Here is a 144,179-nt window from a genome sequence, read left to right as displayed (position 1 = left end):
CAGGCGAAAGCTGGTATTTCCATTCTGCGAGGAGCGACATGTCGAATGAGTCACACACTCTGCATCTGGACAAGATGAAGTTCCTGCTTAAACAGTGCTATTCTTAAAACACTACAGAATCATTTGTGTTTGTGTGGCAAGATAGTATGGAAACAACATGCTTTAAAAAATGAAATGGACACTTAAAACAAAACCATGCTTCAGTGTCAAACATGGATGTGTGTGATTAATTAAGTTCCTTCCGTCATGAGGAAGATCTTTGTTGGCTCAGACTGTTGACTTTTGCTTGATAAAATTTTCTGGCTGGGAGCTAAATAAAAAAAAAAGTGATAATTCATTTTATCTTTTTACACATTAATTCAGTTTAAATCTGTTAAACTCTTGACCCGCCATGAAGATATTATGATAAGATGGCTCATGCTGCAGAATTTAGTTCAGGGACAGTAACTACATGTAAGAATTAAAGGAGCTAAGCACAGGTTTGGTGAGAAGTCAAGAGATGGCTGTCAAACAGTTTCTCAAGTCTTAATTATACCAAGACCAAACTGGTGTGTTCATGTTCACAAGTTCTACAGCGAAAAACAGCTTCAGCCAGCTCCAGCTGATGCATTTCTGCTGACAACTGGAGGCCTTTAGGGGTTGAAGACTGACCAGAGTGACAGCACTGCGCATCTACAACACCCTTGTTTTCCAGGCAGGTGACCTCTTGTGGTCATGTCAACAATTACTTTTTTTTTCTAGGAGAAAAGACAGAAGTAGTGTGACATTCATATGTGGCCACAACAAGCTTCAGGGTGAAGGTTAGGGTGGATGGCTGGGCAGACAGGGGCAGGTTGGGCAGCTGGTTGTCCTGCGTCGTACCAGCTGTTAACATTTACATTTACATTACATTTAGTCATTTAGCAGACGCTTTTTTCCAAAGCGACTTACAGAAAGGGGAACAATCAAGGTTAAGTGCGATAAGAAGTGTTAGCGCAGCAATAAGTGCTAGTGACGATTCTTGTGTGGATTTGCTATGTAGTGCTAGGAGAGAAGGTGCTCTCTGAAGAGCTGGGTCTTCAGGAGTCTTTTAAAGGTAGAGAGGGACGCCCCTGCTCTGGTAGGAAGTAGTAGTGCGTTCCACCAATGGGGGACAACGTGAGAGAAGAGTTTGGATTGCCTTGGACGGATGGGTGGCAGAGCCAGGCGTCGTTCGTTAGAGGATCGCAACGGTCATGAGGTAGCATATGCCTGTACCAGGGCGTTCAGGTAGGTAGGTGCAGTACCAGAGAAAACTTTGTAGGCCAGCATTAGAGATTTGAACTTAATGCGGGCTGCAACAGGTAGCCAGTGGAGCTCGATGAGCAGCGGGGTGACATGTGACCTTTTGGGTTGGTTGTAGACCAGGCGCGCCGCCGCGTTCTGGATCATCCGAAGTGGTTGCACTGAGCGGGCTGGGAGGCCCGTCAGGAGGGCACGCTGTTAACGCTGCTTTTTCTTTCTTGAAATAGGTCAAAGTATTAGTTCAGGTACAGCAGTGAAATCATGTTTGCATCAGCTAATTGCCATCAGCTAGAAAGCATCTAGCATCTTTTTTCACTTAAATGGTTAATTATCTGATATATGTTATAAACAGGGCAATAATGGTGAAATAAAGGAGGGGCTAACTCTACCTTACCTCAGCTAATCAGTCGTGGCCACACTAAGGATGGTGAGGTGAACCTATACCAGTATCTGTCTCAAATTATAACAGGCCCTCTGAGCAGCTGCTTCTTCAGCTATACTGACTCACTGTCAGAAAGTGATGAGACAGGGCTAGCTGGTTAGCATGCTAACAGCAGGATAACAAAAGTAACAGTGATAGAATTAGAAGCAAAACAAAATGGTTTCCTTCCACTGCTGGTGACAGCTCTTGGTGAGTAAAGGAATGAAATTTAATGTTGTCCCCACAACGTTTCTTCTAGACTAGTGAGTAAACAGCTGTTCTAAACACTGGCTACATAGTAAAAGCACAAACTTGCGTATAGCTCCTTTAAATCTTGAATCAATTGCACCTTCTTAACTTTCTCCAAGTTCACCTTACAACTGCTCCAGTTCCTAGTTGCTACTTCTCTCTTCTCCTCCCTTTATTTAGTCTGAAATTTTTTTTTTTTAATCTGACATCAAACTCCTGTAGCAGTAATTACAGTAGTTGCTGATTAACAACTTAATGTCTGGAAATACAGGTAATAAGCTGTGATTTACTGAAGCAGGACAAAGCTGATACTTTGAGAGGTTAAAACAACACTATGTGAAATCTAGAGATCAGGCCGACCTGATAACCGGGTGGTTGGGGTTTCCTTCAGGTCATTGCCCCTCTCTCTGCCCCTTTCCTCTCACTGTCCACTGTTCTATCAAATAAAAGCAAAAATGCTATTAAATATCTTAAAAAAACAAACAAAAAGAAAAACTAGAGACCATCTTAACAAAGGTTGCAAAAGGCTTCATTTTGATCTCAACTACACACAAAGTTTCATGACTGTATCTTGCAGGTTGTGATGACAAAATCTGTCCAGAGACAGACAGACAGACAGACAGACGCCTGTCGAAGGTGGTGGGTCCTGCTGCTGTCGGTGTCTGCACGACCACGTTTTACCATGATGACAAACAGACGCTGCTGGTAATCACATCACTGTTGAGTTTATGGGATCGAGAGCTCAACAGTACGTTCTGGATTTTCTCAGCTAAATTCAACATGAAAATACATTTGTGTTTGTTTTTCTGAGTGATGACACTGAACACAAGCCACGTTGTGTTTATCCGTTTAATAGCAGCCACACAAAGTAGAGTCGCCCCAGCAGTCAATTCATATTTCTACACTGAGAAGAATAAAAGTAAGACGCCAGCGGGGGGGTGATCCGAAAGAGTATTAAGTGCTCATGAATAACTGTCAGTGCCAACGGGCAGAGATTACCAGATAATGTTTTCATGTACCAGCAGGGAGATGCCGACTTTTGCTGAGAGCACGGCTCTGCATCGACACAGTGTCGAAGTGCTGCTGCAGCTTTGCTGTAGCTCTGAGGCAAAATCTTACCCAGCTCTGCCGAAACACTTTTTAGCTATTCTACTGAGACGTGACAAGTAACCCTCCTGTTTTTTTGTTTTTTTTTTGATATTTATATCAGTTTCTGCTGCGGAGGAACAAACTAACTAGAGAGGGTGATAAACCAAGATGCAGCGGAAAACAGTCTCCAACACAATGATGTAATAATAGCAACTTCAAAACAGGGAAATAAAAACATGAAAATAAGGCGTCTTTAGTGTATTGAATTAGACCTTCAGATCAGCGTTAATGTCTTTAATGCATTCACCGGATTTTTAATTGCAAATTTTGGGACTTTCCATTTAGGTGAATGACAAAAACATCTGATGATCAAACGCAGGGTATGTTGACACCATAACAAAGGACAGCGTTGAGCCCCTTACTGATCATCTTCCCTGTGATGTTGTTGATTTATTGCAGAAATGGTGACTTCGTCTTCACATCTAAGTCATAGGCTGTTGAATCTCTCCCTTTGACATGACCCTAATGCAAATAATTATGTAGATAAAATGATAATACATTTTTTTAAATTTCTTTTTCGGCTTTTTCCATCGAATCTGGCAAGATTTGTGCTGTATGGTATATGTGTTTGTTTATTATTGGAAAATTAATGAAATATTATTGAAAAAAAAAAGTTGAAAGTCTTCTCCTGGTCTGGATCCTACAGTGTCAGTGGTTCAGGAGGTTTTTACCTGGAGCTGAATTCTCCACAGAGTCTCCTCCTCTCCACAACAAACAGAGCAGCTGATTAGAACCAGTAGAAACACTGAATAAAACAGTTTCAGTCTCAAAATCAGTGATTTATTGTTGCTCTTCGGCAGAAACCGGACTTATCTGAGCTTGTTTCTCTAATAATTTAAGATCCAGACGTCCAGTGACCAAAATCCCTCATCAGTTAAAGTATATAGCTGAAAACCACCAGGGTGTAAAAATTGGATCTTAAAAATGTTTATGAAAAATGTTAATGCTTAAAACTGGATAAAAGTCTCCAGTTTCTCTTTGCTCCTTTTGTTTCCACTTTGATAGTTTTCAATTGTTTGTGCGTGAATGTGTGTGACCTGGTTTCCTGTCACTCGCTGACTCCTCATTCCACGCACCTGCAGGTCATCACCAGTCAAGTGTATATAAACCGCTGCTCCTCACAGGTTGTTGCCTCAGCTATGTTGGTGATATTTCAACTTGGCTCCTCAGAGGAGGGCTCTGGTGTTTTGGTTTCTGCTTGTGATTAGTACCTGTTGTAATCCAATTCTGACTCACCCACTTGGGCTTCTTTGCTCATGTCTTGCCTCCCTTGGACGTCACCGGGACGTCCAGGTGGACCTTCAGACTTCCTCGCTCCTTTCCGGATCAGCGTGGATCAGGACTCACCCTCAGCAACATTTCTTTGCACCATCTGACTGTTGACAATAAAACTCTGTTAATCTTATTCCATGAGTCTCTGTGTGTTTCTGCATTTGGTTCCAGCGATGACATCATGACATCATTGACAGGTGACCAACAGACTGAGATTTACAATCAGGTGTTTCTCTAGGTTTGAGAATTGCTGGAAACATTTGGGATAAAGTCAGTACACAATTTAACAAAATATAACATAGGTCTAGTCGATTTTTAATCATTTCTGTGTGGAAAGGTTAAATATTATAACTTCAAAGCAAAGTTTAAAAACACGCTGAAATGAAAATAAGAAAAGAGTCAAGACGAAGGGGAACAGCAGGGACGTGGACAGACAGACCAGTGTTGGAGGAGTATTGCTCTGAGATTTCCCTGTTGTCTCAGGGTTTTCACTCACATTAGAAGCTGTTGCTCCCATGAAACACAAGTGTATGTAAAAGCTGCCAGTTTGGCTCGCTGCAGGAAACTCAAATCACAGCAGTTTCCCTTCAGCACAGACTCTGGTAACAACTCCAGGCACCTATAAATGAAGTAGTGCTGTTGTAAGCGTGAAAGTTTATTCTTGACCTTGAAGTGGTAGTTTGCCAAAAAAGTATCTCAAAGGACAGTTCTGTCTTAATACAGTACTCACATCTTCACTGACTGCAAGAAACTGTTCAAAGATACTGAAAAAAGCTTTGAAAATTGGCCTTTGAGTTAGAATGTCTTTGTTCAATGCCCTTTAACCTTTTTCAAAATTGTAAAAGTTGCATGAGAGCATCATTAGAAAGATCCATAAGAGACTGCAGTGCATTATGAATCCATTATAATGGAATTACGAGGCTTTTCAAAGTAAAGTGAGTACTGTGAATAAAATATCTCAAGAGCTGCTTCTTGCTGTACTCTGATGTGAAAGTGGTCGTGTCTTTACATCTCTATGGGTGAATGGAGTGAAAACACTCTTCAGGCTGTCACCTTTCCTTCAGCTTCATCACCCCTTCATCGCTGAAGTGGTTCATGTCAAAAGAGAATCGCAGCTTTTTCTGTTTCACTTGGATCAACACACAAAGCTCACTTTATTTAAAATAGCAGGTCATCTCTGTGTTAAGCCATGTATTTTTCTTTACCGGTATTATAAATGTTATAAATGTTAAACTTCTGCATCATTTGCACAAAAAGCATGCAAGCACTCAGTCAGGAAGTTTATTAATTTTGGTAGAAAAGAAACTGACAATGAGCAAAATGTTAATGTAACCATAACAAAAAAAATATTTTAACATTTTTAAATTAAAATAATTCATTCATTCATTAAAATTTCAAATTTAAATTAACCTTTACCATGCTGAGGTATGATGACATTAATTGGACAAAGATATGCACACTGGGATCAGCTCCACTCCCATGTGGCCAGCATGAAATTTAAAATGTCATGAAAAGATGACACGTTTTTCATGTCAGCACAATTAATGGCGTCAGATGTGTGTGATGGAATTTACTGGTTTATCAGAGTCTTATAGGACATTTAGGTTATCATCCGCATTTCTGAAAATTAGTATTATTCTCAATGTTTCTAATCTGACATTACATGAAGGCTAAAGGCTAAACCAGTCCAGATACCTGCTCCATCACCATCTGGTACGCTGTTGCCACGGAGAGGGACAATAACAGACTGCAGCGTATCATCCACTCTGCTGAGAAGGTGATTGGCTGCAATCTTCCGTCCCTCCAGGACCTGTACACCTCAAGGACTCTGAGGCGTGCAGGGAAGATTGTAGCTGACTCCTCCCACCCTGGACACAAACTCTTTGAGACACTCCCCTCTGGCAGGAGGCTGCGGTCCTTCAGGACCAAAACCTCTCGCCACAAAAATAGCTTCTTCCCATCTGCTATTAGCCTCATCAACAAGGCTAGAGAGCCCCACTGTTGCTGATCAATTGCACCAATCACCAGAAAAAATTCCTTGTATGTGAAAACATACTTGGCAATAAAACTGATTCTGATTCTGATTCTGATTCTGATAACGACAATGATCATGACCAGTCTGCTCATGTTCATTCACCATCACCTTCATCAGTGTTTTGTCAGACGCCTAAGCTGCACAGTTTGGCTGCTCGGTAATCACACTCTCAGAGCTGCTCTCCAGGCTCTGGGGATTAACACTGACACCTCACCAGGAAGTGGAGTAGATAAAGCAGCGTGGTCTGCCTCACACAGCGGCTGCAGTGACATACAGGAGTTGTGCTGTAATTAATCATGTGGGTAATAGAAATTCTGTCAGTATTTTTTTCATTATCCTTTTTTTTTTTTTTTCAGGTTTGTCAGTCCAATATAGATCTACAATACCAGACATGTTTCCACATCATCAGGTTGTGAGATTCTTTACTTCTTAATAACTTTATATTATTGTTAATTTTAACTTCTATGGTTCTCATATAAATTTTAAAAAATGAGACACAGAATGATGCAACCAGGCCTCCAACCTGAACCACACAGTTCATTTTTATCAACCCTCTGATACAACACACGGGAGTGTCTCCTGAAATCAGCAGGCGTACCGGACCTTGGTTGTCGTGGTTACAATAATAAACTCTCAGACTTACCGAGAGCAGTGAACCTTCCTTCGTAGCCATGGTTACTATCATAACAGTCATGGCTCGGTTAGGTTTAGGAAAAAGATGGTGATTTGGTTAAAATAAGTACTTCCTCAAAATTAGACGATCTTTGTTGTCATGGTTACAATAATAACAATGAACGGTCATGGATAACAGAAACAACATCAACTGCTACTGGCACATGGGAATCGAACACCGCTCTCCTGTGTCATATTCATCCATCCACCCCAACCTCCTCCTGACGTGGACTCTGTCGCTCTATAAACTACGTCACCGCACTTTTCCCTTTGCTCCTGTCATCATTACTATGACCACTAGATGTTGCCTAGCAACAAAAATGTAACAATGGGTCATAACAACCTGCTGACAGACGACCTGTGGGCTCGTTTCTAACAGTAGGAGAGTCACAGATAACGATGCCCACATCCACAGGGCATAAGGCGTCACTGAATGGTTTGAGTATGAAAATGACGTGATGCCTTCAGTCACCAGATCTCAGCCCAGTCCAACACCGATGGGGATTTTTGAGCAACATATTAGACAGCACTCTCCACCACCACCAGCAAAACAACAAGTCAGGGAATATCTTACTTGGGGAGTTAATGCCAAGGAGCAACACCTCACTGAGACACTTCTTTAGGTCTTTAATTTATCTCCTGTCCTTTCCTGCACTGATATCTGGCCATCTAGATGGTTTTAGTTTTATTTGCGTCCAAACAGCAGAACACTTTAATTTGAGCGTTGAGCAGCACAAACAAAATTCTACTCACCGCAGTTGTATCAGTATGTAGGCGAACAGTGTCAGAGACGGATAACTCCACACCTGCCCAAAGAAAAGCACAACAGATGGGAGGCAAGTTCACACACTTCACATGAAATGCAAGGACTAAAAACACGTTAAAGGAGAAGGAAAAAGTAAGAAGTTAGAGTCACAAATCTTCAGAGTAACCTTTTCAATGATTTTCTGACCCATTATTCAGAATAACCCTCTCATTGTGGAAAAGTGATGGATTTGTAAATCATACACACAGAGGTCTGTCCTCGCAGCACATTTCAGACAGACTCTTTGTGTAGGAGATACATGTGGTGGAGAGTGTGCAGCAAACAGTGGACGAATGTTACCCACTTAAAACTCACATAGCCTCGTGTTTCAGTGAGAAGCTGTGACACAAAAGACCAGTTACACTGCAGATCCAGAACTCATGCAGCCGAAGAAAACTTTTTAACCACAAATAACTGGTGAAGAAAAAATTCCATATCACATTTTAGAAGTTAACATTCAGTGTGTCCCCTTTCTTCGGCTACATCAGTGACTCAGCTCTTTATCTGCTAACAGATCTTTTATCTGCAGTGGAGCCAAAAATACCCCAAAAACTCAGCTTTTTTTTTTTTTTTTCAATATGTCGTCCTTTACTTTCTGTGTGTTTTTGCTGATAACACCACTGTGCTGTGTTCACCATGACTTTTAATCAGATGTACCTTCCAGCGAATGCAGCTCCCTCATTAGCATTCACTGTGTTCACCTCGGTGCACTGCCGGCCGCTCTCGTTCCCACTCGCAGCGCTGTCTTCTTCACTGTAGGATATGATACATAATGCATGTGCTCCAATGATTCCCTTACCCCTCCCCCGCCCCCCCGATTTATTCCTATTCCATCTCCCCATCCTGTGGTCCAATGGGAATAATGGAGTGAAGGACGCAACATGAACAGAAAGAGATTCATTCCTTGCTAATTCAGACTACTGAACCAACCTGTGTGGACGGCAACAGATCAGCACATTTTGTTAATGTCATCCTAACTTAATCTTGGATAAACTGCAGAGGATCAAGTGATAAAACACAATGATGGGGAAAACACCAGTTTTGTGCAAGAACGACAACATTTTTACTGCAAAACAAACTATGAGTCCAGACAAATAGAAGCATTGAAGGGAATAAAATAACATGTTGCTGTTGAAGCTACATTCAATCTGACTTTGGGTTATTTTGCTAATTGATTTATTAGATTGTCATTTTTCACCTTTGACCTATTGTGTTTTTTAACCAAACGTATCTGGAGTAGAAACAAAGATGAACAGTAAATTTGGGCAGATGCTATTTGCACCAAGGTGACCATAGTCTAGTGCTATTACGACTCAGGGTGGAGAGCCAATGTGGCTATTCACACCTGGGTGTATGTAGCATGGCAGAGAAAAGCACACAGGTGTCTGTAGCCTACAATGCAATTCACACCCTGGTGGCTATAACCAGCATTGCTATTTACACACAGGTGTCTGAAGCCAACAATGCTATTTGCACCCAGGGTGGATATCCAATGTGGCTATTTACACCTGGATTTTAGGCTTTCCTGAACCACTTCTGTGAGTCACATGAGACTAGTTCTGGCAGAAAGGCTTCTAACACATGTTAACATTGTAAAAGGGGCTAGTTTAACCCGAATCATGATCTTTTTTTCTACACCTAATCAAATAATTTTGTTGCCTCAGTCAACTAAGTCTAAAAATAGGTGTCAACTTCTGAGAAACTATGAAAACAGCTCAATCTGTCTGTTGATTTGCTGTGAACACTGAACATTTTTTACATCAAGTGGCTGTGAGTGTTTCTTCTGAAACAGACACTGACTGTTTGATTTGAACGAGTGATTGACAGTAGCTCATGTTATTAGATTAGTTTCCTCACAGAAATACAGTTTCTTCCTTTGCAGGAGTCTCCTGTTAAAGGCAGAGTGGTGCTCATCTCTTTTCATGTTCCCTCTTGTTCTCCTCGTCATTCCACACTGGACATCTTGTATGTTGCAATAATTCCCTTCAGATTGGAAAATCCATTACCACTGTTTACTTCTTCTCCTCCTTTCTCTGTCTCAGCGTTTCTCTCTGTGTTGCCCAGCCGTCACAGTGCTTCTCTCTAAATAAACCTCATCAATCTGCTGCAACAACAAAAGGCTCCACAGTCTTCAGAGATGGACCACATCATGCTCTGCTGCACCTCAGACACCACGCAGCCAAGGCCTAGACGTGAGGATCCAGAGATTGTTCCGGCCGGGCGAAACAATTCTCTGACAGATGACGGAGAGTGTGTTTCAGGCCAAGAAACCTCAATTCAAGGCTGTAATCTGAACAGTCTAAAAACTAATCTGCCAGAGGAGGTTACAGAGGGTGACAATACGTTTCTCATAAGGGGCTTTGTACTGAAGCAACACCAGAAAAACAAAAGCATCGGTTGTTTCAAGCTGTTTTACTGTTATCCTGCTCATACATGTGACAACAGTCATACTGAAGCCACAGGCCTGTTTTGTTGTTTAAGTATGAGCCAAGCAGGGAACAGTGAAATCAGCATGAGTGAACTTTTGAATTGAATGGAAGTTTTTGGTCGAGCAGAGTGAGGCAAATGCACGTCCATGTGGATTAAAAAGGTTTCAGTTCAACTTCAGATTCGCATCACTCCCGAGGCTGCATGACTCCACTTCATAAACAGACTGAGACAAAAGGAAAAATGGGAGAAACTGGTGAAAAATACAAAGAACTGCAGTTCTCTCTGTCTGTTAAAAACACTGGTCCTGCATTCAAATTCAAACTGAGCTGAAAATACAGAAGTAGCACCAGCAAAATAGACATGAAGCATCAAAGGTAAAAGTACTTGTTCTGGTCTGTGGAGTGTGTATTATTAGTCCATTGGTTCCCTTTTTAAGGGATTGGGCCCCCAAAACTGGCTCTCAACATAATTCTGGAGGGTTGTGAGATGATTAAAGGAAGAAGAAAGGGGGAAAAAAATCATTTGATCTTTAAAGATTTATTTAAACGACACAATCTGATAATTTCAGGGGGAAATATTTCTGCTGGAAAACAAGCCACAACTAGACACTGTTTTTTTGTGAGGAGTCACAAGGTTGGGAGCCACTGTTAAACTATTTACAATACATAATAACTTATGAGCTTATCATATGTTTTTATATAAACTCTCTGTCTGAAAACAGCTCTCCCCCCAGACAAATGTAATGGAGTGAAAAGTACAAGTACTTCAAAAGTGAGTAAAAATACCATAGTTACTGTCCACCGCTGCTGAAACTATATTCATTCAAATTATCAGAAAAGGCATCTGACTTTTTTTTTTATCTGTGTCATTGTCCACAAAGTATGACAGGGTAACAGGATAACAGTGAGGCAGGGTTCAGCCTCTACAAACGGCTCTGTAGTTCAGTCATTTTGAGACAAAACTTGTGTGAACAGAGAAGGTTGATGGAAAAGGTTGTCGAGCCCACCCTTGCTTCTGTAACGTGCCTGACCTGCAGCCTCTGACTGCTCCAGCACTGTCAGCTCCACTGCTGCAGACAAATACGATTCAACTTCAGTGCTTGTGAACCAGACATTGGTTCTGCTTCCTTTGTCCCAACAAGTCTCCAACTTGAACAACCACATGTGTGTTGATGAGGCTAATATGACCAAACACAAAACAATGATCTCAAACCACTTCATCTCAGGGCGCAAATACTTTCACTTAGTATCGTCCTCTTTGTTTTTTAACGCTGTTGTTTCTTTGTATCTTGAAGGAGACATCTCAAAGATCTTTAAGCCTTAAATAAATAAACAAATGAAAGAAATTAGAAACTCCCCAACACTTTCTCCCAAGATAAACACACAGACTGTGTTTGACATCAGGCATCAACCTCATGTCCGTGACATGGAGAACTTTTTCTTCATAACGGTTTCCAGTTGTTCTTTTTCAGATGCTCAGCAGTTGTCAGCAGGAGCAGCAGCTTCATTATGACTTAACCAGATATTTCATCCTCGCACAAATGTTGTCATGTTTCAAGATGATAATTTTAGGCTCAAGGCAGCTTAAAGTGAACAAATTCTTCTGAAGAAGAATTTAACAGTTTCATAATCATTCAGTTTAATAGAAGAACAATGAATGGCTAAACTTCAGAGAGGTTGCACAACAATCAAAATAAACCTTGAAATTCCCATATCTGGTTTTTAGTGACAGAATTGATTTGATGGCTTGCAGCCATTAGCTAAGTGATTATCAGGCCACAAAGATTTATCTTTATGCTCAACATCTAAAAATATCCAAAACACAGACATTTTTCTTCTATATGTTTCTTACCCCGGGACATATCAGAGTCAGCAGGATGCAGCCGATATGAAAACAGCAGGGGAAGAGAAGATCAAGAGTAAAAAAATCAATCAGGAAAAGATGATTTGGGTTAAAATCAGCACTTCCTCAACAGTAGACTATCTTTGTAACCATGATAACAATAATAACAGCAAATGGTCACGAAGAATAGAAACAACAAACTGTTACTTTCACATGGGAATCGAACACCACTCTCCTGGGTCATATTCATCCATCCACCCCAACCTCCTCCTGACGTGGACTTTGTCGCTCTATGAACTACGTCACCGCACTTTTCCCTTTGCTCCTGTCATCATAACTACAACCACTTAATACGTGGGCTGTTGCAGCGGTTTAGTGTGTGCTGGCTGCTCTGCAGGGTCAACACCAAGAATAATGTGTAACAGAAAGAAAAAGCAGGAAACAGAAGTACACAACAACACAAAGTAAAAAAAAAAAAAAAGCTCTTTCATGTGGTGACTTCATGACTCTGAACTCTTGTTTACAGTTGTACACTCGGGATGCTCTGAAAACCAAACGTCGACTTCCTCTAATAACTGAGAGGCAATTATTCTGTAAAATAAAATCGTCTTTATTTTGTTAACGGTAGAGTCAGTGCAAAAGCCACTAATGGAAGCTGTGCTGCCCACTCATGGACACTTACTATTTGAAAATGGCTTTAGTAATACTCATTAGCATTCATTTCATGCAGGAAGGAAAGAGAGATAAAGAGGGAGGGGGAGATTCAGGTTCAGACAGTTTTATTGATCCCAGCAAGGGCAATTCATATCCAGCTTCCCCCGCCCATACACACAGCTTCAACACACAGGCAGAGGCAACAGATCAGCATACATTTGTCAGTACAGGGGAAGAATGAGCACAAAACACTTTGTTATAGTTACTAAATAAATAACCAATATAAAGAAATAAATAACCAAGTTTAAACAGAATGTAATTCAGTCATTTAAAATGAAAACGCTCTGTGTTCAGTAGCCTGGCGGCGGGGGAATGGAGGAGCTGTGGTTTGTTCTCCTAAGGGAACCGTTATAACGTCGGCCTCAGGGCATCACAGTGAATTCACTGGACAGAAAATGGTCAGACTGGCTGATCATTCTTTTTGCCCTCTGGGCCGTGTGTTTCTCCCGAAGTTAGCGCAAGTCTCTCTCTGCTGGAGTCCAATTATTCTGGAGTAAACCTTCACACCATTTAGGCTCCTCTTGCCCTTCACAGATCCATTAACCCCATTAAACCAGCAAATAAATGAGGAAGCTTGTACCTCTGGCTGAAATCAGCGATTAAGTCCTTAGTTTTTGAACCGTGAAGTTGGAGAAAATTATCATCACGCCTTTTAACAAAGGCAGGTAGGGCACAACCATGAGACAACAAAGGGCTTTCATCACAGAAATTCATAAGAGAGCTGCCCTCTCCAGAGGTTCTGCAGCTGCCTGCGTACATGAGGGGGGGCAGGACACAACCCTGGGTGGAGCCCGTCTTGGTGTGTGTGATGAGATTTGGGTTTCTCGAGTTGCTTACAGTCCACACTCGATCAAGGGGGAAGATTTTTGCATCCTCCGCACTTTTACCAGCACCAGCTTAGTTGGAAAACTGTGAGGGGTCTCAAGACGACCACATGTTTTAAATCTTCTCTGAATTCTTCATGATGAGATGGTGTTAGGCTGACAGGTTTACTTTCATAAAAGCCAGTGTTAGATAAAGACACAGCCTGTGATTTGGAGTGTGGAGCCCAGGTTCAGTCTGTGTGTAAAGACTGGTTTCAGACCAACAGTCTCTGTTTGCACTCTTGATTCCAGGTAAACCAAGATTTGGTAGAAAGACAAAGAACCAAGCATCCTTTTTTTTCATATTTTAGAAAAAATACATTTGTAAAAATGCAAACATCACAGTTGACAGACCACCCAGTTAAGTGGGCTATTAGGAGTAAAAGGCAGAAGTTGTTTTCCATATTTCTCACTCTTTCCATTACTACAATCATTTCCAGACCTCAACCAAGCATTTTAATTTTCCTCAATTTAACCACACCATAACCAGAAACCATAGTATGACCGGAATAATAAGAGAAAAAAAGTTTTTAAAGTCATTAAATGTTAAATTATGATTGAGTGCCACCTGTTTCTGGAATTTTCTACTATCACCATGCACAGTTTGCAGTGTAGACGGCCCAGACAGTCACACGTGTGGTAGATAAGGCACTAAAGTGAGGGGCTGGTCCTAATTTCACTGGAGTCGACGGAGCATCTTCTGAGGTTAAAATGTCGACTACTCTGGGCGACTTCAATCTGCCACGGTGCCACTGGAGCACAAGAAGCCTCGCCTCTGCCCAATCTAATCTTCACTGTAATCCACAGCCCAACTGCTTTCCCAGCACCACCATCTGCAACCACCACCCTGGATATTTGGCAGCAGGAAAAAAAAAAAAAAAAAAAGCACAGACGTGGTCAAAGAGGCCAGATCTTGTCACTTAGTGTCCAGTGGAGCAGCACTTTAAACTTAAATGGATTAGTCTTGAAATCTCACCGCTGAGGGAGGCTACAAAATTGTGTTTGTGGAGAGAAGGGGTTAACAAACCAAACAAAACTGTGCTGGGAAGGAGCAGTAACTGGTGCTGAAACACAAAGGTTGTCATCATCTAAAAAAAGACAATAATTTCAAATGAAGATTGATTAATAAAGAATGAAGTGACTGTGTGTATTGTGAAAGGCATTGCTAATAGTCGCAGTTTGATTTTCAGGTATGGTTCAGTCTCCGGTTAGTTAGCAACTAGCTGCTGAAGAGAGTGAAGCATGAGGCAGCTAATGAGCCAGATATTTTTCTTAGGGGATGATGGAGCGTTATAGGTGACATTTTTTTTTTACATTTTCGGTGCAAATCTTTTCATTAGTAGTGTTTCTGGACACTGAGGAAGCAGCTGCCCGTACATGCCTGGTTCCAACACAGGTATTACATCTTGGCTTTCAGTACATGCTTGAACATGCAGCTGACATGTTTACTGTCCAAAAAGCTGAAATCTTTTTGGCTGAGGTATGCTAACACACCACTATGGTCCTTAAAGCTACAATATGCAAGTTCTGAAAATCAAGCTGCAGTGCTCCCAGCCCACCCAGCCCTTCACCGACATCATCGTTCGCTGTGGTGATGACATCCACCAGCTAATGTTTGCTTGATGTCTCAGGCTTTAACCCAAACAACCACACAGGTCATTTCTTTTCAACCCTCTGACACAACCCATAGCGGTGTATCCTGAGAGCCCCAGGTGTTCTGGGGCTCTGCTACTGTTACATGGGAATCGAACACCGCTCTCCTGGGTCATATTCCTCCATCCACCCCAACCTCCTCCTGACATGGACTTTGTTGCTCTATAAACTACGTCAACGCACTTTTCCCTTTGCTCCTGTCGTCATTACAACAACCACTAGATGTCGCCTAGCAACAAAACCTAAGTATGGGTCATAAGTTTCCCCTGCAGTGATGAATCGGGTTTAGTGGCTTTTTCTATACATTTCCATTTCTTCCACATAAAAAACGACCTACAGGCTCGTTTTTTACAGGACAGTCTCGACTGTGAGCAGTATTCAACCAAAAGCTCCCACTTTGGCTCCGTCTGATTGGTGAGAAGCAAAAGGCTCACTCAGAAACTTTAGAGGGGAATATCTCTGCACTGCTGCCAGACTGTTTGAGTCTTGGCCACTTGAGCCTTTGACAGCAAAAAATATTAGTTACATAGTGTAGCTTTAACCTGTAAACTCTGCTGGACCAAGTGGCGTTATCTCTACAAACTAACAAGCGGCTACACAGACAGCTGTGTCTCACTGGGGTCAGATGAATTTGCACTGGATGTGAGAAGGAAAACAGCTGATGCTAAAACAAAACTCAGAGACAAGGTGAACTATTAACAGCAAATTCAGTCGTGTACTCTACGGAGGACATTAGATTAGTATGGTGATTTTACCGCTCACTTTGGAGAGGGGTTATTATGACCTTACAAGAACAATATTCACATTTGGAAAACAGCTCAAGGTTTATCAGTGAGGTTTTTAAACTGATACATCCTGAAACTTTAATGGATTAGTCTCACTCATTACACTGTCTGCCTGCTCGTCTTACCAAGATACATGTTTATCTTTGAGAAGGAGAAAAGGTTATCAAGCTCAGGGAAAATTATTTTACCTGTGGCTCTGGAGCTTTATGGCAATACTCAAGGTGAGGGAAAATTGAAATTTTAATGAATTAGTTTTACATGCTGTATTATGGTGGTTTATGCACATAGATGGGTGAGGCGGGGGTTATGAAGATAAGGATAAATCACATGGTATGGAGACACTCAAGGTGAAGGCAGAACTGTTGTCATCTCGGAAGAAATGCAAGAGAGAAACTTTGCTTTTTAAAACCTCACACGGATCAATCAGCTGTGAACACACCAATGCCTGCATTCCCAGAGAGACAGAAGTGATTGAATAAATGGATGAAACAACGAAAGAGAAGAGACAGTCGGCGTTGGTCAAAGTTGAGCGCTTGGTGTCGGTGAAGCCGCTGCTCTTCCGTCTGCAACGTGAGAACTGAGCAACAAATGCAATCTGGGAGAAGATGAGACGGCTACAAAAACCCAACACGGTTTCGCAATGCAACACAACACAGCACAGCAAGGCAGCTACAGCTCCTCAGGGAGGGGGGGTAAACAGCAGTGAGTTGTATCTGTCAGGCAGCTGAAGGTCAGCATGTGTCCATCACTTAAATGCACATTTTTACACATCAGTTAATGTCACAGAGGAAATACTGTGCAGTCAATTCTCAGATCAGGTGACTTCAATGTTCATTCCATTAAAGCTGTGAGAGGAAGTGATCTATATGTCTTTATACAGCAGGAAACTGTTTTACAGACTAGATTTGCTAAATGTTGATTAATCTGAAGCTGCTTTGATCAAGTTTGGCTCCAAAGTTCAAACCTGGATGCACATCTACCACAGAACAATGAATAGAATATAATATAATAGAGTATCTTTATTGTCACTCCAGCACAATTGTCATTGTAAGTAGGTAAAGTATATTTATATAGCACCTTCCACAGATATAAAAATCACAAAGTGCATTACATCGTAAAAAAGTACAAAAGTTTGAGATAAAGAAATAGAACAATAAAGAGCAATACAAGAAATGAAAAGCAATAAAATAAAATGCAGCAGGTTTTCAGACGGACTCACCAAAAGCCTGTCTGAATAAAAATGATTCAGCTGCTTCATGAAGATGTCAAAGGAGTGTGTGGATCACAAGGACAGGGGGAGAGACTTCAATAGTTGCAGCTCGAAAAGCACAGTCACCTCTAGTTTTAAAGCAGGTTCAAGCGACCGCCAGCGGGAGGTCAGCAATATGAGTTTGACTATGCAAGGCTCTGAAGGTGAGCACCGGTAAATGGATACAAAATTTGATTAGGAGCTGGTGCAGGAAGGATAAAGTAAGCAGGATGTGTGATCTCTTATTATTTCCCTTAAAAACCAGACAGCTGCATTTTGGACAGTTTGGAGATGGTTCAAAGAAGTTTGATTTAAAGGGCGTTAACAATAATCTGAACAAGAAGAAATAAAAGCACGAATAATCATGTCCATCTCAGCCTTCCCCTCAAAAGACAGGGATTGGTCGAAGATGACACCTTCATTTCTCAGGTATGCTGAACACAAGCACTCAGCGACCCCGTATACTGCTTGATATTTAATAATAAGAGTCTGTCTTATTTATATTTAAGCAAAGGCAGCTATCAACCATCCAAGTCTTAAAGGCATCCAAACATTTATTTAAAATGAACAATTGGTTACTTTCATCAGGTTTCATAGAGCAGTACAAGTGGATGTCATCAGCATGATGACGGTGTATATAATGAGAACAGCAAAGGACCCAGAACAGAGCCTTGTGGGACACCACATGTCAGAGGTGCTGTGTCTGACATTGACCAGGCACAGATACAAGTACCAGATCAAGTCTGTGACCTCAATCAATCAACCCTAAAAAAAACTATAAATAAATAAATAAAGTAAAATAGGCTGTAGAGACATAAAATGGTAAAAACAGAACTACAGTTGGTAGCAACAGTGCCAGCAGCTTGGATGTGCAATGTAGAAACACAGCCAGTACAGCACAGAGAAGCAGCAAAGTAGTAACTGTAGTATTACAGTTTACACGGTATAACAATAATGTTTCTACTGATGTGTTAGCAAACCTTTGCTTACTTATACATTCAGCAGACCCAGAGCAACATTAGCATTCATTATTGGTGTCCATCTGATGATTGTAAGTACAATATTTGCTCTTCTTTGAGCTCTGGTTTGGTCTCCACCAGCTCCTGAGTTTCTGAATGCTCCACCATGTTCACAAGCTACTTCTAACTTAGTGAACACAGCTTCCTGCTGCTGCTTGAAATGCTCATTTGATGGGACTGAGCACCACAGTAAATGTATTGTAAAACCAAAACTATGAGCTAAACTCAAAGAGCTCCTAAATTGTTGATAATCCTCTGATTTTGGCCGAATGACCAACTCCTCTTACAGAAATGATATCAAGAATTTCCTTTAGCAGCTCTCAATGAATAAGATTCTGCAGAACTGCATCACAGGTGATGATCTTTTTGTCCATGTTCAGGCACACTGAGAGAGAAACCTGTTTAGATTCTCTGTGATACCAAGAAAAAAGTCTTCTGTGGGGGAGAGATTAAAAATAAATGCATGACTGGGAGGATCTCAACAAGGGATATCTTTGTACGCAGTGGTACTGCAGGTTAGACGGACAATAAAAGCGCCGGAGCATGAAAATGTGATATCAACAAAAGGTGGTACTGTATACACACAATGCTGGGATGGTTTGTGCATCAGGATAAACAACATAAAAAGGCTTTAGGAGAGAGGCTGTGCAGCAGTGTACTTCTGGCTGTGCAGACAAAATGTAAATTATGGATGTGAATCAGGTTATGTTATAAAAATGTAAAAATGACCTTGTAGATGAAGGTAACAGTATTTTACGCAACCTGCACGGTAGCCTTTGACTCCAGGGACGACTGCTGGATGCTGACTCAAAAAGAAAAATTACACTAACAAATCTGTCAGCATCTCTTTAATAATGCAAAGTCAAATTAAAGTTGATTTGAAAGTTATGGTTTGATTAAGATATTATTAATCTTGAAAAAAAAAAGAGCATGGCTTTGAAAAACAGTCTTCTTTCCTACAGATGCTAATTGATATTCAAAAGAGAAAAAGACCATTTCTCAGTGCCCCCCCCCCCCCCCCCGAAGTGTAGCTGCAGATAAACATGGGAGGAGGGGGAGGGGTATGATATAAAATATATTTAGGCTTATATAATAAATTAGGAAATGGATTCACAATCACCAGAGCACATTATCGTCACTAACCCTTGATTAAGTCAAGTTCTGTCAAGCAGAGGTCCACAAATCAAAGCAAGGGGGAGGGTACTTTAATGATCTTTATCCATCATTCAGCTGCTGCTGCCAGCGAGCTGCAGGTGGTACCATCAGTGGAACACTTTTTTCCATTCAAGCATCACTTTAAACTAAACTGATTAAGACTGAGGTAAACCCAGCTGAGTCTAAACTACAGCTGCTGAACAGAAGTTGTGTATAAGAGCTACTTGTAAGTGTTGCTACTGCTACATAGTCAATGTTAGCATTAACAGCTGTTTACTAACCGGTCCTGCAGAGAGCTTCATCCATTGTTGAGTTTACAAGACTAGAGGTTATGATAGTGTGTCTGCAGTGTTTCAGTGCCCAACCACAAACAACAGAAACCTTCTTCTTCCCAACACTCAGACTGTTAATCCCTGGAGATCCGTGCAGCTCTCCACCTCCACTCCTCTTCATATTTTTATTCGCTTTCTGTTCCTTTTTTCACTCCCTCTCTCTGGGTGTCTCTGCAGTTACAGTGGCTTGTGACTGGTCTCTCAGCTCTCAGAGCCCCCTCTGGCTTTCAGTTATCACTCATTTATTCTGTAATCTCTCCATCCAGGAGCAGCCTTGGTCTGGCTCCATATGGCCGAGAGCTGAGGTGGCAGCAGGGCCTTTATCAAAGCACAGACCAGCCAGGTTCCACACCAACAGACATACAGTGACCAATCAACATGCAGGAGGGCGAACAAAGAGTGAGACATGTTAATAGATGTACACACAACAAAGTCTGACAGTTGAAACTTTTACCACCAAAAAAGTCTCCAAGGCCTTAATACCAATAAACATCTCTTCAGTGTGAAATATGTACGAGCAGGATGGTTGAGTCTTCTGAGGACGTGTGAACCCAGGGAGGGCTGCTTGGATGTTAATGATGTTCCAAAGTCCAATCTGTCCTCTGTACATTTAGACTGTCCCCCTGTAAAAAACAAGCCCACAGGTCGTCTGTGCAGCAGGTTACTAAGACCCATAGGTTTTGTTGCTAGGCGACTTCTCATAGCTGTAGTAATTATGTATCTATAACGACAAAGTCCATGTCAGGCAGGAGGTTGGGGTGGATGGATGGGTCAACAAAACACAGGAATATGACACAGGACAGCGGTGTTCGATTCCCACGTGAAAGTAGCAGTTTGTGTTGTTGTGTTGTATCCAAGACCATCCGTTGTTGTTATTGTAACCAAGACAACAAAGATCCTCTTATGTTGAGGAAATACTTACGTTAACCAAATCACCATCTTTTCCTAAACCTAACCAAGTAGTTTTGACATTACCAAGGTCCAGAACACCTGCTGCTGTATGGGCGCTGTTTCAGGAGACACTGCTCTGGGTCGTATCAGAGGGTTGAAAAAAACCACAGGTGTGGTTGTTCAGGTTGGAGAACTGGTTGGAAAAATTTCGACCCATCTTCTCTTCCTCTGCTGTTTTCATCTGCGCTGCATCCGGCTGACTCTGGGGTAAGAAACATATAGAAGAAAAATGTCTGTGTTTTGGATATTTTAAGATGTTGAGCATAAAGATAAATCTTTGTAGCCTGATAATCACTTAGCTAATGGCTGTAAGCCATCAAATCAATTCTGTCACTAAAAACCAGATATGGGAATTTCAAGGTTTATTTTGATTGTTGTACAACCTCTCTGAAGTTTAGCCATTCATTGCTTTTCTATTAAACTGATCTGTTAAATTCTTCTTCAGTTTCAATGAAGAATTTGTTCACTTTAAGCTGCCTTGAGCCTAAAATTATCATCTTGAAACATGACAACATTTGTGCGAGGATGAAATATCTGGTTAAGTCATAATGAAGCTGCTGCTCCTGCTGACAACTGCTGAGCATCTGAAAAAGAACAACTGGAAACCGTTATGAAGAAAAAGTTCTCCATGTCACGGACATGAGGTTGATGCCTGATGTCAAACACAGTCTGTGTGTTTATCTGTCTGATGTTAAAACCTAAATTCATGATGCCTTTTACACTGAACTTTTTTCAACAGCCTTCTACCTGCAACAAAGCTTTGGCTTGAACTCAATTCATGAAAAATATGCACTTTTTCATATGAAGTAAAAAAAAAAAGAACTTAAATGAACACACACTGTCGACAGGGAGACACCCACACAGCCCCATTTATTCCCTTAAATGCTGAAATAACTTTATTTTGTGAAGCTGATAGAGAAAAGATCAGTCTTTTGTCAGCGAGGATGAACACTGACAATGAAAATTATTTTATTGCTTTAGATTTTCAAATTGTTCAGGAGAAAATTACAGGTTTGATACAGATACAACATTTGTATTAGTCATTTTGAGTCAATATGGTCACACACACACACACACACACACTCCTTCTCCAGACTACCCACCAAGCTCCATTGTGTAGTCAAATCCCTTCTAGTCAAGCATCAGCAGCCATTGTGTTTGAGTCCCATTGTCAGAATCGACGAGTGATTAAATGAGTATTACAGCAGTGAAAGGGAGAGAGAGACCCTGGTGGCAATAACCACTGCTGCTGTATGATAATAATGGAGGATCATGGACAGTCAGGCTCATCCAGCCCGCTGAGTTCAGGCCTGACCGGCAGCTGTGAGGGACAAAGACCAAAAACCACCATGGAAAACACAGAGTCCTTAATAACTGCTAATGACTGTCAGTGCACAGCAGCTGAACAGCCTGAGCTGACCCAGGATGTTCCAGCATGTGACTGTCGCAATGGAAGTCACAGACGAGGAACAAACTGCCGCACTGAAGAGGCAGAGCTGTGATGCTGCAGGAGATCAACAACAGTCACACACTAGTTTATCATTTAATAAAAATGTGCATCAGTGGCAGGTACAACCTCCCAGGGCCTCATGCTTCTCACAGTAAACCTCTCTTTCCTCTTTTGGGAGGGGCTTATTCATACGAGTGCTCCGAACTCCATCTTTATTGGATACTGCGTGCCTCAACTTGATCACTGCCATCTGTGCATGAGTAGTTTGTGAGGTTTCATCATTAGCATAATCAACAGTCCTGAACTGCTTGTAAGGATACTTGTTCTGCTCCATTTATGGGTCACTTCCTGTCAACCAAGAGTAAAAAAAGCTGTGTTTCACAGTGTGGAGCTTGATGTCCTGCAGTGTCATCACAGAGACCTGTACTGTTACAGAGGAAGAGCATAAAGGTGGTGTTGTTTTATGTGAATTTATATGCACAAAAAAACATAGCCATCATCAGTATTTTTATAATAGCAATGTATCAAATGATGCATTTAAAAAAATAAATAAATAAAAATAACTTAGCTTATTATGATCCATAGTTAAATTTTACTGTTGGATGACCTCTATAGACACTGTTTGTTCCACAACCTTAACCATGTGATTATTATTGGAACCACAAATTGAAACCAGAATATTAATTAGTCCATAACTTGATATGTGCAGTGGTCAAGGACACATGACAGCCAGGGATGGATGAGAGAATATATTCACTCAGGTGATGTTACACTGTTTAATCATCCATGGTGCATGTCACAGAAATACAGTGAGCAGAATTTCATTTTTGATCATTTTTATTCTGTGCATTAATGTTTACACACTAGAAAAAAATTGTGAACGCAGCAAGTTTATTTAATTTGTTGAGCCACTTAATAATGACTGTATGAGTAGGTAATACAGGGGCTATGTGTACGTTTTCTCTGCCGTCGAACATGATTTATTGCCGGAGGCAGGTGGTGGCGATCATAAAACACGCTCTGTTTTAAGGACAGATTGGAGGCTAGTGACTCGCTATCAGAAAGTGACAGGACAGGCCAGGGCTAGCTGGTTAGCATGCTAACTTCAGTAGAAGAAAAGACATGAAGACGGGAGTCAACACTGGCGTTGCTTTCCACCTCTGGAGACAACTCTTAGTGAGTAAAGGAAAGAGGTTTGACGCTGAACTCACAACATTTCTTCAAGACGGGGAAGTAAACAGCTGTTAATGCTAACGTTACTTATGTAGCAAGAGCAAAAACTTACAAACAGCTCCTTTAAACAACTGGCAGATTAAGTTTTGACAAAAATGTAAGGAACCATACCTGTAGAACCAACACTAGAACAAAGTGAAGGTAAATGTGTCCATAAGTTCCTGTAAAGGTTCAACTGTTTCTTGAAAAGTTTCAGAGGTAGAAAGGGGCTAATAAAGTGTTGTTATGTTTTTCTATCTCCTTATCAAACATGTGCAACAACAGAAACAAAGTTTCCCTACATTTGAAGGTAACGGTGCACCATTTCTCACTTTGAATCTCAAGCTCGAGGCACAGATAAGCACGGTTACGAATAACTGAGGGGTTTCAACATTAAACACTGCACTTCAATTTAGGTGGAAACAGGCTGCTCAAGACTCAATAGTTCAGCACAGCTGAGGATTACATCTTTGAAAATGTTACTATTTTGTGACTAAAGCATAACACTTTGAAAATGGGACGCCTGTTCCAACAAAATGATTGTTGGCATGAAAATGGAACTCGCTGAGGCAGGGGTATTGAAGTGATTTTCAAACGGTGAATATCTGGCTGTGAAATGAAGCTTTTCAGAGGAAGAATTCACCATTTGCTGTGATTACACTTGAATGTCAAACAGTTGCAGCAGCTACTGTATGATTACTGCCTCCCAATAACCAGGCTGGAGACGAAGCTTGCCCTCAGCTCTTCACACCTGGGTACCACAATAGTAGCAAAGAGGGGAAAAAAAGACTTTTTCCTGAACTTATTTTGTTTATGTCAAACTCTCTGATAGTCCATGTGTCTGTTTAATACATGTTTTCGTGCAAATGGGAGTCATAAGTGAAGATAAAAAGCAGTAAACAGAGCCACATGGTTAAAATTCAAGAAAGTTAGAAATAAGACTTCAAGGCTTCTGTTTGCTGCTTTAAGAGAAACAGCAGAGTCATTAACTCTTAAACGCTCAGACTCAGGCAGAAATTAGGTTATTCAATATTTTGTCTTTTGTACTTTTAACACATTTCTTCATTTTATTTTATCTTAAAAAGTTTATTCTGTCTTTATAAATAGGTAAAAGCCATTCATGCAAATAAAAGAGAAAATTACATATCATGTGAAAAAACAGAAAAAGACCATATCTAGAATGAATCAGTATGAAAAGTCAGACAGAAATTTGTCTGTGCAGACATTTATTCCACTATTACACACATTTCACCACTGCAACACATTTGTTTCATTTTCTGCTTCAAGCATAACACACTTGAATTACTATCAATAATGAAACAAAAAAGATGTATACATACAAAGAAAATATATTTTTAACAGTTTCCTGACATCAACTCAACTGATTTGCCCTCAAATATTGTTTTACACAGATAAAAATATCACATCACAGTTTCATCATCTGAATGTGCAGTAGAAATACCAGAATCTAACAGCTGTTTGGACTCTACCACTGTTTGTAGCCTGCAAACACGCAGAAAGAATAATCATACAGGAGCGTCGTTTGTGTATGTGTATGTTTGTGTGTGTGGGTGTGTGCACTCGCGTCAGTGAGTCTCAGGGCCGCACTGTCACACAGCATTAGTGAACATGCATCCAAAACACGGGGTTCAGCATTCAGCTGCTGTTTGATGTTGCAATCAGAGCTGAGGACGTAATCAGCTTGTTACCTGTGTGGACTGTGGTGTCAGTGTGTGTCTGGTGAATGATCCTGCACCAGCTGATCAGACCTGGAATTAGCACAAGGACTCTCAAATCCCCTGTTAAATTTAGCATCTTAACCTTCTACCTTCCTCTGATGAATAAAAGATGGAGCCTTACTATTGAACTATGAAACAAACACTAGTTTTTGCTCGTTGAGAAGACGAGCAGGTGCAGCTGAGAGGGCGAGGACGTGCTCAAGTCTCATCTTCTCCTCACTCTCCATCTGCTCTCAAACACTTTCTTCGTATCCCAGTAAACTCCTCTCTCCTTTTTGCTGCTTTTTCTCTCATCACATCTTTCTGTGTGTGTCTCTGCAGCAGGCATAATTAATCGCCCACAGACTGCTGTTTACACAGTCTGATGGTTTGAACAGAGGGAGGTGTCTCTGAGGCAAAAATCGAACTCCCTGCCTCAGCAGAAACAGAAAAGACTGATAAGAGGAGATGAGAGAGAAGCGTTTTGACTCCTGGTGAGTCCTAGAGGGGGAAAGTTTAGTCGCACATTTTTTTGCATTGGCACAGACTTTTAATGTGCATTATTTTTCATGAAATTCACGTGAATAATTAGTAGCTTTTCATGTTTTTGCTTTATAGAAGAGTTCATTTTATAATATCCAATTAAGCAAAGGCTTTGGGAGTTTTGAAGAACAGATGGTTTTATGTATTCTCTGCTTCTCTTTTAAAAGTAGTTTTACTGTGTTTCACATTTACTGGATCATTGACAGTAGAGAGGAGGGAGATGTAGAGGAGGAGGATAACATGTAATTAGGTTTCCAACTGTGCACATTACAGTTAAAGGGATTATTGGCCCATCAGGTCTTACTGATTTTGTGTTCTGAACACCGAACACCCCACATCAGATCACTTCCTTAAACACTTATTGAACTTCTGAGGACTTACAGTCATACCCAGAATGGGTTCATCAAAAACTGACATGAATCTATCACATATGAAACCTTATAACTGAGACACTTATGCATCCACCATAGTCATTTTTTTTTTTTATCAGGATGGGGGACAAATATTTCAATGCTTAATACACCTACCACATGACCTTCCATCACCATGGACGCCATGAACGCAGCATTTTGATTGCCGGCTACCTTACGAAGGGAGGAGGAGCCTCCTGGAGCTCTGTAGAAAACAGCAACTGTCTCTTTGGTGCTAACTAACAGCTAACTGTTAGCATGCAGGTTCTGTGAGGAAGATCTGCCAGTGTCATAGCCTGTGCTGCTAGCAAGAGCCTCAACAACAACACATTCAAACCAATTAGTGTTGAATTCAGATGCATGGTGCGTTGGGTAATTAATGTTGAAAACAGGGACATTTTACTGATACTTGTCAGGACTGAGGACACCCAGCTTGAAACCAGTCCTGGACAAACCAGGATGTGTGGTCACCGTACTTGTGGAGCAGTATTTTACATGTGACTTTGCATGTTGCATATTATCTCATATTTCATAGATTAAGTGTGAAGTTTCGGTTTAGTTTCAGTTTCTATCAGTGTATCAGTGAGTGGTTTCTGTGGTGTGATTTGTTCATTTAGCTTTTTAACCATGGTAACACTTATACTGGTGTTAACCGTCTGAAGCTGTGTCAGTCTGTGCCGCCCCGGGAGAGTTCAAACCTAACTGCATTTTTTTTAATTCACTTTGCCTAAACTCTCCTCTAGCTCATTTTTAAATTATCTTTGTGTTCTGTCTGAACAGACACTAAGTAACTTCATTTACTGTTGGGCTAGCTGTTGATGTTGTGTGTTTAACTCTTTACTTTTACTCCTGTGGACTCTACGTTTGTTATAGATATAGATTTAATTACTGTGTTGTTGTAATACCTTAGGGCTGGCCCAAAATGACTAAACTACTACCTCCAGGAAATAGCTATATCCTTATGCTTTAAAGTCAACACTGACAAAAGCTTTCACCGTCTCCCACCTGCTTTTATAGCTGAGCAAAGCCACATCAGTGAGAGCACATGCAACTTTAAAGAGTGCCACAATTTTACTTGAGTACTGCGTGACAAAGTTAAGATAGGAGCAGTGCAAGTAGTGACTGACTTTTCACCTGTTTTCTCCTCAGGACTCACTGTAACTGTGTGGACTCACTGCTGAGTACTACCACAGTACTACAAACCACATATACTCGACGCTGCTGACACTTCCTGTACATGCTGAACTGCAGCCTGTCCACCAACGAACACTGAGGAGATTACCTGGGAGATTTGGGGCTGGCCAGATTAATTTATGTCAGTGGTTCTCAAACTTTTTCATTTCGAGGACCCCTTAACTGATCAAATTAGACCAAAGACCCCCATTTGAAAATATTTTGTCCCAGGGTCCCCATCTGATAAGATTTTTTTTCTTGGATGTTTTATTACATCACATGTTTGAAAGCCAAGCCATAATTATGGTAAAAATATTATTTGGGGTTTTTTGAGAGCCACTGACTGGACAGACAGACAGGAGATTCAGCTGTTGTTGGCCTGTGGGTATTACTCCTGATCCCTGTTGCCTACGACTTTAAAGAGACTCACTGCTACATACAACTTTTAGTGCCTGTGAGGGTTAATGATTGTGTTGCATTTTGATTTAAATACATGTCTTATTTCTGTGGTGGATCACTTTGTAGCGCACGTACCATTACGGCTTAGTCCTAACCGCAGCGGCCTGGGGTTCAAATCCGACCCATGGCCCTTTGCGTGTCCTCAGCTCTCTCTCTCCCCAGCTTTCCTGTCTCTCTCTCTCACTGTACTTATAAATAAAAGCATAAAAAGCCAGAAAAAATGATAACAAATACATGTCTTATTTCTACTGCTGGTATACATGCAAGTTGGAAGTGTTTTGTTTGTTTATTTCCTAATTCATCTGCTTTATGTAGCCTGCAGCTTCATATTTGGAAGAAAAATTAAGTATATTGTTTTATTTCCACTTGATACCAACAAATCATGTTTTTGTACCCTGCATTCTTGTAATATTTAAAATATTTGATATACAAGAGGGAAGGACACACACTGCACCCTGGCATTGCTCCCTGCATGCGCTGAATGTTGTTTTTTTGTTGGTAATAATTAGTTTATTCTTCAAATAAAGCACAATACAAATAATTCCAGTATCTTTTTCTGATTTATGGTTACTAGCAATGACTTTGTGCTCAGTTATGTATTCTGCAAAGTTTATTTTCCCATGCAAAAGTCTGAATGATGTTTCAAAGTCTGTCCGACCAAACCATGAATAAAATTCTGATGGCAAATAAATCTTTATTTTGTTTCTGATATTCAGTCCAAAGAAACTGCATCAATCATAAAACATCTCACAACATGAAATAATCAAAAAATGCCACGGTGTTCTCACAGTGCTGTGAGCCCTGCAGATGTTTTGCAACTTAAAAAAAAAAAAAACCTTTCAGTGAAGACCAGGTATATATTAAATTATATTGAGAAATTATGAATAAATGTTCAATCTATCTGGTATTTGAAATGTAAAAAACATTTTCCTCATTACAAATATTCCTCATGCAGAGGACATATGAAACCTTTAAAAACGCTGAAATTCTACCTTTAATCTCTGCTTGTGGCTTCTCTCTGCAGTGCAGCGATTATTCATACGTGTTTTCTCTCATGCAGTTTCCCTATTACTCAGTCCCAACCACGGTATTAATATGCTAAGTGTTTATATGTTTGTGCTCTCTCGCTGACTTGGTCTTGAAATCTCGCTGCATGAGAGGGAATTATTAATCAGACGCCAGTTTCTCCGACTCTTTTCCACTGTTACACATTAACTGTTGCATCACAATCTGTTTGTGCAGCTTATGAGAGGAGGACGCCGTCTCCTCTGTGTGTTGCTGCTACAAAACATCTCGCTGGAGGAGGAGAAAAGACTGTCCATGCACTCCAAAAAGAATGACCTTTACTTCTCTTTTCAGTATTTCCTAAACAACAAGAAGTTTTTGCCAATGAATAACGAATAACGTTCAAAAATATTAACAGCTAGAATGTAGCCTCTGCATTTCTGGTCCATTTTTAGTGGTGTTTATTTTATTTTAATGAATAATTACCATGTGATGTGACATCATGTTCGGATATATTAAATCCAGCTGTTCCGGATATAACAGTGATTGCTGACATAAATATATACAAAAGTAGAATTTTTCTATAAGGGTGCTTTCACAAATTACCTGTTTGATGCAGTTTAAAGGTCCCATATTGTATAAAATAAGTCTTCCATGTTTTGTTTTGTTTTTGTTTTGTTTTTTTTTTTGCTCGTGTCTTAAAAGCTGCGAACACAAGAGGCACTCACACAAACAGTAAGTGAACGACTTTAAGAAAATTACTAAATATTATATGACAATGAAATATATTTAATGTGTCCACGATGACTTCGATTAAACTGTCCAGGTGGGATGATGATGATAATGACGATGAGGACGCTGAGGGCTTTAACATCCTGATTATTGCATATGCAGTCTGCTGTCAGGCTTTTTTCTTCCTGCCTCAGCAGCTTTGTGGCATCTGACAAAGCCCCAGCTTTAAAGTCTGGAGTCAGGCATTGTTTCCATCGACACAAAACTCATCGATTCCACATCAGATCGGCCCCGCTCCCGTGGATCTGCTCCGACTATTCTCAGGTGGGTCACATCGTCCTGCGCTGGTTTCAGCAGTGAGGTCACTTCCTCCTCTGGTGGACAGTACACGCAGCCGCTCATCTGTTTCTGTATGAGTGAACTCTGCAGTAAGCAGAGTTTCTGAAGCCGCCCACAGCAGCTCTCCCAGCTCAGCTACATGCAGGAGGGACAAACCATGCATAAGCTTCTCTTTGTGACAGAATCAGGCAGTCATTTTCTCATTAAATAATGAGATTAGGAATAATACAATATCAAATATTGCTCTCTCATAATAAATGTATTTTAGCTAACAAACAAATAATAAGTCAGTTACTTCAGGATTTCATAGAGATTTTTTGTGCTTATTGGAGCCCAATATGATTTATGATGATGAGGCTCAAATATGTTACATTTTTGCTCTGTGTCCTTCTGTGATAAATTACCTTTATATTTATGACTTGCAAACCAGCTAAAGCTGTTGAGATGGACGTAGCGTCCGTGAGCGGAGAGGTGGGGCGTGTGTGGAGCCGAGACTTCGGTGCATGCTGGTTTGTGGCAAGCATACGCTCAACACCTGTCACTCAAAGTGGCCACGCCCTCAATTATGTATAACTTCAAGCCTTTATAAAATTTGTATGGGTGAGTTATATATAAATTCAGCCCATACAGTTGTCATGAAGGAGGAAATTAGCTCTAGAGACAAAAACAGTTTTTGTACCAGGCTGTAAAGTAACATGTGAGTCTATGTGGACTGACTCACTGCTGGAGCCAGACTCTAGTGATCATTAGAGGAACTGCTTTTCTATGTTGGCTTCATTTTTTAGCCCGAGATTATGCAATACAGCCTGCCCTCTAGTGGGCAGAAATATGAAACAGCTGTTAAAGAACACTAGACGGAAAATCTGCTACTTAAAGTTGTAGTTGAAATTGTTTATAAAAGGTGTGTAGCAGGACAACAGCAGGTCCAGTGGAAAGAAAACCCTCAGAATGACCTTAGACACGTCACAGATTCTCCTGCAGTACAGTCCACCATGTCGTCTTTATGCCCACTATGTTCTCAACACGTCGGACCACCCTTCACACCAAACATAACACTGTCTCTCCACACAGACACACATTACTTCTGCACTCCCACCTCGTCCTGCAGTCCTGCCCTGTCTTTACAAATAACCAGCGAAATGATGAATGTTGTTGTCACTTCTCCACAGCACTGCAGTTCTGGCAGGTGGGGAATCAATGTGAAACCCCCAGAGATCCACACCGGCCTGTACATCGCTGCCACAGCACACACACAATGACCACTGCATGTGAATCCCAACTACACCTCATTCATCATTCACTCTTTCCTTCTAAGGACTTTGAAAGACACTGAGAGGAAAGAATTTTTTTTCTCACCTTGATTTACACAGAGGAAAGAGTCAGGGACGTCATTGAGTTGTCTGTTTATCCTGCGTTACATGATATCTGGGTGCTGAGATTGAAATACCACCGTTCTTAATGGTTTAGCACCACATTTATAATTCAGGAACATGCTAATGAACCAGATCAAAGTTCTTCTGCTCAGGCAGTTTCTCAGGCCTGGAGCAAAGCTTCACATTTCCCATGCTCACATGAGAGGGGTACCAACTGCTCATCTAACTCAAGAAAGAAAGACTGTGAGAGAATTTCCCAAAATGTCAATCTCAGCTACACAGCTACTGCTGAATTATATGTCTCTGTGCTATCTCTAAGCTCATGAACTATATTCTGTCTTTACGGGTGCAACAAGACAAACAGGAGTGTGAGGGAGATTTCAGTCAGTCACAGTCTATACACACACACACACGCAGTCCTGATCAGAGGTGTGATCAGGGAATAACAGAAAACACCTGTGAGCGTGGGCTGTGGGTTTGTTCCGGCTTTGAACGTCTGCTGTTCAAATGTCCAACTTTACAGCAGAAATAAACATGTTTACAGCCTGGTACAGAAACTGTTCTGGTCTCTAGAGCTAATTTCCTCCCTCATGGCAACTGTACGGGATGAATATTATAACTATAACTGACTCTATAACTCACCTGTTTACATTTTACTGAGGCTTGAAGTTATGTATAATCGAGGGTGTGGTCTCTTTGAGTGGCAGGTGGGTGTTCTCACAGTTTACCGGGCCACTTGTTGCCTGTTCAGCATCACTGCAGCTAATTCGAGTCACTGACCGTGACCCCTCTGCCTTGTTTGTGGTGTTGGTGCCTTCTGTAGGATTTTTCATGCACGGATCGGACAGATAATGTGGCAGATACGTCTGTACTCCTGAGTTTTGAGGTGACTGAAATTCTAGTATTATTTTATTTATTTTTTAGCGCTAATTAGCAGTTATTGTGGCTGTGCTCACCATATTTGGCTGTTTAGCTTAGCCTGTTAACCTTCAAGCAAGTCATCCAGTTGTGCTAACAATGCTAACAGGAGTTTATAGATGTCACAGTAAGCCTCAAAGCCTCAGCTCCACACATGCCCCACTTCTTTTCGGATTAGCCAGGAATCACTGCTAAGATAGCGATGGCGGAGAAGCTCACTCTGTTACTGCTCTTCAGTAACATCACAGCGGCTGCGTCCATCTTTATAAACAGTCTATGGCTGCAGCTTGACCTTTTGTTTTTAATGACTCCTCATCCAGTGCATTCAGCGCAGCTGCCCAGGCTCGTGAGAAGTCATATTGTAGACACCTGAGTTAGCGCTTTTTCACAATCTTTGTTTGTTTTTTTTGAATTATATAACTGAATGTAAAATATTCGAGCCCTTATATGTTGTTGCTTTAAGTGGCAAATGTTTGAAGAACTTGCCTGTTCCTCTGAAGACCTGGAAGTCTGGACATGGTTGTGAAGTGTGTGACTAAATGTACGATTTTGCTCCTTTTTTTTTTATTCAGAAGTCTCCCGTCTTTCATATTGGATGATCTTCCTCTCCTCGTCTGTATGTCTCGCTCAGGCTTCCTGCCGATTCATAAAAGAACTGACACACTGACAGGAGCAGACTGCTGACTCCTCTGATGCATAAAAGAAAACAATGGTCCCAGGCTCACAGCAGCTCGAGCTTATTGTGGCTGACAGAAGTCGGTGTGATATCAGGGAACAAAACACATGATTTATCTTTTATCTTAACAGTAATGGTGTATAATATGTGAAACCTGCAGTTTAGTTCCTACCTCAGTTCTCATTAAAAGATGATTCTCCTTTGATGGTGCTGTTTTTATTTTCTCCCACACTGAGCGAGGTGTGGTCTGGGATTTATTGACATCTGGCTCTGCAGCCTGTTTGTTTTAGAATCAGGGTGAGTAGGCGGTCTGTTCTGCCTCTGACTGAACCTGTATTATCCTTCACTGACCAAAGACTAAGATAACAAGACTCAGAAGACGGAGGAGTCACCTGGCCAGCGGCCTGCAGACACACACACACACACACACACACACACACACACACACATACAAAGAGAAACTGGGGGAAAAAGCAGAAAGAAAACACACTCCAGCTGGAGACTCCTCATTTGAGTTGCTCCACATATTTGCACTTCCAAACGGCACTGAAAGGATTTATGCTGGAAAATCTTCAACCTTAATTCTCAGATATCCTGCAGTGTCTCATCAGTAAACTGCACACAACACACTTATGTTTACCCACCGAGCTGCCCTGCGCTGCTTTTCACTGAAGAGACGCAGAATGGAGAAAATCTAAAAAAAGATCTGAGATGTTCTGATAAAAGATGTTTTCTGCAGCGGGGCGTTCGCTTGCCGCTGATTGTGAGGCAGTTTAGATTTTGCTGCTGTCAGTGGACAGAAAAGTGTTCAGAACAAACACCACAGTTACTGCTGATTTCAAATGTTTTGTCATGGGAGGTTGAATACAGGGTCTTCACTTGGTAAACCCTTGTGGAGGGATGTAGCTAGCCTGCAGTAACTGTGTCAAAGCCCCAGTTTGGGCTCGATAAAGTTTGATCTGTGTATTATCATTTGTTTATTGCAGTCAGTTGACAACTATTCTGATGATCTACTAACGACTTAAGCCTTTTATCAGGAAAAAAAAGTCACGTTCTCCAATTCACTTTGGGTTCTGTGCTGTTAATTAGAAAAAAACTACCAATTTGAAATGATCACTTTGGGCTCTGGGAAACTGTGACGAGCATTTTTTTCAATATTCTCTGACATTTTATGGATGAATTGATTAATTGAAAAAGATGATTGCAAAACTAACCAATAACAAAAGTGCTCATTAGTCAGAGCCTAAACGATTCTGCAACACCACGTTACTGCCCAAACCATGTTTTTCCTACATCAACCCAACCAGACCGGGACCGTTCCACAGCCTTAACCTCGTGTTTACTGTTGTTGTCCCGGCTATCGAAGGTCCGGTCCGTCTGCTGCTGGACCAAATGACCTATATGGTCATCAGGAATAAACATCTGGGGTTTTTTTTACCAGCAGTTGACCTTCATTTATTCATATCTTAAAGTTGTAGATGGACAGAGCAACGTTCCCATCATGAGCAAAAAGTGTAAAATTCTTATCAGGCCTTAGAGATTTCAGTTGCAAATTAGATATTTTAACAGCAATTTTGTGTTTTATGTACATTCAGGTCTTTCACCTGAATAAATAAAGGTATAAGAAGAGTCCTTGGCTCTTTTACTGCCGAGCTCAAAGTCAAAAAAAAAAAAAAAAAAGATCTAAATCTCTTTGGTATTTTTTGCAGCTTATATCCTTGAGGACACATGTCCAGGCTCCAGAAATATGACGGCCCCTTAATATATACATGGTCCTTCTCCTGCTTTCACATTTAGTATGACAAGTTGAGCATTACATGACATCCCATGAGTCTCAGGGAAATGGGCCACGCTGCAAAAGCAATACCACTCAGAATGCCGAGGGAAATGATTATGGGATTAACATCTAGAGAAAGTGTGTTTTAGAGACGTCATTGTGGGAGACGATTAAAGTAATATAAAATCTACAACAAGGAGTGACAAGGGAGGGAATATTAGAAAGCTGTGGGCAGCAAACATTCCCAGAGAACTTATTTAAAGACAACGATCGTGTCAGGAGTGATGGACGGGAGCGGGAGGAAACACATTAAAAGAGGATAACAGAAGACTGTGTGGTACAGGAAACAAGATCAAACTTCATTCAGCTTTCCAGACTTTATCACACGTTTCTTCAGAAGTTTTTTCATTTATTTGTATCAAAACGCTGCAAGATCTTCAGAGAGAGGAAAGACAGCTCTTCACACTTAAGCCCAGAGCAAGTATTTAATGATGATGATGATGAATTTAATAATAATAATATCAAACAGTGCTTTTTCATTCAAGACTCATAGAAAATTCAGTTCACAATTAAGCTCAACAAAGAATATTTCACACAAACTGGGGGTATTAAAGAAAATAAATCAAGAAATCAATATGATAAAAATACATATCTGCAGTCATATTTTGATGAAAAGAAGTGAGAAATATGATCAAATCCATGACATCAGCTAAAGTAGTGTTCCCGAGCACATTTCACACCATGTAAGCTGTAATTTCCAACATGACGTAATTTCCTCTTGCACCAACTTTAAAACATTTCACCAAAAAGTCACACTCACAGCGAGAGCCGTGCGTGAAACGTGAAGCACATGTGTGATCTGGCTTTACAGAAAGTAGAACCACTAAACTGGGTCCAGGTTCTGATCTCTGGTCTAAATAAGCAGGTTAATTTACTCTAGAAATATAGACAGGGAAAGTGTTAGTGGTAAATTAAGTCAACACAAAGCACTATTGTAGGTGGGATTAAAATCCATATTTTTATTCAGACTTTTCTTATTTGACATTAATTGTATTTTAAAGTTTCTCTTTAAGGCTCTTTTCTCCTTATTGTCAGTTTTGAAGTAAATATATAAAGAGATAATATTCACAACATGTACAATCTCCAACATCATGTGTGAGTTCCATCGTTGTAAATAATAAATGAATAAATTAGTCAAGTCAATTTAATTGCCAAGCAGCCAAAATGTGGAATAAGATGTGACGCTTTCTCTTCATAGATCCTTGACTTGCATAAGGAAAATTTTCACAGAACATTTTGAATTAAATGAAAATGATGTCAAATGAAAACCTGGAGCCAATAACAAAGCCATTTTGAATCTGGTTTTCACAGAGAAATGTGTTTTGCTCAAGTGAAAAAGATATAAACATTAATGAAAAATGAGACTGTCTTCCTGTAAAAAGCGAGCCAGCAGGTTGATTGCGCAGCAGGTTATTATGACTCATAGTTGCATTTTGTTTGTTAGTTGACATCCAGTAGCTGTAGTGATTCTGACAGGGACAAGGGACACATGAGTGGTAACCTTATAGATGACTTCAAGACTCAGTCAATGGTGATGATTTTGTTTAGTATTTTGTTATCTCACCACCACATAGATAGTGGCAAAGGATAATATATTGACATGACAGTATAAAGTCTGTGGATTTTAAATAGTATACATAATCTGCAGCCTTGTATCAATGTAAAGCTGCAGAGAATTATGGCAGCTTCCTAATGGAAGGTCTGACGTGCAGTTCTCAGTCTGGCTTCAAATGTTGCAAATATTGTTTATTTTCTTTATCAAAATTTCTCAACTTTTCTCATTTCCCTATCAACATGGAGGATCAACAGGAAGGGGCGAAAAACAAGGCGATAAGGTATTTTGCCTGTTGTTTTCCACAGTTACACACACATTAAAATATACATCTCACTTCATATTATTTTCATTATTTTTTACAAATCCCTGTTATGTGATCAAACATTGTGGGAGATCACAAAGTTTCCACAGACTCCTGTCTCTCAGCATCTTATCACTTACTGTGGTACATTTCAGGTTCTTTATATCTTTGTTCTCGTGACCTTCACTGAGTTGTATTGATATAAAATGTGAGTTTGGTGCATGGACCAGTAAAAAAAAAGTCACTGCCACTTCCACAGAAAAGCAAAGTGAGGAGGAAGTGACGTCCTCGCTGATGACCTGCCTCGACGAGAGGTCTGACAGAGTGTATTCACATTTCGACTCCTAAAGAGCGCAGTGACATGGAAATGTTGATGAATGGACTGAGGGCGCTGTTTTCTGAATGTTTCTGAATGTTGTCACTGTCGAGCAGGTGAAGATAAAAGATGAAATGTCAAACAGCTTTTCAATTTTTATTTTAATATTGTCATAGAACGTCCACCTGAGTGTGTGAAAATGAAAATGCTAAATGGATTACTGCATTTTCTTCACACAGATGCCTTGAGTTTTCTTTCTTCTGTGTCCTCAACTCTCCCTCTGTTTGTCCTTCAGTCGAGCTGCTTCCCTCCAACATTTCACCTTTGTTCCTGAGTGTTATTCTCATGTGATGTTATTATATATTTAAAGTCAGAATGTATTGATGAACTGATTTTCATTTAGAATTGCTTGTTGCTTTATTCTTTGTGTAAGCTTTCCATCATCTGTAGAAATGTGACCACTCGCACCTGACTGATGAAATCAAAAGATTAAATACCTTCAAATGGAACCTGTTGAGTGCTTCTCCTGCTTTGCTCATATTCATTAAGTCAAGTTCAGTATAATCCATAGAACTCATTCATGAGTGAAAAATTATTTTCAAAATTATATTCAAATTTATGTGATCATTTGAATAAAGTATATGCTTCTATAAGGACTTCAACATTTATAATTTTAGTCTGATATTTTTCTGCAGCAGAGGCTTTGAGGATGAAACACTATATTATAATCATGGATTGTGCATTTAAAGGAGACTCCAGCACTTTTTTCAAAATCCACATCTCTTTTTTCTGTGTCCCAGAACAGTTTGGTCAGTATTTGTGAACATGCAGCTCTCTCCTCTAAAGGTAGAAACCAGAGGAGGAACCTTTAAAATGTCATAAAATGTTGTGTAATTTCTTACACCAAAATGGGTGTTTAAAATCTTTAACTTTATATCCAGTTTAAAATCTGGATGAGAGCTGTCAGGAGGTACATGACACAGCTACTGTAGATTACAGGGTTAACGAGGTGAGGTCATTTTCCCCAGAGGCTCAGAGTCACTTCAGCGATATCACTTCAGCAGCCCGGCTGAGGAGAGCAAGCCTTTGATGTTTTTCAGACTATGACATTTACAAGCAAGTCTATGCTTAGGTAAGTTTTTCTGCTGTAGCAGTTCATTATTTGCCCTCCTCTTAATGTGGAGGATTCAATTAAAAAAGTGATGGAGTTCCTGCATTCCACACTTTCATTTATACATATGACATTTAATGGATATTAGTTGTTGTCTGTGGAGTATCCTGACCTCAGGACAGATCATACAGACTTAGCTGTCTTTGGGCACAGGAAAAACATGTGACATTAAGCTTTATATTCAGTCGAACTTGCTTTCAAATGAATGAACTGTATTTATGAGTGTTGTGATTTTATTGATTAGTAACTGGTGCACAGCTGCTGTTGGTCTTTTACCTTAACTAACACTGCAGTTTATGCTACAGCTTCTGAACTTTGAACAATCCGTCACTCGCAGCTGAAGTTTAAGGATTTTGTGTCACTTGCAGGTGTTTTTTTTCTTCTTTTTTTTCTGGACTTCATGTTTGCTAGTTTCCTCTTTCCTATGTGTCCAAAGCTTGGGGGAAGTCCTTGTCTCAGTCTTTATCGTTTCAAAGGATCCGGGGGCTTGTGCAGGGTTTACCTTGGGTACTGTAGGGGCAGCGTAACCCTTGGTATTTCTAAGAAAGGCCCAAAAAGTGGACAAGCCCTCGCACAGTCACAATTACATTCTATTCAGCTTCATCCACTAGGCCAGGGGTCGGCAACACGCGGCTCCGGACCCACATGTGGCTCTTTCATCCCTCTGCTGCGGCTTCCTGTGGTTTTGGAAAATAAATCATGAGTATTTAATTTAAATGTATTTTATCTAAGTTCTTTAGTATTTAAAATGTTATTCTAAATTTGATGACGATGGTGATCTTGTAACATTAAAATAAAACGTGTTTAATTTTTTTTTTCTCAAAATATGCGTCACAACCGCCGATGTGTGACACCCGCTGACACACGCTTTATCGAGCTTTTCAACCCCCAGTAGGTCAACCATGGATAAATCCAAGAAAAGAAAAGTTTTTGAAGAAAAAATAACATTTAATGCTACGTGGGCAGATTCATTTGCTTTCACTGCTGACGAGGAGATCTCAAATAGACACTGAGTATTTTATTTGAAAGTAACCTTCAACCAAGCGTCTTTTTTTCATGGTTCAAAATGTTTTTGTTGCATGAAGAAATAAAATTTTGTTTTCTCTGCAGCAGTTCATTGATTTCATAAAAGCAACACACTACAGTTTTTTTATACATAGCATAAAGGTAAAAAATGATATATGCAGTGTTCTCTTCATTTTAGATGTCAAAAGGGTTTTGTGGCTCCCGGTGTTTTCTTTTCTGTGGGAAACGGGTCCAAATGGCTCTTTGAGTGTTTAAGGTTACCGACCACATTGTTTATCAGATTTTCATTTCTAAAATGGATATTGTGGTAGAAATCTACTGTTTGTTAGAGTAAATGAATATCTATGAATATATTTATTCAGCTGTAAACAGATGGGGACAAGGTTCTGCTGCGGCAGAAAATGAAGATATAGATAAAATAGATCAGACAATTTTTATTCATCTATGATTATTACCTCAGATTCTGACCCAGGAACAGTTTCATGATCTTGGTCATTATCAGTTATAAAAGCATTGTGGTTAAAGCTGAGTGTACATTTTTAGAGGTCTACTTTATGTTTGAAAATCTTGCATCAACGACTGTTTCAACATCTTGTAGATTTATATACAGTGACTGAAATGCTGTAAAACAGTTTCTGCAGCCTGTATTCAAACCCTTACTTTTAATACATTTAGTCCTGTTTTGAAATATTAAAGCATTTTCAGGTGCACTATCATACTCATTCAGAAATATCACATCATCTACAATATGATATGACAGCTGTGATCGGACTCTTCATCAGTGAGACCAATCAGAATATGAGGAATGATTATTGGTAGATCGGAGTCTGTGTCTAAAATGTCACAGATTTTTTTTATTTACAGTGATGGATGTATAGTAAATGTCTCAAGCAGAGGAACTGATCAACAGTCTGACAGGTGTCTTAATGTCCACAGGCTCAGTGTTATGAAGACAGACAGTGCAGATTCTAATTTGATCTGAGGAAGACGCCTCGATTTGAATGTCAGGGATCTGTGTCTGTCCTCACACTGACTGATCCATCAGAAAAGAGGAATGTTGATGTTCATAAAGACAGGTTTCAGAAACAATCTAATGTCTAATCAGGATTTTAATCTTCTCCCGCCAAAATTTCTAAAAGAGAATACGCTGCAATCTGCAATTTTTGGTGTAGACAGTATGAATGAGGAAGTGACGCGCTGTCAGAAGCTTCTTAAACAGTGGCAGAGGGGCCTTCTCTGCTCGGACCCCTAACTATATATGAATATGTTTTTCCATCACAGCCTGACAGCACAGAGCTGCACTGCTGTGGTCCTGCTCGGTAGCACATGAAACACATTTTATTTACTGCACATATATTTTTGTTTTATTTTGCATTGTCCCAAACATACTTAACCACAGCCATAGCCATTATATCACACACACACACACACACACACACACACACTTCTCTGTTCTATAGGCTACTGAAATAACACTCTCTCTCCAGGTTTCAGACAGGAGTGTGATGAAAATACCCTACCTGTGAATTCTGAGGTCTGATCTTTAGTGAAAAGAAAAGAGCACGGCGCTAATTGACTCTCAGAGGTCACGCCCCCGGCAGGATTCTATCGATCACCATGACAACTTCACTGACGAGAAGATAAGGACCTGCCACTCCACCATCTCAGCCTCACAGCTTCACTCTCCTCCCAACACGCCAGTCGTGCGTCCTTGATGTGTTTGTGCCGTTCGCTCTCGGCAGAGAAGTCAAACACACACATGCACATACACAGCGGCTCACTCCCGACTCTGTCCAGCTGTAAACATCAAATATGAATCAAGGCTGTGTAGCAACCACAGCACACAACATAACTGAATTTCATTATATTCCCTTAAATAAATTCCAATAATAACCTGAAAGTTGTTTTCTTTTGGAGAAACAAAGTCGTAAAACTTAAAGGTCCCACATTTTACAGTTTTTAATGTGTTTTATTTTGAAGTGTTGATCTCCATAAGAAGATATATTTGTGGTTTTTAGAACCAAAAACCATCTCAGTGTAGTTTTATATCTCCTCTCTCAGGCTTTCTGAAGCTCTAGTAACATCAGGTCAGTGACTGTTACTGTAACTTTATGATGTCACAACAAAGCAGTCAATGCCCTCAACCACGCCCCAAGCCCCGTCCTCCTGAACCCACCATCAAACCTTGCAGGATTTGGTTTCTCTGAGTGATTAACTGAAATCTTCTTTGTTTTTATTTAATCACACAGAAAACAGTCAACCAATCAAAGGGGGCCCTCAGATCCTCTCTTCTTATTGGCTCACTGACCTGTTGTTACTAGAGCTCCAGAGAGAAGTCTGAGAGAGGAGATGTAAAACTACACTGAGATGGTTTTCAGTTCTTAAAACCACAGATATATCTTCTGATGGATATCAACAATTCCAAATAAATCTCAAGTGTAAAATATGGGACGTTAACTATGTCATTCACGTCAGGTCCGTCACGTCAGATTTTCACTACATGATACTCATGGTCAAAATAATTCACAATAACAATATTATTATTATTATTAACTTTGTATGTAAGTATGTATAAATAGACACAGAACATAGAGCATCAGTATTATGTCTAGAAACTGCCTGGATGCACATACTCAACCCAAAAGGATGTGCATTAAAATGTCATCAGGGAGCCAAAGTGCACCCAGTACACAGGGTGTTAAATCAGAATCAGCTCAGCCTCTGACAGGAAACAGCAAATGGCTGTGTTTGCATTTCATGTAAGATCAATTTGTATTTGTTTAAGTGTCTGCTCATTCTACTTCCATACAGTCACTGATGATATAATGTTTCTCCGTCTGTCTCCGGGGCAATCATTCTCTGTTTTGAAGCATCGCCCTCTGGTTTCGCTTTCCATTAGGAAGACAGCTTGAAAACCAACACTGTTGATAATGATGCACAATAAGCACCACCCTTATCCTCCCTTCTGAAACCCATTTAGATTCAGCTTCTATTCAGAGCAGCTTCTTTTTTGAACTGTTTACTTAAAGCTCTGCTAACTGACAAATTTTAAGTACACGAGTTTCATAATGTGAACGAGGTCCCTTCACAAATGAATCTCAGCAACGTTAAGGAGACAAATCTAATGAAATCTTCTCTATAGCTGTCACTGCTTGAGAATAGGTCATTTTCACTCCTTTACACACTAAACATACATTTCTGAAGAACAGACTCATACTGGGGTATGAGTATTACTGTGAGTATTTATAGATTGATGTCTTTGGAAATATTTAATGCATTTTATATATCATTGGGTTATGATGTTGCTGTTGTTTCAATGAAAGGTCAATTTTGTTATTTTTACCATTGTTATTTTTTTTCATTGTTTGCTCTTTAGCTTAAATATATCAATAAAATTTCAATTTCACGGGAAGAGATTTAAAAATGCTTGGGCAAATCTAACATGGCCCAAATACAACTCTCACACAGGGTTCATATGATGCATCCACCCAGTGGTTTTCTGGGTGATGGCAGCGGGAAGCTCAGCGGAGCCACGTCAGCCTCAGTCTGCAGGATCCTCTGTAAGTATGCAGTTACATAATCTATGTAAAGTTTACAGGTAAGAGGTTGCTGATGGGTAAATCTAGCAAAACTGCTTTAAATTGAAAATTATAGCAGCACAAAATCATCTTGACAGTGGTGTGAAATATGAAATATTTTTGTCTGGCATTAAATCCAGAAATAATTGATAAGATGAATATCAGTTCATCACTGAAACAACAACTCCAAAGCCGCGTCTGTACTTGAAGAGCAGGATCTGTTTTGATCTCCTCATCTGACTCAAAATGTTAAAATATCTGAATTTCTGTTTGAGTAAACTTCTGCCTCTCGTCTCAATAAATCAGCAGAACTTAAAATGATGAAATTTGGAAGGATTAATGTTTGAGGCTGTGTTCATAAACTCACCAAGCGCTCGCCCACCTGAAAACCCCAACACAGTTTACATCAAATCAAGCCATCAAATAACAGGTAGCCCAGATGCCGCCAGTAAATCTGAATTGCCAACTTGAGTGGTGACTGCTGTGTTACATGCCAAGCCAGCCATATGGAGCAGATGTTCCAATCTAATCAGGAGCTTCTACTGTGGCCTTTTTTATTGCATCAATATCTAGCAGATTATATGGGCTTAATGGACAGGTGGCCACAGGGTAGAACATGTGGGAGGTTTAAAGCACTGGAGCGAAGGCTGCAGGCGTCAGCTGTGTGTGATGGATGAACAAACTGTCTTTGAACATCAAGTCATTATCTCCTATGACTTAATACTTTCACAGCTTCTTTTATATTATTCATATTATATCTATATATTATTTTCTTTATATTTCACTGATGACACATGATTTAACACATCCACAAATCAGAGACACTTTTTCAGATTGATCCCCTTTTCTTCCAGGCTGTTAATTGACTGCAGTTCGCCCGTGCACTGTAAAAACATAAGTGCAGGAACAGGAAACGTGCAAGTATGATGATGATTGAAGTAGATTATTTAAAACAAGCTGCAAGCAGTTGACTTTCTCAGATGTTGGGCCTTTCTACGAGCATCTGAGCACAGCCTGATAGCAGCGCAGTGTCCCGAGGAATGTCTAGGTTTACTGTCCTGTAAAAAACGAGCCCATAGATCATCTGTCAGCAGGTTGTTATGACCCATAGTTAGGCTTTGTTGCTAGGCGACATCTAGTGGTCGTAGTAATGATGACAGGAGCAAAGGGAAAAGTGCGGTGACGTAGTTTATAGAGCGACAAAGTCCACGTCAGGAGGAGGTTGGGGTGGATGGATGAATCTGACACAGGAGAGCGGTGTTCGATTCCCATGTGAAAGTAGCAGTTTATGTTGTTTCTATTATCTATGACTGCTCACTGGTATTATTGTAACCATGACAACAAAGTTTGTCTAATGTTGAGGAAGAACTTATTTTAACCCAAATCACCGGCTTTTCTGATACCTGACCAAGCCTTGACCATTTAATTATCTAACAATGATGACTAAGGTCCAGTACACCTGCCTACAGTGCTGTTTCTGTTTCTAAGCATCTTCCTCTGGTTTTGTATTAATCATCTTTACTTATCCCTCATCAAGTGTTTGGTTGCCTGACCCAAACCTTACCTCCACCATAGTTTATTTACCATAACCCTGATCTTTCCCTGAACTTAATTCTACCCTAGTTGCTATGTCAGGAAACTGAAGTCTCATTTAACATGTTCAGGGCTTTTCCAAAATCAGACAATATCCATGTTCTTGTCTGGTAATAGAGTAGAGCAAAACATTATGGCTTAAACATGACAGTGTCTATTGGTGGAGATCCCAGATCCAGATTTAGCCACATGATCCTTGATCCCAGATTAAACTTGATGTTTTACCAAATAAGAATTGATATCAACACACATCAGAAGTTCAATAGAAATATAGTGAACATTAGACATTTCCAAACCAGTTTAATCATTCAGCTGTTGTGGTTGTTGCCTTACAGCCAGGAACATGCTTGACATGCTCTGTCCGTACCGCACGTTACATTTTTACTGCAGTGCAGCTGTCGATCATGGAGCTATCATTGATTGGTTTCATGGCAGAAGAGACCAAGAGTCCTCGCCTCCTCACCGGGGATCTAAGTGAAACATGTAGCACATGTTCAGTCACTCATACCGAGCAGAACCTCCATTAGACTGACGTTTCATGTGCATCAGTCTTTATAGGATCATATGGGCTTAACAGGAAGGTGAACACTGGGTACAGCATCTGGGAGTCTGGGTAATGAGGGTTCATGCACACCCACACACCCACACCCTGTCTTTACACACACCAAGTACAAGCCTTCAGGGATAGCTGTAGGAGTGTAATGGGATTATGAGCAGATGTTGAGGCCTGTTAATGTCACATGAAAACTGGAAAGCTGATTGAAGGTCAAGAACTTAATTAAATCATCTTTCCAGAAAATGGAAATATTCATTTTAATTTATTTTAGAGAAGAAATTATATATGAGGAAAATTCATTTTTACTATTTACATAAATATGTTTATGGGTCATTATTTTTTGCATTTCCTCCCCATTTTGCTCATCTGCTTCTGTCAGCAGAGGAATAATCTGAGCAGTTTCCACAAGACAAACTGGAGGAGCAGCATTTTATGATACACAGCACGTGCATTGTGGTGTGCATTTTACACATGTGGCCCCTGGTATTTTGAGCTTCAAAGATTCTGGAAACTTTTTAATAAACAACCTACAAGTAGCACATATTCCATCCTAACCAAATAATCGGTGGTGATTCCAGAATCAGGTGGGGCCCTAGGCAAAAAATTGGCAGGGGGGCATTCATTACCATAATGTAATAAATAATCTGACACCACCAAAAATGTATGAAATCGAAACTTTTTTTATTCCAGATGTTCAAGTTAGTAGAATTTTCAAAATATAAAAAAAACATGGAAAATCTTGTACTTTTAGAAATATAGACATAAAGACCAATAAAAACCTAAAGAAATAACTAAATAACTTAAATGCTGTCACACTGAAAATAACTCACATCATAAGACCAAAGCTTATCAACACATAAAGCCCCTATAAGGAGGTTTTACTTCAGAGATGTCATTGCAAATCATTGTTCTAGTGGGAGGGAGCTGCATTTTGAGACGCGGCCCCTCAGGGGCCCCATAATAGCCAGGGGCCCCAAGCAGTTGCCTGTTCAGAAGCTGCACTCCTGCAAATAATATAAGTTTTTCTATTTGTTTACTTTTTTTCTTGAACTGTTTAATTCATTATCTCACTAAATTGTCATCGTCTCCATTCCTAATCTTTGTATCATAAACCAGACAGTTGTAGCTCTTGGCCACGTTCGACACGCAGACGCACAACAGGTTGATGTGGGCGAAGATTTACCACATTAAGCGACTGGACTGTGATGGAATTACTCTCGGTGCTAATCCTGCTCTTTCTATTCCTGCTCAGGATGTTCAGGTAGAGAGAGAGAGGGAGGGAGCATCTCATTCCTCCCTCGCTCTCCTCGTCTGTACCAGCCTAAGTTGTGACAATTCAATCTGTTCGGCTTCGTCTTCCAACATGAATTATGGATGAACCCTGCAACCTCTGAATATGGTGGGGATTTATGTTGATCGAGCAGCCCTTCGCTTTATAACTCCTACTTATGTCACAGGCTCAGTGTGGATTTGAAAGAGGACGGTGGGAGAAAAAAAAAATGGAGGTAATTTGCAGAGCTTCAAAGCAAAGCATCCAGTTAGCATGCCTTTATTCCCCTGGTGGCAGACCCACTGATGGACTGTTGTGTGCTGAAACCCATTAGCTGCATTTATCCTGGCACTGAGTCCGTTCTGATTAACAATTAGTAAGTGTCAGTCCACTTCAGCAGACAATGCACTGAAGGTGCAGCTGGGTCAGGTAAATAAAGCCATTGATTTGTGGGAAGATTTTTTTTTATCTATAATCTAGTTTAGTGCAATTCCAAAAACATTTCCAGGTGGAGACAGAGGTCACAGTGTCACTAAAAGGGATCAAAACAAAACCAAATGTAATGTTGGTTCCCTCAGCTTGTTTTCCATTACCAGACCTGAACAATTACTTTCCTCCTTGTCTTTTTTTAACCATCTTGGCTCCAGGCCCTATTTCTAGGACCATGGATTTGTCTTGTGTAAGAATTGCATATTGCGCAATTTGTGTGATTGGCATAATTAGGTAATTATCAGGTAAAATAAAGATTCCTCCCACAATACAAAGACATGCACATTAGGTTAATTGGAGATTCTAAATTGCTTGTATGTGTGAATGTGAGCGTGACTGGTTGTTTGTCTCTGTATGTCAGCCCTGTGAGAGGCTGGCCCAGGGTGTACCCCGCCCTCGCACAGTGTCAGGGATTGGCTCCAGCCCCCCTTACTCTATAAGGATAAGTGGTATAGATAATGGATGGATCTTTATCTTTGACAGTGACAGCTGACATTTATTTTTTTCAATTCCTCATATTCATCATGTTGAATGAATGAAGGTTTGTGCATGTGCTTAAAAAAAATAGTATTAACACAACCAATGTTACAATAGTAATAATATTATTATGATTTATATTGTGTAAAATAAAATATGATGAAATAATGTTTAGATAAATGAAGACAGGCAGCAGTTAGTTATATGCTCTGTTATATGTCTTTAGTTTAGAAACTGTCCAGTGAGTCAACAAGTCTGATATTTAATGGCAGAGTTTCCCATAGTTTTGAGGCGTACTGGCTAAAAGTAACAGCCTCAAAGGTTTTGTGGCGGTCCTGGAGAATCTGTGATATAAGAGAGAGTGAGGTCATTCAGTTCAGCCAGTGTAGGCTGCCTAAAACAGGAGTAATATGTTCTCTCTTTTTAGTTTTTGTAGCAAGAAGTGTTTTGTTTTGTTGGTAAACTTGAACTTTAGGTTTACAAAAAGCATCTGGCTTGATAGGCTGCTGTTCACCTGCTCTGTGCAGTGAACTGCTGCACACTGAGCGACAGAGCAGGAGGAGGAGGAGGAGGAGCAGGAGGAGGAGGATGGACAGATGAAGCAGCTGCAGCCATTCACACACAGAATAATCATCATGTTTTAAACAAGACATAAATATCACAAATGCTTTATTTTCAGGAGTTGGACAGAGAACAATAAAAGTACTATTCTTTCAGCGATAGCCTCCCTCAGTCTGGTTCATGCACAGTATGCAACTTAAGTTCACGTCCAAGGGTAGCGAGTTCGAGTCACTGATGGTCATAAAGAATTCTGTGCATGTCCTTTCATTTAGCTTTGTCCAGATCCTCTACCCAAAGTGATTTAATCTTCATGACCTAACATTTCCATATGCAAACAGGGAGGATAAATTGTCCAGTTCATACTATTCTCACATAATCCAGCTGTGCCAGCTGTGGTGCAGAAATGTATTCTTCACATCATATGAAACATACATACATACTAGCTTTCCACCATGCTCTCTGATGACCTAAAAACTGCTCTGATTTTCTTTTTTTTCACATTTTCATTTCTGCTGAATGCATTTGAAGCCCTCTGTTGTGTCAGCCAGGCTCCTCCTCTGTCTCGGCTCTCATCGATTTTTGTCAAGCACTCTTTAAATCCATAACTCTGCAGGCTTCATGCAGAGACATACTATAGAGGCAGCGGTGGTGTGGCGCTCGCAGACAGCAGGTATAATACTGATGCAACAGATGCTGAAGTAAAGAAAGTCAGCAGGCATAGGTCGGGGCATCACAATAAAAAAACAAAAAGACCTTTTCCCTCCTCTCATGTTCACAAAAAAATATTAAGAGATGATATATATAAACAAACAGAAAAAACCTTATGTTTCAGTGTATTTTTGTCACACAATCACAGGCTACAAGCAGGAGAGAGGTATTCGGATGAGCCTTAGTCGATAATCAAGCTCAGAGAATCAATGTTCATGAGCTGCAGCTGTGTGAATTTGCTGGCGATGGTTGTCATTATAGTTGACGGTATCTACAGTTTCACCCTCCCCAGCTTCTTAATAGACTGTTCACTGTGTAATTCATAATTAACACAGAATGAAAATTAATAAAATACAATAATATGAATTCAAACCTTTCCTCCACCAAAAATTTGGAAATGCATGCAAACAGGGTTCGAATTATGGGGAAGGGGGTTGAGATTTTAAGACTTCGATGCCCAGTAGAGGTAAAAACAACAGTTCAGGGAGGTTGAAACATTTAACCTTCTCCCCTGTAAAAGTAATTACAAAATATTTTCCATATTCATGCCTGGAAGAATCTTGTAACATGATTTCAGACACCCCTAAAATGGACCATACCATTTCTTAACCTTGACGTTAGCCTTTCATTTCCACTGTTAGCTTTTCCTTTCATTACCAAAAAAATTGTCATATATGATCTGATGTTAGCAAACACCGGTGCTCAGTCATGAGCAGTGAGGCAATGGAGGATCAGTTTTGACATCAATATAGAGTTTATTTCATTTTAATAGTCTTTTGTGTGTCAGTGATGGTCTAGTTAGTCTTTCACCTTTTTAGCTTCTGTAATAGACATCCCATTTGTTTTCAATTAAGGAGTTTTACCTGGTTGGGTAATAGAATAATATTAAAAACCATGTGTGCTGAAGGTTAAATAATTGTATAAGCAGTAGTGGAAAGTAATTAAGTGCACATAAGCCTACTCTAAGCACTGTACTTAAGTACAATTTTGAGGTACTATTTGAGTATTTCCATTTCATCCAACATTTCAGAGGGAAAATTATTTGACTGTTTTAGTTATGCACGAAACTGTAAGTACTGCAATACTTAAATTGAGTGATGCACTGTGCTGGGTTCCCTTTTGCCGCAGAGGAAAAGTTGACCCTCCCAGTTGTCATTGAATAATTCGCTCTCTGCATGAACACATGCTTACAGCCAGTCTACAAAAGACATGGGCTTTGTTCTGTGCTTGCAAAGTAGGTATGGTGACTGCTTGGATTTCCAGGATTTCCATCAGAGACTCAGCTAAGCTTCATTTCCTCCACCGCTGGCTCTGCCTCAGCTGTGGTGAAGGAGCTGCAGGAGAAACCTGTTGAAACAGATGGTTGTTATTTTGGAGACCACTTCTACAGTGCATTATACAACAACTTTCTTTTCACTGACGTTTCCAACATGTGTTGATTGCACTGAGATTTTATTTTGAATGGATGAAGTATTTCTGTTGTCTGTTATTCTGAAGTTCCGCCCAAATGGCATGAATGTTTAAACCTGTTAGGTTAATTTTCACTTTATACAACAAAAGGAAACGTTCATTTCGAGTGGTTTCTCTGCAGCATGTTTTGTGCAGAGTAAACTGAGAGCCTTTTGTCACCGACCAGATAAGGTGACAAAAGCAGGAAATCAGCTCAACAGCCCCAGCGCTTCTCTGTTTAATAGATTTTGAATGGGACAGCCAAACTGGGAGTTTTCCACGTGACATCACTGAATGCAGAAGTCACCACGGTTGCTCCCCGCTGAGTGGCAAACACAAAACAGCCGGCTTCTGCCATTGTGCATCAAGTGCTGCTAAAATGCTAAAGAGCCATTGTGCAATTGACTGCGCAAACAGATTCAGAAAGGATTCAGACTGCAAAAGACTGAAGAGAGGAGGAGACACTCAATGTGACAGTTTAAATGGGGTGAATAACATTTAAAAAAAACATATGCACATTTCATGTGATAAAATCGAACATGACCACATTCAATCCACTGCACATAACATCATTAACATCTAATAAATAGTAATAAATAGTCATAGTCAGATAAAAATACTGCAAACATTGACAGTTATTACACTTATATTTAACTTGAGGGTGGGGGGTGTATGGATTCAGCAACTCAGCCACAGCTCAGGGGAAGAAGCTGTTTCTCAGCCTGTTGGTTTGTTTGTGTGGACGGTTCTGATTCAGCCTGGGGGGAGGTTGGTGAACAGGGGGTGTCCAGGGCGTGTGGGCTCCCTCAAACAGCTGGAAGCATGATTGTGGAGTTGGCTCGAGTGGATGTCTCTCAGGTTTGGGAGTGGGGAGCCGACAGTCCACTGAGCCGTTTTCACTACAGGCTGCGGGTGCTTCCTGTCTGCTGTGGTGCAACTGGAGAATCAGTCTGTACAGCAGACTGCTCCCTGTCTGTCTGTGGGGCATAAGGGTCCTTAGAAAATAGAGGAGCTGCTTGGCCTTCTTGACCTGGTGTGAGGTGTTCAGGATCCTTGAAACTGGCCACTCGCTCCACCTCCTCTCCATTGATGGACAGTCCAGTGTGGGGTGTGGTTTTGTTTTTCCACCAGTGTCTGGACCTCCTCCATTTAGGCTGTTTCATTATTGTTGGATATCAGACCCACTATGACCATGTCATCTGCAAATTACAATAAAACTACAATATTCTTTGAAGTCCCTAGGATTTGAATCTGCTGGACAAGACTACAAATCCTATAACTAGGCCCACAGGCCTTTTAAGTGCATCCACACATCCCAAGCTTCATAAGCAGTGTACATAGGCAAATTAAAGAAACAGCATCATAAAATGAGGTGTTAAGGTGCTGGACCACCCCTCCCACTCCCCAAACGCCACATCTTGGACATTACACCATTACTGCATTCCCTCTATTCACTCATTGAACACTGTGCCATTATATATGTGCAATTAATGGAATCTGCTCAGAAACCAAATGGAAATGCTGACACGTTTATCCAAATTTATTTGCCATAATTCCAGGACAGATTTACTGGACAAAAAGGTGGTTATGAGCCGAGAAAACTGCGTGTGTCTTGTTTCCGGGGTGCACTTGAAGGCAGCATGAGCGGTAAGTCGTCTGTGGAACTTGTCCGGATGAGTCGCAACTATTTCCCCCTTTTGTGCTTTGTAATCTGCCGTCTGTTATTACACAGAGCAACCTCGATAGTTACACCCCAGTCAAAATTATTCGTTAAAAAAATACAAATAAAAGTAAAAGCCCCCCCCTCCCTCCAGCTGAAGCTCAGTGTGGTCCGCTCCCCCTAGCGGCAGAGCTCGCAGCCGTGGAGCGTCAGAGCCCCGGTGTCCGTGCCCCCGGTCACAGCCAAAGTTGCTCCGCTCAGGAAAAGCGGGGGTCGAGGACTCGCCGGTTTCCGCCGCCGCTGCTTCAGACGCGCTGTCCTCCCGGAGAGATGAGGCGGAAAGAGAAGAGGCTGCTGCAGTTCGCGGGGCTGCTCATAGCGGCTCTCCTTTTCCTGCCAAACGTCGGGCTGTGGTCTCTGTACAGGGACCGAGTGTTCGACAACTCGCCCGACTCAGCGGACGGTCCGGGCGGCGTTCCCCCGCTGCAGGTAAGGGAATCTCGGCCGCGGGTGGCTCAGCGTGGCGGTGAGGTCGCCGCGGCTCTGCGCCGTTTCTCGGTTGTCTTTCCGTGTTTTCACGGTGACGGTTTCCTCCAGAAATACTTGAAATGTTAGTTTGATCGCTGCATGCAGTGCAGAGGCAGAAATTATGTTCGGCGTCTGAAACGCTGCGCACTTCCCAGTGTGTGTGTGTGTGTGTGTGTGTGTGTGTGTGTGTGTGTGTGTGTGTGTGTGTGCTCGCCTCCTCAGGGCTTCACCCCCTCCTCAATTCATCAGCCCTGACATTCCCATCATCTGCGTGTGTGTTTGTGTGTGATGTGATTTGCAAGATGGACCCTCTTTTTGGCTCCGTGTCAGCCCGGCAGGTCATTAGTTACGGCGGCCAGGATGCACAGGGAGCCACGTCGTAGCTAACCCGGAGCTGGGCGTCGCAGCAAAGTTGCAATAACAGAGTTCAGGAAGTTGTCAGATGTGGAGAAGGTGCAGCGCAGGGTCCGGCCCCGGGGTGTTTACCTCACAGCCGGGCTCTCAGGGCGCTCAGTAGCCTCACACTGCGTCCTCCATGAAGTGCTCCTGATGGCACATGAAAGTTTGTGTGTAGAGATGGTTTGTTGTCACAGGCCACGCAGGGCTCCAGCTAATGACTGTTTTCATTGTGATTTAATCTTTTAGGATTATTTTTTGAGTTTAGAAAATGTCAGCAAACATGAGCTGCTTATGTTAGGTTCCCATTAGCTTATTTAGTTGTTTATCCCTGTTTGTGTTGCAGTGATACAATGCAAAACTCAATGACATTCAAATTACATTGATATACGATTTAAAATAGAAGCAAATTCTCACATTTCAGAAGCTGGAAGCAGTAAATGTTCAGCATTTTCCTATGATAAACGACAATTACAATTGTCAACAATCACCCAATCCTTACTTTCAAATCATTGTTTAAGTTTTTGTGTGTAGAAAATTGTAATATTCCTGTTGAAATCTGATGTGACACAATCAGAGTCCAGATCTTTCTATGAATCAAAATTTGTGATGCCTTTAAAGACTCTTCCAGCTGGAACACATATGGATTTTCAACCTGTCTGACAAGTAGAAATGTTCCAATACCAGTCTGACCCACCCCCAGTATGGACGCCAATACCTGCGCTTGTGTATCAGGTGATACTGAATTCTGATCTGAAACCACTTTTTAAAAATAAAAGCTGTATACTGCTAACCCTGCATGGCTGTGTCATTGTTGTATGGCATAGTTCAGGGTAAACCCTTTTCAAAACAAATCCCTGAATGTCATAGAATCTGTCTTTTATTTAATTTTATTGTCAGTGACAGCCACATTTTGCCAAATTGCTGACATTTTGCTAACGGCTAACGTTACACTATTTACTGGAAATCAGTTCTTCTTCCCTGCTCTAAAACAGTAACCTACACAGGAAGTTGTGCTGCACAAGCCACTGGCAACTACTGTTTTAGAGCAGCGAAGAAGAACTGATTTCTGGGAAAGCTGCTGTTTTTATCTGGGTGTGAAACTTTATTAAAGTTTATTAAAACATTATGTGGTATCAGACCAGTGTATAGATTAGTGCACCTGGTCCAGTACTTTAGTCAGTATCTGACACCAGTATGGGCATTGGAACAACTCTAGTGACAGGTTTTGTTCCTTCAGCCCAACCAAAGTGTATTTCCTGGCTCATCTAAGGGCCCATCTGACAGGAAGTATCAGATTGACTTATCCATATCAATGTCATTTTCTTTTATTATACTCAAATCTAATATTTTCCTCATGTCATACAGAGCTAGGGCGACGATAACCATTTGTGGTTGCAATCTTTTGTTGGGTTGAAGAAACGAAGTCCCGTATTAAACAGGGTTTAACATCTGTCTGTCTGAACAGAATATTTTTGTCCCAGCGGGGCAGAAGAGTCTTTAAGGTCTTTGGAAATAACTTCACAAGATTGTGCTCTCAAGGTCCTTTTATTTCTTGAGGAAAACAGGAGCCTGTTTTTGTGGCTTGAACTGAAGCATCAGCGCAGAAATCTTAAAAGCTAAAAGGGAGAAGATAAAAGCTGAGATGCTCAAGCTGGAGTTGGGTCCACGTAAAAACTCAGAAAACCTCACCAAAACGCAGTGGTAGCCCCGCTTATTCAAATGAGACAGAATCAGCTGAATGGAGGCTTTCACGGGTGGTGTATTAGTGTGCACTTTGTTTGGTGGTGGTGTTTGTCCAAACGCTGCTTGTTGGTGTTTAGTGAGAAGGACTGAGAGAAGTTCAGCGCTGATGCGTTACATGTATCTTCATGCAGAATTAAACTGGAATAATGTATCAAATAGCTGTGGAAACAATTAATTTCACGATCACTTCATTGTTCAGTCCATAAATGCCGATAAATCCACATCAAACGTCCACAGTGTCGTCTCCCTTGTCTTCTTGTTATCAGCAGCTGAAGCTAATTTGCAGGCGGGATCGTGGGCGACGATAAAGCCCACTCATTCTGCACAGACCATCTCCGCGGATTTCTCTCTCTCTCTCTCTCTCTCTCTCTCTCTCTCTCTCTCTGCTCAAAGTTTGGATTTGATATTTTTCAAATGACAAGAAATGTTATGAACGGGATTAAGGGACATCTACAAGACTGGGGAAAAGCCTGTTACAGTTTAGCAGACTGTGTGATAACAGCTGTCAACCAACCCACAGCGGTTTGATCACTGACAGGCTGATCTGAGAGAGTGATGCCAACTTTCTCCAGGAGTGGAGGAGCCTGTACAGGCTGACGAACACAAGCAAACAAACACCTTTAAGGAGTTCAACAAGTCTCAGATCCTCCCGCCAAGTAGAGTCAGCCAGTTACACCACTGGTCTAAAAAAACCTCACGTGGAAAAACGATGCTTACAGCAGCAGGAACATGCTGACCTAATTCTCTCCTGCAAATTATCTTAACTATTGTTCTCACCTGTCATCACCTGAGCTGAGTGACATGTTGGGACACATCTCATCTGCTGATGACGGCAGAACGCCACGTGCAACCCTGCACATCACAGCTTTCTAATCTTACATGCATCAGTTTTCTGACACCTCCCTGCTCCTCCTGCACTTCAGTGACTAAAGCAGACGAAGACAGAGTCCACAGCTCCAGTACTTGAGTCGAAGTACAGATACTCCTGTCAAATATTACGTCAGTACAAGTTGTTCAGTCAAACCTTTACTTGAGTACTGTTGTACTTGCCTTTAAAAATATGTCAAAAGTAAAATTTTGTTATGTCAACACATTGTTGTATTGTTCCACATTTACAGAACCTGATGACTCTGGAACAACTGACTGACTGACTGAGTGTGGAACCCGCAGAATAATTATATAGAATATGATACAAAGCCGAAAGAAGTGGCCATCAAAACCCATTGAATCTACAGAAGGACAAAGAACAGTCAACCTCTACAAGCTGTCTTTAAAAGTTTATCTGGAATTAAACAAACGTTTCAAACCTCAACACTTTGCAAGTTGGACTGTACAATTTTACAGGCAGTGATGATGTTTGGCTTAAACGCAGCAAACATTTAAAGTGAAAAGAATCTTTCTTCATTTCTAAAATTTCAGACATGGATTTAAGATGAGGCCGCGGGTACTCTGCCTCATCTTTATCTAACGTAGCCAGTGTAACGCAGGGTATGGTCTACCGCATTTTTCAAAGTAAAGTTAAAATCATTCCACTGACTTAGAGCTGTGCGTCAGATTAGGGCTGCACTTATATACTGTGCGTTTTTGTGCATGTATGTCAGCCTTTGGTGGGAGGGAAGGGGGGGCAGCAGAGCCCTGACCTAAGTCCAACACAAGTGTCTTTCTCTGAGGCGTTGACCCTGCGCTGTGCTAACACAGCAGCAGCTCCACGTGCTGTAAGCAGAAACCGTGTGCCCGTGCATACGGCGTCTGGATGAGTATTTCATGCTGCTCTAGCAAACTGGAGCTGCTTCAGGGCCTCCCCGCCATGACGGGGACAGAAAGGTAATTTGCATATTTCCCCGTCTCTTATTAAGGATGCCTGTTGAAGCAGAGGTGGCTCGTCTCCTCCCGTCTGCTCCAGCAGCTCAGGTTAAGTGGAGATTAGAGGAGATGAGAGCGGCGGGTAGAGTTTGACCTGCTGCCTGACTGACTGACTGACTGACCAGACGGACTGTCTGTATTGACTAAGACGATACATGTCCAGACAAAAGCCTGACAGATTTGTGCAAATGCATTAACACTAACTTGCCACAGCGTTCAATTTCCCGTCTGGTTTCAGGTGAACAGGCATCAGGAGTCTGTACCTGAGCTTCACGTGCCTGAGACATGGCTCCACTGTGATGGATGGAGAAGGTTGGCAGAAGTCAGCAGGATTTGCAGAGAAATATAGAAGTTAGTTTGTGAGTTAGTAGTTTATTTGACCATGACAGACAAGTATCCCATGCTGCTTCTGAGCTGAGGCTGATGTGACTATGTTAGTGAAGGTTTCTTACTAAAAGGTTTATTCTGTAAATGTGGTTCACCAGCAAAAGTAAAATGAAACATTTTTGAATGTGGGCTGAACTTCGGCTCAGCTGTCTCCAGTGACTCCGTACTTCTACAGCTGCTCCACTGTCAAGGCAACTGATCGTGGCTTTTGGTACGAAGCAGTTTCGGCTGGAACCGTGAATTATTGAGTGATCAGTCAACTAAGAGATTAATCAATAATTAACCTTTGAAGTTACAGCATCTGAGATGTGAGGAGGTGCTGCCATTCTCTGCCTGGCAACCCAAAATTCAAAGACGTTCATCTTACGGCCATTTGAAACAGGCGTTGCTCTTGGCACTCATGACTTGACAGGCATTTGTCCTTATTTTAGAAAATTAGACTAATTATCAGCTAATAATCAAAAGGTTAATTGCTTAGAGCCTTATATAAGTAGTAGAGCCCCACCCAGCCAAAGTGGGTTAGCTCACATGGAAAATACAGGCTACATAGTCATAATGTATACCCAGGTCAGGTTCAGTTTCCGGGGCTACCTGCTGGTGGACTCCCCTCCTGCTAACTGGATGAAATCAGCTCTGGTAAAAGTCCAGGAGATGAGGTGTGTTGGAGGGAAAGCTGGCTCAGATTCACGGCCCTGTCACAGAGGAAGGAGAGTCATACAGGCTTCTGTACACTGGAGGCTACATTTAGGAGCCACACACTGCAGGCTGGATTACTGTTCATTCATCACTGCAGGACCTTGGGCACTTTGCCTCTGACACATGTACAGCACTCTGCCTGACTTACACACACTGAGACACACACTTGTATATATGTAGTGTTTTGAGAGCCAGTGGAAGGTCAGTCAGCGAAGGTCCAGTCTTATTAATGAGCACAGCTCAAAGTAAACAAGGACGTGTATGTAGAACATCTCAGGACAAGGAGACATCTTGGCTGAAAAATATCGTCAGAACTTTCTTTAATTACTTCCTGTTTCAGAAGCTGCAGACTGGACAAACCACAGCTTCTTACTGTAGACCAAACTGGTTTTCTGAATAAATACCCCCAGTGCTCGAGTCTGATTTTGAATTCCCTGGCTGTCTGCTTGTGATGTATTCCTACCCCTCGGTCACAATGCAAATCAGATATTTGTTTGACCCCTCTGTCCTCCAGGCCTCCCAAGGGCCTCAAAAAACATTGAAAGTCTTGTCCTTTTTTGGAGGAAAAATAAACAAACCCTTGATGCTTTATTCATTTCCTTCTTACCGACTGGAAACCCTTTTTGAAGAGCACATTTCAACTGTAATTATTCTGCAGGTGTGCAGAGGGAGTTTCACCTTTTTTCCCTTACAATATGCTTCTATTAGAATATTATCGTTTCTATAAGACCACAAATTAAATAATTGCACTGGGTCCAGTCATGCCATAATGCTGTTTATAATGCAGCCACTTAAAGGTCCTGTATTTGACTCTTTTCCAGTGATTCACCTCAAGATAAGAGGATATATTTGTGGTTTTAAGAACCAAAAACCATCTCAGTATAGTTTTACATCTCCTCTCTCAGACTTCTCTCTGGAACCCCTTGTAACAACAGGTCAGTCAGCCAGTCAGAAGAGAGGATCTAAGCCTCTCTTCTGACTGGCTGACTGTTTTCTGAGTGATTGAATAAAAATATAGCAGATTTCAAGTAAACACTCAGAGAAATCAAATCCTGTAAGGTTGGATGGTGGGTCCAGGTGGGCGGGGCTTGGGGCATGGCTGAGAGCAGCTACTGCTTTGTGTGACATCATAAAGTTCCAGAAGTCCTGACGGCTGCTTTTAAGGCTCAGTTTCTGAATACAGGCTGTGTGCATTTCTCTGTGGACTGAGGCTTTGATAGTTTCACAGTATTAATATAGAACCTAGAACAGCTTTATAATCAAAACAGACATACAAAGTATGAGACCTTTAATAGATAAGATAACCCTTCAAATTAATGGTTTTATCCTCAGCAGATTCGTCTGCAAGCGGATGTGTAGAAGGAGTTTTTCAAAGCTTAATCTAAATTCCAGGAACTGGGCCAAACTAGATGTAGTTTAGTGGTCACGTAAGTGTCCCAATTTCTGATGCCTGGGTACAATCATCTGTGCGGCCCGGTGCCTGCTTCTCCTCAGCGCTTCAGCGGAGTCGGACTGTTTGACCCTCAGCTCGCTGTCTGTTTCCTCTCTGCTGCTATTCTGATTAACATTAAAGTTGAATAAGAGTTTGGCCTGTGGTTCTGTGAAAAATCTCTCCTTTCTGCTCTATTGACATCATGTGGGAGAGAGGGAGTGATGTTTCATGCCAATAGCAGGCAAGCGATTTTTCGAGCGCTGGGGAAACCTCCAGGCTGCACCTACAGGAAGCGTGAATCCAAAAGTGCACTGAAACAAAATTGAAATTGAACGGGTGTAGGCTGCCCTTACAAAGCCGCTCATGCGGATCGCACCACACATGCACACAAGGAATCTGCAGACAAACCGAGCCTCCTTTAAGGCACATTTTGGTGTTGGGAGTAATTTCAGGCTGCACTGAATTTCCTCATATGACTGTGAACAAGTGTGGGGAATGGAGGCCCCTCTTGCAATTAAGGAAATCACATCAACTCTATGAATCCTGTGAGGTTAAGAGCAATTAGAGAGGCTGTGAGAGCAGGATTAAGACAGTTTAACATGGTTTATGGTAACAGTTGTGAGAGTTCATTAGAGTTTATTATACTGCAAACTGCCGCGTGTTATTTTTTGTGAAAAAGACCTTAATTTTTGTTTATCTGAGCCTCAGAGAAGGTTAACGTCTGAGAGCCCAGAGAGATCGTGGTTCAGGTGTTTGCTTTGTTGTCATAATGAGAAGGACTCTTATCATGGTGATGTAACAAGGTTGTTTTCTTGAAACCCAAACACTTGCTCTGTGATTGTGAAACAACAAGCTGCAAACATTTTTTTTAGAACATAATTCTGGTTTATTACAACTCATATTTAACTCATCAACTTTTTCTGGGTTTGGTGTAATTTCTTTGGGTAATAAAAGAAATACTCACCAAGTATTGAAAGAGTCATGGTATACAAATACCTTGGATTCAAAAATCATAGATCAAATTTGGGGAGTAAATGATGACAAACGTTTGACTTTTTCTTCAGGAATAAATCCTGCTTCCTGTCACATTGTATAAAAAAATTAAATTAAATTTAATCAATTTTACTTGTGTATATTTGTTCTTCTTTTGTCTTGTGTCTTTATTATTTTGTAACTGCTCAACGTCACTGTAAATGAGGGTTTTGCCTTCAGTAATTTTTGAATTTAATAATTTAAGTTAATTGCTGAGATCTTGTGGTAATGACGTTGGGACGTCCAGTTGGGCAAGAAATGGGAGCAGTCAGACAATCAGAATTGTTTTAACCAAGTTAACTTAATTAGATTGAAAACAAAGCGAAGCGATGTGAATAACTTCCTGGTTCATCTTTGACAGACATCACTTGTTGCAGTTGTGTGTTGACACAGTTTTCTGTGCGATTATTGATTGTTACTGACATTTCAGGTAGAGATGCACCAATCAGTTCAGCGCGGTTGGCCATGGTTAGTGACCCGTGGATCAGTCTCAGTCTCATTTTCTGGTCTGAAAATGGAGGGGTTGTAACCTGAAAGCAGTCATGTGATTTTGTTTACCCTGAGAGAGAGAGAGAGAGAGAGAGAGAGAGAGAGAGAGACACTAACCATATTCCATAGCCCGATCACCCACCTCCATAATGTCTCAGATTGTCTCGTATTGCGCCCGGTCCGCCCGGAGGATCTAGCAGCTGAGGAGAGTGAGGTGGAGGCTGTTACACCTGCCTCATTGGGCCCCGACACTGGCAGAAAATCCAGGGGTTCGCACCAGAACCAGCTCAGCTGGAGCGTTTTAGTCCAAATTTGACCATCTGCTCGGCTCATGTCAGCGCTGACTGACCATCACCATTACTGATGAGCTTCACCAAGCTACAGCAGTGGGTTACAATCCATTACCTGCGGTTGGCCTGGCTGTGCATCGATGAGAAAACACAAGACCTGTTGTTACTGGAGCTCCTGAGAGAAGTCTGAGAGAGGAGATGCAAAACTACACTGAGATGGTTTTTGGTAAAACCACAGATAAATCTTCTGATGGAGAACAACACTTCAGATGAAAATGATGGCACCATTATACAAATCATCCTTTCCTTTGTTTTGTCATAACTAGAGCTGAAACAATTAAATGATTAATTTATTATTCACTTAACTTAAAATTAATTAGTAATTACTTGATAATAGGTTCATAATTTCTGCCATTCAGACACTCAGATGTGAGGATTGTTCTTCGGTATGTGTGACAGTTAGTTTACTGTTGATTGGACAAAGCAAGACATTTGAAGACGTTACCTTGATCTCTGGGGAAATATGAGCTTTTTTCAGTATTTTTGGACATTTTATAGACAAAACAATTAACTTATTAATTGAAACAAGCAGGGGATTAATAGATGATGAATTGTTAGTTGAAACCCAAAACATTATGTTAGAAGTTCTCTGTAACAGGCCACATGTCCCAAATACCACAGCATGTTTCTGATGTCTGCAGATGTTTCCATGTCATCCATATACATAATATTTTTATCATTGCTTTACAGAATGAAATATTCATCTATATGAACATGAGACTCTGTTACAATTAGATTATTTGGAGAGAAATAAATCGCCCTGCTCCAGGACTCGGCGATCAGGAGGGAAGCTGTTAGCGTCAGTACCTGATGCAGTCTCACTGAGCTGTGAGCTCGCTGTGCTTCTAGACTGGGAAATGAGATTGTATCTTTAATGTGTTAAGCCTCTGGAAACGAGGGAGACTGAGGGGTGAAAGTCATTTGCAAAGACAAGTGGAGTTACTTGCTGCAGACTTAAGTCGTTGCACTTTATCACTCAGAGCTGAGAGAGACAGAGAGGAGGCGCTAGGGGGGGCTGGGGGGGGGGGTGAAACACCTCAGGAGAAAAAGGCAGAGCGAGTGGGAAAAAGAGGTGTTTGTTCACAGGCTGACTTTGTTGGAGAGCGTTTCCTCCCCAGGTTCCTCGCACAAGGCAGACGTTGACTCGCTCCTGGCTGCGGCACAGACTGAGCGCGTGCAGGAGCCGCTCTGTATGCCTGTCAGGGATCTGCTGCCCCAGATCAGTGCATGGAGCCAAATGAGGGACAGGTGCAGCAGACAGCCTGTGGATATGGAGCGAGGAGTCAGGCTTTTAATTACAACCACGTGGGTTATGGAGGCGCTTTTTTTTTTTAATGTTCAGATGATTAAACTAATCCCTAGCTGCTAATTTGAGGCCAGCTCTGTGCTTCATGGTGCTGAGCCTTACAAAGACTAAGATACACTCATATTATATGTCCAGTATATTTAGTGCTATTTTTTTTTTTCCACTGACCTCGGGTCAGGTATGAACATTTCTGTCCGAAATCTGTGTGTGTACAAAATCTGAAACATGCAGTCTTTGCAGTAGTTGGATGAAGCCCTGCTTATGCATTATTCAGCCTTGTACACTTCAGGCCGAGTAGAGCTGAGATGTGCCCTTATTATTACCCAGCACAGAAACACAGGAGCAAAGGTCATATTGGTTTATGTTATAGGCGTCAGATTTAAAGGGGCACACCACTGATTAAACACATGACATCTGATGATGTCATCGGGGTTATGTCAGATCTGGCATTTGGCTTGATGCAGTGAAACTGTGCACCGGGACGTGTGGGATGCAGTGTTTCTGCAGCTCGACCCAAACATTGGTTTATTACATCTCCGACTTTACTGCAAAGATTTTGTCTGTTCTTTTTTAAACCTGATGTTTTTGTTTTGGTCCCGTGTTGGTCTAGAGGAGAGGGAGGTAGCATATGGAAGTCAACTTAAAGGTCCCACACAGTCTAAAGGTAGATGTCCATGTGTTTGTGATTATAAAGCAGGTCTAGGTTCTATATTAATACTGTGAAACTATCAAAGCCTGAGTCCACAGAGAAATGCACACAGCCTGTATTCAGAAACTGAGCCTTAAAAGCAGCCGTCAGGACTTCTGGAACTTTATGATGTCACACAAAGCAGTAGCTGCTCTCAGCCATGCCCCAAGCCCCGCCCACCTGGATCCAATCATCCAACCTTACAGGATTTGGTTTCTCTGAGTGTTTACCTGAAATCTGCTATAGTTTTATTTTATCACGCAGAAAACAGCCAGCCAATCAGAAGAGAGGATCAGAGCCTCTCTTCTGATTGGCTGACTGACCTGTTGTTACTAGAGCTCCTGAGAGAAGCCTGAGAGAGGAGATGTAAAATTACACTGAACCAGGAATATATCTTCTAATGGAGATCAACACTTCAGATAAAAGAAGAATATGGGACCTGTACATCACTGCAGTGTCCCCTCTGAGAAGTAATTTTTTCCCTGTCAATTTAGTTTGTCGAATGTCTCTAAATTCTACAATACTCATCCATGTACTAGTTATGAGATATGTCAGTGTAATGGACAGTAAATGGACTGTACTTACATTGCGCTTTTTTTCTCATCCACTCAAAGTGTCTCACAATACATGTCACATCCACCCGTTGGCAGCAAGATTAACACTGTTCCTGCAACTGTTATTTCAATATCTGCTTATTGTGGCCAAGTTAAACAGTGACCAGGCTGATACTGCGCAGCGTTTGCTACATCAGTAGAATTTCAGCAGATCTTTGTCCTGAGTCTCTGTGAGCCTCCACCTGTCAGCGAGGTCTGCTGTCTGCACCCGGCTCTGACCCCTGCACTCCTTATTGTCGGCTGCTGGTAATCTCACTGAAGCACACGTTAATAGTAACCAGCTGTTGTTATCACTGGTACTCATTAGCTGGATTCCTGAACTGTAAAAGGTTCCTGTGTGAACTCTCACTGTTCAACAGTCAGCTGGTAAATGGATCCAGGCTCTTCCTCACCTCAGATTGTCTCCGTTGTGTTTGGTGATGTTTTTGTTGGCTGGAATAATATGTTTTTGTTTGTTTCTTTTTGGTTTGCTGGAAATACACAGTGTGTACTTGACCACAACACCTGACCTGTGATGAGTTTATATTTATTAAAGGAAATGCAGCAGTGTGTTTTTTTTCCCAGAGAGATGATTCTTTTCTTCTTCCAGCAAAGCTTTGATGCCTGGAGTGTGTTTCTTTTTTGTACGAGTCTTTGGCATTTAAAGGCAGGTGCTGTGGGCTTTGTGCATATGAGATAAAAGGTGTGTGTGTGTGTTCAAAAGACAAAGCACACCCACAGCCTGCCTGGCTGAATAGCAGTAAAGATCACAGTGATAAAGCGGACCGCAGTCATTCCACAGACGTGGCAGGTAAATCAGCTGAGTATCATGGGAAAAGGAGGATCAGCTGAGTGTCCAGTGTTTGAGCAGGTGAACCTGATGCACGGCTGCTGTATGTTCTCCTCAGCCGTGTCTGCTGACAACCGAGCACCTCCCTGAACTGTGATGCGTTCACATGCTCCTCAGTAATGTGGTTCTCCTCTTAAACTGAATCAGAACTGTCAGTGTAAATGGGAAACCTGGTTTAAAGAAAACCTCTCTGCTGGAGAAACATCATTACCTGTCTCACAGAGACCTTTTCAGTGGTTTATTAAAACATTTTCTTTTATGGTTTTTTATAAAATCTGCAAGAAGGCGTCTCAGTGCTGCTGTGGCAGCAGCGTAGTGGAGTGATGATGAGGAAAAATCACTTCTATATCTCATAGAGTTAAAACTAATTCAGCCTTGTATAGAGCTGCAGCTGTCAATTATGTTAGTAATCCAGTATTCTACCGTGTTTTCTACAACAACTCATTTTATTAGGAAAAATTGATTGTTTCAGTCAATATTTTTTGCTGTATCATTTTAATTAGCAAGCAGAGCTGCTCTTGATTAAGACCAATGATGCATGGGAACAGACTGTGTGGAAAATGAACTCAAGCCTGCCCCTCCTCTCTGAAAGTTTCAGAAAGGTGAAGTTGTGCCAGAGCCTCATCCAGGTTAATCAATAGAGGAAATGAGTTTAGTCTGTTAGACCACTTCAAGCTGTCCATATGACAATATTACAATTATTGAATGAATTTGAGGTGACAAGATAGATTGGTGGCAATAAAAGCTTTAATGAAGAAGTATTATAAAAATTGATTTCTCCATTTGCTGCCAACAGCTGAGAAAAAAACAAGGAATAAAACAAAAGAGACCGTGAGGCCAATACCCAGAATCCTCCTCTTTTTCTGTGTGTGTGAATGTAAATGTAGTGATGGGGGTTAGGTAGGTCGGTAAGTGTGAGCTTCATGTTCAACTTTCCTCACCCAGGTTCTCACAGTCGAGATTCAAACCACCAGGTTTCCACAATGAAGCCTTTCTTCTCTCACCATTAGCCCTCTGCCGCCCTGCGCCTCCCCCGTGAAGCGAGGTGACTTGGTTTGGTTGTGACAGATCGAGGCGTGATAGATGTTTCCTGTAGTTCAAAGAGCTTCAGAGGCAGGGTTTGAACCGAGGCAGTCGGTGCAGTTTTTCTGGTCTTGAAGCACTTTTCAGCGATCAGACTGCAGCGCCTCTGAACAGCTGTTTGAGGATTGACGTGGCGTCTCCGGAAGAAATTGCTGCATTTTTTGCTCTGCTAGACCATGGCATTTCTCACTGAGCTACTTGCAGCAGCAGCAGGTGATGTCACTGGTAGCATTTATGATGCTTTGATCGTTACAAACAGACACACACACACACACACGCACAAACACACACCATCCCCCACAACCTGTCTTCATCTTGGATCAAAGTCAGGGGAAATTTCCTACCCCCCCCCCGTCTTATAAAATATTAAAATATTTTCATTGGTGCTGATTGGAGATGTGAAACGATGTGTGAGGAGACGAGCTGTGTGGGTGAGGAGAAGGTGAGTGAAATTAGCTATAAAAGCTGGGAGTTTTTCCAAGCTCAGGAAATGGTTGAGGTGGTGGCTGATGCAATGTTAGTACCAGTCCAGTTTAACGTTAATGTCATCATTAACTCTGCTGTCACTCAAACTGTGCTACAGCCCGACCACTCTCGGTTCTGCTGAAATAGCTCAACATCTAATGAATTATTAAATTTAGTAATATTGAACAGCTTGTGTTGGAAAAAAAAAAAAAAAAATACAGTTTGCAATTTCTTGTTCATAGTGATTCTCTGAGTGGGTGTTGGGTGCGTCCACACCTGTACACAGCTGTCCACTTGTTAATACCAGGTCTGAACAGGGCCATAGTGAATCACTGTAGCCTCCGACCTGCCCTGAAGAAGCAGCGCTGCGCCCAGGGCTTATTACCACGACCACCACCACCCAATCCCAGCAAGAAACCACGTTCTGCGGCAGAGAAAACTTCCAAAAAGCCTCTTGAGGTGGTGCAGGAAGCAGCTACCTTCATACAGAACCTAAGTACGCGTGTAAATAGAAATGGTAGATGTCAGCCTTTCAGGAAATGTGAAACTCTGCCACTTGGTCACTTGCGTGGAAAATGTGCTTTGTTTTAACTGCCAGTGTGTGGCTGACAAACACCTCATACCTTCTAAAAACCGACTCACCTCCTTAGATGTAATATAATTGAACCACGCTGCCACTGAAGAGACTCAGGATGTCACCAGTGCCAACAAGTTTCTAATGGTGCTGGCAACAGGCCAAACTTCTAAAATAGTCAAAGAGAAAAGAAAAAAAAATCAGCAAGAGATTACTTTTTAATGGAGTGAAAGAAACCCTTTCATATCAAGCCTTTTTCCCCTGTGGGAGGGGGTCAAAGAGGGTCATTCAGTGTTTTCAGACCTTTGCGCTGCATGCTGGTCCGGTGGATGTTTGAGAAGGCGGAGAAGAGCTCTCAGTGATTTTTGAGGTTGCGTACACACTTTTGTCAGTTGCTTCTTTTTGAAGCTGTTGAGCTGCTGCATCACACTGTTCTCAAGAGGGCAAGCACACGCCGTTCTGCCAAACTCTGTCCTGCCTGCCTTTGACAAATGAAATGTTTCAGAGTCAGTGGCACAGGGTTATTGAAAAAGTTCAACTGCAGACAAGTTTTCAAAAAATATGATTTTGTTTAACATGGTTTTCCTTTACAGAATGTTAAAAAAAGGGGCTGGAAGCTCATCCTCACTTACTTCCTTCCCACCACCTGCTTGCTCCACATCTCCAGGAGAAAGAGCAGAGAGGATGAAGATGTTAGAGGAGGAAACATCAGAGAGACTCAGCCTCATGTTTGAGCCTCAGTCAGACCCAGACTCAGATGAGGAGTCTGTTGAGACCAGAATCAGAGACTAGCAGACGGATCAGAACGGTTAGCGTAGTTAGCATCTTTTATTCGCTTATGTTGTTTGTTAGCTTGTAACTGGCAGTGGCTGACACAGTGTTAGTTGTTGTGCTAATGCTAACTCTGGCCATCTGTACTGACAAGGTTTCAGGTGTATTAAGCCCCGCCCCCTGTCCCCACAATTTGACAGGATTGGTTCCTTAGTTTGTGTGATGAATCCCTGACTGTCTGAATCTGTTTTTCAAAACAATATTTAAATGACACTGAAAAACCTCAAGAGCAGCGTAACTTTTCAAAAATGATGAAGAATGAATGAATTGAAAAAAAATGTTGCAAAAAAATGATACATTTGCATGAGTTGGTTTTTCAGACTATTTGACAAAGCAATATTTCACAAAATTGAAATGGAAACACTCTTGTTTTTTCGCATTCAATTTGTGGCTCTGTATCAGGCCTCATGGAGCCTGTTACCGGCCTTCTATAAATCTGTTGTCGTGTTTAACTGGAATAAGTTTTGAGAGGAGACAACCAGCTCTGTTTGTATGCTGTTGTGTTTTGTCATGTTTGTTTGTTTTTAAATCGCTGCTTTGCACAAAATACAATGAAAACCCGGCTCGTAGTGTCTTTAGATTTCCAGCATAATCTGAGTCATTGATTCATCATCTGTATTTTGATTAATTATTGAGTCTATAAAATTTCTGAAAGTAAGTACAAATGCTGATTGCTAGTACTGAAAGCCCAAGGCAACATACTGTTCATTCCACTTGGTTATTTTGTCTGGAGAGCTGTTACTGAAATGAGTGAATATGATCATTTAAGGGTTCAGTTTGATCTTTCCACTTTTTGTGCACCACAACCAGGATTCCCCTCCCCTCCGCTGTCTGACAGACCTCTCACAACCTGAGTCAATGAAACCGTAACAAAGCAGGATGCCAGGGGAGGTAATGGAGAAAATATGAATGGACCTGTTAATAGATTTGGCCTCTTTTTGTACCTTAGTCTTGAATCTGATGAGTCATGTCTGCTTCTGTTGTGGGCTCTTTTACTGCTGAGGTGGACTGGTTCCCGTTATTAGTCTCTGTACCCGGCATTGATATGAAGCAGCAGCCTGAAACAAGTGGACAGATTTACAACATGTTATTTGGTTATGAAGCGGCAGCCACTGAACGGGGGTCCGTCTGACAGTTCTGAAAGCATCGCCTCGGCCCACTTTGTTTCACATTACGCTCTCATATTGGACTGTTGTCTTTTGAACCCCAAGCTATCATCCCGTGGTCTGATTGTCCCCTCACTGACAAATGTTGATAATTGCCTTCCAGTGGAGCTGTAAAAGCTCTCCCTGCTGAGCCCATTGATTTGCTCTTCCTAACCAGTGGTGGGAAGGAGCAACGTGCCTTGGGCTTCTCTGGCTTGGCATGGCACAGCAAAGCTTGGCACAGCAGGACGAGCCAGCCATAGGGAGATGTATGGAGGGAAGCGAGCAGGATTAGGGCCGCTGAGATAACTGATTTGCAGATCATTATGTAAGCCACATCTGTCCTCCGTCCCCTCCGTGGCACCCGGCCTCCCACGCTGAGCGCAGCCAAACCCGGCAGCAACATGAAGAGATGAAGCTCTCAGTTCTGCTCACAGAGAGAAGTCCAGGGCAAAGTGGGGAGGGAGGGGGAGGTAAACACACATGGAGGGCTGCTAGCCGCTACAACGCTGAGCAAACGATGCCGGTACCTGGGAAACTGGTGCTTATATAGTAACAGAAAGATTGACCAGCCAAGTGCTTTCAACCCTACCGAGAGATCTCACATAGAGAGATATTTCCCCTGGAAGCTGCAGGAAAAAATAATTCCTGCACTGATCGATCCATTTTTATTTTTTTTGATAAACTGCTCAGCCTGTAAACTGTCAGGAATTGGTCAAAAATTCCCAGATTGATTTCTGCAGACATCTTGTTTTACAATCAAGTGTGATAATAAAAGGTATTAATAGATGGAAGTCCTGAGGGCTGGTTTTAAGGCTCAGTTTCTGAATACAGGCTGTGTGCATTTCTCTGTGGACTGAGGCTTTGATACTTAGACCTGCTTTATAATCAAAAACACATGGTCATCCACCTTTAGACTGGATGGAGCTTTAAATGGGTTCAGTTTAAATGCCAACGTCTGCACTTCAGACACTGAAAACAAAACAAAAATAAAACAACTTTCTTGCACTATATGAATGTTTAATTGCCTTGTCTCTTGACCTCTCTACAAGAGGAGCAACTTGTAGTGTTACAAAACAATGTCCCAGGAAGAATTAATGGCCTCAACTCAAGGATGCTACAGCAGGGCAGATTGTTTCTATCACTGTACCTTGACCCTGCATACACAGGCCTGAAGGACAGTCGCCCGTCCTGCATTAATCTCAGGGCCGTGGGCCGACAGGAGAGGTTTGGTGTCTGGCTTGGACGGGACACGAGGCTGCTCCTCGAGCAGGCAGCGTTACTGCTCAGCATTTAATGGCCACTGTGCGGTATTTTCCCTCCTTCCTCTCCCTCAGACATGATAAGGAGCTTATTTGAACAGCACTTTGCTCAGATGGGTTTGGATGGAAGCCAGCGGAGGCTGTGATCATGGCAGAGGCAACACAGCTGTAAATTACCACCAAAGCCCCTCACACATCCATCACACTGTGTCTCCAGTTAAAATTCAATTTTTAACTTAAATGGCACGGCGTAATCTCTTTTGCATAATGTTGGCTGAGTTGCCTCCAGCAGGTTAACATATGCTCAGTCACACACATCTGTCCCACTCTGTTTTGGTTGTTGAACTATTTTACCAAAACTCTGAAATCCCGAAACTAAAAGATGATGGAGTTTCTCATTGTTTTTCCTCTTTTGATAGATGCACAGCTTTTTCCAAGTTGTTTGTTCGACGCTATAAGAATCTGTGTGGTGAGGAATTAGATTAAGATAAATGTCATGCTGCTAGACAAAATCTCACAAATCCTGCAAAAACATTTAATGGAGAGCTCGCCTTTTGTTTGGCGGTGGATTGGTGTGGGTTTGGCACCGGCTCGTTGTTGGCATTGATGGTAGTTGACATAAACACTGACTCACTGTTTTTCTACAGAATAAACATCCTGCAAGGGGTGAAACTGTTCACACAACATGAAAGTCTGAAAATTGCCTTCTCTTTTTTTTTTTTTTTTTTTGGGTCCGTCTGTGTTCATCCAAGAGTCAAACGCAGTTCTGCGCCTCAGAAGCCTGAGAAGCAGCCATCTGTCATGGCCTTTGTCCAGTCCCCTGGCTGGTACCTCTGGTGGCAGCAGAGCTGTGGATAATGACTCCTGTAGGGAAATGAGAGGCTGTGAGGCTGCCCTGCTGGGCTTCTCTACCAGGGAGGTCTCGGAGCCTCAGTCTCCACCCGGAAGATCCTCAACTTCAGCAGCAACGAGAGCAGCGGAGCTAAAGCCCGGGGACGCAGAGATTTGGGATTGATTGACATTCAAAACTCCCAACTTCCTCTTCTTTAAGTCGGTATTTCTCCAAGGATTTAGAGAAATACAAGAGCAAACAACAGAATGAGTTCAATGATGCAGTTGCTGCCTGTAGCTGTTTTCTTAGTGTCAAAAGGAAGTTTTTTGTTTCCTTTTGCCCTTCGCCCAAGATTTTGCCGCTTCTATTGTTTTCTGTGTATTCCCTCTGGATCTGCACTGCCTGAATCATCACACCTTCAGGAGGATATTTATCTGAAAGCACATGATGACGGCATCAGAGAAAAGTCAGAACTTTGGTGAATTACACTGTCCGCTGCTGGGAAGCCTTGTTAAAACTACACCACCAGAAATAAGCATTTGTTAGCAAACCACTTTGCCAGAGATGATGTGATTCACTTCAGTCTCACAGTCGGATCAGAAGCTTGTTGGAGCTGTAACTGATGGAGGTGTAGGTTGGTGGTGGGTACAGTGGTACAGTGCACTATTTATAGAGAGCAGGCACTGGTGGCCCGGGTTTGTGCGTGACGAGCCAGGACAGCAAGGTCAAATTGACTTGTCTGTGAAGTGGCTGAGGAGAGGAAGAGGTGGAGGAGGAGGATCAGAGGGTGAGATAGAACAGGAAAGGTAATTGTGTCTTTGGGGGTTGAGGTAGATCTGCCTGTGATCTGACAGAGCACAAAGGTGAAGGAAAAAAAGAGGAGAAAAAAGATTCCTCCCCTCACTGCTCACTCCTGCTGACTCTCAGCAGGAGGAGAGGAAACAGAAAAGGGAAGTATTGACCCGAGGTGGTCTGATCCCTCCTCCTCCTCCTCCTCAGAGAATGAATGGGATGCTCTGTTCTTATCAGACCCACTGCTCTAATAGTAACACCGACTCTTCCTCCACTCCAGTGCAGTACTCTGTGAAATTCAGGCACCTACTGCCAAGTGTCAAATGTTTTTTTCCAAAATAGAAACTTCTCCATGAAACCCAACAACATTTTTTACAAACTCAGGATATTTTACGGCTTTTCAAAGGGGGGAGCGTTGTTCCAGCTTTGGATTCAGGGCTGTTGAGGCATCTTTAGCATCAGGACTGAATATCACCAGCTGGTCAAACTCAAGCCATTTCCTGACCAAAACAACTCCCATTCTTACACGTTTGAGATGCAAGTATCTATACCTCAGGGCTTCATCTAAGCCTTAATGCTGGACGTGTCAGGCCGCAGGTAAGAAGATGAATGAATAAATGAAAGGAGGAGAAAAATATCCCTTGCACTTGACTCCAGAGGCCTTATTTTACTCCTTTCACCGGCACCTTTTGAAAGTGATTCAATATGTGTGACAATATTACCTGTGCCTCTCACAATGAAAGACATCCAGGCAGCCTGCTGCTGTTTGCTGCTGACGTCTACCATGAGCTCAGCACAGTGTGCCTGAATACAGCCAAAGAAAAGCCAAGGGCTGTAACCAGACAGGCCAAATAATGATCATAATTACCAAAAAAAATCTCAGCTTTGGTGACAAGGTCCTCCATGAATAAAGACCTCAGGAGACAGAGAAAGAGGAAGAGGATGGAGAGGTTGGAGAAATAAAGTTAGACGTCTATCCCTTCCCTGAGACACATTTTAAATCAGAGGGAATTCAAGATAGAGAAAGCAACCTCTCCCATGTCCCTCTGCCACGTTGGTGCTGCATAATGTCCCACAACAGCTGCTTGGAGCCTAAACCCACAGCAGCAGCACCAATCCCACCCTATCTGACCGAATAGCAAACATAATCTTCTGTTGGGCAGATTAGCAGAAGACCACAGCAGCATGGAAATGAGGTTAGGCAGCCAGCGTTTCAGAGAAGCTCGTCATAATCCGCAAATCCCCCCATCGAGGTCACCAGGAGGAAAACTGATGGACCAACGACTGCCTGCGGTTTCCGTGCCTTCCTTAACCATCCCAGTTCAGGTGTTGCCCACATTTCATGGCTGAACATCTCGTAATGACTCCCCAACACCATCCCACTCCGTCCTCTGTGTGGTTGCTCAGTATTGTTGCCTTCTTTTGCCCAAATGTAGAAAACAGAGTCAGTGTACGCTCTGGAGACTTGACTATACCATGATGTACACAGCACATGATCATAATTTTGGACGAATGATGACGTCTCTGGTCCCGACAAATAAAGTTTGAAACTGGACTTAACCGTTGGAGTTATTGTACTAGAGTTTACTGATGAGCTCTTGTTTGTAATCCGACCACCAATCAGTGAAGTCATTCTTTTCTGTGCCATTCCTGATAACTTGTGGCACAGAAAGTGTTTCTGTTTGCAAACTGATTGATTTTTTCATTGATGGCTAATTGTGGGAGTGGAAATGTGGCTCGTGCACCCAGTTTCTCAATGAGTGAGATTTCTAAAAAAGAATCATGCGTAAAATGCTTTTATAATTCTGACCAAAAGAATGTGTATATTTCTGGTTTTGTGCAGACACATAGTTTTAGTCATGAATCTATGCAGAGTTTTATGCATCTGGCTCCAGGTGCCAGGTTGACACCTGGTACTTATGCAGACCTCACTCAAGGTATTTACAGTGTTGTTGGTTTTTTCAGGGCGACTCCCCGGAAAGTAAATCTGGCAGTATTAGATTTTCTGAGTTGAAGAGGTGAAGCTTTGTGAGGCTAAGTGTGGGAACTTGCAGCAAAGCTGTGCTGAATGCTGTGTAGAATTATGATTTTGGAGGAGGTGCAGGTTGAGTGCAGTCGCCTGCGGCACCTTGAAGCCTACAACTTTGTGGGCTGTGTCCTTTTTGGAGGAGGCAGCTCCTGAATTTGGACACAGCTAATATCTCATTTTCTGTGTCTTATGCAAATACACATTTGCTAACTGACACTCTCAGTCTGTCTTTTATGAATCTGTGTGCAAACACTGAGTGACATGTGGCCTTTTGTCATCAGTTAAATAGACCACTAAAGGGCTGCATTAAATTTAATGAGGGATCACGCTGCCAGGTGACACCAGTTACATCCCTGTCCTCTCAGCTGTCGTCACGTCTTCCCCTCTGCTCGCCTCTTTTCAGCAGATTTAAAGTCGTGTTTCTGTTTTTGGGTGTCACTAATAAGACATTTTTGGGGTCTGTCAGATAACTGGAACATGTTGGATGGAGACACAACGGCCTGTGTGGATTGTGGTGTCATTCCCCCAGTGTGCTATCACTGTGTTTGTGCTATTTCTTGAATATTAATAGAGCGGAAATGTGCCCAGAGTGGAATGAGTTTGTGGCAGCGTGGAGGCTGAGCTTTCTGACGACAGTGATTAGCAGAGTAGTGGAAGGCGACGCTCAGCTGCGTCGTACAGCAGAGCAGCAGATGACTGTTTTTGCTGCTGCCTTATTTTCAGCTCAGTTTCAGTGCCTCAGTGGGGCTGACGCCTGCGAGCTGACTGTGAATGTAGCTTCTTATAAGCTGCCCTGCCTTATATTTACTACACTGTCATGAAACACATTAATGCTGCTGTCAAAGCATTAACACATATGGACATTTTGACTGGTGATGTGTACAGTCTGGTCTGGTACTAATACAGTCCAGGCTGGATGGGTTCTGTGTTCACTAAACAAACACACACAAAAACCACAAAAAAAAATACCAGGGGGAGAAATTCCCAAAACGAAAAATGCTTAATGAGCAAATTAAACTGAGGTTATTGCCGACCACTCATAACCAAAATACACACTGAGGGGACCACTGCGTGCCTCTCGTTTTTTTTCCACAGATTTTTTTTTTTTAAGAATTAGCAGGTATTAAGCCCTGTGTTAAAACAACCCACAGCTTCACTGGTAGCAGCGGTTGGTGTGTTGCTTTGGTTTGACAACTACCCAGGATGAATCCCTAATTTCTTTGCTGATTTCCTGACTTTTTGTTTAGTTCCACCAACAGACCAAACGTGAAACTATCAAGTCAAATATCTCAACATCTATTGCAAAGGTTGGCAAGGAAATCTGGCCTCAGGCTGTGGCTCACATTCACATATTATATCACACATCATATGTCCACCATTTCAGAGGTTTGTCAAGTAAGTTACAAAACCTTTGGAACTTCCTGTCAAGACTTTTCAGAATAAAGCATTGCTGTGCGGGGAAAAAAAAATGTTCTCACACTTTTATTTTGTAGGCAAAATCGCTAAAGAGGAAGTGATTTTGTGGGTAACTGCCATGATTGAGATCTATTTTTGCACCAGGCACTGTGCACTGACCACAGCGCCTGGTGCATGACTGCTTGTGTCTGTCGTTCACTCTCAACATCTATTAAAGTATAATAAGCATTTTTCAGGTGGAGCTAGTTTCTCTATTTGGACTTAGCTGAATGTGGGTCTGATATTGTAAGATTAGAAAAAAAAATCAGATCATCAAATACTCTGGCAGGCCGGATATTACTGCTGACAGGCCAGTACTGGCCTGCAGGGCACTGATTGCTGACCACTGATATATCGGATGGATATGTACAAATATTCATTGTCTACTGACAATGTATCCTGATGATTTTGGATTGCCATGACTTTTGCTACGGACCCTCATCTTCTATACCGACATCACAATGATTTCTTGCAATAGTAAGAAATTTGGAGATCTGACTTTTCATCTAGTGGTAAAATTTGTACAGGTCTTTGTGCCTGGTTGAGTAGATCTTTGAGCTTTTTAGTCTCAGCCAGAGAATATCTAAAAATGATGAGAGTCAAGTCAAGTGGTTATTAAGGCAGAACGTGTTGTGAATTAAAGGCTTCCCATTGCAGATTTTACTTGTCTTATCCCACTTTGAGTGCACTCACGTGATCGCATCCCCCCATCTGTTCGTACTCATCCTCTTTCACTGTCTGTCTCAATTACCTTCTCTCGTCTCAGCACCCGCCCACGTTCCGCTTCCACAAAACTGAACATGTGCACACATTAGCTGAAAAGTTTTCCTCTCTCCTTGTCTTGTTTTTCAAGGTCTCGTTGAGCAGCAAGAAAAGCCCCGGAGGAATATCATGGCGACGTGCGCTGAAATTTTAATCAGGAGGAAATGGGGCGGCACAATCCCGCTTCTTTTTTAGTATAAATTTGCACAGATGGACTCTTGCTGCTTGTCAGGTCCTTGTGTGACACACTGAGGGCGTCTGCCTGTGACAGAGGGAGGAAAAGAGAGAGTGGTGGAGGGGGCAAAGGAGAGAGAAGGGAAGAAGGAGAGAAGAAGAAAAGACGTGGGAATAGACTTTTATATTAGGCTCCCTACACCGCATCTCTGCGTCTAGGCAGAGGCCAGTCGGAGGATGGAATAATAGGTTACACATTCATCACACAAACAGACTGAAACGCTCACACAGTGTTCAAGGTTTTCTGTTTGTCAGGTTGACCTAGACAGTCGAGCACCACGTGGAGGAATTATAGAGGTGGATATAAAAGCTTTCAGTGGAGGAGAGAATTTCAAATAAAATTCAGCACTGAACAAAATCCTTAAACTGGGGCTGATGTAACTGCAAGACCCCTTAAATAAAATCAAGTTTTTCACCTTGTTAACTTGTCCATTGTGTTTTTTTTTATATATACAGTAAATATCATACAAGACACGTGATGAGTGAAATAATCAGTCAACACCATGTCCGAGTGTTTCCACCTTGAACTGCAGTGAACCAATGACAGTCTCATAAAAAAGGTTTCAGGCAGCCAGCGGTTCATAAGTCGTAGAACCAATCCAGTCAACTTGTGGGGACAGGGGGCGGGGCTAAATACACCTGAAACCTTGTCAGTACAGAGAGCCAGAGTTAGCATTAGCACAACAACTAACACTGTGTCAGCCCCTGCCAGTTACAAGATAACAAACAACATGAACTAATAAAAGATGCTAACTACGCTAACCATTCTGATCCGTCTGCTAGTCTCTGATTCTGGTCTCAACAGACTCCTCCTCTGAGTCTGGGTCTCACTGAGGCTCCAACATGAGGCTGAGTCTCTCTGATGTTTCCTCCTCTAACATCTTCATCCTCTCTGCTCTTTCACCTGGACACCTGGAGCAAGCAGGTGGTGGGCGGGGCCAAGGCCTGATCCAGGAAGTCAGAGTAGATGAGCCTCAGACCAGTTTCTTTCACTTTATTGTGGGAAAACCATGTTAGCAGAGGATTTTTTACATAGTTTAAAACATTAGGAACTTTAAATAGAGGTGTAATGTAAGTTAAAGATTGATAAGTTATGACAGTATTAAGTCGTTAGAGTTTGAATTGAAAGTGTAATGAAACTGATTGTTTTTTAAATATTGAAGCCATTCCATTGCCCATGCAAACTGCCATATATATGTTGTAAATTGTCCACAGCCGGTGGTGTCGAGATGTGCCCTTTAAAAATTTAAGACTCAGCTAAAATAGAAGAAAGAAAAGCTGCCAGTGCCAGTTTCTCAACAGATGGTTCAGTGCCAAGGTCTCTCAGTGTCACATTTAGCGTGTCTCATAAATTTTTAGTCGGCATGAAGCTTTTATTTTTTTATTTTTCAATTTTTTTTCAATTTTTTAAATTGGTCATTTCATGATTCTGATCTTTGCAATGATACAAGGGCTTAACCCTAAAATAAATGCTTAACCTTGTGTGGACATTTTGTTCCCAGATGTCACCTGAGTCCCGACAGTGTTGTTGTGCGGACACACACATTTGTCCCCACAGCGTGATGCTAGTTAACTCACAGCTAAACCGGACCCTAACCTAGAGCTAATTCTACAAATCCTAAACCTTAATCAGCTGTTTGAAGAAGTGAGAAGCAGATAAAATGTCCCCACTGTCCAAAAGGACAACACACGCACACCTAGAGTCCTCGAACCAAACCTGTGTGTGTACATACTGTACACTAGTTTGTTATTCAGTGTCATGTTCCTCTAAGCCAGTGGTCTGATTAGTATTTCACAGTATTTTTATGCAGTCACTGTGCCCGTTTGTATTTAAAGTGTTTCACTAATTGCCTCCTCCCATCAAGCTAATTATTTCTCCATTGTGCTGTGATCCTGTAATTCACGACGCAGAGTCACTGGAAGTCGCTCGGTGTGCAGAATGACTAAGTGGAGGAAGAAACAGGCTCCTGCCTTTGTATGCTGAGCTGCAGCGTCTCCGTCTGCATGTGTGCGGTTGTGTGTCTAAGGCCTCCGAGGGGGCTGCGCGTCGCAGCATTGATATTCTCCTCACAGGGTCGTCAAGCATGAAATAGAAGAGTGCACTTTCTGTGGATAGACTCTCACCAGAGCACTGCTGGGTGGTGAGAGGCTGATGCTCTGGAGATGACGCTGATACTGACGGAGGAGTGGGGAAAAAAAAATCTCGTTGTGTGTGCTGCCCTGTTGTATAATGGTGCGTGCACACCGGTGACTGTGCATGTTTTAGCTCAATAACAACAAATGTTGCACATTTTACAGCACTGCCGACCGTCTCTGTGTTTCCTACAGTTTATGTGTGGTGGCTGAACCTTTGCAGGGTTGTTGTGGGGCTTTGGTGAAGTGTGACAGATCATTTCTGACTGAGGAGGTCAATCCTGTGCACTTTCTCAGTTTGTCATTTGAAGTGCGGATTTCTATTGGAAATTTAATTGATTGAAAAAAAAAACCAAAACATAATACTAAATAATGAATAATACTAAAATACTAATAATACAAAATGCTGTTTGATTGGTTTTCAAAGGAATCCTAGTAAACATTTGCCACCAATAATTAATCACAATTGATAGTTCATCACATTTGATCAGTTATTGTTATTTCATAATAGAATGGGCAGGGACTTGTGATACATTTATAGACACTCTGACTTTTGAGATTTCATAATCAGCTGATAGACATGAACCTTCTCAATTAAAGAGATGACCAGATTTCAATTTAACAGAGTCCTCGTCTTCTTGTTGCTTCTTCCCTGCATCAGTTTTATTTCACAACGTAGCTAATGAACTTGATGATCTCAAATCTCAGAGTCCTGAGGGTCCTTGAACGCAACAGTGAAGATGGTCATTACTCATGCAGCTAAAACTCCCATGCTGCATTTGGGGAATGATGGGCAGAAATATAATGATATGTAATATGCGGTCTGTCAGTAAAAACACTGCTGGTATGGCCCTTTAAAGCATCCTGCAGTATTCATGATCGTGCTTTTACGTGTCTACAGGGGGTGAACCGGATGGGGAAGGACGCTCAGGTGGGACGTGACGGCGTACGGAGGAAAGACTGGCACGACTATGAAGCAATCAAGAGAGACTCCTCTCGATCTGGTGGGTCCAAACCTCATCGTTGTCCCTCCTCATGAATACTGTGACACACACAGAGCAGAACCGCAGGACATTCATCATGCACACAATGCTCACTGTTGTGCAAAAATCTCATATTCTGAAGAAAGATTCACACATTTATATGCACATATCCAGAGTAACTGCTCATCACTCACACACACACACACACACACACACACACACACACACCATCCTGTTCCCTCTCTGGGTCTTATTGCTCTGCAGCAGTGGTGTAAATCTGTGTCTGCTGTCATAAATACAGTTTATATCTGCTACAATAATCACCGACTCCCTTTACTTTCTGTTCAGGGAAATCAGCCCCCACACAAACAGTGTAAATTATGTATAATGGGTTTATCTCTGAAATGGGTTGGTTACTTTTAGTCATTCCTGCTTAATGAAACATGTATGTCTGTAAATGATGATCTGCATCCACAGGTCCCTGTTTCTCCTTTTAAACATGTGGTCTATATGAGTCTGTATGTGTTTCATCGTGTCCATGTGTTTTTGATTATAAAGCAGGTCTAGGTTCTAAATTAATACAGTGAAAGTATCAAAGCCTCAGTCCACAGAGAAATGCACACAGCCTGTATTCAGAAACTGAGCCTTAAAACCAGCCATCAGGACTTCTGAAACTTTGTGATGTCACAACAAAGCAGCCACTGCCCCCAAGCCCAGCCCAGCTGGTTTCTCTGAGTGTTTAACTTAACTGAAATCTGCTTTTTTCTATCTGATCATTCATAAAGCTACTCAGCTCTAAGCTCAGGCTCAGATTCTCTCTTCTGATTGGCTGACTGACCTGTTGTTACCAGAGCTCCAGAGAGAAGCCTGAGAGAGGAGATGTAAAACTACGCTGAGATTTTGGTTCTTAAAACCACAAATATATCTTCTGATGGATATCAACACTTCAGATAAAACACTGGAGAAGAGTCAAATATGGGACCTTTAAATATTTTTTTGTACTTTGGTTGTTTTGGTTGTTAAATTCATCTAAAGTTTGAATCAAGGCAGTTTTAAACAAGAGCCCAAAGGTGCAGAAAGACTGGACACTAAAACACTATCTCTACATTCCATGGGCAAAAAAATGATAATATATGATTTATGTATTTTAGGATTTAAATGGTCTTTTGTCAGTGATGAAATTGGCCGTATTTTCCATTTCTATTGGCTTTAAAAGGTCTTTCAATGTGTCTTCCCTCTGAAAAGACACATCAAATTCAGTCAGGAGAACGCTTTAGTGGATTCATATCGTTGATGATGAGTTTTGCACATGATGAGATTTTTATTTCGTCTGTGATCTGTGTCCAGTCTCACAGCAGAAACCTTCTCACCTGGTTCTGGTCTGAGGACTCTCCCAGCCTTGAAGCCGATTCCTTTAGTACTTTGCCAGATTGTTTAAACCTTGATTATCTTCTCCAAATCAAAGTGGGGAAGCTTGTTTTTTTTTCCCTTTTTGCCTTCAAGCAATGTGATTTAGCCAGTGTTTTAAAGGGTGTGTAGAGGGCGTGCTGTACAGTATGTGTGTCTGCTGTAGGGGTGCAGTGTAGTGGAACTGATGCACTGAGGTGTTGTACAAGTCTTCATAGTGAAATGTGTGTGTTTGATGCAGGTAACGGTGAGCAGGGGAAGCCGTTCCCCCTGACAGATGCTGACCGGGTGGACCAGGCCTACAGGGAGAACGGGTTCAACATTTATGTCAGCGACCGGATCTCCCTCAACCGCTCCGTCCCAGACATCCGCCACCCGAAGTGAGTCCTGTGTGTTGGTGTTTGTCTAAGGAGGGAGAGATAAAGTCAAGATAGACTGCCTGAGTGTGGGAATTTTCCCACGGGGTAATAAACGTGTGACAGCACTTTACATTTTACAAGCAAAGACATGTGTGGCTGAGCATCTGTAGAGAAGAAGCCTCACCTCCAGATGCTGCCACCTTCATCACACAGAGTTTGCAGATTTCCTCATTAATGTCGGGTTTTGGTTGAGGCTTTAATTCTGAAAAGTTACCAAACAGTTTCTTTTGCTTTTAGCTTTGACACCAAATTCTCCACCGGTCATCTCTCCTCTCATCACATGATCAAACACCACTCCTGATGTGAAGCAGACGCTTTCAGTTCATAATTGTAGAGTCTGACTAAGTATTGATAACGAGTATTTTACAAATGAGTTTTCTGTTTGACGAACGATGGCAGTGCCGCTGATACATGGAAATAAGCCAAATGGGTTTGTGTCTGTTTAAAAACAATTTAAAAAGAAAGTATCTAAGTGCCGTGTGCCTGAACACCACGCAGCTCCGCAACACCACCAACACCTCCTACAGTGCCCACCCTGTGTGTGTGGCCAGTTTTAACTTCAAACCTTCTGTTTTGATGTTTTAAACTGGACCTAGGATGCTGGAACATCACGGTACTTTATTTTACTTTAAAATGCAAGTCCTCAGAGGCAGAGCTGCACTATCACTACAACCATTAATTCTAATTACACCAGACTGCTTGTTAATGCAAAGGTAGTAGACAGTATTATACAAATGTCATGATGCAGCTACAGTGATAAATAATTTACTGTAAATATTGCTTTTTTGCTTTATTGCGTCTTTTGTCGGTGCAGTTCCAAGTCGACCATTTTGGATATTTTCATCCCATTTCAATCTGCCTCATCAGTCACTTGAATGGACTGTGTAGCGGCGATCAGACGAAAAACACTTTGTTTTAAAATTCCCAGTAAAGTGCCCGCTGACCTCGGGCAACACTGCTGCTTTTCTCCAAAAAAAATAAATCACCTTGATCAGTCAGAGCATTTTCATTTGAATAGGGGAAGGAACGGGCCACAGAGAGGCTGCGGGTTTTCATTCCAACCACAGACCGCAGCAGGTTATTTCCGAGACTGGCACTTCATCAACCACAGAGGAAGAATGAATCACCTGGTGCAGTCTTTGGTTGGACTGAAAACCTGCAGACTCCTCGCCCTTCGTGGCAGATGGTTGTTGTTCCCCCCAAAAAAAAGGTTGACTAGAGGATGACGGGGGGGCCAGCAGGTCTGACCCGGGAGATCTCTCTGTGATAGAACACATAGAATCACATGGTCATTATATTTCTGCAGCGCTGGTTGATGAATTTAAGAGGAAGTTGTTGATTTCCTCTAAAATTGGATTTTGCACATAAATGGTGGGTATGCATGCTGTGTGCATGTAATGTCAATTAAAGCTGGAGAAAGACAAATCTAAGGCAGAGGGATTTTTCTTGGCTGACTTCAAAAATGCAGAAATCCTTTAAGTGCTTGTTTTAAGTGTCTTCAGAACTGTAGACTGGGGCGTGACATGTGGACACATCCACGTTTCAGATTCTGACCTCCTGAAATCCCCAGAGCCACCAGGTCAGCACACAGCCACAAAGTGGGAATGTTTCATGAGTGTAACTTAGCCTCAGCTTTTCAAAATGTTAGATACAGTCATTTTAATGGTCAGTACTTCAAGGTCTCTGTGAGCTTTCCTTAAAAGCCTTAAACCGCCCCCTCCTTTTGTGTGCGGGGACGACAGTAGCCAATAGGACAATCCTGCCCCATCACCAAACCCTATTTTGAACATTGTTTACACCTTTATTTTCCCAGGCTGGATCTGTCCCAACTCATTACAACAAGCAGTGTTTGGAACAAATGTTCCAGTTATCAACCTGCCCAGTCTACTCACAGGAGAGATGTAGCTTTACACAGACAGAAGCTGATTACACACCACACAGCACCTATGTATTTATAAACCATGTTCTTGACAGCAATTATCAGTGTCATTGATGTCCCTGCCCCCCCTTCACCCCCTCCCCCCTCTGTGCACAAGGTGTGAAGAACTGATGATAGATGTGTTCTGTGTTGCACTGGAGCAGCTTTCATTCTGCCTGCTGTTGCACTAGGGTTATATTTAAAAAAAAAAAAAAAAAAGGGTGGGGGGGGGGGGATTCCTCAGTAGAAAGATTGCCAGTAAGGGATTAGAGGAAGTGGAAAGTCTAATTTTACCACACTGACATAAAAGAGAAATAAGACAAAGTCCAGATTCTTTGTAATCAGGTGCAGATGCTGCTGTGTTCATTGTCCTCCACTGTAAAAACAGTCGGATGGAGCAGATGATTAATTTGTGGTGATGGAGGTGGGGTCATCATCTGGGGTGTGTGATCGTCAGTTGGAAGCAAATTTCTGGACAATCTGCCTCTTAGCCTGAAGAAGACGCCAGCAGGAAGCCCAGACAGTGTCCAGAATAAGAATGGTTCGTCCTGTTGTGAGCATGAATGTGCTCAGTCAAGCTCTTATCGAACTGCCTGTTGAATTAAGGACAGAAGATTTTTATTTGACGGAAGCATCGAGCAGAAGGTGACGGCTATGACCGTGACTCGTTGATGTATCGTGATGTAATTATGGTCTGTATGGTCCTGAGCGAGGAACAACTATTGGATGAGTTACCTTTGAATTAGTTTCAGACATTCATGATCCTCAGTCAGTATCCTGCTAAAACTAATAACTGGATTCCTTTCAGTCTTAGCTGTAATCATCAGAGGTAATTCAGTCGTAGTGAGGGAGCTGACCCAGAGGGCAAAGCACTCTATTTACCAGCTCATTTAAGTTTCAACCCTCAACTGTTGTCACGAGCTTTAGGTTGAAACCTGGAGAACTGATAGCAGATACAGGCGGACAAAATTAGTTTCTTTTTCTGCGGGTGGCTGTGCTCAGCCTTCGGCACTGCTCCGACCTGTTTAGAGGAGTCAGCTGAGGTGGCTCAGGCTTATAATCAGGATTCCTCCTGGATGTCTCCCTGTGGAGGTTTTTTGCAGATACATCCAATGGAAGGAGACCCCTTTGTGGAGACCCTTGGGAGCTAAAGCAGAAGGGATTACATATCCTGTCTGGCCTGGCAATACCTTGGGATTGCCAAGGAGAGGCTGCAGTAGATGGATGAGGAGAAGGATGTCTGGGTTACCTTATTTAGCCCTGACTCTGTGGCACGGACCTGTAATTGTAGCAGAAAATGACTGGATTGATGCAATAATACTAATATTAATGCTAACAAGATACAGCTCAGACTCCTGCAAAGTTGTACTGAGGGTAGAGCTGAGCCTTAGCTGAGCCTTAGCTGAGCCTGAGATGTTGCAAAATGTTCACTGTACAAATAAGAAAAGTGAAAAGTTTCAAAGGGTGGAGCAAAAGCAGTGAAAGCCTGAGAGACCGATGAACAGAGGCAACAATCCATCTTAAGGTAGGGAAGAGGAATACAGAATAAAATGTCAAAGGTCCCATATAGCATAAAAATAGACATCCATGGGTTTTCTGATTATAAAGCAGGTCTAGGTTCTATATTAATACTGTGAAAATATCAAAGCCTCAGTCCACAGAGAAATGCACATAGGCTGTATTCAATTCAGTTCAATTCAGTTTTATTTGTATAGCACCAAATCGTAACGTACATTTTCTCAAGGCACTTAAAAGGGTAAAGGGAGGGGGAGAAACTTACAGGGAGAAACCTTCTACAGAACCGAGAGCTCAGTGATCACTAAGGGATGGTTCAGGACACGCCTGAGTCAGCCCGAACTATAGGCCTCATCACAGAGGGGGTGTCTGCCTCAGGAACCCAGACTGGGAGCTGGTTCCACAGGTTCCTGTTTTCAGAAATTGAGCCTTAAAACGAGCTGTCAGGACTTCCTTAACTTTCACAACTGTACAGTCACTACTCTCAGCAATGCTCCTAAGCCCCGCCCACCTGGACCCACCGTCCAACCTTGCAGGATTTGGTTTCCCTGAGTGTTTACTTGAAATCTGCTTTATTTTTATGTGATCACTCAGAAAACAGTCAGTCAATCAGAAGAGAGGAGTCTCTGATTGGCTCATCAACCAGTTGCTGCTAGAGCCCCAGAGAGAGAGGAAACGTAAATCTACATTGAGATGGTTTTTGGTTCTTAAAACCACAGATCATCTCATGGATATTAATACTTACGGGAACATATGGGACCCTTAAAGAACAGAGGCTGTAGATGTGTGATGAGCCATGTGGACCTGTAGCTACGGGAGATTGCTGGGTTTTGTTCCAGCTCCGCTCTGACTCATTAAAGAACAAAATACTGAAAATAAACACAGCAGAAACACTATAAATACCGTCTGTTAAACAGCCTGGGACCTGCTGACCTGATTCGTCACAGATCAGCCTTCAGCGCTTTTCCTCTACCTGACAAGAGCCTTTTCCTGACCCTTTCATGTTGAAAGCAGTTTTAAATGTGTTCTCTCGCTAGGTCTCTTTGGGACACAGCTTGTGTTCTCTCTCGTTTTTCCCATCATATTTATATATCTGCTGCATCTTGTGAGCTTATAGAGCAATAGCCCTCAAATATTTTTTCCATCCTGCATTAATCTGCACCTTTACTGCAAGAAACACATACAGGATATTCTATCACATGACAGGAAATTCTCTGTAAGTTCTCATCGCTGTCAAGGGAATAGAGTTAAGATTTGTGAAGGTGGAGCAGCAATGACACTGCTGAGCCAATGGGGAATAAGATGCAAGACTTTATCATCTCCATGCACCCTGGTGTTTTCTCTGGAAGAATCTGTGGGAAAGTTTGTTTTTTTTTGTACATTTTACTGTTTATTCGTAGCACAGCAGTAAAAGTAGTCCACGAGTAAGAAAATCCAGTCATAAAGCTTAAAATTAAGCAGGGCTGCTATTGACATGATGAAGTTAGAGGCCGAATCTGTGTTTAGTTTGAATAACTAGAAAGAAATCAGTCATTCAATCGTTTGATTTTTCATCACTTACACAACTGTTCAGCAGCGTTTTGAACCTGATTACAACAGCTGAGAGTGTCCCACTGTCTCTGTGGAGCTGAAATTATCAGGTTGATAACAATAAAAAAAAACTATATTTGAAAATTGTACAGCCGTGGCCATTATAAGTGCTCGATATGTTTAAAGCTTTTGTTTTTTGTGGATCGACACTTCTGGGTGCTCTCAGCTATTTTAGTTATTGCTTTTCTGTTCAGTTATTGTCCTTGATAAGCAGAGTCTCTGTTTTAAAGAAACATTTGAAACTCATTTTTGAGGACTGGTGCAATGGGTTTGAATTGAAAACCAGCTCAGTCAGGCACAGACCAACGATGAGAGGTGGTCAAAGGCCGACTCGACTCAAGGGCCATTGGGTCCAATGTCGAAATCCTCTCAGCAGAACCACAGAAATGACCTGTGAGGACTGCTCTGGACCTGCAGGCCACCATCATAAGCACCTAGATGCTTCACCCAGGGGCAGACGGTGCTGTGGGTGGTGCACCATGTGGAGGAGGGGACCTGGTTTGTCTGTTGATTGGTCAAAGTGACAGCTGAGTGGCAGCTGTCGCAGCAGCCAGGTGCCACGTCAGTCCCAACAGCATCTACTCTTTCATTTCACTCTCACTCACTGACTGAACGACGTGATAGAGAGAGAGAGAGAGAGAGAGGGAGGTAGTTTCAGGCTGCCAGACAGGCCTGAAAGACTCAGAGATAATTACCTTCTCTACAGATTCTCCCTGACTCAGACAGAGAAAGGGATGGAAGGGCAAAGCCAGCAGGTGGTATGCTTCATTACATTATGATTAAAAGAGCAACACATTGTTCAGGTTGGTTCGGTTCAGAGCTGCAGCCCAGCGAAGAAAAGGGCAGCTCTTCCTCCCCACTCTCGATGGAGATTTAAACATTTAGACGATGGCTTCATCATAGACATTTTATAAAACTATATGGATATACTACAGTTACACTGTAAATCAGTGGTGCTCAACCTTTTCCAACTCACGGCCCACTTGAAAATCTCAAAAGCGTCGGCAGCCCACACCTGACCTCGTAACAATACGGAGGCCAAAGAATTCCTTTTTACTTTACTGATACTGACTGAACATTCAGGGCTGGACTGCTCCATTTTGTTTGGTGTGTAAATCAGTATGAGGTGTTTCACTCATCTTAAACGCCCTGATTTGGTTTTGTGTGTGTGTGTGTGTGTGTGTGTGTAGCTGTAAACAGAAGCTGTATACAGAGAAGCTGCCCAACACCAGCATCATCATCCCGTTCCACAACGAGGGCTGGTCGTCACTGCTGAGGACCGTGCACAGCGTGCTCAACCGCTCCCCTCCACAGCTCATCGCAGAGGTCATCCTGGTCGACGACTTCAGCGACAAAGGTACAGAGCACACACACACACACACACACACACACAAAAACTCATCACTGACTTGAACACACACCTGCGCCACAGCTGGCTTGCTTGTTATAATTGAGACTTTTCTTCCTCCGAGTCATGTGTTTGTCTGTGTCGGTGGCTGCTGCACAAATAACGAGCCGCTCAGAAACAAAGCAGCAGCTTCTGCAGGGGCCCCGATGTGATCTCAAGACTCTCGTCTGTATATTGTATGCAGGCTGAGGGAGAAGTAGACACTCTCACTCACACACACACACACACACAGGTGAGTCAGTATTTGAGGAACGTATCTCGCCAGTACATGTTTTTATTTATGAGCAAGACGACGGAGCAGCTAGCATTGCTACACTCATGTTGCTACTCTTGAGTGTGTGTGTGTGTGTGTGTGTGTGTGTGTGTGGGTGGCAAAATGAGGTTTTTTTTTTAAATTGCTGGATATTGGTTACGCTTCTACCTTGTGATGTAATGAAGGTTTGTTATTGATCACTGATAGATAAATGATCTATAAAGGTAAGAAGTAAGACCTACAGGATCTACAATATAATTAACACGCTAAATGCTAGCCTGTTAGCTTGTGACCCTACTGATCTTTGCATGACAGCTATTAACCTGGTAACTCAAACTAAATTTAGTAAGTCAGCGCGTTAGCTGTGCTCATGAATTCTGCTGGAAAATTAAACACAGTATAAAATGTAAGGATTCAATTCAGATGTAATTTGAGCTGGTGAGTGATAATGAATATACTCCACGTATCACGGCTTGTTCCAGATGGGACTATGACTATATCGTGAACTTAAATTAGACTTTGAAAAGAATAAATAGAGTATAAATTGTCAAAAGGAGTTTTTTGTTCTTAAAACCACAAATATATCTTCTTATCGATATCAACACTTAAATAAAACTCTGGAGAAATCTAAATACGGGACCTGTAACTGATTTTTGTCCTGTTTAAATTGCAGTGAGCTTCATGAGTTTCACTGAGACTGTGGACTAGTTTTAAAAGCCTCGAGCTTCCTCACAGGCTCCGTGTAAAGTCGGAGCGTTGTGGCGGTGTTAGGAGCTTGATGGCGTATCCTCTGAACAGATGGTGATGATGATGAGGGCGTCCTGTGACCCTGCGAGTGTTAGCGAGGTTAGCTAACAATCATCCAGTTTCTGGTGCGGCCCAGTCCGTCTGAACTGTGCAGTTAATGTACAGCTTTGAACCCTCACATAATAAAATCAAGGGGACAAGTGTAGTATAATCACCGGGGTCTGAGCGGAGGCGAGAGCAAGATATTCATCATGAAGCCTGGTTCACAGCCGCCGCGTGGCGTGACACGTAATTTCCTGTTCACTTCTCCATTTCCTCAGATGTTCAGTAATGCACTGAAAATATACGGAGAGAAGAAGAAAGAAAGGATATGAAGCAATACTTTGATTGGCTGCTCAGAGTTGAACGGTGTAGTTAGTACACTCATGCTTCATCCAGCCTCTCAGTCACTTTCACTGCTGCTGATGAACAGTCTCCCGCTCCGTGGCGGCGTGCTAGCCTGCAGCCACGCCGGCGCCCTGCTACATTAATTGATGCTGTTTTGTTTTGGTGCCTCGCAGCCGACACGGGGAAGATAAACAATTGATGAGGTGTTTTTCAGACTGCAGTTATATTTTCTGAGGTGCTAATTAGTACCTGTTTTCTATGTTGTGTAATTATAGCCTCGCTGACGAGCAACCTCCTCTCTCCTTTTTTTTTTTAAAATCATAATTAATACGACTCTTCATATTTGACTGAAAGGATCCTTGTTGATTTCTATGTGTGAACTCAGAGTAAAGTTGTGCGCTGCTTTTATTCCTCCAGCGTGAGTGTGAGCGGAGAGGAGCTCTGATGGGGACGGTTGTGTGTTGAGGATCATCGAGGCGGGGGTCAGATGGTTTTCATTTGGAGGCTCTGTATTTATTAATTCCCCGCTGTGCCCTGCTTTCCTTTTTTTCTTCTGCTCTTCAGATCGAAGTATGTGCCGTTTCAAAGGTTCTGCTTCTGACTGCACTTGTTGCAGCTGGTTCCGACCTTTAAGTCTCCTTTAAGCTGTTAGAAGTTAGAACCAACTGAACGTCCGACAGTGGCTCCTGAAAGCTCTCGTGTAAAACAGAGACACACAAGTTGTGCGTCAGGATTCTGTGTATTACACTGTCTGCACTTGTTGCTTCACGCCTGGTGGGACGTCACAGTTCGGGCTGACAGGGAAAATCCATCACTGCCTCACACATACACCAGCTTCATTCAAAATCAAGCTTCGCTGTGTATTGATTTAAATCCTGATATAATTAAAAAATAACCCAAGTGTAATATATGAATAATGTCTCTGCAGACTTCAAAATAATTATGGGATTTATTTCCACTTTGAGTCTACGTGTGGAAAATGCACTTTTGGCTGAACAATCTTCCAAGTCTGTTTAGTGGCATCGTTCAATCATTGATCAATCAGTGATCAATCAGTGATCAATCAGCTCTTTGATTCTGAGGAACTGACGATTAAACACTGAGGTTAAACCAGAGGTTTTAAATGGTTTACTGCTCTTTACTGAACTTGACTGTAGCTGCAAACACTCCTTTCCTCTACTCTTCCTCCTCCTCCTCCTCCTCCTCCTCTCCTCTCCTCTCCTCTCCTTTTCTCTTCCTCTTCTCCTCTCCTCTCCTCTTCCTCTCCTCTTCTCCTCTCCTCTTCCTCTTCCTCCCCTCTCCTCTTCCTCTTCTCCTCTCCTCTTCCTCTTCCTCTCCTCTTCTCTTCCTCTTCTCCTCTCCTCTCCTCTCCCTCTCCTCTCCTCTCCTCTCCTCTCCTCTCCTCTCCTCTCCTCTTCCTCTTCTCCTCTCCTCTCCTCTCCTCTTCCTCTTCCTCTTCTCCTCTCCTCTTCTCTTCCTCTTCTCCTCTCCTCTCCTCTCCTCTCCTCTCCTCTCCTCTTCCTCTTCCTCTCCTCTCCTCTCCTCTCCTCTCCTCTCCTCTCCTCTCCTCTTCCTCTTCTCCTCTCCTCTCCTCTCCTCTTCCTCTTCTCCTCTCCTTTTCTCTTCCTCTTCTCCTCTCCTCTCCTCTTCCTCTCCTCTCCTCTCCTCTCCTCTCCTCTCCTCTTCCTCTTCTACTCTCCTCTCCTCTTCCTCTTCTCCTCTCCTCTTCCTCTCCTCTTCTCCTCTCCTCTTCCTCTCCTCTTCTCTTCCTCTTCTCCTCTCCTCTCCTCTCCTCTCCTCTCCTCTCCTCTTCCTCTTCCTCTCCTCTCCTCTTCCTCTTCTCCTCTCCTCTCCTCTCCTCTCCTCTCCTCTTCCTCTTCTCCTCTCCTTTTCTCTTCCTCTTCTCCTCTCCTCTCCTCTTCCTCTTCTCCTCTCCTCTCCTCTCCTCTCCTCTCCTCTCCTCTCCTCTTCCTCTTCCTCTTCCTCCTCTCCTCTCCTCTCCTCTCCCTCTCCCTCTCCCTCTTCCTCTTCCTCCTCTCCTCTCCTCTCCTCTCCTCTCCTCTCTTCTCCTCTCCTCTCCCTCTCCTCTCCTCTCCTCTCCTCTCCTCTCCTCTCCTCTCCTCTCCTCTTCTTCTTCCTCTTCCTCTTCCTCCTCTCCTCTCCTCTCCTCTCCTCTTCCTCTTCCTCTTCCTCTTCCTCTTCCTCCTCTCCTCTCCTCTCCTTTTCTTCCTTATACATTTGAACTGATGAGTCTTTCTCCTCCTCCTCTTCCCACTTATTTCCACATGACTCAGTGAGCAGGTCTCCTTTCAGCTCTCAGGACACGCCCTGGTTGTCTCCTCAGTCCTAATATGAAACGTCTCCATATTGTTGATTTGATTTTGTTGTTATTCCATCAACTAAAATCTTGTGTGTTTTACTTCGCTGCTGACGTGTCTGGTTTTTAGACTGAGATTTGAAACCTGGTTAAGATCCAGGAGGTGATCTGTCACTGTGGGTATTTTCTGCTGTTCCCTTCGCTGTTTTATTTGAAATGCTGTGGTGACTGTGCACAGATGTGGTTACGAGCAGGTCGGAGGCTTTAATGGGGCTGCGAAATTTAGAACTGGCTGCTGGAAAGGACTAAATTAATGAGTTCTGTTGTTGCAAAAACGGTGATGAATTTACTGTGAACACGTGAACTCACAGCTGAACATTTCCCTAACACTTATTGTTTGGAGCTGTAATAACATATGACACTGCAGATATCAGCAGTCAAAAGAAGGCAACTTCATTTTCACTGTGATATCAATCAACTGTGACTTGATTATCACAGCATATTGAAAAGAAAACAGATAATCCTTGTAGCTATAGGTAAATTCCACACTGTTTTCTCTGGTAGTGTTTCAATATTTTCCCTCATTACAGCAATTACAAGAAATAAGCAGTAAGGATTGAGGAGACAGAAACCAGATACTCAGGCTCAGGTTTATGCAGTGTAGTAGCCTGCTAATGTAAAGTCAGCATATACACTCAGTAAAGCTGGGAACAGATTATTAAGACTGGACAGGCCTCACTTAGAGCTGCAGCGCTGCACTAAAACCCAGTGAAGTGGATTATAAAATAAGAGCCACTCTGTCACTCAGTGTGTTGCAGTTTGTCATTTGCTGCCTGTTTTTGGACGGTTTTATATTTTCTGGTTACACAGAATGTTAACAGACCAGAACTTCCTAATGAACGGCAGTGACACAATCAGGAGGCAGCTGATTAGAATTTATATACTGTTTACACATATTTTAATATGTAATATAACGCACTGTATGTATGTATCTTTTTTTAATTTTTTAATTTTTTTGATATTTTATTGATATTTTTATTTCTTTCTTTCATTTTTATTTTCATTTTACTGTTATTTTTATTATTTATTTCTTTTTGGTGACAGGATCCAGTGAAGGAACATGGTTTTTCCTTAAAGTATGAACGTATGAATGATGGAGTTAGTGATGTCTGACGTGAGAAAAAGCTTGATTGTCGTTCAGGTTGGAGGAAAATCTGTTTTTTTCTAGGAGAATGTTTTTCAAATCCCCTAAAACCCTGTAACTGACACCAGGTTTGTTACTTCAGAAATCAGGGAGGCCACTGGAATTCATTTACTGAGGTTTTGAATAGCACAGTATTTGTAATTGCCAGATTATGCGGCCTGTTGGACGGAAACAGCTTCACACACTTTCCTGTACAAGCTGTTCTGCTGCAGAAAATCTCACCTGTGTTTTCACAGCGATCATAATAATTTCCTCTTCCACCCACGACAAAAATTAAAAAAACCCGACATTACATCCAGCCAATATTTACATCCATATTCATCTGTTTTTCAATACTTACCAGTGTAAAATGATCTCAGTCCTGCCTCGCTCTCTGTGTTCACACGCTTCCTCGCTCTGCCTTCCTCGCTCTCTCACCTGCTCACCTCCGTGTTGTCAGAGCAGAGCGCTGACTCACAGATAACACGCAAACACTGACACCTTTTCTCTCCTCCTCCCCTCTCTCCATCTCTCCTTTTGTCTTCTTCTCGTTTTTCCACCTTCTCGTCTCTAATCTCTTCTTTGTCTCTTCTTGTTTCCTTTTTGTCTTTTCTTGACGTGTCTCCTCTTTACGTCTTGACGTTGACCCTGTTTTGTCTCTTGATGTCTCTTCTTGTTTGTGCGTCTCTGTGTGTGTGTCTGTGTGTTGTGGTGGGTTTGAATTATCTCTCTGTGTTTTTGTCTTTCTTTGATGTTTCTTTATCTTTTAGCTGCTGTCTGTTTTCTTTAATGTTCTTTTTTGATTCGTCTTTTCATGGTCTCCACTCTCATGTCTCATCTTGACATCGTTATCGTCACAAACCTCCCATCTTTTTTCACTTGTTGTCTTTTCTTAATGTCTTTTTTCTTTCCCTTGTCTTGATATGAGTTCACTTTTGTACATTTTTACCAGAAAAACGCCAAAAAATCCACTCGTCGTTTATTTTTACTGTAAATGTATTTTTCTTTTATTCTTGTGCTGTTGTTCAGGTAAAACTAGTTACTTTAAGATTTCACCTTGGCCTCTGGAAATTTGTGATGCATCATATTGTGATTATTTTGGCAGGTATTGTGGTTGCGATATGAGTCACGATTTTTTGTAGTTTTGCAGTTTTGAATCTGAACGTCATTTCATTGCTTTTCTTTACATTGCTTGTCATGTTACAAATAAAACTTTGAACTGATGTTTAGTGGTGGAAACGTTAATTACTCATATATAAAGTATGATGATGTAATAATGTATTATTCAAAAAATACCTGCAATATGAAATACACTAATATAATATTATTTAAAAAAGCATAGAATACAATAATGTAACTATATATTACAATAAAAAACACTTTAAACACAAAATACAAAAAATACTATATTTACTATATTCATTATGATGAATTAATTGAAAAAATAACCCAGACTAATCATTAAAAGCATGCAAATTAATTATGTGTTATCTGGTGGGCAAACGGACACTGATTCAACCTTTTCTGCCTGAAGTCACCTCACCTGTGTCTCCATCTTTTCCTCACTAACCTAAACTGACTTCACGACTTGGTTCCTCTGTAGCTGACAAACGTTTGTCTCCATTACACCAGTCGCCTTCTTCTGAGAGACTCCCCTTGACCATCTTTGTTAAACAGAATAAAATGTAAATGAAACATGTTGACAAAAGTGCAGAAAATGTCTGAATTGTGTTCACGTGCAGGAACTGAAGCAGCAGCAGCAGCTTTGCACATTAACATTAACTCACTGCAGCAAATTTGTGGAGCAGAACAGAAAAACTGTAATTAATGGGCATCAGGTCGCGGCCGGCAGAGAGTCCTCTGGCTGATTTATGTGCTGTGCTCTGTGGAGCTGCAGCGGTGGAATCAAGCTGAAAGCATTCACTGACAATGAGAGCAGAGATGTTTGGGCTGAACATAGTTGGCACTCAGCCTCTCCTGATGAAATCACCAGAATAAGATGCAAATGTTGAAGTTTTTCAGCCTGAAATCATTAGTTTGAAAAATGGTTATGAGGATAAAACAAGCCAAAAAAAATAAAAAATTCTATACACATTTTTGTCCACAGAAAAGTGAACGTAATGTGTCATATTTACAAATCAACAAAACCTGCAACGTCATGTCTCATAATCAGATGGAAAACAAAAACCTGACACACATGAGAAGTTAAAGTGGAAGTTGCTGGAGCTGGTCTGTGGACGTCCCTGTTTGCTGGTCCTGCCTCATGTTCTCCTGCTGATGGAGGTTCTTGTTCTGCTCAGGTGCAGAACAGCTACATGTGCCACTACGCCGAGATGGCCGAGGCTGCAGAGCAGAACACGGACTGCTGTCTCCGGCTGCAGTTAGCGAGCTGGCTGTTTAACAGTCACCCACGGTCTGATCAGCAGCGACTGAACTTTTAAATGAAATATCTAAATATTGCAGCTTTTTAATGACACAATCTGTACAGAAGAGATCCTCCATGACATCAGATCGTCAAACAAATGTTTGAAATTCCTCCACTGTAATGTCGGCCATTGATACGGGTTCGTTTGTGTGTGATCAGCCAAACTGATCATTAGTTGCAGCTAAAATGATCTTCTATATAACTTCCCTCTCATTGCTTTTTTACCAGTTTTTTTCTGACCCACTCGGGCTGCCATACATGTTGTACGTGGGTGTGATATCCACGTCTTTCAGGGATCAGATCAACAAAGCTCCTAAGTCTGACTGCAGTGGCTGTGCCAGCCTCAGTGGCTGCTGGGATTGCTGGCTGTCATGTTGCCGACCTCACTCCCGCTCCCCCTGCTAATCTCTGCTGCTGTTGACTTGGAGAACTTTACTCAGCAGAAGATTGTTGGCAACAGTAAATGTCAGGTTTCCGTGTCAGTCCCTCAATCAAAGAACAAGTGTTGTTTCCCTTTTTCTCTCTCTCTATTCCCGCTGACATTCAACCATCATAAAAGAAGAAATCCATCACAGAGCAGGCACAGGGAACAATTTTTCTTCCCATTGTAGCTTGAATAGAAAATAATATGATGCACCTGCTGGGTTTTGAGTAAGAGCCAAGACTGAAGAAGAAGTAAAACATCTCCTGCTGCTGCTGTGATTCCTGGTGCTCAGATATGAAGCTTCTGGCTCAAAATGAAGTTTTCTGGGTGGAAGGAAATATCATGACGTCCCTGAGGCGGATCACTAAGTGCAGTGACATACACACCTGTCTGAAAACATATAGAAAAAAAACACACACAGGCAGATTTTATTTAAACACAAGGAGACAGTAGAGATAAATAGAATTTATTGCTAAGTTACATCACACTACACTACTACACTGTCTGTTAATACTGATGTGATTCCTGTTGGAACAAGGTTTGGTCTGAAACATGAAGCTTTGCCTCTGAACTTCCATCCACATTCTTCATGATTCAAACAGGTGTTTTGTTTTATGAGGGTTTTTTCATCAGCTGGAGAAAGAAGTGACCAATCACAGCTTTGTTGTTGGTTTAAAAACATACATGCAATCCGTCCATGAAAAACAGCAACTAAAAGAACAGCCACAACAATGCAAGTAATGCAGCTACACATGTTGTCAGTCAACATAAATGGTCAGCTGACCTGAAAAATGTACCGCACCTCAGTTTTCTTGTTAACATTATGTCTTTGAAGTTGCCATGAAATATCCGTTTCCTGCTTTCTTTAAAGCATCAGCACTGGTGGCCTTGGTTTCATCTGATTGACAATGAAGCAGCAGATTCTTTTAAGGGACGTCTCTAAAAACTTTGATTAAACACACTGATGTGAGTGTAACTGGATCAGTGGGTGACTCTTCATATCAGTAGTTCTACTGAGTTGGGACGTTTTCTTGTTCCTGTCTGACATTGTGTACTGAGGATGGTAATGCTCACCTGAGCTCCACCTTTGTGTATTGGTTTATTATATATATGGGAGGGGGGGGGGGGGTTATTTGAAAAAGTTGTGGTTGAATGTAAATCTGTCTCACGGCCTTTGCTGGCATGACGTCCAGGACAGACGTGATTTCATTTCATTTTCAATAATATATGGTGGTATATGCAAACTAATAGTGCCTCCTTCATTATTAAGTGATTTCTGCTGAAATATTTTCTTTTGTCTTTGGTAACATGAACCTGTTTTAACAAACTTCAGTCAGTCAGTCAGTGTTCATACATGGCCGGTGTTGTTCATACAGTGTGGGTACTTTTCTCCTCAGGCTTTTGTCAGTAAGGTGAGTTGTTACAGGATGAGCTGACTGTGTTTACATGACTAATTGTTCAGCCAGCCGCCGTGTCGACTCTCAGAGTTCTAAGTTATCACTCCCGTGCTCTTTTACACGCACAAGGCAAACTGGCTAAATTACAACATTTATATCATCGTTGCTTTTGCTGTGTTATTAAAGATTCTTAAAATACCAAGCGACCGCTCGGTTGAGAGATGTTGTGAGCCGAAGCACGGCTTCATATTTCTCTCTGATATCTCATCTCTGCTGCCGACGTCTTCGCAGCAGAGTTTCATTAAAGCAGGGACAGTGCGAGTCCAGATGTATCCATCATGGTTAACTGTGGTCTCTGACAGAGATGATCCCTCTCAGCAGGAACCGGGGAGCTACGCCGCAGCATCACCTCCTGCGATGGAAACCTGTCACTGACTCCAGATTGATTGGAAAAAGTGGAAATGTTTAATGTGGGAGCTCAGATTCTCAACATGAGAGAAGGATCAGTCTGGGAGGAATGAGGTGTCCAACAAGATACGCACCCTGTGTTAAATGAGTAGATTAAAACTGTAATTAGTTCTGTATATTTGTTGCTCGCAATTTGAGACGGTGTGACATGTTTTTAATAGTGGTTTCGCATGTGTTGGCAGGAAAAATGACAGTGTGCAGTGTGGTGTTGAGCCAGGTGATAAATGGGGACAAGAAATAAATTTACCCCGGGTGAGAAACAGAATAATCAAGATGCACAACACGAGAATCTGGGGTGGGGTGGGGGGGGTGGAAACAGACAGTGACAGAGAGGTTGGGTGGACGCTTTAAAGGGGAATTAAAGAGTTTATTACTTACGGTGAAAGGTCGACCTCAGTACATCTGTGGCACATCTGATCGTGACCGACACAGACAGAGAGGTGAAACTGTGGAATGAACGAAACTAATCAGAGCAGAGATCCAACAGAAATGCTTAAAGAAGAGCTCATTTATTACCACACATTATATCAGTGGCTTTTGTTTTTCTTTTAGCCTGAGATGGACGTGCTCAGACCTCATTTACAAGAGGCTGAAAACAGGTCAGTTCAGTAATCAGTGGCTGGAGCCTGAAAGTTGGCAATTCGTCACATCCTGGCAAAGGAATATATCTTACTGGACGTCGCAGTCTGAGTAAGCATAAGTGCTGGGTTGCAAAACCTCTTGGCAGCAGGGCAGGTGAAAAATTGAAACATGGCTAAAAGATGACGAAAGCAAATACCTTTCTTTGGATGTCATGGTCCTCTTTTCCCATTTTTTCGAAAGGTTGAAAATACTCATCAGGAAAATCAGGGCATGGAAACGCATAAATCAATTCTCTGCTTTAGTCCGTGTATGTATTGAGTTATTGGTGCTGATATAACACTATGAATCCATCATAGGTTTTTTCTGTCAAAGGAATGCTCAACTGAAAACCAGGGTTTTAATATTAAACACTGAGTTCTCGTAGGTTTGAAGGTCGGCTCTGAAGACCTTGTGGCTCAACTGTGAAAAGTCCAACTGGGTTCACATCAGTTACCAAGTATTCCCACAGTGACCCAGGTTTACCCTCGAAAAAAACTCTCAAAGGTTAAAAGAAAATTTAAAGAAACTTCTCAAACCAGCAGAATCTACTTCTCCTCTGTACATTGAAATGTTCCCCATCTGCTCAACACCTTGTGACGTACACTGCTGCTCGGTGCTAGTGCAGTTAGCTGTTAATGCTGCAGAGTTGTAGCTCTGCTGCTGTTGAGGAGCCACCTGCCGAGCCTGAACAAGACCAGTTCATACGCAGCTACAGTATAAAGGAGTCCAGTGTCCTGTTACATTGATATTCTTGCTGACAGCTGTTGCCTCCTGGGGCTGACAGAGCTCACAGCGGTGCACTTGGTTGTGTGGTTTGCTGTGTGTTTCCATTGTGCTTCTTCATACCGTGTGTATATTGTTGAATTGGTGAAGATCAGCTCTTCGTTTGCTTTTATTTTGCCCATTGTGGTGTGTGGAGCATTTAACAAAATTCAGTGGTTAAAAGTTTGTGAAGCCAAACACGAAGCCAACATGGTAGATGTTGTGTGAAGGTTTGGTCACAGCTGAATTTAAAACATTGGTTGAAATTGGTGCTGAAATAATTGGTCCACAAGCGGCCAAACAGATGAGCTAGCTAACAAGTACCAAGCTAACTCAGAGCTACAGTTATGTTGTAATGTACATGACTGTGACTGACTAGGGTCAACCCCCCCCAGGGCCCAGGCTTCTGTCTGAATGACTGGGCAGACAGTCAAAGCTGCACTCTATCAAGTTTGATGACTTTGCCCCAAAATAAGGTTAAAACACTTTGTTTCGCAGGATATCCCTCTACTACCCATGTGCACAGTTTCACTTGCGTCAGTGCAACAACATGATTGGCAGACATTTGTCTTGTTGGGAGGAGGGGCTTGGTATGTATCATGCAACCGCCATCTTGAACATCATGGCTGTTCTATTCAGGATACGTGAAGTGGTTTGTCTCTCTCTTCTAAAGTCTCTGCTAGCGCTTGTATACATCCACCATGTTAGCCATTAGCTTGCCCGGTGCAGTAGTTAGCCAGCTAGCTCTGCGAGTAGTTATTATGTCATCAGGCTTCTAAAAGGGGACTTTTGCTGCATGATTTTCTGGTCTGAGTGAGTTGTTACGTGTCATCACACATTTTTCAGATGTAATGAGTAACAGTTGAGGTTTTCAGTAGAGTTTCCACAGACTGAACAGGTTACAGGGCTCAGTAAACAAACAAAGGAGAGAGATGGAAGTGATGGAGAAGGTAGGAGAGGAGAGCAGTGACAGGGAGACATAAGACAGGAAGACGCGTGTTCTGTGGACAGAGACACCACCAGTGGACCTGCTAGCCTGCCCAGCTACAGTCCATGATGAGCTTCAGCTGGGGGGTGGGAGGGGTGGGAGGGGGGGTGGGGGGGGGGGGTGTGATGGTGGTGAGGGGAGGTCAGCTCACTCTTCATTAGGCTGTAATTGAATTTCCGCAGCCCATGCAGGGAGGATGTTCGGCCCTCGCTCTCCCTGCAGGGGAGTGTTGGCTCGCTCCAGCTTCCCAACCTCCGCAATACTTTCAAGGTTAGCTCAGCTAATGGGCCACTTCCTCCACGGATTTCTCTGCTCGCCATCTGTCATCTACATGTCTGAACATGTAGGCGTGCAGGTACGCGCTCCGCCACGTGATGCTGCTTCAATAGAAGACGCGCTAGAGACCCTGTTCAGTACCACAGCAGACCCCCCCCACCCCTCCCTCCAGCCCTGATCACAGCTGACAGTGGCAGTGACTCGACAAGGGACCTGCAGTGTCCCTGTGTTAAAGCTGACAGTGCAGACGTGGAAGGACATTCTTCATAATGACTTGGTACAATCAACAAGTCCCACAGCTGCAGACCTCTTCAACAGAAACACGCTTTTCTGCCTAATGTCACATTGTAAATGTTTGTGAGCAGTGATGACAAGAGCATCGGATTTTATCTCGTGGTTGAAAGCTCCCATCATCCCCCTGGACGTGCACGATGGCTGCACCTGCTCTGCTGCAACATGAGAAGGTGTTGATAGGTTTGCGTGACGTCCAAAATGTAATATCTAAATAGGTTGTTGCGATATGTGAGCTTTTTTTCCTGATGTTATGAAAAATGTTGCATTGGTGGGAAATATAACGATATTCAATATTATGGTGATATTTTTTTTTCCCCTTGACATTATAAAAAATATCGATTATCAAATATTGGCCCAAGTAACACATGAATCTACCGACATCTACCTCTCACATGCAGCAGCAGGTTTCACATAATGCTGCAACTACTGGTCAGGGCTCATTCATCTTTCAGTGACATCTCTCCTCCTCTGTTGAATATACACAGAAGAATAATCCTATGATTGATTCATGCAGCAAAAATGTGAACTATTCTCTGGTTCCAGCTTTTCAATTGTGAAGAGTTGCTCCTTTTTTTGTTCAGTATGTTTTGGGCTGTTGATCGAAGAAATTTGACAATTAGACAATTTGGCTCTGAAACATTTTAATTTAGATCAGAAATCTAAAAAAAATAGAAATAATCTGGTGAGTCCATCAGTTATTCTCTCAATCATGTGATTAATGGTTTGGTCTTTAAAATGTCAGAAAGTAGTGACATACTGTAGATTCAACTCAATTTTCTAAAGTCAAGGTTTGCAAACCTTGTTTTGTCCAAAGATTTTCAGTCTGCTGTCATAGAAAATAAGGAAAACTAGAAAAGAATCACAACTGAGAAGCTGCAACCAGCGTGTTTTTACCACATTTGATAGATCAATCAACTAATCATTTAAGCTCTGGATTAATTGATTAACCAATAACGTTGCAGTGATCCACTCTGTTCATCGTACATTTAAAATCTCTCCCTTTTTGCGTGCACAGCGATGCCTTTTTCAAACTCTGGGGGGTAAAAGGTGATGTTTCCACACAAGAGGCAGCGCAAAGCAGCGAAGCACCTTATCATGTTGTAGCTAGCTTTTATTTTTTCCCTCCTCTTTAATTGGAGTGTACTTTGGAGATGAGAGCTGTTCTCCGGGGAGGCTGACTTCATTAGCACCTGTAAGTGTCCAGGCATGTTAGCAGAGAGGAGGAGGTTGAGTTGTCTTTAATAAACTGGCTCGTCAGGGAATATTTGGGTGAGATGCCACAAAGTAAATCAGAAACCAGACCCAGACAACACGTGTGGCTGGTTTGATATCGCGCCCTGAAGTCGTAATTTTAACGCACAGGAAAAAAAGCTTCACAGACTCAGACATTTTCTTTGTTTTGTCTTGTTGCCATAAAGAGGTTGTTCTTATTATTATTATTATTTCTGTTTAATTGAAGTTTAAATTAAGAACTGGAGCTGCTCCCCAAGGACTCTCATTAGCATCTGTAATAGCGGAAATAACTGGCATCCTCCCAGCTTAATGGGGGCAATCTCAGCACTAAAACAATCATAAACACAATTTAACCATTAACCACGAGGCAAAACAGGGAGGGGAGGGAAAGGGGAAAGAAATGAGTGCAATGAGAAATGGCCAGTGTGAAGCAGGATGGTGTCTGAGCTACGACTTATTATGTTTTAAACGTCCCATATTTTACATTTTTCCTGTGTTTTATTTGAAGTGTTGATATCCATCAGAAGTGAGTCTCCTCTCTCAGGCTTCTCTCTGGAACAAGACCAGGTTGGTCAGCCAATCAGAGCTTCTCTTCTGAATGGCTTTTCTGAGTAAGCTCATAAAAATATAGCAGATTTCAAGTAAACAAATCTGTATTGGAAACCAAATATTGCACGGTTGGATGGTGGGTCCAGGTGGGCGAGGCTTGGGGCTTGGCTGAGGGTGGTGACTGCTTTGTTGTGACATCACAAAGTTCCAAATGTCCTGACGGCTGGTTTTAAGTTTCTGAATACAGGCTGTGTGCATTTCTCTGTGGACTGAGGCTTTGATACTTTCACAGTATTAATATAGAACCTAGATCTGTGTTGTAATCAAAAAAACAAAGGGACATCTACCTTTATACTATATGGGACCTTTAATAACTTTCTCTGGAGAGCAGAGAAGCCATTTTGGCTGCTAAGCAGAATGAAAGAAGCAGCTCTGAAAGAGGTACAGGAAGGATTAGGAAATGCCTGAACAGTAGGTGAATGTAGTGATGGAGACTGGTGACTTATTAATCAGGATGCATGTTGGTGCTTGTTGTCAGGTGTGTCTTTCATCTCTGCAGAAAAAAAAAAAAACTGCAACTAATTTTGTATGATGGCTGTGAAAATGAGCTCTAATGCACACCACTCTTCAACCTGCCTCCTCTCCTCAGTGCTTGTAATTTACCTTCTTCCTTCCTCTTCTCCTTGTTTATCTCTGGTGTTAGTTGATTTTATTCTTTTTCTCTTATGATTTCTTTAGTTTTGGCTGCTGCATCATTTGTAATAACATTTACAGATACGTGCAGATATGATAAAACTGCTTTCTAATATCTACTGCAATGGTTTCTCTTCATTATATATTTCCCTGCTGATAAAAAAGATGCCAGAGGGAGGCCTGAAGTCCACAGGTACAATCCTTTCGAAAAAACTTGTGCATTAGCTGAAAGGAGAAGAAGTTGAGTGAAATTGCTAACGCAAATTATTTCAAGAATGCATATTTACAAGCCTAAGAGTCGTTAACCACAACAGTGATTTGAACAAAATCTATTTCAAGAAAGACAACGACTCTCTCAAGGACTAACCGTCCCCACAGAGATCTGTTTACAGCAGCTGACAGCAGCAGTACGAGCGCCGCTCGATGGGAGGAGGTTTGGAGATTTAGAGTGAGCAGAACATCAGCGCTGCCTTGTTAACAATGACTAACAGTGACTCAGTCTCTGTAGCTGTTACTGTTCTGTCTCCGTCAGTTTGGCCTCTGCGTTTCCTCTGTTGTTGTACCGCTGCTTCCTCTTCATTACATCCCCCTCTTTTGTAATCTTACCATCAATTATCTGCAGGGAAATGACAGATTCTTGGCATTGTAGCATGATTTTGGATGTTTTCTTGCATTATCCCTCTCGGTGGCGATATAAATAGTTGAGAAGTGTCAGACTGCAGGTTTGACTGCAGCCAAACATAACTTGTGTGATAGGTGATCGGCAAGGGGCCAGGGACTATGGGGATCGTACTGGCAATACCAACAATAGATCTTTATATACTGAAGCTAAAGGTTTTTGTGAGTAAATGCACACTAACACTTTCTTTTAGTCTAGCTTTGCACTACAGTTTATGCCAACTGTACTTCTCTATACATCTTGTGTGTGTATTGGCTGGTATTCGTGTTTGATTTATTGCGTTTTTACAAGCTAATGGATTCCTTCGGGATCAATAAATTATCCGTCTATCTATCTATCTATCTATCTATCTATCTATCTATCTATCTATCTGTCTATCTATCTATCTATCTATCTATCTATCCATTTATTAAGAAGCTGCCACTGAACCTTACAGTAGCATTGTAAAGTTAATTGGCTTCTTGATGAACCAAAGTGCAGTAAGAATTCTGAGGAAACGGGATAAAACTTTTCCAGTCTTTATCATCAACAGACAAGTTGAACAGATGTTCCAGTCCTCACATTTTTCCTGATATAAAACCAACACAGAATTTTCTTGTTGAATGAAGGAGGGAATAAACTTCTCCCCAGGTTGTTTATTCCAACCTAAATGTCTTAAAAGTTTTTTTGCACTGTACTCAGGATTGAAACAGTCCTTTACCCAACCAGAAACCAGGATCTTGAACCTGATTACTGAATCCAAACCTTTCAAATCATGCAAAAAAAAAAAAAAAGAAATAATAAAAAAATTAGGATTAAGAAAACAAACTGGCCTCTTGTATGTAGTGATTAATGTCCTCGATGGACCAAACTACAGTGAGAAAAATTATGAGAACATTTTTACAGCCTTTATCATTGTTTGATTATTAGTCTGTTTACACAACGAAGACATTCATCAGATGTTCCGGTCTTTGTTTCTTTATTCCTTATTTCTGAGATATTCCTTGTTAGATGAAGGATGAAATAAACTTCTCTCCAGATTGCGTTTGTTTTGACGGCCTTCAAGGGTGGAATTTCACAATGTTTTACCCAACTTCAACCCAAGACCTAATCTGCTTATTGAATCCGAACCTCTTTTTAAATCAGACTTGATGAGAGATTAATTGAACATGGACCTTAACAAATCCAGGTTTTCTTTTTTTTTTCTTACCACGTTGGAACAGGATCCAAATTGGAACCAGCTGTCAGACAGACACATGGGAAACCTCCCCAAACCTGAGAAGCAGAGTTTTATTTTAAAAACGAGATACCTGAGGTCGACCAGAACAGGTCTGCAATAGAACCAAAATAATAATATCCAGTCTAAAAACCGACCTGATGAAGAGAACATCAGCACTGGCAGCAGCATGATGCTCCACCAGGTAACAACCAGAAAAACAGGAGCAATAAATGTCACATGTCATCCCGAAGTTTTTCTCCTGTGATGATGAAAATGATGAAGCTGATAATGAGTTCACTAGAGTCCACTCAGGTATTAAACGGCCTGATTAGACTGGATACACTGAGGACATGAAGTCAGAACCTGGAGTGAGTCAGAACCCTGTTGTCCTCTGCAGTTGGTTAAGATCAGGCAAAGGAGGGATGACGCATGAGATCCCCTGATTCATATTTATACATTTATATTCTGAAAACTGGAATATACAGTACAAATGGAGTAGCCCTGATAGAGATGTCATTGTGTTGCGGCGCAACAGCAGCTTGTGTGTGTGTGTGTGTGTTGTAATTGTGCGACAGTGCTTGAAGGCAGAGACATGAAATTGTCCGTCCACTTCCTCTTACTTATCAAAATGCTGCTTTCATCATTTTACGACACGACGGCAAAGTGCACGTCAGTAATACAGCTCTTATCGTTGCCTCAGTAGATGTTTAAGTGTGTGTATTTTGTGTGAAGGCGTGGAGGAGGAGGGAGGGGGGTGCATTTAAAATCCCCCCAAGACTGTCTTATATCATCACAGACTCTCCCTCAGCATCCGTTTTTTTTTTAATGACGGTTGCAGAAAAGCAGCTTCAAATGTCTCCAGCCTGGAGCTCGGTGAAAAGGCAGGATGTGCAGCGGGGTTCACACGAGCAGACGAATATTTTGGAGGAATAAATTAGCAGCTTGGCTCTTTGGTGTTGCGCCAGGACTTCTGGGAAGTAATCCAGCACCTTGGAAAGAGAAGATTTGGAAGTCATATTGGATTCACCATAATTTGAGGTTAATTGAATAGAATCCCCCCACCCCTCCTCCTGCCTCACCCTATACAGAGAAAGAAAATCAGCAGCGGGAGATGAAGATGAAGAAGTGTATGTATGGGAGAAAGAGACTGTCCTGTGAAAAACGCTCCCACAGGTCGTTTGTCAGCAGATTATTGTGACCCATAGTTCACGTTTTGTTGCTAGGCAACATCTAGTGGTCGTAGCAATGTTGACAGGAGCAAAGGGAAAAGTGCGGTGACGTAGTTCATAGAACGACAAAGTCCACGTGAGGAGGAGGTTGGGGTGGATGGATGAATATGACACAGAAGAGCGGTGTTCGATTCCCATATGACAGGAGCAGTTTATGTTGTTTCTATTATCCATGACTGTTCGTTCTTATTATTGTAACCATGACAACAAAGATCATCTAATGTTGAGGAAGCACTTATTTGAACCCAAATCACCCTCTTTTCCTAAACCTAACCAAGCCATGACTGTTATTATAGTAACCATGACAACCAAGATCCGGTGCGCCCGCTGCTGCAGGGGCACTAGTTCAGGAGTCACTGCTGTGGTTGAAAAACGACCTGTGTGGTTGTTGAGCTTGCAGGACTGGTTGGGAGAAGGTATGGTATGTTGGTATGTACTGACATGCAGCTGCTTTCTGAACCACAGGAGCACTGCTGCCCCCTTTTCACTGAGTCTTCTCCTTTGCTAAGTTTTGGTGTTTGTGATTGAATTCTAATTAAAGCCTCAGAGGAAGATGCAGCATTCCTGCAGCACAAACAGATGGAGGGCAGCGAGTGTGCGGCTGTTTGGTAAATGGGGTCTGCGGAAGTGACCCAGGCATCGATGATGTCTGAGCCCCCATCATGTCGTGGACTTCACATTCTAATAATGACTAATGTGTTTGCCGACATCGGCCTGCTCTCATTAGTGTGATTTATAGTCTCGCCAATTTTCAGTAAACCAGAGGAGCTGTATTCCAATTTATTCAGGTCAAATTAACCATTCATAATTAGACACAGTAACCTTTCCCGCTCCCTTCTTCTGCACTGAATGTGCTGTACATGCAATGCAAATGTTCATTGTTTAATCTCACTGGCAGTCATTAGGAAGGTTATGTAAGAATCACCCGATGCAGGGCAAAAGTTTAGCTGGAATCAATCTCCTCATGGTTAATGGCTAATGGGCTGATTTATATCCATGTTGTGAAGGTGAAGGCTCGCCCTTTCCTCTAAGGGTGGCCCGGACCCTGAGGAGCTCCTCTGCCTTTGTTGCAGGGTCAAACCCCTGGAGAATCTATTAATGCTGTGTGGAGTCATTATAATATAGAATAATTATAAATTTGTCATTTATAAGCTTATTACTTTATTTTAATATCAGGGATGATGCATAATAACTGACATCATTATACCAAAATATCCCAAAGGCAGCCAAATGAATAAACATGAAAAAAACAGAAAGTCACAGAAACACACTAAGGATACAGTTTAGAGTTTACACTCATACAATGGAAGTGCACATGACCATTGCTTCAATAAATGAGAATAAACATTCAGAGGACGACAGAATACATCATTAAAGCAAACTGAAGTGATGCATAACACAAAAATATGTAAAGCAGGCATTTATAAATCATAGAAAACAAACTGATATAACAAATCATGTATAACAGGCAGACTTCAGACAGACTTAACAACAGTGATTACTAAATGTGAAAATATCAAAAGTATCAGTCAGTCCACAGAGAAATTCTCACAGCCTGTATTCAGAAACTGAGCCTTAAAACCCTCCATCAGGACTCTGTGATGTCACAACAAAGTAGTCCCTCAGCCACGCCCTAAGCCAATCACAATGTTTCACTGCTGAAGACCAGGCTGTAGGAGGTGAAGCAGTACAGGCCTGACAGAGCATCAAATACCAAGTGTCTGCTGAAACCTGTGGGTGAAATTAGTGAGGACAACATGATGCTGTATGTCAGAAATGATATACATTTGTCCACAGATATTATTACAGTTTATTACATGGTAGCTGACAACTTCTATCATCTCTGGTGCATTTGATGATTGAAGGCAATGTTGCAGGAGATGAGCAAGGCTGTTTCACGGTATTATTGAAGTGTCTTGATGTGTCGTGTAGTTAATTTGATGGATTAGTCAAACGCAATTTGGTTATTGTGTCACAATATATAATATCATAATATGAAAAGACATATACTTTGATAGATATTTTATCCATGTTGTGCACTCCTGTATATGAAAAGGGCCACAGTCGCTGCAATGTTCATCTGATGTGAAGGTAAACACTCTTAAATTACAGACTGAAAGTCAGCATTTATCTTCGCTGTCGTTATTTCCTCTCCGATGTTTTACAGTAATACTGTAATGGAATTAATTTCACAAACAACTTTTATTATCACTTTGGCAAATCATCCATCACTTGGCTTCAAAGCAAATCTTTTGGCAGTGACTTTAACACATGTAACAGGGGCTAATTTGAGCCAGACCACTTCAGGCAGGCTGCATCCCAAACAGGGCCTTCAGGATTAACCAGCAGAGTCCTGTGTGACAGTGTGATGGACAGCGCTCCTCACTCTGGTCTTGATTACTGCTCGGTTCTAATTTGGTTTGCTCTGCTTTAATAATGTCTGGTCAGATCTGGTCTTGTCCAAACACGCTGGTTTGGACTGGCATGTGGGGGACGTGCTGGTGGGGTTTGATGCTGTTTGACTTGAGGGGATGGGCTGTCATTTACTCAGGCTCATTAAAAAAATAAATCACAGGAGAGAGAAAGGAAAGACGGATGGATGGAGAGAGTGAGAAGATGGAAAGAGAGAGGTCAGAGGACCTGCTGTCTCCAGGTTTGTTGGTTTTGGCTGGTCCTGCCGGCTTCAGTATCTCAGCTGTCTGTTGGGATCAGGAGTGCCTCCCCAAGAGGCAACTGCTGCCAAACAGAATCAAAACAGAAGGACAAGCTGAATGAGAGAGGAGAGATGAAGAGGGAGCAAAGGAGGGACAAAAAGGGAAGTAAGAATGAAGCAGAAAGGGAACAACAGAGTGTAGACATAAAAAAGGGTCTGTCATTTTAGCAGCAGCAGCTCATCCTGTGAAGGTTTAAAAGGACTGCTGCCTTTCCTCCATCCTTTACTATGATATTCAGAATCCAGTTAGTGGATGTGTTGGAGGGGGGTTCCTCAGTGACAGTGGCCCATTTGTAAGAACTATTATCAATGAGGAACACCGACAGAGGTAATATTTTATTAATGTCTGGCCTGGCTGCCTGTGTTCGGCAAATAATGGCCCTTTCTTTTTTCAACCCTTAAGAACTTTTCTTGGGTTGAAGTCGAGATAGGTACAGAGAGGACGAGGAAACAAAATACCGTTTTTAGGAAGACTCAGAGTTTTAGTGATTTGAGGCTTATCATAAAGTTGTAATATAATTCTGATTTATTAGATTATGGCTTCTATTGCATTACTGAGTAGGGCTGCTGTTAGCAGAAAATCTATGTGTGCAATCATGCTCTTTGGTAGAAGAAGAAGAATTTACCAGCATGAGTCAGCAAAATAAGAGATGGCCTGAAAGGCATCAAAACATCACTGTGCTTTGTGGTGAACTCAGACATAGCGAGGTTTATGTGTGACATCACCACCTCCAGACAGTCACATCTACCTTTAGAAGCACAATAAAGCAATGATCACATTGGATTTAAAAATGCTTCATCTTCCAAATTGTCTGACACAACCTTAAAGAGCAATGATTAGCTTGGTAACCTAACTGGGTTAAAGGATAAGGACGCAGTTAATACGTTTTTGGTTTTTTTTCATTTTCACAGAAAAGACTAAAACCAACATTGAATTCATCCTACTTACAGGTTTGTGGTTGGTATCACTTTCCATATTATTGCTGATACCATTGAGTTTTGCCACTGTTACCAAAACAATACATTTTTGGATACCCTACTTTGAGAAACATGAACATATTTTCAAATAATACTGTTTTTTTTATTTAAACCTTATTTAATAGTGTTTAAACACAGGCTGCAGCACAGTAATAATTTGATAATAATTTTCATTTTTCATCCATTTAAAAAAATAATTTTCAATGAAATAGACATTGTGGTCATATGTTGTGCACCATTCAGGCCACAATAGTACAGCGTACACACATGCCTGGAGACAATACAAGTCTACAAATTATTAATACTAACAGGCACTAAAAGTTGCATAATTTAATCAAACTGTAGCAGTGAGTCTCCCCAAAGTCGCAGCAGGTATCAGGAGTAATATCCACAGGATAACAAGCACTATTTACTGTCTCACTATACATGAATTATTCAGGTGAGCCCTGGAGCTCCTATTTGGTCTCTTTGGCATTCTCTATCATCAGCCACAGTCGAGTCGAGTATACGGGTTTGTACAGGTTTGGCTGAACTGTCAGCTCCAAGAGAAAAACTTGATTCAGCCAGTCACCACTTACTACCTGACTCGTAATGCTTTCATGTTTATGGCTGACAGGTGGTTTTGGAACATATAGTGAAGCCAAGAGCTTGTATGTTTGCATGTCAGACTTTGAAGTGAAGCATATGGTGATCTCCTGGAGCCAGAAATCAAGAACAGCTAATTTTTGTGGAACACTAGTGTTGATAACAATGAAGGAACATGTGGCACAACACAACTGCATAGTTCTATGTCCTTTTAATAGCCTTAGGGCGTGACCATGGCTGTGGTCTCTATAGTGTAACTGTTGATGGTACAGAAATGAAATTACAGCAGCATTACCCTTTGATTTGTGGGGCAGTGATGATGTTGAAAATAGATATTCTGAAAATGAAGCGGTGACATTTGGACTCATTTTTGAGGCAGTTTGCATGAGTGATGGAGCTGGAGCATGAACCTCCATAGTCACTGTAGACAACAGCTTTGGTTGAAATCAAACAGTTTGTATTCCTGGAGACAGATGGTTTAAAAAAAAAAAACACTACAGAGTCATGTCTGTTTTATGGAGACGAGCATCAAATCACATTTCGGGTGTCGTATTTTTTCACATGCATCTGTTGTTTTGTAGTCAAGGTGGAGAACATTGTATCTGGGATCGTTTTTTGGCCAGCTGGTTTGTGCCATATGGTATTTTATCAAGATTTCCTGAATCAAGATGGTATTACATGCAAATGAATTTCAGCAAGATGTTTAGAGGATTGAGACAGAGATTGAAAAACAAGGAGACGATGGATGGTATTAGACAGATGCTATTATTCATATCATGGATGGATGGATGGATAAGGTAGGTAGTAGGTAGGTAGTAGGCAGTGGATAGATGGATAGATAAATGGGTAGACAGCTCAAATTTTGCTGACCTTTTTCAAACCATAAAGTTTTATATTGGCTCTATGAATCATGACCTTACAGTGATTATTTAAACCTAAAAGTTTACAGCACTTACACGATTTCAGTAGTTATGGATTTGAGCCGGCCGGTCAGAAGCGATGATCTGTTTCATGGCGTTTCTCTGTGATGGTTGACAGCGTCTCAGCTTTGGAAACGCAGTGGACAGACAGCAAATGAAACACGACCTTGAGTCCAGCTCCAATCTTTTTTTTTATTGAGCTGTCAGAACTGAGTTGACGTTTGAGCAGAAAGATTTACAGGCACCATTTAGGGCGGGATTGATTTCTGTCTAAGTTCAGCTCTGGGGAAAGATCGGTGAAAAATATGTATGTATAACCCCTCTCTTTGATTGATTGATCCTTTCTTTCAATTTTAGGTTTGCCCTTTCTTTCAGTGTCTCTGTATTGTTTCACCTTCCAGTATATTCCAGTATATTCGCTGTTGTAGCACATGAAACTGGTCATTTTGCTGACATCTTCCTCTCTCAGGAGATTTAATGTGTCACCGCAGCTTGAGAAAGACTTGAAACTTCAGTTTCTGAACTGCAGAAAGCTCTGACTTTCTGCAAGAATTATTTGTTTAAAGCTTTTGCGCCGTGTTATTTTACCACTGATTGTAAACTAAACAGATTATTGGACAAAGCAGTATTTTTAATTCCCTTGCAAGCCATTATGAATTTTGTCTGGTGAATTGCTGGGTATAATTGTAACTTTAGAGGACCTGCTGTTTTTGCCAAAAGCCTTTATGACCACACATTGGCGAGAGGAGGGGCTGATTTCATTCTTTTTTCATTCCTCACTGTTGAAGTCTTTCTCTTTAGGGTCACATTCTGTCTAATGACTGCAGTAAAGATAAAAAAAAAAAACAGTGATTGCAGAAAAGTGAAAATATAAAGTTTTTTCCCAGTATGTGTGAGAGTGTGTGATGATGTAGAGTTCTTTAGGGAAACATTCCAGTGTGGAGCATGTGGCACCGGCAGATGTCGTGTTTGATGGTGACGGTTAATGGTTTAGTTTCCTTTTGATCTTTTTTGTAAGAGAGCATGTTAGTGAGGTTTTGCCATTTGCAGACAACTTTCTGAAGCAGCACTCTTTCATGCCAGTAGGACCTAATTTACCAGATGTGTGCACACAGTGATCAAGGGGTTGGAACCTGTCGCGCTCTTTTGATGGCAGGGATACCATTTTATATTATTTTTGTGTATTCATTCATCTAAGTTCTGCTGTTTCTGTCTCTCTCTTTCTCCCTGCAGAGCACCTAAAGGTGGCACTAGAGGAGTACATGGTGCGGATGCCGAAGGTTCGTATCCTGAGGACCAAGAAGAGGGAGGGGCTGATCAGGACTCGCCTGCTGGGAGCCGCTGCCGCTAAAGGAGAAGTCATCACCTTCCTGGACTCCCATTGTGAGGCCAATGTCAACTGGCTGCCTCCACTGCTGGGTGAGGAGCACACACAACTCAGCATTATAAGCCTGAACTCAGCCTTTCCCCCTCACATGAAGTCAGTCCTTATTCTAACCTTTACCCAAGATGTAACCTTAATGTAGCTCTTGAACAAGTGTTTTTCATCACACCCTCTTAGTGAAAGGGAGTGTGTAGGCATTGCATGTTTATAAGTCTGAAGCCAAAAGGCCTGGGAACTACTTCACTAAGCCATCTGTTATAACTGTTTACTGACCCATCTGCCTCTCTCTGTCTCTCAGACCGAATCGCCCAGAACAGGAAGACCATTGTGTGTCCGATGATCGATGTCATCGACCACGACAACTTTGGCTACGAGACGCAGGCGGGGGACGCCATGCGAGGAGCGTTTGACTGGGAAATGTACTACAAACGGATCCCCATCCCTACAGAGCTGCAGAAGGATGACCCCAGTGAACCCTTTGAGTGAGTTCTGTTATTTTTTTATTTTTTTTTATGTTATTTGAAATTTGTTGTTTTATTGTATCCTGATTATCTTATTGTGCCGTGAGTGCACACATCTGTGCCACGAGTGGCCCCAGCGGCTGCGAAGCCATTCAGCTGGGTGTGTTAGTGCCACACTCTTTTGAATGAGTTACACAGGACCTTGGTGCCCTGATCATTTACTGTAGGGTTTTCTGAGTGCACACACCTTTGTCAGCACTGCCCTGCCTCCACATTCACATTAGTGCTGAGAGGTTAGAGGTTTTTTTTTTACCTTGTAATATTCTGCATCTATGCCTCTGAATGTATGGAGTATTTCAGGTATTGGATGTCGTGCACATTTCAGGCCACAAGAGTGGCTTCTGGGGGAGTTATCCTCACAGAAGATTAAGCCATAGGCAACATAAAGCTTGCAAAACAATCAGTAACATTACAGGCACTAAAGGTTGTGTAACAGCGAGGCTGTCCAAAGTCCCAGGTATCAGGAGTAATATCCACAGGAAAAAGGGTTACAAACACGACTTTCTGACTGTGGTACACGATTGGAGCTGGTGAAAAGTTGAGACAAAGCGCTCACATGAGTTTGTAACACTATTTAAGCTTGGAATGCTTCCATTTATATGGCTGACAGTATGGTGACATACTTTATAAGGCTGTTTCTTGGAGGCAGTACGCACGAAATTAAACCCATGTTGTATTGAACTTGCAAAAGTATGATTGCGAAAGATTCCTATGTTCATTTTTAGTCAGCACACTTATTTTTACCGACCAGAACAGTACCCAGTTACTTTAGCATTTGATGACACCCACATTAACCTGCTGAATCTGAAACTAAATCCTTCCCATTACATTTCTGCCGTCTGTCCACACTAGGCAGAAGGTTTTTAGTGACTGTACTGACCATGAGATGTGATTGAAAGCTCCAGGAAAAAGATATTCTTTTTTTATATAATGATGTAGAATTTCACACATTCATGCTGCTCAGCTAGCTTTAGTGGAAATTATTGGCAGCAAACAGCTTGTTTCTGGTTTAGAAAAAAATTTAAATTGAGTTATTTTTTGAGCTAAATGCCAAACATTTGCTGGTTTCAGGTTTTGTGTCTTCAAAAGTGAGGATTTTATACTGTTCTGTTTTGTATCATTTTGTGAGGTATGCGCGATTGGTTTAACAGAATGAGCTCTTTGAATTTGTCACCTTGAGTTTTGGGAAATTCTGGTTGGTTTTTTTGACATTGTTTAGAGTGGTAGAGATTGAGAAAATAATGTCTAGTAGCTTGTTCAAGTGCAAGTGTAGATCGTGTTTGGAAAGCTGAATTTAATTTTGACAGAGACAAGCCACAGATTTTAGATCTCCTGGTACTTTTGCTTCTGTGCAAACAGGACTGATACCTTTTGACCACAGTGACCTTCCTGCACTCAGCAGCACAGATAGGTAACCTTTAAGTAATGGAAGCCGGAATAAATAAAGTATTCCCTGAAACAGACTTTGCTATTAGGACCAAATAACTCCGCATGTGATGCCAGACACTCCATTTGTGAGACTCAAGGGATTAGTTCGACAACATTTCTCTATGTTCAGGTGCCAAAGACTATTTGTGTGTCCTGGGAGATACAGTAGGTAGAATCAGGCAGGGACCACTGTGGTGCAGGAAGATAAGAGACTAAAGACGAATGAATGAGCTGCAGAACAATCAGAATCAATCCTCATTTGGTGAATTAGTCTGCTCCTCTAGCCCAATGAAATGACCTTCATCAGTGCAAATCTAATTTGAGTCGCAAAGATTTTCATTTTCATTCTGATTGACATTGCCACAGCGCAGAATGAGGCACGGTGCAATGGCGAAATCCATCTCGGAGGAGTGTATGTGCATGTGTGTGTGGGAGTATGATTTTATCCCTGTTCTTATGCCTCAGTGACTGTCTCTTTTGTCAATGCCTTCACCTCTATCTCTCTCTTTCTTTCCTCTTTCGTTCTTATCCCTCCTGTGGGCTTCAATGTTTCATTTAACATTTCGTGGTGAGCTCAGGCCTTAACAGTGTCTCTGCCCAAGGTCAGAAGACTGAAATGGAGAATATCAGGCAAACTGACACATGCAAAAGAACAAGTGAATAAACTGATACCTGCCCTGGTAAATGTTGTCAAAACACAGGCAGACAGTCAACAGCTTTGCCGCTAAAATAGGATAAAATTCGCTAAATTCTGTAATTATGTAAATCACAAACTGTTGATCAAAGAGTGACTGAAAAGATATATTTGTGGTTTCAAGTACCATCCCCTTCTCAGTGTAGTTTTACATCTCCTCTCAGGCTCTCAGAGCCTCTCTTCTGATTGGCTGACTGTTTTTGAGGGAGGGAAAAAAAAGCAGATTTGAAGTAAACACTCAGAGAAACCAAATCCTGCAAGGTTGGATGGTGGGTCCAGGTGGGTGGGGCTTGGGGCATGGCTGAGGGTGGTGACTGCTTTGTTGTGACATCACAAAGTTCCAACAGTCCTGACGGCTGCTTTTAAGGCTCAGTTTCTGAATACAGGCTGTGTGCATTTCTCTGTGGACTGAGGCTTTGATACTTTCACAGTATTAATATAGAATCTAGACCTGCTTTAGAATGAGAAACACATGGACATCTACCTTTCTACAATCATTTAAGTTTCTGTTCCTTGATAGTTTTGTTATCGAGGCCACAGGCAGATTTTGGTCTTTACAGAAGTGGGGAATTTCTTTTATTATATTATTACATGTTTACTTATTAAAATATGAAATAGAAGAAGGAGCTTTGCCCAATTGAAATATTATTATTCTTTGTTCGGATATTAAAATATGAATGAAAACTAAGAATCTGACCAAACATTTATTTTTGGTCAGTAATCAAAAGGTACTGATCCACAGCCCTAGACTTCTGGTAAAGCCAGTATTTTACCATTACATTGTATTTTTCTAGTTGTTTTCAGAACAGTTGAGGTCGATGCAGACAGTGCTAGTCAATATTGACTCAGTGGAGCTGCAGACTGGCTGAGAGTAGGAGTCTGCAGTTGTGTTGTGCAGAACCATTTTGCAAATGTGTTTCTAATATGATTAACTTTTTTGAAAAAAATCACAATTGTTGAGAAGGTAATTAAAGCCTTTCAGAGCTGTACAGTCTCTCAACCATTAAAGACTACAGGAATAATTGTGTCAGAAATGCTGCTTGGAGTGTCTGTGTCCGCAATCGTTCCGGTCGATTCTGAGCTCCCACCTCACTGTGGGTTTGAACTGGTAATCAAAAGCAGTCTGTATGGGGCCCTGAGACTACCTGATGGGTTGCCACTGCAGAATTTCTTTGTGTGTGTGTGTGTGTTTTTGTGTTTGTGTGTGTTTGTGTTTTCTGCGAAATATAACAGTAATGACATTTTACAACAGACTGAGAACAAAACAAGACTTGAGAGTCCACGTTCGTGGCTCTGTGAGGCTGTACTCAGGCCCAGCGGTGCTTTGAGTCAAATGCCAACATGCTCCCAAACATGCTAATGTTTAGCAGTCACAATGTCCGATATGTTCCCTGGTTTGAAAAGAAGATCTGGTCAGTCTGGCTGAACAGACGACTTATGGGGTCACTTTTTACAGGAGGACATTCTCCTAGAGCTTCCTTCAAATGTGGCTAAGAAGTGTGGTCTTCTTTTCCTGGGCAAACCCTTTGTTGCCCAATCTATCCCAAGATTCATTGCGGGCAGGTAATGAAAGCAAACCACGGCAACAGAGAGCCCAAGGGTTACACTTTTTAATGGAAGTATTGGGTTACTGCTGATGGTACAACTGAGAAAACAATTGCTCTTAAAACCTCAAGTTTTTGTGCAGAGTTATGTGTTGTTAAGGTTGCTAGGCAACAGAGCCACGCTTTGCGAAGCAACAGTGAGGGCGGGAACAGCTGGTGACGCAAAGCGGAAATCCACAGTAGACCAGACCGTCTCAGTTCAGGTCGGCTTCTGTGGTCTACCACAGATATAAAGGGCCACGTCCTCTGAAGGATGTGGCCCCTGAACTGGGACACAGCTCGTGAATGTGGTTAAATATGTGTTAAAATGCCATCAGTTCAAGAGGTAAAATACAAGTGCTGTCACTTTCCTTGATGATTTATGATGTCAACATGCTGTTAAGTGCATCATTGCTTTTATTTACAACAATATCCTACGATTGTTGTAAAAATAAATTCAGTTAAATGCCTCCCAGCAAAACAATCTTTCATTGCAACATACTTGAAGAGTAGCAGCTAAACAATGTAGTTGCTAAGCAACACAGGAGCAGCAGCGTGAGCGGTGACTTTGTGTCGGCTCATTACCATCTAAATTAAGTGCTGTGGTGCTACAGGTGTGTTGTCTGGGTTTGAACAGTGGTTTGCTGTTTGACATAAAGGGAACTGTTATTATTTCTATTGTGCTTCCTTCTTATGAATGTTCACATGTTTGCTCGAGCAAAAAATAATAAAAAAGAACCAACCCTGAAAAATGGTCGAAGTAGGAGGTAGTTTTTCATAATTCAGAGTATGTCAGCTGATAAAGTCAGAATCATTACCATGATATTATTGAGGATATTCATTTGTTACTAATATAAGGAATATACAACCATATAAAAATGATACAATTACACTAAAAGTCAAGATACAACAATATTGCACAAGTTAACACAATCTTTTTAGTCATTTTTAGTGCAACTATATTCAGATAAATTCTCATGTCAATTTATTATAAATAAAAAACAAATCAAAACAAATCTTTACGAACCTATTTATGCATCACACTCACTAAAGCTACCAAAGTAACATGTACTGTTACATGTCACTGTAACCAAGTGATTAATACAACAACTGAATGAATAGAATTACACTGATATAATGACTAATAGAATAAGAATCATTCTTTTTGAAGAGCACAAGCAAATATGGAATAAATCCATTATTCTAAGTTTTGTTTCCTTGCATGAAATATTCATTAATATTCTTATTTCAAATGGCAGTTTTTAGTAAGGCTTGTATTAGTTAATAACAGTGTTTTAGCTGAACTGCTGCATTAGTCTTTAATGGCCGTCTCCTGCAGCAGAAACAGCAGCTCTCCAGCTGAAACGCTCCACTTTGACAGTTCCTGTGTTTTTACACAGCCCGTCTCTTCATCCCCTCTGTTCTCTGTCCTCCACTTGAAACTCAGTGTCAGCTCCTGCTGTGCTGTGATTAATGCCCATGCTCCCATCTCTCGTCTAGAGATCGAGGAATTGAATCAAAAATGTTTCAGTTTGAATGACACAGGTTCCTGAAGTAAACCTATCAGGCTCCAAATCTCATATGATCTAGTTTTTTGTTTTTTTTGGCAAACAGTTGTGTAAATGAATCTGTACTTTCTGTGGTTAAATGGTCTCATGTTCACTGTTTTCCCGCCCAAAGCCAGAACGTTTCATTCCACACAGCTCCACAGAGGAGAGGTGTGTTTGTTTTCTGCCTCCGGCAAACAAGAACTAACAATCTCCACCCCGCAAATCAGTGCCCACACAGTGTCCACACTCTCTTCACTGAGCTCACACACTCCACTGGCCGTACAACAGTTGGCGATCACTACACTTTGTGCAGTCAAACACAACACAGACACACACGCCACTCCTCTGCCCCCCATCATGTTGCCACTGTTGTTTATCCCTTGTCTCCTAATGAAAGTCTCTTCACTACATTTCATCCAATGTGTGTGTGTGTGTGTGTGTGTGTGTGTGTGTGTGTGTGTGTGTGTGTGTGTGTGTGTGTGTGTGTGTGTGTAAGCTTTGCGTTTGCTTCCTCCAGCATACAACAGATACCAGTCATGGACAATGAGCTGTTGAGACACACTGTTACCCAATCAGGCGAGTCAACTCAGTCAATGTGGAAAACATATTTAAAGAGGTGGGGGGGGGGGCATTTGTGCCTCCTGGGTCTCCACTCAAGCCTGAATCACAGTTTTCTGCACCTTTCAAAACTGCTCTTTATTAGAAAGATAAGAAGCACGTACACACACGGTGCAGTCAGAGAGAGAAAGATGCTGAGGTCCAGAGGGCGACAGAGAAAGACGGGTGTGTGAAAAAAATAATAATAATAATAATAATCACACAAAACAGAGAATCTGCAGTTTTCAAAAGGTCTTAAAAAGCCCTGAAGGTACTTTCCTCAAGAAAAAACAAGTGTCTTAAATTGACAAAAATCTTAGTTAGATAGTTTCTCTTTCCTGCCATAGTCAGTGTTGTTAGTTATAAAATGTCTGACTGACTCAGGAGACTTCACACATCTATAAACTACAAACAGGATTGTTGTGATGATGACTTGTGCGTTCAGGAGGCTGTTCAGTCCTTTTCTGTGGAGTTTCAGTCAACATCTTCAGACCTGCAGCAAACACTGCACTGTCACTGCTGCTGCGTCTCATAATGGGGAGGTGATGATTTTAGTAAAAACTTCACTCTAATGAATTCATCATTTTTAATTGGTTGATAAATTTTTACTCCTGTTTTTTATGAGTTGAAATTAAAGCTCTAAGATTTTTTCTAATCACACTAAAGACGTCTTTCTCTCAAATTCTCTTCATAATGTGTTTAAATCCATGTTAGTGAGCGTTTCTCTTTTGTGGCGATCATCCTTCCACCTGGCGGGTGAGACGAGTGAAGACGCTGATTACACAGTATGATTACTACACAGGTGTTCCTCAGGCTGCTCACAATAAAAGGCCCCTTTAAAATGTGCAGTTTTATTTTGAAAATAGACTTGTATTAGGTATTGCACTTTTTTTTTGGTGTGACCACCACTTGCTTCATGCAGTGCGACACGTCTGCTCTGTACAGAGTTGATCAGGTTGTTGATTGTTGGACGGCTGCTCTTCAGTGGCCGTGTGAGGCTGGATATTGACAGGAAGTGGATCACGCTGTCGTACACACAGATCAGATCATCTGACCATGCAAGAACTGTGACGCTTTAAGTTTTCAGGAATTGTGTACATGATGCTGCATGAGAAAACTGTTTGGCAAGTGGGCAGCGTTACTAAAAAAAGTTTATTCTCTTTTTATTGTTCCTTAATTTATGTCCTTAATTGTGTGTGTGTGTGTGTGTGTAACTGTGTATCTTCTGTGTCCCGCAGGTCACCGGTGATGGCAGGTGGACTGTTCGCTGTGGACAGGAAGTGGTTCTGGGAGCTGGGAGGATATGACACAGGCCTGGAGATCTGGGGAGGAGAGCAGTACGAGATCTCCTTCAAGGTAAAACACAACAACACACCACAGAGCTGCAGTGCAGTGTGGGAAACGATCAGTGGTGTCACTTTGACCTCTGAGTGTCGACCTAAATCCCAGTGTGTATCAAGTATGGACTGAAGTGCGAACTGTTGTGTGAAGGTGTTATATGTGTGTCATTATGAGCACTGTGACGGTGACACAGTGTATTTTTATATAGGAGAGGTGATCTTCATCTGTTTACTTTAGTCATTTCCTCTTCTAGCCAGTGGCTCATTGATTTCTCTCTGAACAGTCAGTATTGACTGACATATCCACCCTGTTGACATCATTTTCAGTTGACACACAACAGGCGCTGTTTCCAGGGTCAACTACCTACTACAACTATCATTTGTCACGTTGAAGAAATATGGCAGTAGCAGAGATGTTGTCATCTTTCTGGCAAATTTCCTGGAGCTGTTTTTCACGATGCCTCTGTTCTTAAACCTCTCTGTAAAACTCTGTCTCTGTCTTTTCTTCAGACTGCATAAGACATGACATGACCAGACCAGTGTGAACAACCGAAAACAAAAAACTGCAGATTTGGGCAGTGAATCAGGCTCTGGATCCTGACTAATATTGTTTATATTGTACAGTGTATTGTGAGTTTTTTCATTAATTATTTTTATTTATTTGGTTTATATTAAATTATTTGTGGTCCAGAGGCAGTTTTCATCATGTATTTAATATTTGTGTCCACATTGTATTTGTACTCATCCTTCACGTGCTAATGATGTATATTACAACTCCTCTTTGCTGTACTCACCACCTCCTCGGGTCCTATTATCTGCTCACATGGCTTCTCGTACCACTGCTATGCTGATGACACCCAGCTATACCTGTCGTTCCCACCAGACCACCCCACGGTCTCTGCGTGGATCTCAGCTTGTCTCTCTGAGATATCTGCATGGACGAAGGAACGTCACCTTCAACTAAACCTCTCAAAGAACTGAACTCTTGGTCGGATGGGCAATCAGTCTCTTCATCATGTTATTGATAGCAGTATCACCTCTTCATCCCTTACCCCATCTAAGGTTACAAGAAACATGGGTGTCATGTTTGATGATCAGTTATCCTTCTCTGACCATATTGCATCTGACTCTCAGTCATACAACATCACCAACAAGAAAATCAGTCCCAACCTTGACTCAGTCCTCCACCCAGCTCTTGGTCCAGGCCATCGTTATCTCTCGCCTCAACTACTACAGTGTTCTTTTGGTGGGTTTCATCTGTGCTCTATGAAACCCTCACAGATGGTCCAGAGCTCGGCAGCCCGTCATTTCAAGTCACCAATGTTGCCTTCAGAGGGCCTTCGAGGTCTGCAGCCATCTACTTGAACTCAATCATTCAGCCTTATGCTCCTTCTCGGCCACTGCGTTCCTCCAGGGAATGTCGTCTGGCATCGCCATCTCTGCACACAGACAGTCTCAGTCCAGACTGTTCTGGGCTTGAAAACTCATCTCTTCAGAGAGCACTTCCTTTCCTAATACTTTAAAAAGTCTAACTAGCACTTACTATGCTTTTTCGGTGCACTTCCTTATACAATCTCTTTGTACTTAAATAAATAGTTGTACTGCTTCATTCTTACACCAAGGTGTCTTACTGCACTGAAGCTTCACTGATGTCCATCCCTTGTAAGTCACTTTGGATAAAAGCATCATATGACTAAATGTAAAATGTAAATGTAAACTTAATACCACATATACTTAGCCATAATAGTAATTATTGTTACAAGTTTTATGAAAGTTTGGTGAAATCATTTGTTCACCAAATATCTCGGGGAAAATGTTTGACTGTAACTTAGTTGCAGTTATTAATACTAAAGACCCAGCTTCACTAAAGGCTTTGATACTGTCACTCAGGTTCTGGGCTGTGATGATAACAGTGTAACCACAACACTGCGGTCATGTGATTCCCACCGCAGGGCAGAGCTCATTACCGTCATCACCACATGATGTGTGTTCAGATTTCCTCCAGAGTTCTTTTCTTGTTAACAGGCAATTACTGTATCTGAGCTCAGAGTCGTCTAAAAAGAAACATTAACTTGCTTTCAGTGATGTCCAATATGCTTCTCCATTTTGAACATTTTGTTTATCCACAGCTCGTCAAGTAAATAGATAAAAGACTCGTTGAGCAAACGAGACGTTCCTCATTATAGTTTCAACCCTTGTTGCAGTGATTTAAGCCGAACATCCTACATTGCATCAAAGACTCTCCACATTAATCATCCTCAGAGTTCCTTATTAGATTATGCTTTTGTCTGGTGGCTCAGCATGAATTATTCTACAGTGAAGCCATAACTGCTTGTGACTTGGCCGGCATGTAAAGCACCCCCCCCTCATCCACAGCGCTGCCTCCGTCACTGAGCTCTGGACAGACAGAGCAACCCGTCACGATAATTAAATTCTGCTTCGAATGAGTAAGGACTTTTGTCGTCTCACTCAATTAAGCACAAAGGCCACTGCTGGGAAGTCTGATGTGATTGGACACATGCTGCAGTGTGATACGACTGCCATTGTTGCACAGAGTGAAATTTCCAGTACAGCAGCTTTGTTGTTTGTAAAGCCTGAACAACCAAATCAAATTTACTGTCCAAATTGTTTCGCTTTCCGCCGCTTCTTCATATTAATGCGAACCCTTTATGTTACTGCGTTTTACTAACTGATACTGGATCATGGTAATTCCACATTTATGTCATGCATACATTAGCAGATGCATTCACCGTGAAGCCTTTAGCTTCCACTGAGGCGCCAGCAGGAAGAGCAGTTTGAGATTAGAGAGAACAGAAGGAGCTGTAGGAATCTCTTTTAAGAATCTGCTTTAGATTAATTGTTTTGAACAGTATGCAGAGCTTCATGTTTAAAAGGACTGAAAATAATAAAGACTTAGTGTAGAAACTTAAAGATTCAGCGTCCATAACTTTTCATGTCGGCGTTGGCAGAATTTTAAGGTGGGTAGCAACTGATTGGATTTCATTTTAGAGGCAACCTAAAAAAACAAAGGTCAAAGATATTTGAATTCACATCTGTCAACCGGAATACAGATGTGACAGTTATGCGAGTCTCCTTTGTAGAGGATAGTGCTGTTTCCTAAACCTCAGATAACCGGTCCAGCTCTGATGTTAACACTTTGGATTCAAATGTGTAGAAAAATGGCATTTTTGAATATTACAAATAGCTGAAAGCTCATCTATGAAACTGGCTCATTTAGTGGTTAAGGTTTTAAGTTAATAACTGATCCATTTTATTCAGAGTTCAGATCCTGGTGTTTGGGATTAAAATAGTGTATTCTTTCATCTTACTGCTGTTGCCTGAGCACTACTCTCTTTTGTCCTTTAAATCCAAAGACTTCAAAGCTCTTAAAGAAACATTTGCAATTCTAGTTTATTAGAATAATTCAAAACGCAACGTGATGTTTTCATCTATGTTTGCTCACTCGCAGTCTTCTTCTCTGCCTCTGTTGGCGCATTAGCTACATTTTTTTAGCATGTTATCACCACCGCCTGTTGATCGGTGGAATACAGTCTGAAACCATCTGCAGGGATACATATACACCGTTGTGCGCGCTCAGGAGTTGCACACAAAAGGAAGATAGTCTCATAAAAAACATTTCTCCACAGCACCGCGAGTGCTCAGAAACTCCACAGGGGACCTTTAAGTATGCATATCCAGAAATATCCAGGTAACACAGACCTACCTGTATATTCAGCAGGATTCTCTGTGTCTTCTAACCTCTTAAAGGAAACCATGTTTTTTTTTTCTTTGCCTTTTTTATGCCTTTATTTGATATGGAAAGTGGAGACAGGCAGGAAATATGGGAGAGAGAGTTGGGGAAGTGATATGCAGTAAAGGGTTGAAATGGGGGTCTGCTGCTCAGTGATCATGATGTCCATATGGTATGTATCCTAACCATTCAGCCTTCGAGTCGCCACAGAAACCATTTTTCAGGTTACATCCAACAGTCAGGAATTGTCTCATTAGTTGTATATGCAATGAAGTCGTTGCTGTTGGGTTGATGGGCTCATCAGTGTTATAAAATATTAGCTGGCATAATAAGTCAGTGTCTTTTAAAGAGACAGTGACACCACCAGGTGCCGTGGAGCTGCAGTTGAAGGGCTCAGGTCCGGAGGTGAGCAGACTGTAGAAGTCGTGTGTTAGAGGTGAGTGATACGACTTTCAATTTAATCTGACTGGCGTTGAACTCGAGCTGTTGATCCCTCCTGCAGCCTGGCGCCCCTGTTATTAAGCTGAAGTGTTTCAGTGCAGGGATGAAGAGGATGGAACGGATTGGTGCGGCAAGTCGCACCTTCCCAACAGAGAGGGTGGATTCAGTCCCGTTATTTCCCCCGATTCTGTTTGTCCAAGCTGGAGTGGTGAGATGCAACTTGACAAGGGGTAATAGAATTGAAATAGAGCTAGCTGATGTCCACTCTGGAGAATCAGGAAGGGGAGTGGAGTGGAAATTAGCCCAAAAAAAAACTAAAAAAAAAAAAAAAACAGAAAGAGCCACATTTTCCTCATTAATGAGTACTGAGCTTCTCATGTAGCCAGTCTCTGTCCATCATCATCATGTGTCCTCGAGAAAGACACTAAACTCCAGCCTGTAAAAGCACTGGAAGTCACTGCAGAGTATAACTTGGAAAATAGTTGTATGAAAGAAGTTACATTCTTGTCACGACAGGAGAAGGAGGAGGAGTAGAAGATTTGGGAGGATGTGGAGGACGATGTGCTGAGGTAGGAGGAGAGGTCAAAGACAGCATAGATAACCCAGTTAAGTTTTTAAAAAATCATTTCCAAGACAAAAAAAAAAACACATTAAAAAAATGAGTCACAGTGGTGCTTTGTACTGAAGGACAATGCCAGGTTGGGTTCCACTTATTTCTGTAAGATCAGATAGCTCGTGCTAAAGCGATCAGTCAATCAACAGAAGGTTAATGGACAAGTTAAAATGCAAAAATTCAACATGTCAGTGTGATATTTTTCTCTATTTTTATGATGTTCATTTTATTTCATAATAATAAGAAGAACTTTAATTGTTAAGCATCTTTCATACAGAAATGCAGCAAACAGATAAAACAATAGCAAACCAATACAGCTGGATACACTGGATTTTACAACTTGAGCAAGTTTCACAGTCTGTGGTTTGATTTTCACGCTGTGCAGAAACTAGTGTAAAGTAGATGTAACGGTGTGAACAGAGTGAAACAGTAAAACAGCAGAGCAGTCTGTGTAACTCTAAAACTGCCTCAACAAAAGAACTGAGCTGCACTGAAGCACTTTGAGAGGTTTCTGCAACACAAAGGTAAATGTTTGAGTTCAGTAGCGTACTGGCAACTGGCAACTTATAAATAGGTGCTGTTAACAGATCTTTATCTTAAAGAGCTCACAAACTTTTTTTAACTGTCTCACCTTTGACCTTGGACAATTTCGACTAAGATTGAAGTAACACATCACTCAAAAAACCATCTTCAAATTTCAAATGCTGTCACTCTGCAGACTTGAAAGGTGTCTGCGTTCCCAGAGTAGCATAACAAATCCAGTTTCGGTCTTTATCATTTAGCTCAGTGTGACTGACTTGCTTGTTCTCTTTGATGTCATTTACTCACTTTGGTCTCTAGAAACCCACAAACTCTGGAGATTTTGTGGAGTTGTTCTCACTTCATCACTGAAGAGGATTGATATCTGATATCTAACATAATATTAATCTGTCCGCTCGTACACATGTGTCCAACTGAAGTTCTCCCTCGTAGGATTCATGGCCCACTCAACATAACCTACAACCCTGAACATACAGTAAATAATGCCCCTCTGTTTAACAATCATCTTCCCACTTCTTCATATCCTGACCTTGTCTGCCCTCCTCTGCTTTGTCTTCATCATGTCTTCCCACGCTTTGTCTTTCTCACAGTGTTTGTTTCATCTCTCGGATTTGTTGACCTTGTCAGCTCATCTGATATTCTCGCTGTTCTGTTACAGAAACACCGAACCCCCCTCTCTCTCTTTATCAGGGCTGAATTTCTCTCTCTCTGTGTCTCTGTAGGTGTGGATGTGCGGTGGTCGGATGGAGGACATCCCTTGCTCCAGGGTAGGACACATCTACAGGAAGTACGTCCCCTACAAAGTTCCTGGAGGGGTCAGTCTGGCCAGGGTGAGTCTCAGGCCCGTCTACAGCATGTTGATGTGGACACAAGAAAACTGGTCTAAAACAATGTTGTGGAAAAGAGTCTTGTCTGTTCTGTCTCCTGGTGTGGCCTTTGTTCGCAGTTGCATGTTTTACAAAGATGTTTTGAGGTTTGGTGATTGCGAAAAAAAACAAAACAAATGCTGAATATATATGGAGGACTCGTCTGCCTCTTCTCAAGAGACAAATTTATCCAAATGAAATATACCCCTATCCAGTTGTGCTGGCTTTGAACATCTGGTCTGTTTTGCACAGTTGGAGAGTTCCTCATTTAAATTTCCAGATTTTAGATTCTGCTTCGTTAATGCAAAGCTCTTGGTCAGTTGCTTGTTTTTAGACAACATGTAACATTTGAGATCTTTGCTTTTTTTGTTGAATTGGGAAAAAAAATGTTGCAAAAGAACTCGGGTGTTTTATCAGTGCTCGTAAAAATATGACACAAATATGAAAGTGTGCTGGTCTCTAGAGCTAATTTCCTCCTTCATGACAACTGTATGGGGGCGAATATTTACTTTACTCACCTGTTCACATTTTATTAAGAACTGAAGTTCTGTATAAATGAGGGCGGGGCCTCTTTGCGAGGTGGGTGAGCGTATTCTTACCACAAACTGACATGTGCTCAAGTCTCGGCTCTACACACGCCCCACCTCTTTGCCCATATTTGGATTAGTTGGGAGTTAGGGGCGGAGTCAGGCACTGCCAAGATGGCGACAGTGGAGCAGCTCACTCTGAGCTTCAGAACCACTCTTCAGAAACCTACGTCCATTTTTATTGACAGTCTATGCACCCACTGCTAAATAAAGCTGAATCTATGAAAATTGAAAATCCTATTTTCTAAATTGGGTGAACTGACCCTTTAAATTCTCATTTAAATCCATTGTTTGCAATGGGCAACACATATTACACACATCTCTGGCACCTTTAGTATCTTTCACCTTGCAGTGAATATCTACAAAGTACAGCAGTTACAGTTTTCCAATAATGAGCAAACTTAAATGCTTCAACACATTTGTTTGAGACGTTTAAAAATGTTGATCTGGCCTGCAGCCGAACGCCATTCATTATGCATGACTCAGCGTCAGCCCGACACCTGGCTCTGTTTGGTGCCGCTGAATGTGTAATTAAACCTCTCGGCCCCTGTTTTTGTCTCGTCAGTCTGACCGTTAGCCCCTCAGTGAGGCTACAGTGAATGCTAATGTCAGACAGGTTAACAATAACTGAAATACTTACTGTACCTGCAGCTGTGATGGATTCTGTTTTGTCCCCCGTGTCCTCTGTTCTCTGTATAATAGTGTAAAAAGAATCAAATACATAAACAGGCTTTTCTCTCACAGCTTTACAGCTGGTTTGCTTCATTTTAGTGAATAGACATGAGCAGTCGGGGAGGGAGATGCTTCATTTAAATCTGTTCACAAAGGGGCAGGCTCATAAAGCAATTTGAAAATCTTTTGTGTTGTGAAAAGGTTTTATAAGAATTGCAGCCAAACACAAAAACACATAAATGCATCAGGAAAGAGTTCTACTGAAAATGTGGTGGGATAAGAGGAGGGATATTTAGATATTTAGTTTTCCATGTGATTTATGGACTGTTCACATGGATGAAAAAGGTCATGAAAATGACATGAAATGTAGTGTGGATGTGTGGTTTTCACACATAAACAGCACTTTGAGATGCATCATTTTACTCTATGGATAGAGAAGATTATTCTGTCCATTAGGGATCTACAACAAGCACAAAAATCATATTGAGATTATTTTGGCAGATTGGCAATTGTGATATTAGATTTCAGTTGGAATTATCATTTTTGCATTTCCATTATATATCGATGAATTGTGCAGCCCTACCGTCCATGTTGCACAGTAATCTAGCAAAAATGTGCTCGTACTTTTACCTGTTTGACGGGTAAATTCAGTCCTTTCAGGATGATGTTGCAATCCAATACAACAAGAGCTGAGCCAGGTGCAAGTTTTCATTTGCGTCTGTTGGTTTGTTTGTCAGCAGGTTAATGCAAAAGAACTGAACTGATTTGCACCGAACTTGTTGGAGGGACTGGTCAGAGAAGAACCCATTCCATTTGGTTCAGATCCAGGATTTTTTTATCACATTCCTTAACATTTTCGTGAGTTTCTAAGGAAATAAAGTTTAGATCTTGATGTAAAAAATCACAAATATTGATGATCTTGAGATCTATCAGCTTGTACAACTTAGCAGTGTCCCAGTTCAGGGGCCACATCCTTCTGAGGACACGGTGTTGTGGCCCTACCAGCTGTGCACGCCTTACCGCTGCGTTGCAAAGCGCGGCTGCTGTCGCCAAGCGCGGCTGCTGTCGCCTAGCAACCTTGACAACATGTAACTTTTTATTTTACAAAAACTTGAGCTTTTAAGGTCCTTGGTTTTAACAGTTGTACCGTTAGCTGTTGAACTGAGCTGAATCCCAACACTAACATTTAGAAATGTTTGCTTTCATTACTGGCGTGCGATGAATCTTGGGATGGGTTGTGCTGTTGAGGATCCATGTGTAGGAAATGAAGGCCGCATTTCTCAGCCACAGTCGGTCTTCAGATGCAGCCTCTGAAGGACGCGGCCCCTGAGTTGGGCAAGAATCGGGTTAGACAATCTAACAGATGTGTGTACGATTGTTTGGCCTGGGTGGAGATATGCACCCTACTGGGTACCATTCTGCTTTGAGTGTGTCTTTTGCCAGTCCCCCTATGTCATGGGCATGCTAAACATGCTGGAGTGCTTGGGGGGGGGGGCTCAACAAAGAGTTTAGTTGGTGTCAGGATTTAGTCACGGTTCACCAAGAGAAGCTGCAGTCATGATCTGAAAACCCTTTGCCTGAGGCGAGAATTAAACCTAAGTCTTCATTTTCCTCTGCACAGTTTCAGTATCAAACGGTTTCTCATCCATGTGATCAAGTCGTGGTGAGAGAACCGTGCAGGGGACGGGGTTTGCACTTCAAGAGACCATAAATCATTTTACAAAAACACCACAAGTCCCTTCAGCAGGTACGGCTCCTGAGAACAAAGGCCCTCCACACACATCCGCACAATCCAGTGTGTGTTTGTTTGTCAGTGGTATCCAACCCCCCCCCCCCCCCCGAGTCCAGTCAACATGGAGGCAGACAGAACCACTGAACTCCATTTCACCTGGAGCCTGAGTTTAGCTGCAGGCAATGAGCTATGCTACAGGGAGTGTGTGTGTGTGTGTGTGTGTGTGTGTGTGTGGGGCTGGAGGATATTCTTCCTGGGAGGCTCGCTGAACCTGAATTCTCATTCATTTCACCATCCATACCCACAAGGCCACTGCTATCTGTATTCCCAGACATGCGTCCGTACCTCAGAGGCTGACAGGATCTGTGTTTTCTGCTCCTTACACCTCAAAGACTTCAGGTGGATGGACTTCCCATTGCTCAGGTGTAAATCTTTCATGTTTGCAGTTGTCTGAGCTTAAAGAACTTGTCTGCGCAGCAGCTGTTGTCGCTCACAGTTTGTATCAGTCATCTGCTTTTTTTATTCCACTGAGACAGTTTCTGAAATTAGATGCTTTCATAATGATTGATGCAGCACGATGAAAGCATAGGGATGGTACTTTCTGTGTGCATTAAAGCCACTAAATGCATAATTCAGTGGCCTAAATGCACACTAAATAATGCATTACAGGCAGTGTCCATATTTTTTTTTATTCTTTCCAGTTAATTTCACACTGACCTCATTAAGTCTGCTGCAAAAGCATCCAAATTACAAAAGCACACCAACATTTATTTGAACCAAACCAATAAAAAGACTTGTGCCATGATAATAGCACTGGGATATAAAGACATGTAGAAATTAAAGAATGGACAAAAAAGTGCAGTTTGTATCATGTAATGTACAGAGGCCTCACTAACAGGTAGAAAGAGGGTGAGACTCGGGTCACCAGGAAGATGTGAGGAGACGCTTCTCATCTCACCTGAATCTGACAGTTAAACAATGTCTTATAACCACAAGCTTCACACCTGACCTGCAGGTTCACAGTTAAAATGGAGGTAAATAAAAAGGTCTTCATAATCCTAACCTTGACTTTGATTCTGTTTCTCTGTCAAACTGAAGATTCAAGAAGTCCATGTTACCCAACCTATGGGATGGGGCCCACTAGTGGGCCGCGAAGGTATTGCAAGGAGACCAACAAATTATTTGCAAAGCAGCAGCAAAAAGCAATATATATATATATATATATATATATATATATATATATAAATATATATATATATATATATATATATATATATATATATATATATATATATATATATATATAAAAATGATGTTTAAAAACAAAACAAGTTTTAAAACTCAGCAACTCAACATTAAACTAAAAAGAAAAATTGAGCCTCCCCTGTTTTCAGATCAGTCCTGAATGTTCAGTCATTATCAATGAAATAAAAAGTGCTCTGAGAACATGTTATTTGGCCTCTGTATTGTTCGGGTGGTCGGATGTGGGCTGCCAACATGTTTTTCAATTGGGCCATGAGTTGGAAAAGGTTTGGAACTACTGTAATAGATTCATCTGTGTTGTAAATGTTCACAATTATATAATATATTGTTGTTGTACTTGTTATTCTAGCTGTTGAGACCTAAACCTATTAAACTCTTGATTTTCACTCTCAGAATGGTCCCACTTTTTCACACTGTCCTGAAGGCATCACATGAACATCCTGTTTCAGCTCGTTCCCACACTGTGTTGCAGTCACACAACATGATATTTACACTGCGACAAATCAGTTCTGTGTTTTCATGTCTGCAGCATCAGATGAAAATATTTTACACTGCTTTGGTTATTATGTTGTTTACATTTCCAAGTTGTTTAATGGGGCATGTACAAGACGCTGTCTGCCCACTTTTATTTAAAATGTAGCTCTCTGGGTTTGAATCCATTATGTGCCCTTCACCTCTTTGGCCCTGGGGACCTGCAGACCTGTCTGTCAGTTGACTCAGGTTCCAAACTTCAGGAGAAGGGAACAGAGAAACATTTCTGTTTTCTACGTTGCTGCCCTGTGAATTAGCAGATAACTGAGTTCACTGTTGTTTCTGCTGTCATGACTATAGACAAGTTGTTTCTATTTTTTCCATCACCTGCCTCCTGGGGCGCGATGGCAGGTCCTGTACGATGACTGGCTGCCTTTCTGCTGAGCAGCTTTGATCATTTTGTCACGTCAGATCAATCAAAACATCAAGGACAGCAGGAAGTGCAGATGATGGCTCAGTGTGTTTCAGTGAAGCCGCCGGGTCCAGAGACAAAGACCTGCTAACAAGCCAGTTGACTTCAGGACTCGGCTCAGTCAGACTTTATTATCTGACAGTGTAAACACATTAGATAGACGTTGCTGTGTTTGATGTTAATGTCTGAACCTTTTACTGTTGTTATCACAGTGAACAAAGTCAGTTACTTTTTCTGTCTCCTGGCATCGTTCGTATTGTCAACAACCTGAGGCCTCTTCTTCCTCCAGACAAACACCTCTGAGAATCAGTTGACTCTAGCAACTGAACAATCATCAGGTGGTTTTAAAGGTGCTGAAGTATAACTGACTTGTCTCCTTTCAACTCTTCATCGCTTTGAAAAACTTTTTTTAGCATCTTTCAGCTCATTGCTTTGGTTTTTACAACCCATATCCTCAACGTCATGGTTCAGGGAACGTCCATATGAAAAATAACCTCAGCCGGGGCTCACCTGGTAGGGCAGATACTAATAGGATTTAGTCCTGACAGTGGAGACCAGGGTTCAGGTCTCTCTAACTGCAGCTACCAAAACAAAAGCAAAAACTGCCCAAAAAAAATGATTGAAAATAAAATTGATGTTTTATCGCATAGGGAAAAACTATAATCATTTGCTTCTCATGTAAAAGACTGAATCAGTCTGACTGATACTGATGACGCCCCAACCCAGAAAATACAACTTTACCAGATCACAATTAGCAGGTTGTAATTTTTTCATTCCCTGTTTCTACTTTTCTTAGAAGGTTTATGGATAGAATGTGTTACATGCTGTACAGATTTTAAAGCCTATTGAGGCAAATTTGTGATTTTGTTAAATTAGACCGACATCTTCACTTTCTTTAACACGAGATAGTAAATGTAAAGTCTCAAGAATATTATCACTGCGGCTCTGATCTTTGCACCTCTAATCACTGGTTGTAGTTTTGCTTTATTGTTGTCTGAAAGACGTTGGTGGTTGTCAGATAAGCACCTTAATGGTAAATGTTCGCCCTGATTTCAGAACCTAAAACGCGTTGCGGAGGTGTGGATGGACGAATACGCCGAGTACATCTACCAGCGTCGGCCCGAGTACCGCCACCTGTCGGCGGGCGACATGACGGTGCAGAAGGAGCTGAGGAACCAGCTCAACTGCAAGAGCTTCAAGTGGTTCATGAGCGAGGTGGCCTGGGATCTGCCCAAACACTACCCGCCGGTGGAGCCCCCTGCTGCTGCCTGGGGAGAGGTACAGTCAGGCCCTCGCACCTTAAACACAGTAACCAACTCGTGGAAAACTAGATCAAGACCGAAGTGATGAACCAGACATCTGAGGCTGTTTCCTCTCACCTTCCTCTGAAATATTTTTTTTATATTTTGGTTTGAGGGAGAATTTTGTTCTGAAGATAATTTGAGTCTATGTCGTTACATAACTTACATTCAGTGGTTTGGTTGCTGGTATGGACAAAACTAGATGATACGACATGAAATCAAATATTTAGCATCACATTTTCTGAAACATCAAACTTTCACATCTCAGAAAAAAAAACATTTGTCTTAAATCAATTAAAGCTTTGGTTTCTCAGATGCTGAACGTTTACACTGATTCTTATTGTGAACTGTGAAATCCAGAAAAAGCAGAACAAACATTATTCAGTGTTTTATAAGTGATTATTTTTGATTAAAAATTATTTCAGTATAACCATCAAACTAAAAGATCATTAGTAACAGTTTCTAAAATAACTGTAATGCCTTTAATATTAATAATAATGCTCATAATAGTAATAATAATATGCATCATATCAGAGATGAATAGAGGATGAAAGCTTCATCTGTGCTGACTAACAGCTGAATGCCCCTTGTGTCCTCTGTGTTTATGTGTCTTTGTGTGCGTCGTAGATCCGTAACGCGGGCAGCGGCATGTGTATGGAGAGCAAACACTTTGTGTCGGGGACTCCCATCCGCCTGGAGAGCTGTGTGAAGGGACGGGGCGAGGTGAGCTGGAGCCACGGACAGGTGAGCGGCAGGTTTATCTACAAATAAACAGCCTCGCTCTTGAAAATCTGCTTTGAATAAAAGTGAATAAATTTAGAGTCAGACCGTGTTTAAAGGAACTGAGTTAAAACGAATGCAGAAGACACAACCGTGACCCTGTCAAACAGGAGGATATTGATATTTAGTGAATTGATATCAAGTGAATGTAGTGAATCACTGCTTCAAGCACATAAACAATTATTATACAGTGTGTTGGTTCTTATATGACATTTTCAAGGTAACATTATATGGTTTAGTATTTTCTCGACTGAGTGGGGGATTCAAGTCCCCTCAGGTTCATTATACAAGAAAACTCTTCTGCCAGAGACACACTGGATGCGCGGCGGGTGCTGCCATTGCTGATCTGCTGCAGAAAAACACGCTTTATGTTTGCAGGACACTTTAATGTTGGATTTTTCTTCCATTTTTAATTAGTGTCTGAATTATTTTTGACAGAAAATGTCTCTAAAATGCCTCTGTCTCCACATGCAGCTGCTGAATCAGTTAAAAAATATATGTATGATGATGAAATGACATCAATAGGTCTTTTGTGTCTATTTTTGCTGCAACATGCATGTGTCAGGTGTGAAAAAGAGGAGAGATGTCGAATCTCTAGATTACACCACATGGGAGACGTGCATCTCGTGCAGGCAGTGTGTCCACTCTCATCCGTTAACCTGGACGCCAAAATGAAAACCAAGATGCTCTGCAGCCGCCACGCACACGAGACGCATCCAGTGTGTCTCCGGCCTTAGAAGACTTCCCTTCATAGCTGCCTCTTATTTTTTCCATGTCTTTCGTTTACCTCTGCGGTGGCGGCAGCCACAGCTGATGGCGTTTTTTGGTTATGCACATGTCCCGTTCTTGTTAACACAATATCTCAGTAACGCCACAAGAGAACTTCTTCAAATTTGCTAGATAGATCCTTAGTAATTGTATTTCTTCTTGTAAACACACATAAACGTCAGATGCACTTCGACAGACGCACAAACAACACACACACAGCTTCATTATCTTTGCATTGTTCTGAAGGAGTCTGTTTGTTCTCCAACGTCACAGTCGAAGATCTTTAAGCCGAGCTCGTAATGCAGCCTTAATGGATTGAATGTCCCCTTTTGTTTCTGCAGCAGATATACGGCACCTCAGTGCTCTGACAGTTTAATTGCTTTAATCTGAAGATGCATTGTAGTTTAATCTGTGTCACAGTTACAATCTGTGTTCAGTGCCGGCGAGAAATGGATTCGCTGCAAATCACAGGAGGCTCTGGCTGCCGTCATTGTCAGGGCTTTTTGATTTGGTTCAAGAGGAGCAGAAAGTCTATGTGAGCCGCACAAGCGATGGCCAGTAGGACAACGATGATGATCAAAACTCAAATGTCTGTTTTATATTGGAAGATAAAAGAGCCATCAACAGAGCCATGAGGAGCTGGACTCATTCTAACAACTGTAAAAATGAGGGACCGTGTTTTATTCTAAAAATCTTTACCTGAAAAAATGTAATAAAAGCACAAGAATATGACTCAGTAAAACTGATGCAGATACATTAAATACGTGTGTAATCAGAAATACTTTACAGCTAGTTAGGCTCAGTGAAACTAAATACAAAAATCCTGATTTTACGTGAAAGCAACATCCTGCCTGATTACAGCTTCAGAATCACATCACATCCGTCCTGACTGCTCTGCTCATCGTGAGTTTTACAGTTTCGAGATAAACAGATAAGGACACTGACAAACAATTAGATAAGTGGACGACCATTAAGGACGTCATCAATCACAGTGTCGTGAAGGTCTCCAGTGAAGTGAGTCATCATGATGCTGTTGCAGATGAACAGATGATGATGATGATGATGATGATGATGATGATGATGATGATGATGATGATGATGATGATGATGATGATGATGATGATGATGATGAGAAAATGCTGCTTCAGGCTCTAATGATGACTGAAGCTGTTACTGAGCAAGGACAGCACACACGGCAGAGGCAGAACGTATATCATAACATACCATATATTATAGTATGATGTGTATTAGTGCATTTATTGCACATTTTATGGTGGAGGGTTAGGGTTTGAAACATGGAAATAAATTCTAACTTACGCGTTGATATTATCATGGTTGTAATAAAAATATGTTCATTAAAGTTCCTGTATTTTAGAGTTTTCTGCTGTTTTATCTGAAGTGTTGATATCCGTCAGAAGATATATTTGGTTTGAAGAACCAAAAACTATCTCAGTGTAGTTTTACATCTCCTCTCTCAGGCTTCTCTCTGGAGCTCAGAAGAGAGGATCTGAGCCTCTCTTGACTGTTTTATGAGTGATCAAATAATAATACAGCAGGTTTCAGGTAAACACTCAGAGAAACCAAATCCTGCAAGGTTGTATAGTGGGTCCAGGTGGGCGGGGCTTGGGGCAAGGCTGAGGGCAGTGACTGCCTTGTTGTGACATCACAAAGTCACAGAAGTCCTGACAGCTGGTTTTAAGGCTCAGTTTCTGAATACAGGCTGTGTGCATTTCTCTGTGGACTGAGGCTTTGATACTTTCACAGTATTAATATAGAACCTAGACCTGCTTTATAATCACAAACACATGGACATCTACCTTTAGACTGTGTGGACCTTTAATACAGACACATGACCACATGAATTATATATGTGTATTATTCTTTGATCGTTTTTTATGAATGTAAATCAGTCGTCCTCAAATCTCAAAAACACCAGATTGATACACAGACTAACACTTAACAACTTGATCTAAGTCTGACAAAACAACTGTTGCTGTTTTCAACTAAAAGGCTGTTAAAAAAAGCCACTGTTTACTACCTGCTCAGCAGCAAACAGCAGACACACAGTTAAAGAGCAGCTGGTGAACAAAGTGGAGCATTTAGCAGCTAAAGATCCAGATTTTTCCCTCAGGAGCTGTTGGAGACCAAACACGGAGCTAAAGGAGAGTGAATATGAACAGATACATGACATGAATAATGATGTTGCTTTTATAACTGCTGGATGTGAAAATAAGTTGTTTGGGCAAAAGGTTGCTTGATAAAATATTGATAAGATAAGATAAGATGGCCTTTATTAGTCCCACAGTGGGGAAATTCACAGTGTTACAGCAGCAAAGTGGCAGTGCAGAGAACAGGAAAGCTGCAGAAACTGCAATAACAAATATTTAGAACGATAAATAATAACAATATAATAATGTACTAAATATATAGATACAAAAAATTAAATATTTACAACAACTGATGTTGTGTTCATTTGAGCTCTATACAGTCAGTAAGAGTGAAATTCTTGTACATGCTATGATGTTTTCAGCTTTCATACAGCTCCAGTGTTATGTACCTTGGAAAATGACTACCCTCGATTTTCCTACAAAATAGAAAATACCTTAGTTTGATAAAATGGGATGTGTTATTATCCACAGAGGCTGCACTGACTTGTGATCTTCAGACGAACACTCCAAGAGACAAACATCCACACTTACATTTAATGATCAATTTTAATAGGCAGCACAACACTGAGCCACTAACAAGTGGAAAGGCCACAACACTCAGATTTCCAACAGTCGAAGGAACCTTGACATTTTTGAATTTTCCTCAACAACTTTAGAAAAGGAAATTGCTATAAAAGAGTTTTAATTATCTTCTGCCAGTGAAACTGAGTGTGAGGTCAAAACCAGAGTCTAAAGGGGAGAAGCAGGATTAAATTCATCTATCAAGAATGGAAAAGTGCCAGTTAAATACTGCCGGTTGAGACAAAAAATGTTGTCCTGTTTTCACTGTGTTTTACTTTAAAAGAACACAAATAGGTCTAATTTTCAACTGGAGCACACAAAACATATTCTGGTTCTTTATAGCCTGGTGGGGGTTGTGTAATTAGTGGTCAGACCACAGTTCACTGGAGCTGGACTGCAACAGCGGGGCCAGCCCTACAAACTGGAATGTCACTGACTGACTGACTGACTGACTGACTGATCATACATCCAGTATTTGGCCACCACAGCTGCTCAGGAGCGGTGTAGTGCTTCCAGTACTGCCAAAACTGCCTCTAATAAAAGGCTGTTATGTTCTGGAGTTGAGGTAAATAAATGCTAAACTGTTGAGGATCCAGGACAATAGCTGTGCTCTGTGTGAGAGAGAACATAAGAAAGATATTCTGTCGCTTCTAACTTTCTGTCTGAGTGATCATTTTACAGTAAATACAGCTGAAATCACAGCTGAGTCTTCGTCTTTAACTTATGTGTTTGGTGATTTTGTCAGACGGCATCACAGTTATAAAATCAGGATTTGACCATAGCCAGTCCAGCCATATACTCGGTTCTCACGTAGTCTTGTTTTGTGTGTTCCCTGCAGGTGTTTACATTCGGCTGGAGGGAGGACATCCGGGTGGGCGACCCCATGCACACTAAAAAAGTCTGCTTTGATGCCATCTCCCACAACAGCCCAGTCACTCTGTACGACTGTCACGGGATGAAGGGCAACCAACTGTGGCGCTACAGGAAGGTACGGGAGAGGAAATAAGACACTGGCTTCAAAGACCGAACCATAGACAGATTTTAGAAGCAGAAAGACGAGACAGAAATGATGCAACAAAATAAAAAACACACACACTTCATATTTATTTCTTACTCAAAATATGTAATATATGAATTCAATACATAAGAACTTCAATAAGAACAGGAATCAAGTGATTTCTGATCATATCACAGCAGTTCAGTCTTAAATCAGTAACACTTCAAACTCCCTCATGGAGTCTTTATAAGCAGGAAAGACACTTAATGATAAGCTGTTTATAACAGTAGTTCTTAAAGTGGGGTCTGGGGACCCCCAGGGGTCCTTAAGGGAGTCCACAGCAAATTTAATTTTCATGGGTTTCAAACACTTGAAACCCATGAATCTGTCAATTACAACTTCTCCTATGAAACCTCTCTTATTATGAGAGTGAATAATTATCTGTAAATAAGTAAGTACTTTATCAGTGAATGTGAAAAATAACTACAATCAATCAATGTAACTGACATTACTGATATTCAGAAGAAACATCTATATACAACATAAAGACATTTTATTATTACAACTATATTATATTTTCAATCATTTCATTATTAGATGTTTCACAGAAGGGAAATAAAGTTGGTGAGAAATACATTACAAAACATTTCATTTCAAAGATTAATTGGTTATGCTGCTTATAAATGGAGGAGGTTAGAGTAAAGTGCTGTCCTGAGGGGCGACCCGATACCCGAGTGGGCGTTAAAAGCCCAAAGCAGCAGGTCCCTGGTTCGACTTCCAGCTGGACCATTTACTGCACGTCACTACATGCCCATCTCACTCCCCATGTTTCCTGTGTCTACACTGCCGCTGTCAAATAAAGGCAAAAAATAATTCAAGAAAAAAAAATCTTCAAAATCCTGAATTCTTGGGTGTCAGAATGTCATTGAATGCGCCACCAAAACTGTGCAAATGGTCCCTGCAGGCAACTGTATCACCACAGGAGGATTCTGTGGTGGAATAAAAACTGTAATTTGTAGAAAACTGGGTAATTCTGGGGCTGGATGGAAATTTTTTAAATGAAAAATGTCTCTTTTGACCATCCTTCCTGTTTCTCTCTCTCTCTCTCTCTTCGCCCTCCAGGATAAGAGTCTGTATCACCCCGTCAGTAACAGCTGCATCGACAGCAGCCCGAGCGAGCGCCGAATCTTCATGAACACGTGCAACCCCTCCTCCCCCAGCCAGCAGTGGCTGTTTGAGAGAACCAACGCCACCGTGCTGGAGCACTTCAACCAGGGGGGCGCCAACTGAGGGCCCCGCGGCATCTGAGAGAAAGGACTCATGACGCACACAGACATGGGTCTGCTGCTGCTCCTGCTGCTGCTGCTGCTGCTGTGAAATGGGGGGGTTTTACATTTACTCTGGTTCCCCCGGTTACCTGGCACTGAGGTGACAGCTGTTTCTCTTTGGGGTGCTCAGAGTGAGGCAGGATGGGATACTGTGGAGGGGAGTTGGTTAAACACATCAGTTGGAAGAAAAACTGAGTTCAGCTGTGACTGATGGGTTTGTGTTTAAAAGTGACTTTGTGTGAGAGAAAAAAAATTTCTGCCGTGTTGTGAGACTGGGTCTGTCTACTTCCTGATTTTGCTGTTGATTGGTTATCTGACATTCCTCTCTTCTCTTTTGTCTGTTTAAAATTTTCTCTGCCTTTATCTGTTGCTTTTCTCTCCCTGCTTGTTTTTTTCCCTCTCTCTCACCTCTGTCTATCCACCTTTATCCTCTGTCTCCATCTCTTCCCCCTCCTGTCTCTCCTGCTCTGCCTCCGCCTGCACGTCCATCTCTATCTGCCTGCATGACTGCACCTTTGCCCACCTTCTCCATTCTCCCTCTCAAATCCCCTTATGTGTCTCTGGCTCTGACAACCTCCCTCGGGGGGGGGGGGGGGGGGGGGACTCATGCTGAGCCAAAGTCATCCTGACACCTGGGTGAAGCCAGGCAGAACCACTCTGAAAATCACCTGGTGAATTGATTCTCCTTTACAACCCTTATCCACCCTCTGTTCCCTCCCTCATCCTTCCCTCATGCATGCCCCACCCCCCCACCCCCCCACCCCCCACCCCCCACACGGATGGCTTCTAGTTTCTCTTGGTTTACTCTCCTGATAAAGAAAGTGGGAGGGAAAGAGACGGGCCTGTTGCACTGCCCCCTCCCTCGCTCTTTTTTCTCCCCTTGCTGTATTCGCTCGCTGGTCTGTCACTGTGCCCCGTTCTTTTATTCCTCAGAGGCCGGCGCTTTCTAACACCAGGGTTTGTGGAAGCCAACTATTACTGGCTAAGGGCTTGTTTGTTGTTATGGTAGTGATGGTGGGTGGTGGGTGGTGGATGGTGGGTGGTGGGGGTGGGGGCGGGGGCTGCTGTCACACCTCTCAGAGTCTCCGGCCGGCTCGCTGTATGCCCTTTGCTGCTCCCCAATCAGCCGCTGGAGCGACCTCGTCACAGTCGGTCGAGCGTGGGGGGTCACGTCCCGGCGCCTGCCTGCCTGCCTGGCTGGCTGGCTGGATGACTACCTATGTGACTGGCCGGACTAGCTGATTCACAGCAGGGGCCGTCTGATTGGCCAGTCACCGAGCTGACACATCACTTTAGCGTACAGTGCGAGCAGGAGGAGACGAATGGGGGGGATTACTGTGGATGGACTCGCCAAGGTAGCTCGACTGTGGGGGTTTTAAATGCATAAAGCACTTGAGTAATGATAAACTTGAACGAAATCTTAGTGCCTTGTTGGAAGAGGACTAGATGTTGGTGTGTGTGTGTGTGTGTGTGTGTGTGTGTGTGTGTGTGTGCGCGTGTGTGTGCGGTCCAAAACGACCAGAGAAGCGTAGGGAACAATTCACTCAGTTCAGAAAGTGACTTTTCTTAAAACCTTGAATCTTGAAGGGTTCTCCTGAGTCTCTCGTGGAGGTGAACATGAATTGAGGTGGACTGTGGTGCGGGACATCGAAGGCACCACTGGCTTTGTGACTTTATGGCTTCTTAAATGAACACACACATTAACTGCTGGCTGTGAATAGAGCTGAAGGGACTTTGGTTTTCCACCATATTTGCTCCTGCCTTGAAAACTCCAGCCCTAAGAAGACCTTTGTTGTATTTTAAATCACATGATGCTGTGTGTTGTTTTTTCCCACCTGTTCAATCCAAAGTCTTATTACAGGAAAGGGAACTGTTGTTGTTTACCACCTTTTTTAACCCCCTTTTGTTTTTATTTTTTTTAAATTAAATGTTCTTTCATCTTTTCTTTTGATCCTGTTGTTCAGCTGATGATGATTTTGTTTGAATTCCTGTTCGACGTGATGTTCTGGTCTTGCGCCTGGTCCCGCTCCCTAATCCAACTTTGTGAAGCAGAGCTATGTACAGTTTGTGCCATTTTACTCATCAGGTCCAAGTGTCGTTCTGTGGTAGAATTTAACCAGTCAGTCGTAGACAAAAACCAAACATCACTAATTCTTACTTACCTTAGTGGAGGTATCTGTTTAGTCACAGAGAGGGCTCGTTTGGCCCTGTTCACACCAGGTATTAACGTCCTTCTCAGGTGATCTGATCACAAGGGGACAGCTCTAAGTTCAGGTGTGAACGCACCCAGGATGCATTAAGGAGGCGTTTGAGATCCAATCTCTCAGACAGTAGACGCTCAGATGCAGTGTCAATGCAAATACGTCCTCGGCCACATATAAAATATTAACCGTTTGTGTGAAATTTTGTCATAATTGCTGAGTGAAGTCTGGAGTTATGGCTAAAAAAGTGTTTGATGAGGTCGCATTAACCTTTGACCTTTGACCAAAGTCTTATCAGTTCTTCCTTGAGTCCAAGCGGACATTTGTGCTAAATTTGAAAAAGGTGCGGTGTTACTGAGATATCCTGTCCATGAGAATGGGACAGATGAACTTGGGGACAGACGGACAATCCAAAAAATAATATATCTCCAGCTCTGGCTGTCGCCGGCGCGGAGGCATAACAACCTGATTTCAGTGCAGATGGTCACTGGAGGCGCATGTGGAGACATTTTAAAGCCAGATGTGAATGTTCTTAGAGCTGACCGCTTGTGAGTAGATCACTGAAGACGCATGTTAATGCAGGTCTGAACAGGGCCACCGAGGACCTTTGAGTGTGCAGATTGAAACCAGATGTTCCAATGAAACATTTAACATCAAGAAATAGATGTGGCTTTATCACAGATTCCATCATTATCAATGAAACTAGGCCTGGGCTGATATTGGATAGTATCAAATATTTACCACCATATGTGACGTGTCATAATAAGAAAAAATTATCATTTTCCTTCCTCCTGCAATTCTGTTGTGATTTTTGTATCAAGATATTACATTTTGGATATTACCCAAACCTAATTCAAACATCCATAAACATGTGTCATAAACATGAATCTCTCAGACAAATGCAAATCATCAGAAGTAATTACATGGAGCTGTGGCTGTGGTGATGTTTATATTTTTATCCTGTTTTTACCAGTCTCTACATATTCAAATCATAATTTAACTTTAAGACTCAAAATTCAGAAAAGCTACAGTGAGATTATCCAGCAGTGACAATGGAAAATGTTTAAATTATATTTGGTTATCAGGCAACATTCATCATAAAATAGAAATGTGTTATTACAGAGTAAGATTCAGTACACACTGGCTGACTGGATTTATAGTTGGTACTTAAACACACCACAACACGAAAGAGGCTGGACAGTCGATGTTTTAACCCTCTGGAAGCTGCCAGGCGGCCACACTCAATGAATAGATGCGGACTTGTGACAGTAAGATGGGTCCATTAGATTAAAAGCTGAAAAGGTCTTTCTCATGAAACTGGCTCAGTCATTATTCCATTAGCTAATTGTAACGTCATGATATTCTTTAAACGTGTCAATCAAGTGTCTGCTTTACTTTCCCATTCAATTTTTCATCTGCTTCAGAAGGTTTTAATTGATCCAAAGTGGATCTAAAAAAGGTAATTACCAGTATATGTATAACTTTTTTTCCCCCTGTGTTTTATAGATGTTATTATAAATGTGGCAGCCCATGCATCATGTCTGTCTATGATCTATGATTTGGGCAATAAATGAGTCTCACGCCTCATTTATTTTGTATAAAAATTATCAGAATCACTCACCTGTCTCAGTCTGTGGTAAAATCCAGATTTTGCACTCCAGTTAGTTCAGTTCAGTTCAGGGTTTCTTCTGTGTCTCTTTCTCCCTGACCTTCAAGCTTCACGCCTGGACAGCTTGTACATTGTCAGGTTGTTAAGAGGTGACTGGGAATTGCTGCCTCAGACCACTGAGTCACTGCTGTAGCCAAGTTTCCACTACAGCACTGAACAGGACCACACGTCTGACCTTTACACGCCCTGATACGGTTACATTTCCTACATTTCTTCTGTCCCTCGATGCATAGTCACAGTAACAGTGTTTTAAGACAAAGTCCTGTTTGGATCAGTGTTGCATTCTCGACTGTTCTTGACTTTATGGTGAAGGACAAACACTGTATTTGTGGACAAAGTTGGTGGATACACACGGCAACATTTTGGGCTGAAATAAGACACTGGTTCAGATATGAAGAGCTTTGTTTTTACCTGTAGTTAAAAAGAGTGATGGAGACACCATAAAAGTCTCTGTTCTTGTTCTTTATTTCCCACATCTCTCCTGCAGAACACTTTGATAACATCTGGTTTGCTCTGACTCAGATGGCAGAATTGTCAAAATAACAACTTGTGGACCATAAAGGATTCCAGTTCATTAAACCTTCAGCATCTGAATCAAACTTAACAGCCACACAACAGTCAGTTCAGGGGCTAAAGCGATCAAAGATGACTAATTGATCAATCTTGTATTAATAATTAATCAAAAAGACTACATGTAATATGAAAGGGGGGTTGCCCACAGCAACAAATCCACAGACCATCCAAGTCAAACTCTGCAGCTCGACAGAGCATTTTAGCCTCTTTTAGCCCACAGTTTTGGTTTCATGGCACATTTACTCTTTCAGTCTCAGCAATTTCAATCTTTGTTCAGAGGCAGCCCTGCTCCGCACCATAGACTGTAAATAAAGATGGACGTCGCCTCTGTGACATCACCCACAGGTTTCTAAAGAGCAGTTTTGAAGCTTGGAGTGAGCTGCTCCACTGTCGCCATCTTGGCACTGCCTGACTCCGCCTAACTCCCAGTTAATCCAAAAATAAGCCGAGTCCAGCATGTGTGGAGCTGAGACTTTGGTCCATGCCACTTTGTGACAAGCTTATGCTCACCAACCTGTCACTGAAAGCGGCCACACCCTCAATTAAGCAAAACTTTAAGCCTTGACAAATTTAAATGGGTGAGTAAAAATTTTCCCCCCATACAGTAGTCATGGAGGATTACTAGGCTGTAAACACATTTATTTCTGCTGTAAAGTTGGACATTTTAACATGGGAGTCTATGGGGACTGACTCACTGTTGGAGCCTCAACTGACCACTGCAGTTTTTGGAACTTCCCATGTTGGCTTCATTTTTCAGCACCAGAATTTGCCACCAAAGAGCAGACAGGTTGAATCACAACAGGTTGAATCACAATTTGTTATCACTGGTGAAAACAAAGGAACATTTAACAGCTAAAATAGAAGATATTTTTTTCAGGAGTTGGTGGAGACCAAAACTGAGCTGAAAGAAGAATCTATATTTGACGCGTCTGCTGGATGTGTCAGACAGATGTTTGCTAACATGTTAGCCACAATAATGTTATTAGGTGATCATGTCAGGGCTGTGTCTGAAAGCTTGTTGTGGGGCCAAAAAATATCAATAAATACAGCTTTAATTCTAGTTCATTAAGGAGTTTGATTACCTCTGCTTCACTGTCAGCGCTTGTCTTTTTTAAATACAGCTCGTTGGTTCAGTCAGTCCAACTCTTTTTATTTGAGTCCAATCAAAAAAAAAAAAAAAGAAGAAACAAGAAACTCTGATTCTGTTTGAATCAACAAGAACAGATGAAGGTGATCCTGAACTGTTCTGCGCGACTGGTCCAGGGGGATTTGGAGCAAACTAGATGATGTCAAAGTGTTTAGGAACCTGTGTCCCATTACTCAGAATCCATCTTCGAAACAACTATTTACAGGACTGTTCATCTGAGCTTTAGAAAAGAGGAAATCAATCAAGTTTCACTGC

At 41.7% G+C, this 144,179-nt stretch overlaps 1 protein-coding gene across 1 annotated transcript; it reads left to right on the top strand.

The window, feature by feature from the left end:
- The first annotated feature begins 51,591 nt into the window (after nucleotides 1–51,591).
- LOC139637261 (polypeptide N-acetylgalactosaminyltransferase 10-like) lies at nucleotides 51,592–143,960 on the top strand. Its single transcript, XM_071505822.1, has 12 exons — nucleotides 51,592–51,903; nucleotides 78,269–78,371; nucleotides 79,999–80,137; nucleotides 86,390–86,556; nucleotides 111,160–111,345; nucleotides 111,609–111,792; nucleotides 118,922–119,039; nucleotides 125,091–125,198; nucleotides 131,488–131,709; nucleotides 132,360–132,476; nucleotides 136,848–136,997; nucleotides 138,129–143,960. The coding sequence occupies exons 1-12, from the start codon at nucleotides 51,745–51,747 to the stop codon at nucleotides 138,294–138,296; spliced, it is 1,821 nt and encodes a 606-aa protein (XP_071361923.1). The 5' UTR covers nucleotides 51,592–51,744; the 3' UTR covers nucleotides 138,297–143,960.
- Nucleotides 143,961–144,179: the final 219 nt, after the last annotated feature.

Source organism: Trachinotus anak, unplaced genomic scaffold, assembly GCF_046630095.1.
Source record: "Trachinotus anak isolate AG129_WGS33_773 ecotype Australia unplaced genomic scaffold, CSIRO_AGI_Tana_v1 ptg000020l, whole genome shotgun sequence".
NCBI classification, from domain to species: domain Eukaryota; kingdom Metazoa; phylum Chordata; class Actinopteri; order Carangiformes; family Carangidae; genus Trachinotus; species Trachinotus anak.
Note: the sequence above shows the minus strand (reverse complement) of the source record. Positions and strands in the feature narration are given on the sequence as shown.

Bases quoted from the DNA above. Each gene is read 5' to 3' on its own strand.
- LOC139637261 (XM_071505822.1), top strand. From the start codon at position 51,745: ATGAGGCGGAAAGAGAAGAGGCTGCTGCAGTTCGCGGGGCTGCTCATA. The intron at 111,793-118,921 runs GTGAGTTCTGTT...TGTGTCCCGCAG, and splicing joins GACCCCAGTGAACCCTTTGA to GTCACCGGTGATGGCAGGTG. The intron at 131,710-132,359 runs GTACAGTCAGGC...TGTGCGTCGTAG, and splicing joins CTGCTGCTGCCTGGGGAGAG to ATCCGTAACGCGGGCAGCGG.